The sequence below is a fragment of the Rhipicephalus microplus genome, chromosome 6 (assembly GCF_043290135.1).
Source record: "Rhipicephalus microplus isolate Deutch F79 chromosome 6, USDA_Rmic, whole genome shotgun sequence".
In the NCBI taxonomy this organism is placed as follows: Eukaryota; Metazoa; Arthropoda; class Arachnida; order Ixodida; family Ixodidae; genus Rhipicephalus; species Rhipicephalus microplus.
Genome location: NC_134705.1, coordinates 190,850,048 through 190,994,226, shown reverse-complemented (window position 1 = coordinate 190,994,226; position 144,179 = coordinate 190,850,048). Strand labels below are relative to the sequence as shown.

The 144,179-nt window shown below is 45.6% G+C and overlaps 7 protein-coding genes, 1 non-coding gene and 1 pseudogene across 10 annotated transcripts; 6 read left to right on the top strand and 3 right to left on the bottom strand.

The window, feature by feature from the left end:
• Positions 1-1,106: 1,106 nt before the first annotated feature.
• Positions 1,107-12,501, top strand: LOC142765084 (uncharacterized). Its single transcript, XM_075865653.1, has 4 exons — positions 1,107-1,463; positions 8,799-8,903; positions 11,125-11,201; positions 12,312-12,501. The coding sequence occupies exons 1-4, from the start codon at positions 1,218-1,220 to the stop codon at positions 12,421-12,423; spliced, it is 540 nt and encodes a 179-aa protein (XP_075721768.1). The 5' UTR covers positions 1,107-1,217; the 3' UTR covers positions 12,424-12,501.
• Positions 12,502-37,706: 25,205 nt separating this feature from the next.
• Positions 37,707-52,315, top strand: LOC119166942 (glutathione peroxidase-like; annotated as a pseudogene).
• Positions 52,316-55,162: 2,847 nt separating this feature from the next.
• On the top strand, positions 55,163-55,285 carry LOC119168789 (U5 spliceosomal RNA). Its single transcript, XR_005109480.2, has one exon. It is a non-coding gene; the product is annotated as a U5 spliceosomal RNA (small nuclear RNA).
• Positions 55,286-62,978: 7,693 nt separating this feature from the next.
• LOC119166945 (2-oxoisovalerate dehydrogenase subunit alpha, mitochondrial) lies at positions 62,979-87,709 on the bottom strand. Of its 2 annotated transcripts, none has more exons than XM_075867328.1 (9): positions 87,430-87,709; positions 83,160-83,339; positions 79,692-79,887; positions 77,749-77,910; positions 75,160-75,304; positions 74,323-74,384; positions 73,699-73,840; positions 67,072-67,243; positions 62,979-66,363 (listed from the first exon to the last, which is right to left on the bottom strand). In XM_075867328.1, exons 1-9 carry the CDS (start codon positions 87,571-87,573, stop codon positions 66,184-66,186), a joined length of 1,383 nt encoding a protein of 460 aa, XP_075723443.1. In that variant the 5' UTR covers positions 87,574-87,709; the 3' UTR covers positions 62,979-66,183. The 2 variants fall into 2 exon arrangements, with proteins under 2 accessions (XP_075723443.1, XP_037274235.2); XM_037418338.2 differs by having other exon boundaries at positions 87,478-87,706.
• Positions 87,710-87,768: 59 nt separating this feature from the next.
• LOC119166943 (2-oxoisovalerate dehydrogenase subunit alpha, mitochondrial) lies at positions 87,769-118,488 on the top strand. 2 transcript variants are annotated; one of them, XM_037418337.2, is made up of 9 exons: positions 87,769-87,976; positions 97,069-97,251; positions 103,558-103,753; positions 104,880-105,041; positions 105,152-105,296; positions 105,555-105,616; positions 107,791-107,932; positions 108,667-108,838; positions 110,113-118,488. In XM_037418337.2, exons 1-9 carry the CDS (start codon positions 87,878-87,880, stop codon positions 110,296-110,298), a joined length of 1,347 nt encoding a protein of 448 aa, XP_037274234.2. In that variant the 5' UTR covers positions 87,769-87,877; the 3' UTR covers positions 110,299-118,488. The 2 variants fall into 2 exon arrangements, with proteins under 2 accessions (XP_037274234.2, XP_037274233.2); XM_037418336.2 differs by having other exon boundaries at positions 87,774-87,976; positions 97,066-97,251.
• On the top strand, positions 88,020-89,631 carry LOC119166946 (uncharacterized). The gene has a single exon (XM_037418339.2). It carries the CDS (start codon positions 88,647-88,649, stop codon positions 89,475-89,477), a length of 831 nt encoding a protein of 276 aa, XP_037274236.2. The 5' UTR covers positions 88,020-88,646; the 3' UTR covers positions 89,478-89,631.
• A 1,692-nt stretch (positions 118,489-120,180) lies between the features above and the next one.
• Positions 120,181-122,392, bottom strand: LOC119166947 (glucose-6-phosphatase 3-like). Its single transcript, XM_037418342.2, has one exon. It carries the CDS (start codon positions 122,086-122,088, stop codon positions 120,967-120,969), a length of 1,122 nt encoding a protein of 373 aa, XP_037274239.2. The 5' UTR covers positions 122,089-122,392; the 3' UTR covers positions 120,181-120,966.
• A 1,260-nt stretch (positions 122,393-123,652) lies between these two features.
• On the bottom strand, positions 123,653-134,601 carry Brr2 (U5 small nuclear ribonucleoprotein l(3)72Ab). The gene is made up of 3 exons (XM_037418343.2): positions 133,740-134,601; positions 126,882-130,292; positions 123,653-126,008 (listed from the first exon to the last, which is right to left on the bottom strand). Exons 1-3 carry the CDS (start codon positions 134,565-134,567, stop codon positions 123,798-123,800), a joined length of 6,450 nt encoding a protein of 2,149 aa, XP_037274240.2. The 5' UTR covers positions 134,568-134,601; the 3' UTR covers positions 123,653-123,797.
• Positions 134,602-134,999: 398 nt separating this feature from the next.
• LOC119166949 (uncharacterized) lies at positions 135,000-137,786 on the top strand. The gene has a single exon (XM_037418344.2). The coding sequence runs from the start codon at positions 135,029-135,031 to the stop codon at positions 137,555-137,557; it is 2,529 nt and encodes an 842-aa protein (XP_037274241.2). The 5' UTR covers positions 135,000-135,028; the 3' UTR covers positions 137,558-137,786.
• The last annotated feature ends 6,393 nt before the right edge of the window (positions 137,787-144,179 follow it).

Here is a 144,179-nt window from a genome sequence, read left to right as displayed (position 1 = left end):
AATCGATACGGACCCGACTACTACGCAACTCCCCTTGCCTAGGGTGGCAATGAATTAGCAGCCAATAGTTTACAAGAGAAAATTACCGATGGCAAAAACATTCGTGAAAGAGCTATATAGCTTCAAATGAGCGCAAATGAAGACCAAAAAGTCAAGAGCTCTGACTATCGAAACCGCATGCGTACGAGATTGTGAAGCTGAAAACTCATTTCTTTTGTCCAGACGTCAGCGCGAAATATGGTAGGAAAAATAAAATTTTTGGGGCCGTTGCCGAGACACGATATTGAAGTGGAGCAAAGGAGCAATAACAAATCGACTCGCAGTGAACGTAATGAATACCTTGCGTCTTCACAGTGACACGTATTTGGGATTCAAGTGTATTATAATCCTTGAGGAGTGGCCTGGAATTTAACGCTTCGTGAACGGACACGATCCCTTCAAGACATAAAGATAGCTTTTATTGCATGTGAACTCTTGCGAGCGGCACGCGCTTTGTCTCAGTAATAGCCTGCAGCGTTGGCAAAGGTACTACTTCTGCGATGCAACCGGAAACCAGGTTGAGAACGGCGTGAAATGAAAGCTCCGGAGCATCCACTGGATGTCCCTATCTCGACTTCCAACGACACGAGAGTTGCCAAGTTGCTAGCAATTTCTGTGGTGAGTAAAGAGTAGTGATTCCATACTGGTCCTGTTGTTCTCCATTGCAGCTGAGTGATGGTGTTTGCCTGCGCTGCACAGTTCACGCATCCACCGGGTTCGAAATGCCTTCTTGCAAGCCACGTCACGACAGCGGGGACGTCCATCTTCCAAGAATTCGCTTCTGTGACATTGTGCCAAACTTACGTGACATTCGTTCGTGAACATTCAAAACTCAATCGACGACTGCACACAAGTGGCAGTCTGAATGAAACTAGTTTTATTGATGTACCCGCTATCACAGTGTCAAAATTCTAACGCCAGTAGACAGTCACCGTGATCCAGCATCAAAAGAAGTCCCGTGCCCTGCATCACCACCGACAATCTAAGCTCACACAACCTCGTCCACTTTCAAAGGTGATGATGGAGTACCACACAATTCCTCTGAACGCCGAGACGTGAATCATGAGTTCGTGTCCGTATGTATATCAATCGTCCGAAAACTCTACCAACCCGATGACGGAGAAAGTTTCTTTTTTTTCTGACGCGAGAGTGCTGCAGTCGAGTTCTGGCTCTGAGTCATGGGACGAGACATGCGAGTCGTGCTTCTCCTGATCGCATCGCTGGTTCTGCTGGGGAAGGTCGCAGAAAGCGGGTTCCCGGGTGGCTATGACAACGGATACGACGATGGCTACGGTCACACAGGGACGCTGGTGCCAAGAGGCGAATACAGGAGATTCCGGAAGTTGGCCGAAGCACTCGTACTCCGTGAGTCGGACGAGTACAGGGTGCGCCACCTTCGACGCATCCTGAATCTTCGGTGGCTGGTAAGAACCTCGCATTTTATTGCAAAATAGACTTGACCATAAGATCTGACATTTTGTGTCTATATGTGAACTAAATGTGCACCGCAAGACCAGTGTTGCGCATGAAATGAAGCAATACTTAGACAGTCTTTTATGTATCCAGCTGTCATAGCTGGTTATGTCGCTGTGTGGAGTGAGTGAATAAACTTTCTGTTGTGTTCCAAGCACCCCTGTGTCACGAGCGAGCCTCCGAACCTGCGAAGGACCGGATGCTGAAACTGCTTCCTGATGTTGACTCCACCCCTTCCCCCGCTCGGCGCAAACGAGCCACCGTCGTTTTCCCCCGGCAGTTCAGCCGCCGCCTCCATCCGAATAGGAATAAACTTGTTTTTAACCGTCCGAGGTGGTCTGAGCTTTTTGGACTACCGCGACCTACGCGTACGTCTATGGGCCGACGACAACACCGGACATAAAAGTGGCGATGAGGAAGTGGATTTGGACCAACGCTACGCAACGATTTCGACAAGCTACAAGCTATGGCTACGCACGGGCTCCCAAATCGGCTACCCGAATTCAACGGCTCATCATGGTCATCGTGGTTTGGACGCCTGCAATTTTACTTCGAGGCTAACAACATCACTGATGCAGCAATGAAGAGGGCCAACCTGCTAACGCTGTGTGGGGAGCAGACATACGACACAGTCTGTGCCCTGATTCAGCCACGCACTCCAGCAGCCGTTGACTACGACGACATCGTAGCAGCGCTACAAGAGCGCTATGACCCAAGGCCATCGGAGGTCTACTGTCGAGCCCGCTTCAACGGCGAGACCAACTGGATGGCGAAAAAGTTGCCGAATACGTAGCGGCTCTCAAAAAGCTCGCTGCTGACTGCAATTTCGGGACGTTGACCGCGACAACTGCAGCTACTGCGCAGGAGGGAGGATCGACTGCCACACCTGCTAACACCACTATGCTCCCCTTGGACGTTATGTTGCGTGACCGTTTTGTGTGCGGACTGCGTGACGCAGGTCTACAACAACGCCTGTTCGCGGAGACGGGTCTCATCTTCTCCAAAGCCTACGACATCGCCCAACGAGCGGAGAGCGCCGGTCACCAGCAGAGGGATATTCGACGGAACGTCGAGCCGGTGCATCACACCAGTCAGCAGTCAGGTCATTCCACGTCTAAGGCGAAATCAAGCAGAAAGACACAGCGCTGTTGGCGATGCGACGACATGCACGATCCCCAGGTATGTCGATACAAGACAGCGACCTGCAATTTTTGCCAAAAACTGGGACACATTGAAAGGGCATGCATCTCGAAGCGCAAACAGCTCGCACCGAAGACTTCAGTGCAACGGAACAACAATGTCGACGCACAGGAGGGCCAGACGCAAAATACAAGCCGAACAGCACTAACGTCATCGGCACTATATGACTTAAACGCCGTTGTGAACCTCGGAACGAGACCGAAGATTACAACTGAAATTATGGTACACCAGCGCCTTATCAGGTTTGAGGTGGATTCCGGAGCAGCATGTACGCTCACCAGCGAGGACACTTTTCGCGCTACTTGGCGTGAGAACGCGCCAGCTCTCCAGCAAGACGACACGCAGCTGAGAACGTGGTCCGGACATTCCCTTCCACTGCTGGGCTGTGCCAACATAGACGTATACTACAACGGGCAGACCCATCAGCTCCCCTTGCTAGTCGTCCACGGTTCTGGATCAAGCCTTTTAGGACGAAATTGGTTCACCCCCCTTGGAGTGGTGATTGGCGGAGTTCACCACACACCCAGTTATCCCTCAGTGGAGCAGCTTCAAGATAAGTATAAAGTGGTTTTCTCCAAATAAATACCAGGGAACAACGGACCTCCAGTCAGACTGGAGCTGCGGGAGGATGCGACGCCAAAATTTTTGAAAGCTAGGTCGGTGCCTTTCGCCTTACGAACGTCCGTCGAGAATGAGCTTGACCGACTGCAGGAACAAGGGATCATCGAACCGACGCAACATTCGGAATGGGCTACACCACTCGTTGTCGTCCGAAAGAAGAATGGTACCCTACGCCTCTGCGGAGACTACCAGAGCACTGTCAACCTGGCGACAAAAGCATCTTCCTACCCACTGCCGACACTGGAAGAGGTTTTCAGCACGCTTCGTGGTGGAAAAATCTTCAGCACCTTGGACTTGACACAAGCCTACCAGCAGCTGAAGGTGAGCGAATCAACGTCTCAACTGCTCACGATAAACACTATTAAGGGTCTTTACAAAGTTAAAAGGCTACCATTCGGAATATCTGCAGCGCCAGCAATCTTCCAGAAATTTATGGAGTCTACACTTATCGGGATCCCAGGTGTTTGCGTCTAAATGGGCGATGTTATTGTCGGTGGCGCCTCCAATGAAGAGCGCACAGAACGCTTGGAGCTCATTTTGGAAAGGCTAGCAAATGCTAATTTGCGCATCAGTAAAAAAAAATGTGTTTTTGCGGTGCCTGAAGTGAAGTTTCTTGGACATCAAATTGACGCGCAGGGTATCCATCCTACTGAAGACAAAGTGCGTGCAATCACCGAAGCACGAGCGCCTACTAACAAGCAAGAACTGCAGTCGTTTTTGGGGCTATTGACGTTCTACGACCGGTTCTTAGAACATCGAGCTACAGTGGCCAACGATCTATACCAGCTCCTGCAGAAAGAAGTCCCATGGACTTGGTCGCCACGCCACCAAGAGTCATTTGTTGCCCTTAAGCAACTACTTCGCAAGTCTACTGTTCTGCGACACTACGACAAAAGGAGACTCTACTGCTAGCCTGTGACGCATCACCATACGGAGTGGGAGCAGTCCTCTCCCAAGTTGACGACCAGGGACGGGAAGCCCCGATCGCTTTTGCTTCGCGCACCCTATCGCAGGCAGAGAGGAATTATTCCCAGCTAGATAAAGAGGGACTTGCCATCGTCTACGCAGCAGATCACTTTCGGCAGTACATTACCGGCAGGAAAGTGACTTTCATAACAGATCACCGGCCCTTATTGGGGATTATGGGTCCCCAGAAGCCAATGCCACAGACATTGTCGCCGCGAATGACACGATGGTGCATCAAGATATCGGCGTACGATTACGAACTCGTACATCGCACTGGGAAGAAACACCAGAACGCCGACGCACTAAGCCGCCTGCCGCTAGACACCACAATAGATGAACCCCCCCCCCCCCCCCGCCGGGTGATATACTCATGTTCGAGGCGCTGCCAAACCCTCCGCTAACAGCTGACACGGTAGCAGCATCAACGCAGGAGTGCACTGTCTTGAAGGAAGTCTACGCAGCTATACAAGAAGGCAACGTGCAGAAGCTAAAGGGTGAACACTTCAACGCTTACCGCAAACGAGCTGCGGAGTTGAACACTCATCGCGGTTGCGTCACCTTGGGATCAAGAGTTGTAATTCCAGCGGCACTTCGCGAACAGGCCATGTCGCTTGTCCACGCAGGTCATCGAGGCATTGTTGCCATGAAAAAGTGCGCCAGAAGTTATATGTGGTAGCCTGGTATCGACCATGATATAGAATTAACAGTTCACGATTGCCAGCCTTGCCAATGCAACCACAGAAGCCCGCCAAGAGCCCCTATTCCTGAATGGGAAAGACCAGACACGCCTTGGCACACCCTGCACATTGATTTTGCTGGACCTATCGAAGGGTGTTCGTTCCTGGTGGTTGTAGACGCATACACCAAGTGGCTGGAGGTAAAACAAATGGCTACAACGACATCGGCAGCAGTTATCGACACTCTGCGGTCGTTGTTTGCAACGTTTGGCCTACCGCGCAAGGTGGTCTCGGACAACGGCACTCCGTTTGTGTCCACGGAGATTCTCAAGTTTTACAGCGACAACCGCGTCTCGTCTGTTACATCAGCTCCTTACCACCCGGCTACGAACGGACAACCCGAGCGCTACGTGGCTGAGCTAAAGCGCGCCCTTACTAAAGACCAGACTGGGACAATGCAACGCCGCATCGCGCGCTTTCTCTTCAGACAGCACAACACTGCTCAAAGCACTACTGATCAAACGCCAGCAAAATTGATGTTCGGACGAGAAATGAGAACCCAGCTAACAGCAATTGTCCCGGAGTCCTCAGCGAAAGCACCGTCGGAGGAAGAAAAGCTCCCGCATAGCAGGAGCATTGAAAGTGGACAGCGCATATACGCCCGCCAGTTCCACAGAAAGCCTGGCTGGGTTGAAGCGACCGCACTCAAACGAATAGGTTTGCGGTCATGGCTCGTCGACATTGGTGGAAGGGCCACACGCCGCCACCTTAATCAGCTACGCCATTCAGGTAATTTGCCAAGGGAACCTCCCATTCAAGCAGCCACCTCGACGGAAGCTTCGTTCCACTTAGCCTGGCATCTCGCACCAGATGAATCGGCGCCGCCGCCCGCCGGCCCTGAACACAAGAGAAACGACACCCAGCGAGCGGAGGCTTCTCTTCCTAGTGCGTCCAGAGCGTCCACGCGCCCACGGCGGCCCCCAGATCGCTTCCAAGCGACAATCTAAAGAGGGAGGAGATGTTGTGTTCCAAGCACCCCTGTGTCACGAGCTAGCCTCCGAACCGGCGAAGGACCGGTTGCTGAAATTGCTTCCAGATGTTGACTCCTCCCCTTCCCCCGCTCGGCGCAAACGAGCCACCGTCGTTTTCCCCCGGCAGTTCGGCCGCCGCCTCCATCCGAATAGGAATAAACTTGTTTTTAACCGTTCGAGGCTGTCTGAGCTTTTTGGAATACCGCGACCTACGCGTACGTCTATGGGCCGACGACAACACCAGACATAACACTTTCCCTTCGCTTTTAATAAAGGGGAAGAGTCGAAGCCGTGTAAGGGAGGTCTTGGTCCAGTACCAGCGTGCGTCGGTCACCACTTTGTGATGTTTACCATCAGTCCACCAGCCCTGGTAGGCCTCCGCGTCCCACATCAGCCCACATCAGGACTCAGTCCTGCAGGTTGGGATTGGAGCGCCGCGGGGCAATATCCCCCAAAGCAAATCACTATTGTAGTTAATGGCTTGAGGGTGCTGGCGGGAAATGTTATGGAACACTTTCACACGGTATGCGAGAGATGTCATATGTGGACAGGACTAAAGTGACACTTGTGTGAAGGGTGTATCGCGTGCAAAAATAAGTGCAGAGATTGCGGGCAAAGCAATGTGCGACTTTGCAGTTGCCACCGCAATAATTTTCTCTGGGCGTTTTCTAAGCCGAGAAAGAGGTCGATATGTCAAGCGTTGGTGTCTGTAGTGCACGCGAATTTCATGAAATGTGAAGACCGTGGCTTTGGGGGTGTCATGCGAAGAATCATTCAGTCTTGAGGTTGGTGCACAGTTACGACCACTCAGTGTATTCATTTTCCAACAGCTGCATGAGCCATTTTGTTCCCTAGGAGTATTTGATGAGCTACAGTCCAGACGAAAGCGACATTGTTTTGCAGTGGCTGAACGAAGGCCTGCTCACAGGACGTAACGGAAGCGTTCCGTCTATAAAATATCGTGTACATCTTCTTGCTAAATCAATACGGACATAGAGCACCTGGTGGCAAATGCGACTACTTTTACGTTCAAAGGACAGCCGTTGTAAGGGCAGCTGTGGCCCGAAGCCTCCAAAACCGGCGCCAATCACTAGATCGTAAAAGTTGACCGTCGGTAACGTCAACACGAGTGCAGCGAAACATCATCTCATGATGTCCCATATGACATCATGGCAACACAGATCGACAGAATTGTTTACGTCACTGTGAGAACATTATGACGTCACGCTACAACGTCATATAATGACGTTATCACATGTCATCGTCGTTTCGCACGGCCTCAGTGATTGGTCTGCCGATCACGGAGGCAGGGCAAAACTAGATAAGGTCTGGAAAGCTAGCAATGCATGTGATCATGGGGGGAACGCAATGCCATGTTAAGCACAAACAGCTTTCGGATATACAAAACTAGAAAATTCTAGTACACTATGCTTTCAGAGGAAGCGGGGGAAGAACAGCGTATTAAGAGGGAAAAAAAACAGATGGCTTGCGCCATTGTGTCGTCTTCACCGAATACATGAGGGAATGCTTGAACATTTATTGTTGTCATTAGCGACAGTTGACGCAAATCGGTGCCTCTAGAGAAATTGTGGATAGCCGTTTTTTTTATTAAGTGAGGAGCACTCCAAGTGCCCGGGCTGTCTTTGCTGTCGTCGTACGCCGTCGTGAGCTGCTGAGGTCGCCTCATGTCACTCGGCGTCACGCTGATAAAACTATACATAGCCTATAGCCATGTATACTATGGTATATCAAATTTATAGTAACCATATTTTTCAGCGAAACAAACTAGTTGCGAGTGCAGCGGTGTCCCTTTCGTTTCTTTCGTGCCTTGTCTCCGTGCGCTGCTTCATGAGTAAACATGAACTATCACTGACTCGCCCAACTTTCAACGTTACTAGTATAGTAAGTCTGAAGGAAGTGAGAGAGAGGAGAATGGAAACAAAGAGATGATAGAGTAAAACAAATAACAGCTATGGTTGGCATCACGCGGCAAAAATTATGTATAACATAGTCGTGTATAGTATGATATAGTAACGGTGCAATAAGGTAAAACTGAAGGTGGGCAAGAAAGACACGAGAAAGTGAAGGGGTAAAGCATATAATAGCCATGTGTGGTGTCACACTGGTAAAACCATATACAGGATAGCCATGAGTATATGGTTAAGTAGGGATGCGAAAGAGGACAGAGGGGATGAAGAGAAGGAAAAAGGGGACGAGACGAGGCAAAGCGTAGCAGAGCCATGCATAGTGTTACGCATAGCCATGCAGGGCCACGCATAGTGGTATGTCAAGAAGCAAGGATGGGGTAGTCGGAGTGAGGAGCAGTCATAGAGGGTGAGGAGGACGTGAATGCGGAGGGAAGTAGGTAAAAGCTCAGCATAGCACCGCAAAGCCATGTGTGGTATATATATATATATAGCGATGGTGGGTGGAGAAGGTGGACAGGAGGAAGGTGTGGGTAAAAGTATAGTATAGCCATACGCAGGGCAGTATAGCAAGGGGTGAAAAAGAAAATTGAGGTTGAGGAGAAAAGAGACCTGGGTGAGAAGAGGACCCCCTACCGCATCACAAATGAACGATTTCTTTCCCGCCATACAGACGCCGACAGGCTGCACGTTTGGAACGACCGAGTTCGCTCTCCCGAGAACGCAAGCGTCGTTGTAGGGCAGATTAATCGAAAGGTTAATCACTGCCCCCGCGTTTCCTTCAGCTTTTACGATGAGTGCGATTGCATATGTTTGTTTGTTTGTTTTGCAGTGGTGCGCGAGCTTACTGCTCTATTTACTCGCAGAACAAGTGGACGCTCAGCATCCGCTTTGAGATGTTCCATTCCACCTGTGAGCGCAGACCGCCGACTCCATTCGGACTTTCCAAGTGCTGGCATAATCACCAAAGGGTGAGTAATGACGCTGCTGCGATTACACTGCTTGATAAAAGAAAACTTTTTCGTTGCTATGCAGCGAGCGTGTTGTTGTTACTTTTAAAGAGGTAGAGACACAAACGTTTTCGGTTGTTTTCTTGCGTCAAATGAAAAACCAAGCCACCCTCAAGAGCCTAGAAAGCGTGCTGCTAAGCATGAGCGCACCTTGAAAATGTAGTTACAGCATACTTTGAAAACTAGTTTTCATTTATGACGCAGTCTGACGTCACAGCAAGGTGTGAGCATCACTTCACGTGTTCACGCAAGATGTCGCGACGTTTCCACGCCCACTTCTCACCATGGCTCCGTTGGTGACGCGAAATCAGCCATTTGCGAAGCTTTGTAACGCCTGACGTCATCCCAATAAACCAGCCTCACATGCACCATGGGAAAATAGACTAATATGGTGAGCGCTTATTGTGTAGTTCATCATCTTCACGTGTGCTTACAAATAGCCGCAATCGTCAATCGTCGTTGTTCTCGCCGGGTATTCCGTTTCTGCGGATGGCCTACTTGTGTTGGAAAAACAACAGCCGTACCATCGTACCTGGGGTCGTCTCGTAAGTGGCGGCCGGGGTGCTGCGTATCGATACCAGTGACTCCAACCTTGAAAATGAAATACCCTATCAAAATTCATTGTGCTTCATGCTTGCTCAGGGATACGTCTGTACACAGGAGATTTGTATGGCAGAGAAAACTCGCCTTCGTAAACTTTTGTCGGTGCTCCTTTAACCGAAATGCTGCTGCTGAGTCAACCCTTCAGTGCGGGCCGTCATATTGCTCAGCAGAGCTATAGCTATTGGGGCGAGTCTATAGCTTCAGAGTAGCGCTGATGGGGGTCAGGCAGGCTGATCACTTGGCCTTGTGCTGAGGCAAGATTGAGGCTTGGTAGAAAAGGATAAGGGCTATAGGCCTCGCCGATATTGCACAGAGAGAGAGAGAGAGAGAGAGAGAGAGAGATGTACGCCATGTGCGGCAGAAGCACCTGCAACGCTTCTTGCGTCCCAAAGCGCCCATTCTATAGATATTTTCAAAAACGGGTCCTTGGGCGCCACCGTAATCCTCTCTGGGCTGCGCGAATTGGCCTAACCCACCAAAATCACTGCCCAGGATGTCCCTCAGCCTTTCTACATTCGCACGCAGCCCAACGTGGCGGCATTTTAGATGCGGAGCATCTTATACTCGCGCCTTGTAGTGCGCCGTCCGCGCCGTCCGCGCCGTCCGCACCGCTTCTCGAACATTCGACAGCTGACGCGCGCGCATGCGCCGTCGCGCCGTCGCCCACTCTTCCACCATCTGTGCATCCCTTCCTCCTCTACACACCGCGCGCGCTTCACTCCTCCACCATCTGTGCACCCTTCCTCCTCTACACACCGCGTTCGACATCTACAATTCTCCTGATTCTCCAGTGGACGCGCATGTGGCGTCGCGCTTCGAGAACATTCAACAGCTGACAGTGCATGCGCCGTCGTGCTGTATATATACTCAAGGTCGGCGCTCGCTCGCTCAGTTGCCGCTCGTCGGTTGGTTTGTACGGCGCGTCGACGTCCAAGGTCGCGGTGAAATGAATTCCAACGAATCCACAAACACAATGATCGACGTCCCTTCGACCAGCGCCGCCCTTTCGCATACGTGTGTACGTGTTCACTCATTTAACACCCCCTCCTACAACCACGTTAACCAATTTAGCCATCGACCCAAGTAAGTCGCAATTTAACACCCCATTTCACAACCACGTTAACCAATTTAGCCATCGACCCAAGTAAGTCGCACTTTAACACCCCGTTAACCAATTATATGGTCCGCATCCCCCTCAGTGTTCCCCCGAGGGAAGCTGCGGGCAATTTTTTTCCCTACTGGGAAAAGGCCTATAGTAAAACGGGTTTAGACGAGTGGACGGTGAAAATTAGCCATGGTCCCCCCTTGTGCTATAGCTTAACATTGTGTGAAATAAAGAGCTATGATAGGACGCAGAAATAGTTACTTGAAAATGCTTCGAAAAGCCTTGGTTAAGAGAGCTGCCATAAGTTTATTTGGTGAGGGAGCTTCATTTGATTGTTTGCGTGTAGCCTCGTACGTGCAACAAGAACATAAGCGGATAAAAATATTCCTTTTTCACGCACCACTTGACGTGGACTGCACAGGCGGATGTTTTTTTTTATTCATGCTTTTTTTCTTTTCATTGTATTTCAAACAGCCCATCATTACGTGCACCTACGTGGTTACAGTGAACAGATACCTGGGGCTCAGAAGCATTGTGAGAAAGAACTGCTGGTAAGCATATTTTAATTAAACACCCAATCGTTAAATGTATGCCGCATTCGTCTTAGTGTGTGTGAGTTTGTCCTCGCATTGATAACACTTGGCTTTGCATGGTTATAAGCCAGAAGCTTTGTTCGTGAACCCCAGAATTGTTGTTATATTAGGATATGAAAAATTACCATCCGCTTACCTGAATCAATTCAGTTTCGTAGTTAAAGACAACGCAGTATGATCATAGACATGGCGGGGCCAGTGCCCACTCCTTGTCTGGCCCTCCATACTTACAGGACATGACAGCGCAAGTCACGTGTTCTTGCCGACTGTGGCAGCGCTACGCTTCTTGGTGCATACTTGTCTAGTTATGCATCCTTACAAGACATGGCAGCGATAATCTTGTGTGCTTTATTGTTTAGGCTTGTGTCCTTACAGAACGTGGTTGCGCTAGTTTCAAGTCTTTTAGTTGTCTAGCTAGTTATGCGTTAGTTAAAGGTTCATGCGTACTTATAGTGCAAGCCATGCGTCTTTACAGAGCGTGGCAGTGCTAGTTCTTTGTCCTTACTTATATACAGTCTATCTCATCACTACCGTTAAGCACTGCCGAAGCTATACGGCCTGTAAGCAAGCCACTTACTTGAGCCTGAAAACATATAGTTTCAGTTCTTATTAGCTTTCAATTGGTAAGGTTCACACAGTTGCCCTTGTTCAGCATCTGCTGCTGCATAGAAATAAGTATTATGGTTCACATCGCATTGGCGCGTCTTTTAAGTGTTGCATCGGTATACCCACCGGTAACTGTGGTTAAAAATCAACACGGAAACACCCCTGGACGCAAAAGCAGCATCCCCGCTTCAATCCGAACTTGGCCTTGACGCTCACCCGAAGCGCTCACAGATGCAAATGAATGGTAGAATAGGCAGAAGCTATCGCTTAGACGTAATCGACTCTGTCTACCAACGAACTAGCGTGGAAAAATTAAATTTCAACGTACTTGAAATACGAGCACGGAAATAAAACATGGACTTAAGCAGACTGGAACGACAAGCGCGTTGTTTCCAGCTTTCCTTTTCAAGCAACATTCTCCGTTCATAGTGTGGCGATTCTTGTTTAATGCTTTTGTTTCAGGAGCAGACTTGACCAGCCGTTTACAAGATGGCCGTTTACAAGATGGCCGTTTACAAGATGGCCGTCATGGAGAGCTAGAGCTGCTCAGTCAGATCACTTGGATGGCAACTAGGAAGTGGTCAAAGCCAACATTCTCTCAACACGATATGCCAACATTTGCACGCTCTTTTTTAATGGCTTGTCCAGCATTAAAAAAAGATTCTTTGACAATGTCCCTGTCTTTCTTTACGCTTCGATTGATTGATTGATTGATTAGTTGATTGATTGATTGATTGATTGATTGATTGATTGATTGATTGATTGATTGATTGATTGATTGATTGATTGATTGATATGTGGGGTTTAACGTCCCCGAACCCCCATATGACTATGAGAGACGCCGTAGTGAACGGCTCCGAAAATTTCGACCACTTGGGGTCCTTTAAGCCAAATCTGAGCACACGGGCCTACAAAATTTTCGCCTGTTCCTTTACGCTTCGTTTTATTTATTGTTACTTAATGATTCATTGCTTTGACCAGGCAGTTGTCTTTGGAAATGCCTATCAGTGTCTTTTTTTTTTATCTGTACTATTAGTGTGGGGCCTCGATGTCAACATTTTAACACTTATTCGATGCAGAGAAAACGTCAATGTAGCTCCGAACACCTCAAAACACTACTACTCTATATCAACGTGTCTTGGACTGTTTCTTAGCCGCATTTTTCAAAAGCCCGAAGGAATACTGATACAAATTTCAAATTTTTTTTGGTGTTGTGACTATGACATTGATGCCCAGAACCTCGGAAAGAGTAGTTTTGCGCGACGTAACGTACTGCATGTAATTCTCTTCCACTTTTCGAGAAAAAAAAACGTTCAGTTTCGTTCGATATCGAAGAGATTGTTTCACTGTGACGTGTAAATGTATATAAACCGACCCAGTTTGAGGGAATACTTTTCGCTTCAACTCAATGAAAAATATGGGTCATGACGGATGACGGAGAGTGGCGTTGGCTGGTATCGTTTGCAGAATTATCGTAAACATAAAGTCCTTCACAAAGTAGATGGGAAAGAAACCGCCGCTGTACATCGATCTGTAGAGCATCGGACTCATTCGGGCGAGCATTGGCTCGTCGATGCAGTCGTCCCCATCTCTTCTTCAAACAAAGAGGGCGCGCACTTAGGAGCATGCCTACAGATGGTAACCACGCCTTTCAGATATAGAAAAAAAAATATCTGAAGAAACAACATCTCTGTTGTCAGAGGAGGAGATGGCGTAACACATCAAGAACGAGAATGAACAGCGCATCAGTGAACCGCCGGTGTGATTGTACACATCAAAATGGGCCTTGCTTGATCGTCTTTCCAAAATAAAGACCATTATATCTATCTCGCCATATCTTTCCCTCTCTCTTGTCTCTGGCACTGTGGGTGCGGTTCTGCGCTATGTCACATATATGTCACGTGCGCCAATTTCCCACAACATTTCTCTTTATGTAATACCTCAACAAGAGCCTTTAAGGGTTAATAAATCATCAGCACCATGATGATGATAACAATGATGATAATGATACCTTTAATATAATGATAATGATAACTATAATGATATTGATAATGATATTGATCATGATAGCTGCAATATTATTGATAACGATAATGGTAATGATAACAATAATAATGACGATAATGATGATAAATAATGATAATAATGACGATAATGATGAGGACAATGATAATAATGACGATGATGATAATATTAACGACGACGACGACGACGATGATGATCATGAAGATCATGATGATTTGCTAGAGGAAACTGGAGCTGCTATTGTTCGGCCACCATGGGGAATGATGGCTAAATGCACGGATTTGCCTAACGGTCATGCTTGCGGCATCGAACGAACTTGTGATTTTGTTTGTCGTTGTGTCTTGGCGTTTGTTTCAGATAAAAGAACGGATCCTTGTGAACTCTGTGAGACTATTTGAATTGGTCATCAATTTGAAAGTTCCGTGCGGCGAAGGGAGACTGTCGAACTTTTGCTACTCTTCGGCTTGCAACCAAGCGACTGCAGGCAACACGAAGCCAATCCCAGCCAAAAGAACGATGCTTAGACGAATCCACGCACCAACCATCATTTCCATGCTGGTTGAAGCGTCATGAATTGCAGCTCCTATAAACGCTTGCGTCAAACTTTTCCCCTGCGTATTATTGGGAAACTGTATGATGGGAAGTGTATATGCTTAGTGGCGCTCGTCCTGTGATTTTACTTGCGCAGTGTCTAAAATATCGCGTTACCTTTCAAACTGCTTCAACAACTTGACCCTAAAAAATTACGCCGTGTGGGTCCTATTCGTGTTTTTTTTTGTGTGTGTTGTTCTTCGTGTTCAAACAACGCGACGCAATTGTTAACCATGAACAACCAACTAGCTCCTACTCTGATCCTTCCAAAAAGCTTCCTTGTATGAACCTAACGATTCACTTCCCGAAATAACGCACTTCAACTTGCACGATTTACTGCAGTTGCGACATTGCGCTGCAACAACAAGTCGGCGAAACCAAAGGTCGGCAAAATATATTTTGCGCGGACTCACACTCATAAAAACTTCCTTCAACCGGACTCACTCGGACTCAAACTCGCCAAAGTATTACTCACCCGGACTCGCTCAGATTCTGACTCTCGGCTCTATCTGAGCGTGTCCGAGCGAGTCCACTCATGCGCGAGTTCACCGACCTATGGCTGCAATTACAGCCATGTGATTCCATAATCAACGTTTTCACTATTATTCGTCCCCTCATGTATTGCTCGTATTCATGCAACGAATTGATGCACTCAGAGTTCCAGAGCGTCGCACTTCAAACGTCGCCGCCACCTAGCTGCAACCAGCGCCAAGCTACACTGCAGCATCGCAACTCTTTTTTTTTTTTTTTCGCGCAACGCTCCTGTGAATGCAGATGCGAAACCTTGAAGCTATAGTGAGACGTGGGGTACCATTCTGGACACCGTCAAACTCTGCCATTGTGTCTGATTTCCTTTCATTTTTAAATTCGAAATCAGATTTTCTATTGGCGACATTCCAAGCCAATCAGAAAAGTAGCAGAACTCTCCGTCAGAGGCATAGCTAAAGGGTGGCACACCAGGCCGGGCCCCCCTACCCCATGCAATACACATACAGACCTATCGCCTTCAGCGAATACCTGCGACGCTGTTCAAGAAAATTAACACCTTCTCAAAACGTGGAAGGCCAAGCTCGCCTTAGAGGACCTGGAACAACAACGACGTCTCGTCGTCAGGGCCAAGGAGGCAGCGCAGGCCAGAGGGTTCCTGAAATGAGGAGACCTCCAACTAAAATGGACGGGGAATCTACACCGCTACACCGTTTCAAAAAATAAACGTTTATTCCTCCTCCTCCTCCTCACCATGGCATAGAGAGCTAAAAAAGACCATTTTAAGAGAGTGCCCTCCCCAAAATAATGGAGGTGTCCCTCCCCCGAAAAAAATTTCTGGGATGCGGCCCTGCTCTTAGTCAAACAAAGCCACCGAATGAACGAATTTGACAACGCGGTGCAATACGACAATGTCCAGAATACCAAGCACGCCTATTCTGGAATATTAGTCAAGAGCTGTGCAGCTCTATAAACCTCTTTAAAATAATATTTAATAAAACTCTATTGAGAAAGAAGAAAATGTGACTGTAGTTAAACAATGAATGAAATGAACTTTATTTGGACCAGTTTCTTGGTACTTCAGCCCTAAGGTGGGTGGCCTCCTCAGTCCAGGTAGCCAAGGCTCACTGCCGCCGCTCAAGCCCGGTTCACCAATCGTAGCTGGTTGTCAGGGTCTAGCGTCACCAGCAAAGCCTACAACTGGTCTTCGAATGTTTCCTCTTTACCCGTTTCTTTCTCTACGTTTGCGTTTGCACTTGGCGGTGACGACGGTGGTATGTCCGGATTGTTGCGACACTCCTGCACCATGTGGCGCAGAGTGTTGCACGTGTCTGGAGGGCAAAGCTTGCAGTCCCGCCTGAACGTTCCTGGATACATAGCGTGCATCAATGCTCCGTGCGGGTAAGTTCCGGCTTGTGGTCTTCTCCGTGTCACCACTTGTTCCTGACTCAGACTCTTTTGTGCTGGCGGGTACCACTTCCTCTGCTTCCTGTAGTGCGCCAAAATGTCTGCGTACTTCTTCGGTATGCGCTAATGCTCGTCATGACAACCGTCGGTGCGTGATCCTAGCGTGTCGGAGATAGCTCTGCGTGCATGATCTCGAGCCGCGGCGTGCGCCGCCTGGTTCCCCGCGAAAGACTCATGTCCCCGTGTTCAAAGGATGGTTATTTCGTCCACCCTGGTGCCTTTTAAGACATGTAGTGCTGCCTTTCCAATCCCTCCGTTCATGTATTTTCAACACGCCTCTTGCGAATCGTATCACGGTAGCCCGCGTATTCTTGCATGTAGCGATGGCCAGGGCTATGCCGAGCTCTTCCGCTGTACTCGCGTCATTGGCACGTATGCATGCTGCTTTCAAATCTTTGCAGCTTTCGTCGACCACGCTTATAGCAAAACGGTCATATATAAGGTAAGCCGCTGCGTCCGTGTATCTCACATTTTCTTCATTGCTGTTGGTACGTTGTAGTATCTGCTTGAGCAGTTTTATTCTGGCTTGTCTTCTTCTTTTGTCGTATTCGGGGTGCATGTTCTTTGGTATATTGCTTATATGCAGGTTGTTTCTGATCTCGTACGGAGTACGCTGAGGGACTTGCGCGTCATCCTCGATGCGGTAACCCAAATCTTGGAGCAGGGCTCTACCCATATTGGTCACCTGCAGTCCCTCCAGCTGGTTGACATGGTGTGCTTCCGTGAACTCTTCCCATGTGGTGCGCACTCCCATTTTAAGCAACATTTTCGTGAATGTGGAAGGTGACTGGCTCATGGCCATCTTGTAGACTTTTCTGCTAACAGTTAAGTTTAATCATCTGGCTATTCTTCATAACTACACACGGGGTCCCATACGTGATTTTGCTTGTGACTCATCCTTTTGACTCATCCATAAAAAGCAAAAAGATGAAGTAAAAAACACAAAAACTACGCAAAGGTGCATAGTACAACACTCATATTGTCACGGGGTCGTGACGTGGCCAAAGACAGAAAACTTCGTGTTGGGATTTAACTGTTTATTTGGGCGAACCTGTGCCCGGTAAAGGGAAAGTCTAATTACAGCAGCAGTCTTGCACGGATAGCAGTCTCGGACTGATAGCGGCGAACGCAGCGTCGGCCTTCGATCAACAACAGACAAGCGGCGAAGCGCGTCGGCATTTATACCCTTGCCGTCGAATGTTCTAGCGTTATCGCTGGCGGTGGCGTAGGTTCCAGAACAATCTGTACCGTTCGCACAGTGGGCGTGATCTTATCGAAATGATCTACTACAGTCCGGAACCTTCTCGAAACCTGCAGGCGCGGTTCGCGCCGAGAATCGTTTGGTGTTTCGGAACGATAACAAAAACTTGTGAAATGGAACGTGGCATTGCCCCCCTCTGAAAAAGGCATCGTCCCGATGCTTTAACTAAAGATGAAGGTACAATAATAATGCATCAAAGTACAATGAATAAATTACAAAACAACAATAATACAAAAAAACACTGTTTCAGTTTGTTAACGTGCATGAAGCGGCTTGAGGCGCGCGACATGGACGACTTCAGGTCGCGATCGGCGTCGTTGAGAGTTCGTGATGCCGTCGGGGACAACCTCGTAATCAAGTGGGCCGAGACGTCGAACCACCTTGTACGGTCCGAAGTACCGTCGCAGAAGCTTTTCACTTAGTCCACGTCGGCGTATCGGCGTCCACACCCAAACACGTTCACCGGGCTGGTATTCCACGAAGCGTCGTCGAAGGTTGTAACGGTGGCTGTCGGTCGTCTGTTGATTCTTGATACGAAGACGCGCAAGTTGTCGGGCTTCTTCGGCGCGTTGAAGGTACTCGCTCACATCGAGGTTTTCTTCGTCGGTGACGTTGGGTAACATGGCATCGAGCGTCGTTGCCGGGCACCTTCCGTAGACCAATTTGTATGGAGATATCTGCGTCGTCTCCTGCACCGCCGTGTTGTATGCGAAGGTCACATACGGAAGAATGGTGTCCCACGTCTTGTGTTCGACATCGACGTACATTAACAGCATGTCGGCGATCATCTTGTTAAGCCGCTCGGTGAGGCCGTTGGTCTGTGGGTGGTACGCTGTCGTCCGGCGGTTGTTTGTTTGGCTGTATGCCAAGATCGCTTGAGTTAAGTCGGCAGTGAATGCCATTGCTCTGTCGGTGATAAGGACCTCCGGGGTGCCGTGACGTAGGACGATATTTTCGACGAAAAACTTAGCTACCTCGGATGCACTGCCTTTTGGCAGGGCTTTTGTCTCGGCGTAGCGGGTGAGGTAGTCGGTAGCTACCACGATCCACTTGTTTCCGAAATCCGACGTCGGGAACGGCCTCGGTAGGTCCATACCAATCTGCTGGAAAGGTCGGCAAGGTGGATCAATTGGCTGCAGAAGTCCCGCTGGCCTTGTCGGCGGTGTCTTGCGTCGCTGACAGTCCCGGCATGTCCTCACATAACGAGTAACGTCGGTGGTAAGACGTGGCCAGTAGTACCTTTCTTGTATCCTCGCGAGCGTCCGGGAAACACCGAGGTGCCCTGCCGTCGGATCGTCGTGCAGGGCCTGCAGGAGTTCTGGTCGCAGAGCTGAAGGCACCACAAGGAGGTACTGAGCTCGAAGCGGTGAGAAGTTTTTCTTTTGTAGAAGACCGTTTCGTAGAAAGAACGACGCAAGTGCGCGCTTGAATACCTTCGGGACTTCGGTGGTCCTGCCTTCGAGGTATTCTATTAGGGCTTTAAGTTCCGGGTCGGCCCGCTGTCGTTCAGCGAAGTCGTTGGTAGTTATCGTTCCCAAGAAGTAGTCGTCATCCGAGTCGTCGGGTAGCGGTTGGTCGACAGGCACACGAGAGAGACAGTCAGCGTCGGAGTGTTTTTTGCCGGACTTGTAAATGACAGTAATGTCATATTCTTGAAGTCTCAGGCTCCATCGTGCGAGGCGACCTGAAGGGTCCTTCAAGGTGGCTAGCCAACACAAGGCGTGGTGGTCGCTCACAACTTTGAAGGGCCTGCCGTAGAGGTAGGGGCGAAATTTCGACGTAGCCTAGATGATGGCGAGGCACTCCTTTTCTGTTGTGGAATAATTTGCTTCTGCTTTGGATAGCGATCGGCTGGCGTAACTAAAAACCCTTTCAAGTCCGTCAGCCCTCTGCACAAGAACGGCGCCAAGACCTACGCTGCTTGCGTCAGTATGTATTTCTGTCTCGGCGAATTCGTCGAAATGGGCAAGTAACGAAGGCGTCTGGAGGCGATGTTTAAGCTCCTGGAAAGCGTGTTCCTGTGGCGCTTCCCACTTGAACTCCACGTCGGCCTTGGTAAGGTTAGTGAGAGGATCGGCGATGCGGGCGAAGTTTTTCACGAACCGCCTATAATAGGCGCACAGGCCCAGAAATCAGCGCACGGCCTTCTTGTCAGTGGGCGGCGGGAAATCGGCGATGGCGGCTGATTTCCGTGGATCGGGACGAACTCCAGACTTGCTGATAACGTGCCCAAGAAACAAGAGCTCCTCATACGCAAATCTGCACTTTTCTGGCTTCAGTGTGAGTCCGAACGTCTTGACGGCTTGAAGTACAGCTTCAAGGCGCCGAACATGCCCGTCGAAACTCAAGGAAAACACGACGACGTCGTCCAAGTACACAAGGGAAATCTGCCACTTCAATCCTGCCAGTACTGTATCCATAAGGCGTTGAAAAGTTGCAGGCGCTGAGCAAAGGCCGAAGGGCATCACCTTAAACTCGAAGAGGCCGTCCGGTGTTATAAACGCCGCCTTCTCTCGGTCTCTTTCGTCGACTTCGATTTGCCAATAGCCAGTCTTGAGGTCCATTGACGAGAAGTACTTGGCGTTATGGAGCCGATCAAGGGCGTCGTCTATTCGTGGGAGAGGATACACGTTTTTTCTTGTGATTTTGTTCAGGCGGCGATAATCGACGCAGAAACGTAGGGTCCCATCCTTTTTCTTCACTAACACCACGGGGGATGCCCACGGACTCTTGGACGGCTGGATAATGTCATCTCGCAGCATTTCATCAACTTGTCTCTTCATTGCCTCACGTTCTCGCGTCGAAACCCTGTACGGACTCTGACGGAGTGGTCTGGCATTTTCTTCGGTTATGATTCGATGTTTCGTGATTGGGGTCTGCCGAATTTTCGATGACGACGAAAAGCAATCTTCGTATTGCAGGAGCAGGGCCTTGAGCTGTTCTTGCTTATCGTTCGGAACACTGGGATTGACGTCGAAAGCTATGGGAGGGGCTTGGTTCCTCTGAGCAGGTTCCGCAGAATCGGCGAGGGCGAAAGCACTGGTGGCTTCGACAATTTCTTCGATGTATGCGACCGTTGTTCCTTTGTTCACATGTTTGTACTCATTGCTGAAATTCGTGAGCATAACTGTTGCTTTGCCTCCCCGCAGCTCTGCAATTCCTCTTGCGACGCAAATATTTCGGGTGACCAACAGATGCTGACTGCCTTCAACGACGCCTTCCAAGTCAGGTGATTTAGGAGTGCTGACTGAAATAATGACGCTTGAGCGAGGCGGAATGGTGACTTGTTCTTCCAGCACATTCAAGGCATGGTGTCCTGACGGCGTGCGCGGCGGTAGTGCTTCTTCTGTGGATAACGTTATCGACCTTGTTTTTAGGTTGATGACAGCACCATGGAGGCATAAGAAGTCCATGCCAAGGATGACATCTCTCGAGCAACGCTGTAGGACTACGAAGTCTGTAGGATAAATACGGCCGTTAATGGTGACTCTCGCTGTGCAGATTCCTGCAGGCATTACGAGATGACCTCCGGCTGTGCGGATTTCAGGGCCTTTCCAAGCTGTCCTAACTTTCTTTAACTTCGCAGCGAACGACCCACTGATGACAGAATAGTCGGCTCCAGTATCGACGAGAGCAGTCACACTGCGGCCGTCGATAAGAACGTCGAGGTCGCTAGTTCGCCGCCTCGCATTACAGTTAGGGCGTGGCGTCGGGTCACGGCTGCGTCGGCTTGTTCCGCTGCTTCCATGTTGCGTCGTCCGGCCACCTTCGGTAAGTGAGCTTTTGCCTTCAGGGCTTTTCCTGGTTGGGGTTGTGTTCAAAAAGCTCCGTCGCGTCGGCGTCGTCGTCGGAGGATCTTCGGTAGTTCGTCGCACAGCAACCGCACCTCCATCGGTTGCTGCCCTTAGTTTCCCGGATACGGGCTAGGAGACCGGCCCCGCGTTGGGCCAGAGTACTGCCGGGGGTGCGGTGACATGCGGTGGCTGGGCGACGGCGAACGGGAAGGACTTCGTGGTGTCCATTGAGTTCCTGCCAGGTAGTCGGCGATGTCACGTGGCCGATCTCCTGGCTGCGGACGCGGTGCATTGACGGCGAAGCCACGCAGTCCCATCTGTCGGTACTGGCAACGGTGGTATGTGTGCCCGGCCTCGCCGCAGTGGTAGCAGAGCGGGCGGTTGTCAGGTGCACGCCAAACGTCCGTTTTTCTCGGTGCACTGCGCTGGCCCGCTGGGGAATGGTAGAACGTCGGTTGGGGTGGTGGCGGTGGTGGCGTCGGGCGACGGAAGTGTGACGGGGCGGCGTTTTGGCGTGGACGGGGAGGAGCGTTGTGGCGCACTGCAGCGGCGTAGCTCATAGTTTCTGGCTCGGGCGGCGGTGTTTCGGGAATTCGAAGCGATTGCCGGACTTCTTCTCGCACAATGTCGGCGATCGAATCCACTTGAGGCTGCGCCGAAGGCAACAGTTTGCGCAGCTCTTCCCGCACGATCGCTCGGATCGTTTCACGCAGGTCGTCGGAGTCACTGGCTTGAGCAGCAGCGCATTCAGGAGTCAGGCGACGATTATACTGTCTGGTGCGTATGTCCAGCGTTTTTTCGATGGTGGTCGCCTCGGATACAAATTCTTGGACGGTGTTCGGTGGATTTCTCATTAGTCCCGCGAAGAGCTCCTGTTTGACCCCTCGCATGAGGAAACGAACTTTCTTTTCCTCAGGCATGTCTGGGTCAGCGTGACGGAATAGGCGGGTCATCTCCTCTGTGAAAATTCCAACCTTTTCGTTTGGTAGCTGAACCCGGGTCTCGAGTAGAGCAGCGGCCCTCTCTTTGCGAGCGACGCTTGCGAACGTTTGAAGAAATGCGCCGCAGAAGACATCCCACGTTCGGAGCGTGGACTCCCGATTCTCTAGCCAGGTCCTTGCGGTGTCTTCCAGGTAGAAGTACACACGACGGAGCTTTTCTTCGTTGTCCCAGTGGTTGAGGGCGGGCACACGGTCGTATGTTTCTAGCCAGGTTTCCGGGTCTTCAAACGATGAGCCATGGAACGTTGGTGGTTCCCTGGGTTGATGAATGACGATCGCGGGCTGGGACGCTCCGGTTGTCATTGTCGCTGCAGTCGAGGTCATGGTCTTGGTCTTCCACGCCTTGTCTTGTAGCAAGCCGTACTCGGTGGGAGACCTTGCTGTCGGCGGCTCGTTCGCTGCTCTTGGTTGGTGTCGGTGTCTTCTCCGCGAAGGGGGCTGGGTTCACGGCTTGACGGGGGCGTCCGGTACATGAACGAAGCAGCACCTCCGCCAGGTGTCACGGGGTCGTGACGTGGCCAAAGACAGAAAACTTCGTGTTGGGATTTAACTGTTTATTTGGGCGAACCTGTGCCCGGTAAAGGGAAAGTCTAATTACAGCAGCAGTCTTGCACAGATAGCAGTCTCGGACTGATAGCGGCGAACGCAGCGTCGGCCTTCGATCAACAACTGACAAGCGGCGAAGCGCGTCGGCATTTATACCCTTGCCGTCGAATGTTCTAGCGTTATCGCTGGCGGTGGCGTAGGTTCCAGAACAATCTGTACCGTTCGCACAGTGGGCGTGATCTTATCGAAATGATCTACTACAGTCCGGAACCTTCTCGAAACCTGCAGGCGCGGTTTGCGCCGAGAATCGTGTGGTGTTTCGGAACGATAACAAAAACTTGTGAAATGGAACGTGGCAATATACCAAGTACATATTCATCACTAGACGAGTGCCCACGCAGCATAAATCCTTGCAAAGAACAGAAGCATTGTTGCAATTTAAATGTTCACACATGACACAAGAGTTGACTAAAATGGTGTCACAACCGATCGCGGGTCACTTGAGAACTCTTTGGTGTAGTCCTATTTTTCTGTATGGACATAGTGTAAGTACATGTAGGCACACAAATTCGACGCTGTCTATCCCTTAGCATGAACATTAGGCATTCAAGATCCAAACAGTCTAAGCATAATCGATACGCAGCACACAGCAATACAATACTCGAAGAACACGATGACGAAATCACTTTTCAAACATACAAAAACAAAACAAAATGTCCCCTTATGAAGCTATCACATCGATTAATTACCTCGCCATTATGTACAGTCGTCAGCAAGCTTATCCCGAATGCTCTGCAGCGTGTCCTTAAACGGTGTGATCAACGCTAGCGCCACGTAGCTTTGGGTTATGCTGCCGATATGCTACCCATACAGGCGGACATCCTATCGATGCATCCCGAGGTATTATCTCGGCAACGGCGTCCAGAGCTTTGCGGCTGGCATCAGTCACACGGGTCCGCTTCACGCCTCGGAGATTTCGTGTTAAGCTAGCTGACGACTGTACGTTAAGCTTCATATTCAATCACGACCGTGTACATACATAATTGCGAGTTGTCGCTGTGTTGTCTTTTTTGTTACAGTGTGCCTTTACATGTTTGCATTTTTCCCAATTGTCCACAGCTCACAATCGTTCGCTACGCCAAAGTATTTTGATTAACGTCTCGTGACAGCGCATGGATTTGCCTGTGGCCTGCTTAGTGCCATCGCTAAAGTGAAAGTCATTTATTTTTCATTACTATTATCATTTTATTACAGCCTCTAATACCCTGTTACGGCTGGATGCAAGTAAGCCACGGCGGGATAGTGCACTTCCTGTGGCATCGATGTCACACGTCGTAAGCAGACACTTACCCTGACATATCTCGTTATATACGCACCAGTGTGCACGCAAATATGCAATCCAATGACCTTATTTATTGATGCTTAATGCGGTCGTTCACTGTTTTTTTACTACTGTCCTGCTATTTCATGTATTTTGTATACGGTGTACTTCTGTTCGGCCCCTGTTAACCTACCCTGTCTATGAGGTGGCCAGGTTCCGCTCAAGCTGCTCAATGCAGCTTTATTGCCTGGCCATCCTCGCAAACTTGCTGCCAGCAAACTTAATTCAATTGACCTGCAGCTCAATGGCATTGTATTCATGTCGGCGTGTGCAACGTATACAGCCGGCACCAAAAGTTTAGAGGTCACTAGGTTCATAGGCTCGCACAAGGTTCTCCATAGCGAAGGGACAGGGAGGTATCTCCTCCCCTCTCCTATGGTCGGGTATGTAATCGAAAGCTTCGCAGTGGATGCAAAATGTAAATGAAGCGCTGACGCGATTCTTGCAGCGGCCAACTGGTCTTCAACTATCCGTCAACGTAGGTGGAAAGTAACAACAGTACTGAAAGTTGGGCGAGTTGGTACTCATTCATGACTTCTTTGCGCAAACACGTACACGGACACAAGGAAAAGAGGCAAACAACACGGGCGCAAACTCACAACTGGTTTATTTAGAACAACGAACTGTACTTATATCTTCACGTAGCCCACACGCCACCCCCATCGGTGGATCCAGGAACACACGAGATAACCTAAAGAAAGCTTATTCAGCGCTACGTCATGATAAGAACCACAAAACGACAAAATTTGAAGAGTTCACGCATCTGCAGACGGATTGTTGCACGTGCCTTTCAAAAACTCAAATTCTTTATCGGACAAGGTGACGGAAGCTTGGCTAACACATTTTTCTCTCATGTTTCTAATATGGAATGATTCAATCAACTCCCTGTTAATTTTTCGCTTGTGAGTTGACAGAATCTTTGTGTCTGTAAAAATTGGTACGCACCCACAAGACTTGCAGTGATCCACCAGATGTGTTCGTCCTGAACTACGTAATGCCGAGTCATGCTCCCTCAACCGTGTATTTACACACCTTCCAGATTGCCCGACATAAGATCTGCCACAGTTGAACGGAACCTGGTATACCGCTCCTGTTCTGCAAGACCGGTATTGTTGGCTGTGTTTCATCTGGCAGCTGTTCTTACTCTGCGTAGTGCCGGACTCCACCATGTTCCGAAGTCGTGGACACAACTTAGACAGCTTTTCCTTGTGTCCGTGTACGTGTTTGCGCAAAGAAGTCATGGAAAGTAACAGTTTAAGGGGCAAAGTTCCTCTTAGTCTAACCTTGTCCTGCGTCAGACGTAACCGAGAGAAGAGACGGGGGGGGGGGAGGTATTATCTCCCGAAAAGTATTATAGACGATGCTCTCACATAGAAGTACATACAAACTTCAGTTGAGTGAAGATATTCTAGATGGCGCTGTACAGCAACTCTGATTGGCTGGTGCGCGGGTTGTGCCTGGGTGCGCGAGGAAGGAGTGCATCTCCCAGGGTCTTGGATCGTCGCCATGCGTGGAGGATCGTTGATGGGGCATGTACGAAGCGGAGTGGAGGACCTCAGCGGCTCGCGCTCGTCGCCAGACAGACAAAAATACAGACACATAGACAGACAGACGGATGGACACATGCACGGACGTACTGATACACGGACGGACGGACGGACGGATGGACGCTTTGCCCTACTCATCATCATTCACTCCGTGGATATGCTGCGATCTCCTAATAAAATATCAGCCATTGACCAAAATATTCACGACATATTCAAGGAGTGAATGGTTAATGATAAGTGGACTGAAGTGTCCATCCGTCCGCCCATCTGTCCACGCGTCCGTCCGTGCCTCCGTCAATGCGTTCATCCGTCCATGCGTCTGTCTGTGTCTGTCTGTTTTCCAGCCTGTCTGTCTGTCCGTCTGACTGTGTCTGTTTGCCTGCCTGTCTGTCTATCTTCGTTTGTCTGTGTGGCGATGAACACGAGCCACCGCAACTCTGTGCGCCCACCGCTACGCTTCGTCCATGACCCACAAGTAATATGACACGTACGGCGACGATCCAGGAGACAGAGAGGCACTCGTTGCCCACGAACTCAGGCACAGGCCACACAGCAGCCATAGAATCGGACAGTGGCAGTAGAGGTCCACCAAGCAAATCCTCACTCATCTGCAGTTCGTATGTACTAGTGGAACACGTCATCGATTGGCATATTCGAAGTGGCCAACGAACTCTGCGCCGGAGCACTCTACTCTGGCGGAGGGCAACAGAAGGGAATCTACAAATGAAACACGCCATCGATTGGCAGATTCTAAGTGGCCGACGAAATCTGCGCCGGAGCACTCTACTCTGGCGGAGGGCAACAGGAGGGAATCTACAAATGGAACACGTCATCGATTGGCAGATTCGAAGTGGCCGACGAACTCAGCAGCCGAGTACCTTAGCCACTAGACCACCGCGGCGGGGCTCAGTTATGATATCGTTAACCCCCATTTGTTCCCTGACACACTCTGCTCTCTTCCTGTCTGTCTCTTAAGGTTACACCTATAATTTTCATTTCCATTGCTGGTGGCGTCACCCTAAATTCAAGTTCAACCCTTTTCGTAGGCCTCCTGGTTTCTGCTCCGTAGGTAAGTAACGGTGAGATGCAGCTGTTTTATACCTTCCTCTTCAGGGATAGCGGTAGATTACCGTTCATCATTCGAGAATGCTTGCCGAATGTGCCCCGCCCCATCCTTCTGGTTACCTCACTCTCATGTATCATCAAACGTGTGTAACACCGCTATTGCGGCACATTTTCGAAAAATTATCACGTCCATGTGTTGCACTATTGCACCACTACAGAACCAAAGCCAAATTTTGACCTATGGGTGGTTGGGGGTCTTAGAACACAGCACGTCGTCTGTGTCCATTTTCATGTGTGCCATATTTTCGCGCCCCTTAGTTTATGCTGAAACCTTTGAATTTATTCGTTTTTTGGGGGAATAGCTAATGTCAATCCGGATATGGTTAGTGATAGATGCACTATCCCGTCGGGTAGCAGCGTAGTCGGAAAGTTTTCGTTGATGAGTAGGTGGTTCAACCATGCATTATCAAGTTCAACATACTTTGTGGTTGTATGTGTGCGTGTTAACATTATCATCATCATCATTACCATCGTCGTCGTCGTCATCATCATCACTATCATCATAATCATCATAAGCCTGACTACGCCCACTGCAGGACAACGGCCTCTCCCATGTTCCGCCAGTCAATTCGGTCTTGTGCTTGCTGCTGCCGCTTTATACTCACAAGCTTCCTAATACCACATGAATAGCTCCCACATAGATAAGTATTAATATACAACTACGCAAGCAAAATGGAAAAATTTCAGGGGTGGAGGTAAGTTAGAACACTTCTCTTGCCCCTCGCACTGCTGGCTACGCCATTGCCATCGTGTTTGCCCACGCCAAGCAACCTGCTGTTTCTTCAATGGTCTCTCCGATCGGTAATGAGGTGCAAGCGATCAGAATAGTCGAAGCTTGGGGACACGATTTACGCGCAGCTGCGCAATGTAGTGGTTCACCATTTTAAGCAATGCACTTTCAGAGAGTTTCCTGGACAGGCACGTACCGTCAGCATTAAATGTTCAAGGACCCCGAGACACAATGAAAAGCCCAACACTCCACCTGCTTGGGAAGGTATAGCCCGACATGTACATTTCCGGCCTGCTCTAGAACCCGCCAACAGCATGTGCAATTTGACCACACAAATTGCTGAGAATTCGAAGTTTCCTGATATGTAGGTGTGCGAACACCCCCCCCCCCCCCCCACACACACCTTCTCTCGTTATGTAAAGAGGAAGCCAAATCTGCTCAATCCCGAGTTTCCACGCATGTTTTAGGAGCGAAGCTCCTCTTAGTCTTACCTTGTCCCAAGTAAGGAATAACCGGCAGTATCTCCGGAAAAGTATAATAGTTTGCGGTGTCTCACACAAGCTAGCTTCCCTCCTGTTGCCCTCCGCCAGAATGGAGTGTTCTGGCGTAGAGTTCTTCGGCCACTTAGAATCTGCTAATCGATGACGTGTTCAATTGGTAGGTTCCTTCCTGTCGCCCTCCGCCAGAGTAGAGTTCTCCGGCGATGAGTTCGTCGGCCACTTCGAATCGGCCAATCGACGACGTGTTCCATTGGTAGATTCACCCCTGTTGCCCTCCCCCAGAGTAGAGTGCTCCGGCGCAGAGTTCGTTGGCCACTTAGAATCTGCCAATCGATGACGTGTTTCATTGGTAGATTCCCTCCTGTTGCCCCCCGCCAGAGTAGAGTGCTCCGGCGCAGAGTTCATCGGCCACTTCGAATCTGCCGATCGATGACATCATTACTCTTCTACCACGCTTTATTACATATTTTAACATGGTTCCTTCCCAAGCCTGTATATAGAGTCTTTAGCGGAAAATTCTCGAGTACCAGAATAGCTCTGTCAACAAACAAAAAAAGAAGAAAGGGCACAGCTCTGTGTTAGAACGCTGGGCTCACTTGAAGGTTACTTAAAGTTAGCCTCATCTTTGACATGGCTTGGCGACTCACTTATGGCAGGCTAGCCACACAAAGCCGAGGGCCTCAGTTCGAGTGCAAGACATCCTGTGAAACTGTATCCTGTGGTCTTTGTTGTGTGTTCTTTGTAGCGTTAGCTTTGAAGCACTGCCTTTGTAGTGCGTTCTTTGTAGCGTTACTGTCGACCAACTATTGCCCCTTTCGTCGCATTGCTGTCGTCTTTGTCACTTTTTCCGTGCCGTCGTATTTATTTGCCCTGCGCGCCCATTTACCGAGATTTCGAAGACTGATGACTTCCCTCACAGCCTCAGTTGAGTTTCGAGTGTCACTCGAATTTATGGCGACACAAAGTTAGCACAATAAAGGCTTCAACGTTTAAGGCGAAGACTGGCTGCTTTTTTCTCTGCCGTCACAGCAACGTGACAATTTATTATAAGAAAGAAACAAAATGTATGTTTACTAAGGCTATACTGTTTGGCGATGCATATGTCAACAACATGTGCATAAGCTCTCCCGCTTTCCGCCAAGCAAATTATAGAAAGCGTCGCGTTCGTGACAAAGGCATATTGCGAGGCTCAGTAGCTCACCATATAGTATGACGCACGAAATTGTGCACGGTTGGAGAGACTCCATAAATTAGAAACTATAGGCGTGACAAAAAATAACCGTATATTGTTGCAGCTCTCCCGTCTTGCCGAAGAGTGATCAGTGGCGCGCCTACACCCACGGGAAACCATCGATGAAAGGCCTTTCGTGATTTACGAGGCGAGTGGAACCGGCAACGTTCAATGGGGGACGTATTTTCAATTTACTTGACGAGGTGCGCGGGGTTGCGATCTGTGTCGAGCTGTCAGAGTTTTACGAAGAGCGCATCGACGCCGAGGCGTAGACGAGACAGCCAAGTAATTGCGGCTGTTTTCTAGGAACCGTAATGGACGCTGGAAAAAATATCTTTCGCGAGCCTATTAAGGTTCTCAGAAAACAGCCGTAATTACTCGATTCGAAGAATATGACACCCTTCGATGTCAAGTCTGCGCTCTTCGTGAAAGTCGAAGTAGATAGCGGGTTAGAGTGCCGTTTACGAAGTATACAAACAAGCTATACGTAGGAAACTTCAGACGCTCAATTACGTTTTCTTTCTTTGTTTGCAATGTTTCAAAATGGCATCTGTATATATCTCTCTATACGCTCGTTCTCATAGGCGTCCGCAGGAGGGGAACACTGATTCTGGCCCATAATTTTAGTCAGCTGGACCTTTAAGGTCATCTTTGATATGCATGCAGAGGCTTACAAACAGGGTTCGACCTAAATGAAGGAGGACGCAGCGAGTGATAGAAATAAAAATGATAGGTGTAGCTTTAGGAGACGGGAATAGAGCAGAATGGGTCAGGGAACAAACCAAGGTTAACAATATATCACGTAGTTCAAATCAAGAAGAAGAAGTGGACATGGCTCGCGCACGTAGCGCGTAAGGAAGATAATCGCTGGTCATTAAGGGTAATTGACTAGATTCTAAGAGAAGGCGAACGCGTGAGAGGGAGACAGGAAATTGGGTGGTCAGGTGATATTAAGAAGTTTGCAGGTATAACGTGGCAGCAAAAAGCGCAGGTCCGAGCTGAGGAGCGGAACATGGGAAAGGCATTTGCTATACAGTGCGCGTAATCAACATGATGATGATGATGATGACAATAAAGATAATAGTGATAATAATAATGACAATAAATATAATAGTGATAATGATAATACTAATAATAATGACAATACTGATAATGATGATGACAACGACGACGACGATTATGATGACGATGACGAAGACGATGACGATGATGATGACGACGATTATGATAATGGTGATGATGACGACGACGATTATGATGATGATGCTGACGGTGATGATGATGATTGTGCAGAATTATGGCTACTCATTTCTCTTCACAATAATGTTAACCAAAGACCACTGCCATTGCAATAAAATAACTTTACATGTCACACCTTTACCTATGAAAGCGGGGGCCTGTAGAGGCCACTGTGCGAAGCCCGTCAGCGCTTCGCTTTCATTTCCTTTCGGTAAAATGAAGAAATAAAACTATATTTTCCATTCATTCCATCGCTCAAATACCTGGTTTAGCATGCTCAAATCGAAACTTTCGGGAGTTTCACATCATAAAACGAAGCATGTTGCTGTTTCGGTAACAGACATTTTTGCCCGGCCCTTTCGGTAGGCAGGAAAATCAGCTGCCGTCTTTCGTTCCGGTTTTTTTTTTTTCATCAGTAAAGTTTCGCAACCAACCAACCAACCAACCAATCACGCAGATAAAATAATAAGTAGTTTGTATGATGCACTTATAAGTAATGATATTAATGAGAGCTACGAGACAATGATGTCAAGAGCAGTATATAGGATGTTATTATAAGTAGTTGTAATGAAAATGTGAAGGGGGAAAAGAAGAGCGAGCGAAAAAACAACTTGGTGTGGGCAGGCCCTAACCTGCGACCCTCGAATAACGCGTCCGATCCGATGCTCTACCAACTGAGCTACCGCGGCGGCTATTCCCTCGTTTACTTAAGTCTTAAGTTGCATATATGTTCACCGTGTTAGTTGGGTTGGTAGCTCAGTTGGTGGAGCATCGGACCCGTTATACGAAGGTCCAGGGTATTCTGCGCGCGGCAAGTTATCTTTTCGTCTACTATTCTTTAAGTTTTACATTACATTTACGCCAGATAACATCCACTGCACCTTCCTTGGCAATATTGTCAGCTGGTTCTCATTAACATTGTGTCTAACAAAGAAAAAAACACTTTCTTTACTTAAAGCCAGGGTCTCATTCTGGTAGACTTGATGCATTGAGGTATAGTCTGCGAGGGATTTCTGGTCAGCTGCGAGCTAGTCATAAAGATTGTTCCACACTCGCCGTCATGGCCACTGGTGGCGCTGACTGACGCTCCCGCGTTTAAATGCGCACATATGTACCACAAATTGCACGGGGCGGTGGGCGGGACAATCAACGCGGTAGCTCAATGACGCAGCATCTAACGCGTTGTTGGAAGGTTGCAGGTTCGCTGCCTGCCGGCGGCAAGTTGTCTTTTCGTCCACATTTCCTTCTTCAAGCTTAGATTACATTTACGACAAATAACATCCCTTATACTTTCCTTGGCATCATTGTCTGTTAGTTCCCGTTACAAACTGCAAAGTATGTCTTGTGTGTTCTAAGTAGTGAGTGTTATACGTTAGCATATAGCTAAGTCGTTAGGCTGTATTGTTTCAAACCTTGTATGCATGTTGCTTTAAAGTTTGTTCTCCCTAAACTAAGGACAGATTGACAGTGCAAGCGCTGCACTGGGCTGTTTGTGGATAACTTGTCTGGGGTTCTCTTCCTTCATTCCCTTCCTTCATTCATAGCCATGGGCTCTCGCTCTGGCCGACGCGATTTCATCAGGAAGTATACGTGGACAGCTGGCCGTTCGTTGTGAGTCAGGGTCGACGTGACGCCAGCTGGCACTGAAAAAGAGTGCCCTGCACTCTGCGTCATCTTTGCGCGCGACACTGATTAAAACTCTCAGGTTTGCGTGCACATAAATTTCCGATGAAGTGAACGACGGGACGACCGCTTCAGCAGACCCATCCGGTTTTTAGCGTCGGGCGCGTAATCCGAAGTTGGTTGGTTGGTTCCTCAACACCTTGGCGCAACGCACCTAGGGGGATAGGCCACGAATGGGATGGTGCCTTGCTTTTTAAATTAATTCACTTCTTAAAAGAGAGGGTTGGATTAATTAGGTAATATAGGTAATAATACAAAGGTGTTAAATTTCTAAAAAAACCTTGGAAAGAAAACATAATAAGCATACAAAAAAGACAAAAAATTATGCATAAAACAACTGAAGTTACTTATTTTCAGCATAGTGATTACCAGGCTGCGTTGTCGAGTCCCCTCATTGAACTTTTACCTTCACAGATCGGGTCTGGCACAGTCGCCTTTGTGCCTTTATTGTAATCAAAGGGAATCTTTGGAGCACTACTTTTTGTCATGCCGAAAATTCAAAACTCAAAGGGAAAATCTACTAGAAGAACCCCTACGAAAGTTGGGCTTAAACTTGACACTTCCGGTGATTCTTTCATTTGGCGCAGTCGCATTTGGATTCAGTCACAGGAGCGTTTTTACCGCTGTTACAAATTTCTTACGAGAATCTAAAAGAATTGAATTCTTTTAGATTCTCGTAAGAAATTTGTAACAGCGGTAAAAACGCTCCTGTGACTGAATCCAAATGCGACTGCGCCAAATGAAAGAATCACCGGAAGTGTCAAGTTTAAGCCCAACTTTCGTAGGGGTTCTTCTAGTAGATTTTTCCTTTGAGTTTTGAATTTTCGGCATGACAAAAAGTAGTGCTCCAAAGATTCCCTCTGATTACAATAAAGGCACAAAGGCGACTGTGCCAGACCCGATCTGTGAAGGTAAAAGTTCAATGAGGGGACTCGACAACGCAGCCTGGTAATCACTATTTCTTCCTTTCTTGATGAACACCACTTGTTCTTCCAAGGGAACTTTAGCTGTGGGAAGTCTGATACAAACAAAGGGGATTTTTCAAAGTTATTGGCCGTTGTGCGTTTTTCAAAGTGTGCTGCTGTGATATGTTCCGAAGGTTACAAGTCCGATTCCTGCCGGCCGCGAGTTCTTTTTTTCGTCCACTTCACTCTGTTCCCATGTGTATCAAAATTACTACAATACACTTTACAGAACTATATTAACGTTCCATGCACCTTTTTGACCTTATTTATTAGTTGGTTTTCATTAAGATTGCTGCCAGCAAAAATAAACGTGCCTCAGCGTTTCCTTTTTTTAGACTTACAAGTATTACTGATCACTACGCAAGAGAAATGCGCAGAGATCTAGTTAGGGTGTGTGAAGCCCTCTCACACCCCATTTCCCCCCATCCACCGACGTTACGGCCGGCTCCTATGCAAACAGACTCATTATTAGGATGAATTGAGTATCACACCAGCATATGCCAGTGCTATAACGTCACATATTTCAACGTACAACTCTTATTACTATGTGGCAGCTGAGCAATATTTCCTTGCGTACCACCTCAAGGCATCGAGTCCGCCAGAACGAGACGAGGCATCAAGTCTGTCAGGTCTCGTTCTAGCAGATTTGATGCCTTGAGGTGCATCAAGTCTGCCTTGAGTATGCATCTCGCGATATGATCACGTACTGTACGTGACGTCAAACGGGCACGAAGGAGTGTTCCACACAAGCCATAATGGCAACTGGTGGCGCTGATTGACGCTTCTATGTTAGTACTTAACTTCATGGCTAGGTGGTGTGACCCACCGCAAGATCGATCTAAAGGGCACAGCCGGATCCATCCATCCATTCGTCCGTCCGTCCGTCCCTCCCTCAATCCATCCATCCATCCATCTGTCCGTCCCTCCCTCCCTCAATCCATCCGTCCGTATACCCATCCATCCATCCATCCATCCATCCATCCATCCATCCATCCATCCATCCATCTATCCATCCATCCGTCCGTCCGTCCGTCCGTCCCTCCCTCTCTCTCTCCCTCCATCCATCCGTTCATCCATCCGTCCATCCATCCGTCCATCCATCCGTCCATCCATCTGTCCGTCCGTCCATTCATCTGTCCGTCCGTCCGTTCCTCCCTCCCTCCCTCCCTCAATCCATCCATCCGTCCGTCCATCTATCCATCCATCCGTCCATCCATACACCCATCCATCCGTGCGTCCGTCTCTCTCTCTCTCTCTCTCTCTCTCTCTCTCTCCATCCGTCCATCCATCCATGTTTAAATGCACATATATACCCTATAAAGTGTACGTTAATCGAAAGTCACGGGTTTGGATCTTGCCGGTGGCAACTTATCTTTTCATTCTGTTTCTTTGTTCGCATTCACATTACAATTATGTCTGTTAACATCCCCTATACTTTCCCGGGTATTACTGTCTGTCAATTCTCACTAAAGTTGTGTATAACAAAGAAAACAAGGTCTTAACTTCACAGTAAACTTTTCTTCAACGTACATTCTTGTATTCTGGCAACTATGGCGCAACAAAAGTCCGCAAAGTTTTCACCATCCGTCTTCAGGTATATAACGCAAGTGTCGTTATAGGTCACTTTCGTCAATAAAAACCTAACTATATATACCAGGTCAGACGCAGTCAAAATATATATGTGACCTATATTGATTCTCGTTCGTTTAATAAAGCAGAAACGTAATTCGTTAGCATACTGCAAGTTATACTGGAACGACGTGCAAGCATTGCTTTTTGTGTTATGTGATTACAGCTTCGGAACGCATCCATCCTTTTTGCTAAAATAAATAATTACTTGAAGCTTAGGGGTTAGGTATAGATTAGTCTCCCTCTGAAACAACTTTTCGCTCGCTACAATCAGTCTCACTAACACAAAAATATACCTCGCGGGCTCAATGGCGTCATATACATTGATATACGTGAGGATGATATGATATGTGGGGTTTAACATCCCAAAACCACCATGTGATTACAAGAGACGCCGTAGTGGAGGGCTCCGGAAGTTTCGACCACCTGGGGTTCTTTAACGTGCACCCAAATCTGAGCACACGGGCCTTCAGCCTTTTCGCGTGCATCTAAAATGCAGCCGCCGCAGCCGGGATTCGATCCCGCGACCTGCCGGTTGTAACACCACTTAACAGCCGTGCGTATAGGGTGACGTGTTCCCGCCAAAGCCCCGGGCTGGTGTGTTTGCGGTATTAATAAATAATAAATAAATCCACCACAACCGCGCAACAGGCAGTCCTATGACTAAAATCACGTAACGTCTAGTCACGAGACTAAAATTGCAACATCACGTGACATTATTCGAGTTCCACGTTTCCATCAATACCTAGCATGCGACGCTTGCGTCATGCGGGGGAACCGACCGAAACCGGAGTATAGATAAGAAGGGCTAGCCATACTTGGTACTAGCAGGAAAAGCTGAGCATCTCTAGCAAAAGCTTTTAATCACTGACAAAAAACTTCATCACTCGTCAAACACAATAGCTCTACCGTTACATCCAGCCTTGCGCGTCCAGCCTGACGTTATTCTTTCATTTATTTATTTATTCTTGCTATGCGTCTTTATTCCCCGCCATTGGACGTTCCACCAAAAAGCTTCTCTCCACTTTGCACATATTTCAACGTGTACACACGCATGTACTATTTCCGCTGCGTGAAATAAATCATCTCTTAAATTTGGAATAAACCGATATATAATCCTCTACTTCAGGAATCCTGATCATCGTTTTGTTTAGTCATTCGCATGTACAGTCAACGTTGCGTTTATCAGGTGTTGAGGTGTACCACCTGTCTGACACTATGTCACCATCAACCGCTTAATTATGCTGCCGAAAATAGTAACCAGAGAATAGCAACGAGAGAAATGTGACGCACGCTCAGAGGCAATTAAATATTAATGCGACGCCCACTTCACGCAAATACGTTGTTTCAAACGCACCTTTCAAAGCCGTCCGTGCAGCCAACACAATTCTGCTAAACGAACCGGATACCGGCGCATTTAAAATTCTGAACTCGTTTCCGGTGCTTCAACCTCGTGAACACTTTACGGTAGAATAAAGCATTCATCGAGCGACGTGGTTTTATGTGCGCTCTACTATACATGTTCGCTGCCCCGCCGCGGTGGTCTAGTGGCTAAGGTACTCGGCTGTTGACCCGCCGGTCGCGGGTTCAAATCCCGGCTGCGGCGGCTGTATTTCCGATGGAGGCGGAAATGTTGTAGGCCCTTGTACTCAGATTTGGGTGTACGTTAAAGAACCCCAGGTGGTCGAAATTTCCGGAGCCCTCCACTGCGGCGTCTCTCATATACATATGGTGGTTTTGGATCGTTAAACCCCACATATCAATCAATTATACATGTTCGCTGTGAGTATGGCGTATACCAATCAGTCCTCCCCTCCGGTTTACAAAACTTCTTGGCGACGTATTGGGCTATTCGATCGCAGACGTCGCTGTCGGGAAAGTGTAATAAAAGCATTTTTATTGTGCAGCACTGCATCTCAATACTGAAGACGTCTCGAGTCGTTTTATAACATCTTGATTTGGGTGCCTAGAAAGAGGAACGTGCACAACGAGATAGTACAGGCGCTATTAACGGCTGAACTAACAAAACTTTAAGAGAGTTGGTTGATTGATTGATACGTGGGGTTCAACGTCCCAAAACCACCATATGATTATGAAAGACGCCGTAGTAGGGGGATCCGGAAATTTCGACCACCTGGAGTGTGCACCCAAATCTGAGCACACAGAGCTACAACATTTTCGCTTCCATCGAAAATGTAGCCGCCGCAGCCGGGATTATATCCCGCAATTATCGCTCACGTTGCGTTGACCTGGGTCGTTACGGATTGTCAAGTATCCGCGTGAACCGAAAAGCGATTGAAAAAAAATTCGCTTCGCACCGGAACTAAGTAATAAATAACGTTTACGTTTTTCGTTCCAGTGGAAAACAGTTATTTGTTTTCCTCGTTTTTCGTTCCGTTCCGATACACTATTCAATAGTATCTTCGTTTATGGCAGCTTCGTGCAAAAGGTTTCACGATTTAAGCTTGTTTCACTCTTTCTCTCACAACTCCCTTTCACCCCTCGTTCTTCTTGGTCGCTCGGCTTGACAAACGCTACTCTTTGCTCAGGTTTTGTCTCCGTTTTCCTGTTCTGGACGCGGAGAGAAGGAGAGACCCCCCCCCCCCCACACACACACACAGACAGACCGCATTTTAAAACCGCAGCTGGACGTTGCTTGATCGCACCGCGGCTGCCGCGTCCAACGGAATGCCAGCGCGCTCTTCGCTAGCGTTGGCGCTCATGTGCGCCTGCGGGGCTGCGTTGGCCGCCGAGACAGAGCCGCAGAAGATCGACTGCTACGACAGTCAGAAGTCGAAGGCGACCGGTGACGTCGAGCAAGACGTCGCCTCGTCTCCGCTCTACCAGTTCGAGTTCCCGGAGGTCGTGGGCGGCGACGCGGTGAAGCTGGAGCAGTATCGGGGTCACGTGCTCCTGCTCGTCAACGTGGCCACCTACTGATCCCTGACCTGGACCTACTGGGAACTGAATGCACTCCAGTCCAGGTTCGGGAAGAGGAACTTCACCATTATCGGCTTTCCTTGCAACCAGTTCGGAAAGGTATGCGCTGTGAAGTCTCATTTTGAGGGTAACGAAGAAGAGGTACTTAAAATTGTTTCTGCGTGCTATCATGCTTTTTTTTACTGATTTTTATCCCTTTGGGTACCCTTTGTCGCTGCAGAACTTATCGATATGGAGTAGCCGAGGTAACATGGACCTCAACCTCTCCACAGCAAAACTGTGTGAGAGAGAGAGAGACAAATACCGAAAAGCAGAAGAGCATAATTAGTGTAGCTGTCTTTTTTAATCCTCACTATTCACCTTCAAGCTCTCGATATTTTTTTTAATATGGAACCACACCAGCTTGAGAAGGTATTCCGCCTTCATAGCTATATATGAACCTCCTCAAAACTTTTTCTTTTTTTTTTCCTTTAGTGCGGAACCCTTTGGAGGCCCGGGCTGTTTTGTGATGTCATCGCTTCACGTAACGCACGAAAAACTACGTATAAAGATAGAAAAATAGAATAATCAAAAGAGAAAGGGAAAATAGGGTGAAATGGGTCTAAATAAAGATAAACAGAGAAAAGAACATTCAAAATTGGAAAAAAGGAAAAAAAGAAATAGCGAAGGAACGAAAGAGAAAACCAATTAGAAACAAGGGAGGCCAGTCAGATCTATCTATCTATCTATCTATCTATCTATCTATCTATCTATCTATCTATCTATCTATCTATCTATCTATCTATCTATCTATCTATCTATCCGCCTATACATCAGGGTGGTCTTGTGATCGCCTCCTTAGCTTGCTGCAGACCGAAATTGGCACGGCAGGGTAAGGGTGTTGGGCGAATATGACTGTCTCGTCATGCCATGAATATCGTGAAAATCAGATAACGTACGTCGTCAAACACTCTCCTGCTGACACATGTGGCACATGCCATCGCCTACCACGAGTCGCGGTATGCGAGTATGCGCCACCTGTGATAGCTCATTTTCTGGCCAGCGACTGGCGAGCACCGACGTTGGTAATTTAAATGCGAGATCATAAAGAATAATTCGATATTGGCAAAGTCGACCCTATAAATGCTAGAAATACAAACTTATAGGATCGCTGAGAAGGAATCAAACTCGAGCATTCGGCGGGCCACGCCAACTCTCGAAGCTGTCTTGCTAGGAAGCGCAGCCACTATTACAAAGAACACACAACACAAGCGCTTAATAAGCACTTGTGTTGTGTGTTCTTTGTAATAGTGGCTGCGCTTCCTAGCAAGATAGATCCTTACCAACTGGCCCGATACAATTGTTTCTCTAAGCTGCTTTCAAAAAGGACCCTGCGCACAGGTCTGTGTGACTTCAGTTGTAGTTTCAGCACTGGTTGTCTAATTTTGTAACAAAGCAGCCGGCATTACATATATGTGCTTCTATGATACATGCGTCATGTGGAGTTATGGACAATTGTGCTTCCAGTGTTGGATCCGCTTCTGTAGCAGTTTAATAAACGCTTTATTCGTATTTTTGTGATGCAGTATATCTATGTTCAAGCGTTTCTTGACCCCGGGAGAATACGCTAACAAATATCACGTGTGATGTTCACATCATCGCTTTCATAATCCATGGACTAAATAATGACGTTGTCAGCACCGTCTTCCAACCAGGCTTGCTTCATCAATTTTCCGCGTATCCTTAACCATATTTTTCTACGTGTGACGAGTCGGGGTTGGCGAGAGTAGTGTTGACTAGGCTTGGTGGATGACGCTGGGTTTGAGCGGGAAGACGGGACAAGATGGCGTGTAGACGAGGGATGGTTGTGTATGTGCGGCGGTGCCATGAAGTGTGTGGTGACAGCGAACGTCGGACCTCATTGGTGACCGACAAGCGAGACGCGGACACTACGTTTGGTATTTCTTGGTAAATAAAAGAGTCACAGCCTTGGACTCCTGACCTACGTCACGGCACATTCAATACGTGACAGTATGAAATAATTTGCTCCCGGCATCATCACAGTGCACTAAAACATCAACACCTTGGTAATACTTTTGCCTATGCTTCCTTTTTTGCCTATGCTTCCCCCAAAAGGCAGCTAAACCACCCACAGGTCGAAATTCAATTGAGGAGTGAGAGTTGTGCACAATTCCACAACGAACACGTAGCCCTTGATAATTTGTCGAAACGGTGCCGTAATAGCGGAGTTACGCGCACCTGATGATCTAAACGCGGGGATCACTCGATTCACTCTTCCCTTCGCTATCCTTAACTCGTCCGTCGGTCTCCTGTCCCTAAGTGCCTTGCCCCCCCTTGCCGAGTGCCTCTTCAAGTCTCACGTGACATACCACCAACGTTAGCGTGCTGTTCGAAGCATTGTGCACTTCCGGTTGCCGCGACTACGTGCTTCCCGGCTAACCCTTAGAATAAAGCACGCCAACCACTTTCGTTGGCCGACCCACGCTACTGTACGAGTCTTGATTGATATTTGGGGTTTAACGTTTCAAAACCACCACATTTTTATGATAGATGCCGTAGTGGAGGACTCCGGAAATTTCGACCACGTGGTGTTTTTTAACGGCCACCCGAATCTGAGCCCACAGGCTTACAGTACCTATACGAGCCTTGCTGGTAGAAATTGTAAAAAAAAAAAAACTTACCGGCCTTCTTGGCAAATATACCGAGATGGCAGCGCGTTCGGCCTCAGGCGAGTTGGCAAACCTGAGCCCAACACCTGAAGCAGGCGCGGGTCATGATAGTATAATCTTCGGCACCGAAGCGGTGCCCAAAAACACTGTTGCGCCTTGGCCCCGCCATGGTGGTCTAGTGGCTAAGGTACTCGGCTACTGACCCGCAAGTCGTGGGTTCGAACCCCGGCTGCGACGGCTGCATTTCCGATGGAGGCGGAAATGTTGTAGGCCCGTGTACTCAGATTTGGGCGCACGTTAAAGAACCCCAGGTGGTCAAAATCTCCGGAGCCCTCCTCTACGGCGTCTCTCATAATCATATGGTGGTTTTGGGACGTTAAACCCCACAAATCAATCAATCAACTGTTGCGCCTTGGTTCTGCCGTAACTCGAATGGACTCGAGCCAGGCACTTCGCAAGACGACGTCGCGAGGTAATACGTGTGGCGTCTTCTCGATTTTCTTACAGTCGGTGCTTTTGCAGTGAAGCACCACACACCGACGCAGAAAAAGCCATCGCAAACACGGCCGAATTCAGTTCGCTCAGCTTATCACCGTTATAGCTAGGCGTGACTGTGTTGGTACAGTCGAGCACAATCTGAAGGTTATCGCGCGAGCATCGACCATGAACTGCTGTGAGCGTACGAGCCCTCGCACTATACAACAGCGTCACGTCCCATGCAGAACGCTCTTGAGAGCAGAGAGTGATTATCACGCAAGCTTCCCTCATTCTGCTGTTCTGCATTCAACAGCCAACAAGGGAGAAAATAATGCGCAATCTTTATGTGTTGTTATGCGCTGCGGCTTTGCCCTCTGGTTTGCGTTTTTGTCCAGTGTGTGCGCTTAGTGCCACTATTAGTAACCTGTGAGCTGAAACCACGAAGACTGTCAAGATTGGTATGTGGGGTTTCAGAGGGGGGAAGGGAAGCAACAAAAGAGAGAAGGCAGGGAGTAAACCAGAAAGACATCTGGGGTTTAAAGTCCCAAAAGCACCATATGATCATGAAAGACGCCGTAGTGGAGGGCTCCGGAAATTTTTACCACCCGGGGTTCTTTAACGTGCACCCAAATCTAAGCCCACTGACCTACAGTATTCTCGCCTACATCTAAAATGCAGCCGCCACAGTCGGGATTCGATCCCGCGACCTGCAAGTCAGCAGCCTAGCAGCTTAGCCACTAGACCACCGCGGTGGTACCCGAAGACTGTCAAGGGTGCAACAACTTCACTCTTTATTGGTTTAACATAAGCCTCCATACCGTGGCGGTATAACGTCCATCGTGGAATATTCTACAGAGCGACTGGTTACATTCGGACAGAGAAGGGACACGGCGCCGCATTTAACCTGTTGCGCTGTAGAATATTCTGCGGTGAACATCTACCAACTTGGCTAACTGACGATTCTGCTTCGGCATAACGTCAAGAGGCGCACCTGTCGGTGGTTGGGGAGAAAAAAAAAGGAAATCTGCAGCTACGTGTGCCGTGTGCTGATAGTTGCAGGCACGGAGCATGTTACAATTATAGGCACGACCGAAGTCCGCTGGAGAAATGCAGAAACAGAAAGTGACAGCATCGTTCTTTTCATCATGATGTTCGCGTATAGCTGTACGCATGCAGACAAAACGAATTGGAGCCGCCAATGACGAAAAAGAGCCTGCCAGCGTACAAACATCACGTGGCAATATCCACTTCCTGGATCTCGAAATATAGGTGTGCTCGCACGTGCAGGCGGCTAATAAGCTTTTTCCGGACGTTCTCTTGCTTGTCACAATAGTAATTGTTCTGGTTGTACGATCCAAAACCACGATATGAGGGCCGTTGAAACTACGACCACTTGGCGTTCTTTATCGTGCATCTAAATCTAAGCCCACGGATTTTACCAGGTTGGAATTTTTGGAGCCCTCCACTACGGCATCCTACCTACTAATATCGTGATTTTTTGGACGTTATACCCTGATAATTTTTATTATTTATCTTTGGTGGATTGTGCTCGCAGTAGTAGTTGTTATTTTAACAGCAAAGCCATTTAAGTTGGCGGAAAGAACTTTGGTGCGTACAAAAGAGTGTGTTCGAACAGCTATGGAATGGGTGCAGAAATTGGGCGCACGACTACTCACCGCTGCTCTCCGCTAAAAACGAAGAAGGCAACAGACGGGCGCCACACACCAAAGCCGTACTATACGTCTCGAGGTCACTCAAGCACTACGGAGTGCGGCAGTGGATCGTTGCGGCAAAAGACCAGCTCAAATCACCGGCGGCCAAGAAACCTGTTGACGAGGCGAGTTTGCCAAGCACGTTCCATTTTCCGAAGCAGGGGAGGCCGGCAGAAAGTCTTGCAGTTGAACCAGCCGGGGGGCCCATATCTTGAAGAAACGCTTGTTCATTGCTTATCAGCATATGTACATGACTTTTTTTCTTTTATGGCTGGGGTTGCGAGCGACCGTATCTTTGTCCCCGAAAAGGCTGTTTGATGGAATGCTTACCGCCCGCCCCCCCTTCCTTTGGAAAATGGAATGTGCTCGGCACTCTCAATGTCAGTGAGCTCAAAGCTCCCAGTGTCGCAATCTGGTCGCTCAGCCCAGCGGACACATGCACCGATATTTTTTTTTTTTTTCGTTTAGGCGGTAAACAACGAGAGAATACTTGGCAAAGGCGGCTGCAAGAAGACACCGAAGCGATGGAAGCCCGACGCGGGGCCTGTTGGCTCGTGTGAACGGTCGCTTTTGGCGCGGATTTCTTTCTCTGGAGGTTGCACAACCGTGTCGTGTCAGCGGTTTAACTCGAACTTCTCGGTGCTCACAGGAGCGACCTAGAAACAATCGAAAGCGAGGCAACAGTCCAGAAGCAACCAGATTGTCTATAGCCTCGCTGTCTCAAGCCCTGAGCGTTTTAGTGGAAGCCTCGCAATTTTTTTCATGTTTGAATTATAAAAACTGATGTACATGCCGAAACCACGACATGATTAAACACGTAGTAGTGGGAGCAGGGATTACTTTTGATCCCCTGAAGTTCTTTGACGCGCACTTGGCGCGCGGGTGTTCTCGCTTTACGGTCCCATCGTAATGTGGTCGCCAAGGCAGGGAATCGAACCCATGACCTCGAGTTTAGTTTCATTGCCATAAATGCAGTTCCATTCCGGTAATCAGAAAAAAAAACGCCAGGCCTGCGCGCAACGTGCAGTACTGTCACAGGGAAAGCAGGAAGGGCGGCCTTTCAGAAACACTCTAGGGGTACCTGATGCGAACACGCTTGTAGGGTACCCGCTACGCCATTATTCAGTGTGTAGCAGGCAGGCAATTCATTATGCCATCCTTCGTCGTTCTTCGGACAAGCGTGGTATATGGTACGGTATGGAGAACGTTATTGAAGTCCTGAGGATCAGTCCAGGACTGATGTTGGCTGGTGCGACCACCGTCTCTGTGCCCAGCGCGCGCGCGCGTCAACACTACATTGAAGTATATTGGGCCCTTCATGATGCGCTCGCGGCCGTTTTGCTAGTTCCTCATATACCAAATTTGGTGTTACATGACGTCAATGGATGACGAAAGTATATGACTCGTGCAAACATGCTAAGCCTGACATGCGTGTCATGTAAGAACGTGACAACATACCACGCACATAGCGTGCTCACGTCGTTTCGCTAGCTCCACGTATATTAAATTTGGTGTCACGTGACGTGAATAGATGACGAAGGTAAACGACACATCCAACCATGATAATCATGACACGGAAGTCATGTACGGCATGATTTTTCTCCACCTCGTCACATTGTGCTGATTTTGAAGTCACATATCAACATTTCTTATTCGTGCTTCACATATAATCGATTCTCGTGCACTGTACGTGGGATTTGCCATTCTTTACCGACGCTCCTATCACGCGCTCCGCACTGTCTTCATGCCACCGCAAGCGAGCCAGGAGCAAACTCGGCTGCCCGAGAAGCTCGGACCATCCTGCATCGCGTCCCTAGTTGTTCACTTGCTGCTCTGAAACGCTTAACCCCACAAATCGTTAAACGTTAAACCCCACAAATCAATCAATCAATCAACGTTTTATTACTCATATTAACTCAATTCTTTTCCCGACATTAAGCCGGCCTAAGGCCAGTTTTCAAACGCGTTTCAAGCACCGGCATGGCTCAGTGGTAGAATCAAGGGCTGGCACGCAGCGGACCCGGGTTCGAATCCAATTGTGTCCTTAGTGTTTTTGTTTACTCGGACACCAGTGGCGGCGGCGGACAACTACGGTGCCTAATGCGACCCAAGTTGAATCTCAAAGCAGCTTTCTCTGTAAAACTGTTCACACTCTTAATGTGGTCCCAAAAAGGCCCCTATGTACCGGTCTTTTGTTGTAGTTGATGCTAAGTATAACTTTCACGTTGTTCGTTCGTTTACTTGTGGTATTCTGCACGTGGCAGCAAGAGCCTGGTGGTTCGGGTGAAGAGATTCTCGCCGGAATACGTTACGTGAGACCCGGAAACGACTACGTGCCGAACTTCAGGCTCGTCCGGAAGCTGGATGTGAACGGAGAAACGCAGCACCCGCTCTTCGAGTTCCTGAAGGTGAGTGACAGTGCACAAATAGATCTTTCCCAAAGCAAAAGCTTTTAAACCACAACACTTTATTCGGCGGACACGCTAACACAATAGTGTTTAGAACACAAAAGAGCACACTAAATGTGCCCGAGCTTCGCGATACTGAACGAGCTAAGCACTGAATGTTCAGAGTCCTATACAGAAGCTCTAGGGAACTCTAACCCCTGTATTCACACACGCTCCTTCACTCAAGGACTCTCCTCGACTTGAAAAAGTTGATGCGAGCGCCGTCTCTTGGCAGAACAAGTCACTGCATATCGGCAATATTCTGCAGCGATTCTTGAGAAGCACAGCATCAATTTCAATCGAGCAGGGGCGCAGTGCTCAACTCAGTCAAGTGAAGGGTGAAATTCGAGTCGAGGAGCGTTTATGAATACGGGGGTTATACCCGTATTCAGAAACGCTCCTCGACTCGACTTCCACTCTTCACTTTACAGAGTTGAGCACTGCGCCGCTGCTCGGCTGAAAATTACACTGCGCTAGTCAAGAATCACAGCAGATTATTGTCGATATGCAGTGACTTGCCGTGCCTAGGTACGGCGCTCCCATCGACTTTCTCAAGTGAAGGTGAAGCGTTCAGTGAAGGAACGTTCTAGAATACGGGAGTTAGCTTCCGTTGTAGGTGGCCTGCATGTGACCTTGAGCCAACAGACAGCTAGCTGTGTTATGCAAGGCATGCGCGTTTAAAAATGTTTGACGACCTATAGTACGAGGTACTTAACTACGGGATAGGAATCATGTGTTTAGAAAAAGTGATTAACGATTTAGAGTACTTTGTACTCCACTATTGGAGCAATCACCGTGTTTAGAAAAAGTGATTAACGGCCACCACAAAAAAATTTTCGGGTATTCTGCCAAGAAAGTTTCATACGAGACCCTCCTATAGTTGGCTATCAAACCTTCGTACAGGGCCGCATTACCTATCATAGGTATGGTCCAAACAAGCAACAAGATAGATTGGTTACAGTTGTTCTTGGTGTTTGTTCACTATATCACTGAAGTTTTGACTTCTTAAACGCTGAAATCTTATTTACCATTTACAATGACGACTTGCGCAAGCGGATAGGGCACCATAAACTTGCTTTTAGACTCCAGCGCCAAGCTTGCCTGTTTTTGAACGTCAGCGGTGGACACGTTAACGACCGCCATCTCTCGGAGAATGCGGCAATCAGGGTTTCGTTGGAGGCAGTGGTTTCGCAGCGTGGATATTGCCGCATTCTTCGAGAGACGACGACGCCACGCTGCGTGGGACACGCCATGCTGTTACAGTGGCTAGAATAGATGCACTCTAGCCACTGTACTCTGTCACGGAATACTCTAGCCACTGTCCTGCTGTCGCGTCAGGACAAATCTCAAGGTTTACTCGCAGATTTAACCACCGAAAACTGCGTTTAAATGCACGCGTGCACCACCGACTAGACTACATGGGGAGGTTCTCGGCCTCTTTTAGTCTTGTCCCTCAGGAAACGAATAAAGTTCTTTGTATGTGTGGTTGTATGAGTGCACGGGATAATGAAGTTTATATAACTTTCAAGGTGCATTTGTGAACATGCAAAAGATTTTGAATGATTCAACACTGCATTGGCGGTCTATCCGATGTAAGTCCATAGGCTTTTTTGTTCTTTTTTTTGCGAAAAACAACAATACATAAGACAAGACAAAATAATGTAGTGAACAAGTCGATTTGTGGTGGTTGCTGCGCGTCGCATGTTCTTCTTGTATCTGCTCTGTGTTAAAAGTGAAGTGAAGCAATAAATTGTCATTTGAGGGTATAGCACACTCTTTCCTTTTTTTTTTATTGCGCTGTCGTTTAACGCTAAAAATACACTACTGACTGCGACTATAGCGTAACCTTCAGTTCGCTTTGCCGGTTGACATTTGAAATGAAATGAACAGATTTTATTTCTTGAGAGAATACAGAAAAACGAAGCGAAGCTAAAGGCCATTCGGCCTGACGTGGCTTCACTACGCAAAAAAAAGTTCAGCAAACAGTGCTACATTGAATAATAATTATCACAATACAAGGAGCAGCATAATAACAGAAACACAGAAATAGCATAAAAGCAAAAATAGGTGACATATAAGTACCAAAAATTGGCTGCATAGACACACAGAATCAGAAATCAAGGCTCTTTTCATTACATATAAAAAACACATACATATTGATATATTCGTATAATACACTCATATATTAATACATACATCTGCCCATATGTACGTACATGCTACTGTATAGACACGCGTTTTGTACCTATAGGTGAGAGTATATGTGAAACCTAGTCAGAAGTTTATTGGAAACATGATGTTTACTATACTCAATTAATGAGGAGATGTTTTTTGTGATATTTGAATCGCGTTAATGAGAGGTTAAAATTTAATTGATCATCTAAATAATTTATAAGCTGTGGGGCGCGGTATGCAATTAGGGCTCTACCATATCCAGTCCTAGTAGCAGGAACGCGAAATTGTTGTCTACGGAGCGAGTATCTGAGTGCGCCTTCCGGTGCCGTAATAGTGTGGAGTTTAATTTTTATAAATGTAAAATAATAGCTTATATTCATACACCTGTCTTGCTTTGAGTATACCATGTTTTACGATTAATGGATTGCTAGGAATCTCCCTTGGGATGCCATAATAATCATCGAATAGGCGGAGAACTTTTTTCTGTAAGATTTCTAGTTTATTTAAATTCTTCTCACTTGTAGTGTCCCATAATAGCATACTATAATTTAAACGCGAAAAAAAAAAGAGCGTAGTATATCTTTTTTTAGCAAAATTGGTATAAGTGCATTCATTTTAAATGTACACCCAACAGTCTTACATAGTTCGGATGCGAGACTATCAACATGAGTATTCCAGGACAAATTTTCTTGGAACCACACTCCGAGGAATTTTTGCGATTTAACCTGCTCCAGCCTTTGCTTTTTGAAAAAGATGGTAATGTCCTCCTCGTAGGGCTTGTTAATAGGCTGGAATACTATGTACTTACTTTTATATATATTAAGCATGAGCTTATTTTGATGAGGCCATTTTTCTAATCTGAGTAAGTAATCATTTACTTCAGTTTCAAGGTGCATGAGTATTCTACCTGTAAAAAATATGTTGGTGTCGTCAGCGTAAATAATTAATTTTGGGGATCTTGGAATGTCACACAGATCATTAATATATATTACAAATAGTAACGGTCCAAGGATTGAACCCTGCGGTACACCATTTTTGAACAGTTTTCATTGGGGAAACAAGGTTACCCACCTTAACGTATTGTTTTCTTTCCGTAAGATAACTTTGTATTAATTTAGCTGCCACGCCTCTTACACGATAATCATGCAACTTAGATATCAGAATATCGTGTTTGACTGTGTCAAAGGCTTTCTTCAAGTCAATGAAAAGATTTATGGTGTAGGTTCTGTTTTCCATGTTTTTTAATATCTCCTCTTTCGTATCTAAAAGCGCCGACTCCGTAGACTTACCCTTTTGAAACCCATACTGTGCTTTATTGATTATCAGGTGCTTAGTGAAAAAGCAATCCAGTCTGGAGTGTATTATTCCTTCAAATACTTTAGAAAGTACCGGTAGGATCGATATCGGGCGGTAATTCGATAATACATTTTTAGCACCCCCTTTATGAATAGGACAAACGTGGGCTATTTTTAGTTCTGAAGGAAAAATGCCTGTTTCTAACATAGTGTTCATGATGTATGAAAGAGGGAGTGAAATGAGTGACGCTACATATTTTATCGGGCTGGCTGCTATTTCATTAACACCTGCAGCAACATTGTCACGTATTTTACAGATTCATTTTTCAACTTCACAAGGTGTAACCGGAGTAAGGAAGAGTGAGTGTGATAGACGCTTTCTATCTGCTACAGGCGGATCTCTTACCCCACAAGATGAATCTGTGTAGTCGCCAGCGTTAGCAAAATACTCATTCATGGCTGATAGTGCTTCGACATCTGCCTTATCGTCTGCAAAATCAGTGATATTAACACAACCTTTTTTTCACGCTTACATCCACTATCGATTAAGGGGGGAACCAGCCAATTTTGTCTCTGCACGAACAACAGGCTGAATAACTCATGTGTATGAAGAAAAGAAGTGTACATTTAAGAATTGTACATTTTCTAACCAAGAAAGCGAGTCCTTAAATGTACACTTCTTTCCTTCATTCGTGTCGAGGGTCTCGTTCTGGCAGACTTGCTGTTTTCTGGTAGTGTGTTAGAGAATATTGCTCAGCTGCCAGTTCGTAATAAGATCACTTGCTACGTGACGCCAACAGGCCAAAAAGAGAAGCGTTCCACACTGGCCATAATTGCCACGTTTGCACGTATATACCCTATAAAGTGGACGGAGAATGACCACCTCCGTAACTCAGTAGGTAGAGCATCGGACCGACGCCACCTAGTCTTTACTACGTGGTGCTGATCGGACGCGTTATTCAAAGGTCGCAGGTTCGGCGGCTGCCGGGGGCAAGTTATATTTTCGTCCACCTTTCTTACCCAACATGCACGTAGATTACAATTACTCTTTGTAGCGTCCCGTTCCCTTTCCTCGGCGTCTTGTCCTCATTAATCACGTGCGTGTGCTACGTGGGACTGTCGCAGAGTCGCTGTCCGTCACCGGTGTCCAAGTTTCGATCTAAGGACAATCTCTTCTACTCGCCCCAAGACAGTGCAGACATCCGGTGGAACTTCGAGAAGTTCCTCGTCGGTCGAGACGGGACCCCTCTGCGCCGCTACGACCCCAACTTCCTGCCGCGCGACATGGAGGACGACATCGAGGCCCTGACGAGCGAAGGGGCTCTGCCACCGGTCGAGGAAAGCATGACAATCGGTTGATTGCCACCTAAAAAAAAAAATGCCAGCTCCACCCTCCAAACCAGTCAGCCTTCACCTTTGAAGGACCGTTGTGCCAGCTGGTTTCCGCTACAAACGACGCGTTTCGTTAGCAAAGAATTCAAGACAGAAAATAAAAGGTCGTCCTTTGCTCGCAACTGACCTTATTCTCAAAACAGCAGCGACATATAAAGCCGTAGTAATCATGCGCCTCAAACGTTCATCAAAGTGAACTGGATGAGGAGAACATGGCTACGGACCACGCTGAGCAACGATGTCAAAGTTCACCAGGTCCTTTCCGACCCAACACCAGCGAGGCAAACGTGTGTCGTTATGAGATGGTCAATTGCCTCAGGCACGCGGAAAGCAGGGGCGGAAAGTGATTAACGTCGCGAACGTGTGTATAATACCATTGGATGAAGCATTCATGAATTTTTTTTTTTTCTGTAAGAGGTACAACTATACCACGTTGGGTGGAGCTGGCATTTTTTCTTGGGTTGAGTACCTATACCCTGTGGCATCGAGTCGTGTGTTTGTTTATCGAGCTGAACTTCCTGTAGTCGTCACACGCAGGAGAGTCCAGTGACCCTGAGCAGATACGTCACGTATGACGTCACGCCATCACAAAAATTTGAATGCGTTAACCTGCTGCCGAATGAGTTCCCCATGCAGCCAGTTCACCTGCTGAAAAGTTAACGTGCCGGTCACGTGACTTTGGTGGGTGACGGCAACCGGTAAATTTCGCGCTGCACTCTTTGGGAAACGGGAAGGATGCACTGCAAGAAATAACCGAACACTCCTCCGTTCCTAGAGGGTAACTTTGTACTGTGAATCTGTGTTGACTTCGCGAAGGCTTCTTTTCGGGCTTTGCTATATGTTAACTTCCCGCGGAGACTCATTTAACTGTCCAGCTTAACACGATCTTTGCGGAGTGCTTCTTAGGGAAATGGAAGTGTTTCAGACATATTCCAATGCCACCATGTCACCGCTACAATAATGCGTCCATTTTGTCAGCTTTAAAAGGGGACGCTGCAGACTTTTTTTTTTAAGTAGTCGTTACAGAATTCAACCATGCATATGGCGGAAGTCGCCGTGACATGCGGATTTCAGCGATCCCAGCAGGCAGTATATCAAGCATACTGTGTACAAAGAATACCGCATTATACGTCGATATGCGAGGGCGTATATAGTAACGACAGGCTGTTGAACGCGACGGCGCAGAACTGTCCTTCAAATTAATCAATGCGAAGCTGTCCTTATGACCACAACGAACCATAGCACGAGAACAATGCCACCATCAACGTTGCCTGGCGGGGGGGGGGGGGGATAGGTGTAAGTCCTTTTACGATTTCCGACGAGACCGTCGCTAAAAAGCAGAAAGATCTATCGGACCAACGTCTATGTGCCCTATTCAGGTAAAAAATTGCGCTGAAATAGAAAGGACACCACAAAGAAGGAACACTTAAACAGATCGAGCGCAATTCCTTTCTATTTCAGCGCAATTTTTTACCTGAATAGAATGAACCAACTAGCCCCTCAAGACGTCCTGATCTATGTGCCCTACTTATTACATGTGCCGTCCATGCAGCTACGTCAATTTCAGGATTTCCTGTAGAACTCGCAAAACTTTATGTTCAGTGCCAGTGCTGCCAGTCTCCACTTACTATTGTCTGACGTATATGTTACAACTCTTCTTTATGCTTCTGTAAACTATACTCTCATGACCGGGGTCTTTGTTTGCTTGCCCTTGTGTTCTAGATGCCTGGTTCTGTACACCGTTCTAGACACCAGTTCTACATGCCTGGCTGCCAGTCATCTATTCTGAATTCAGGTAATTGTTTTCTAAGAATCCCTCAAAATTGATGCGATGAACTGGTGGACAGTGCGGAAGGAATTTGAAATTCATGCCTTTGTAGCAATGTTTTGTTTGCTTCCGTGTCGTCAATTACCCATACACACATTCTGTCGTTGCAATGTCGGTAACCACGTCGCGCAACGGCCGAGCAACGCCAACGTATGACGAGCTGGCCTCAAAGCAACCGCCAGGCCAGCTTCGAAGACAGCCACCGTCGCGGCCTTCTTGTGCATTCACGGCTGAAAACTCGATGCTGTGGTTATCACCGGCTGTGTGCTCGACCTGCAGCGTGCATACGAAAACAACATCGTAGGCAATAAACATTTGAATGTCTTTGTACCTTGCGTCCTTGCGTCACTTTTTTTTGCGGTACGGGTCCATCGTTTGCCCGTTGGTGATCTTGATAAAGTACGTCGCGTAGCGATTAATTTCCGCCTACAATAACTGGATTACCTACCAAAAACGTTATAGTACCCGAATTTTGCAGTAAAGCTCCTCCATCGCGTGTACTGTCGCTTTTTTTAAAGTAGTGCAAACCATTGTTCCGCCGCTGCCACCGCTTAGTTGCAGATCTTCCGAAAGAAAGTTGTTGGGCCACTTCCGTCCGCTTTTTCCGTCCGTCTTGTTTCTGCACACGCGAGGAAGTAAATGTTTCCTTCTTCGTCCCACAAGTGTTGCCTTGAGTTGCATCCTAAGCTCGTGAGGAATGCCACCTCACTGCTGTGCGCCAGGCTGTCCGACGGGGTTGACAGCCGAGTGGTGGGACAGCATGAATGTTGATGGTAGCGGTTCGATAAGAGGAACAAAGGCACGCAATTTCTGTCAGCCATAAGGTGACACTGCGTAGCAGTGCCTTCACGAATCAGGCGGGGCGTAGAGTCTACCGGCGCCAACAGCAAATCTATAGCCAAGTTAACTCGGAAAACAGACAGTGCGGTGCACCTCATACGCCGAGTGGCCAACAAAAGAAATGGGATCATGGAAGACAACCTCATCAGGTTGATGCATGCGTTTGTTCTAAGTCACTTCACATACGAGGCAGCAATGCACAACTGGTCAAGAGCAGAGTCCGAGACACTGAATGTGCTCCTCAGGAAAGTTATCAAGAATGTCCTGGGCCTACCCATACATACCAGCACCTAGCGTCTGCTTGAGCTTGGCATACACAACACGCTCGAAGAAATAGCAGACGCCCAAGAGAGAGCACAGTTTGCAAGGTTATCTCCTACAAGGTCGGGGAGAATGATCCTGCAGGAGCTGGGCCAACACCCAATAGCAATCAGACGCAATTACAATGATATCCCTGACAACATCAGGGAGACTATCATGGTATCTCCTATACCGAGAAACATGCATCCAGAACACAACGTCGGAAGAAGAGTAGCGAGGGCCAGGACTATACTTCGTCAAGTCTCAAACGAGGAACGAGGGGTCGTATTTGTTGACGCGGCTTCCTACGCCAATGGGAAAGTGTTTGTGGCAGTCGTAGTCGATGGGGCTGGCCATGTCGTCAACTCAGCGACGGTCAGGACGAAAGACCCAATCATTGCGGAACAAGTGGTCGTCGCCTTAGCACTCAAGATGGATAACATTGAAGTCGTCTACAGTGATTCCATGGCAGCTCTACGGGCGTTCGCCAAAGGGACGTTCTGTGAACAAACGCTGAAAATACTGCAAGGCAAGAACATAACACATCATCGTCTGAGTTGGTTCCCAGCTCACCTTGGACAAATAAACGATTCCCCTCCCAATCTCAACGAAGCAGCACACGAGGCGGCGCGAGAACTCTCCAACCGCGCCTCCCCGGGGATGCGTTCTACCGGTGAAGGGGATAACGGGGAAATTCTTACAACATATAACGAGCTCACTAAACATTTCTACCTGTCTAGAAGGATTTTCCCTCCACCTCACAAAAATCTAACCCGGCCCCAAGCACTTACATTAAGGCTTTTGCAAACGCGGATGTACCCTACTTTGAAAATGCTACGCATCATGTACCCTGACCTATACCCAAGTAATCTTTGTCCACATTGTGGGGAAATAGCTTCATTAGAACACATGCTCTGGCAGTGCACCAAATTCGCTCATTTATCGCACATCACCTCTGCCAGATGGGAGGCGGCAATCCGCAGCTCGTCCTTGGCAGATCAGCTCTGGGCTGTCCACCAAGCCCGCGAGGCGGCTGAGGAGCTTGGCATTTCAGTCCCCACGTGGGAGCTGCCCGCAACACAGTGATCTGTGTTTTGGAGGACCAAATAAAAGTTTATCCAATACAATCCAGGCGGGGCGGGCGCGTCAGGTCACTCAGGTGGTGTGACTGAGGGGAGCAAACATTTAGGAAGTGCTTGGCTTGACATCACGAAAATAAGGAAGCGCTATTGGACGCAGAAACTGTGGGAAGGACTAGTGATGGCTGTGGGTGGAGCTCACATCTTTCTTCAGTTGTAAATGTCATTAAAGTAGTATAAGAAATTCCAGTGTGTTATCGTGTAGTTTATAAGAGTGGCGGTTTGGGCTAGGCGGTATGACATGACGACTATTCTGCTTTCGCGCTATAACAATCGTCGTGTAGTTAACGTTCCAGCGTAGTTACACTGTCGACCAGCTAAGATAACATCCACCACAATGCCCAGTAAACTTACACCTGACAACAAAAATAGACTTTAAAAAAGTAATTGATATCAGAACAAGTATTCAGACAACAGTACTCGAAAAAAAAAAAAGAAACAAGTTAGGCGTAATGTTGATAATGATGGTGAGGCCATGCTTTTTGTATCAAGTGGGCACGTTTTTGCTCCCTGGCCGTTGATACAAATATTAAAGAATGGAGCGAAAAAAATAAAAAAAAAAGAACTGCTTAAAACACACACAGATTTTTCACTGAACGCTTGCGCCATCTGTTGGGCATGCATCTAACCCATCTGCAGCACTTTCTATCGTTTCGAAAGGCGACTGGTTTGTCTCCTCTGTGGCTTTTAAGAAGTAGACAATCTGAGTATTCTTAAATAATAATTGGGCTTAAAAGAAGCTATTTAGCTACATAACACTGTTAAAAACTATAGCGTAAACTCAGTTTTATTTCGCATTATTAATATTATATTGTGTTAAATGATTAGGCTGGCCAGTTCCACTGACATGGCCGTCGTATGTGCCGTGTCAGGGTGAGTCGACGTCGGATGCATGCAGTCGCTCAGGCCTCGCCTCATTGCATACGCATTAATCTTTCGCCTTTTACTAAAGATTACCGTGGGGTGGGGCACTCAAATGAGCTACCAAGTAATTTTTGTGGGGCCCTTCCCGTTTGGGCGGGGCTTAACGAAGAATCGAAAATCAGATTTGATTACGGCTATGTGAGACTATATGGACTTTATATGGATATCATCATCATCATCATCATCATCAGCCTGACTACGTCCACTGCAGGACAAAGGCCTCTCCCATGTTCCGCCAGTTAACCCGGTCCTGTGCTTGCTGCTGCCAATTTATACCCGCAAACTTCTTAATCTCATCTGCCCACCTAACCTTCTGTCTCCCCCTAACCCGCTTCCCTTCTCTGGGAATCCAGTCAGTTACCCTTAATGACCAGCGGTTATCCTGTCTACGCGCTACATGCCCTGCCCATGTCCATTTCTTCTTCTTGATTTCAGCTATGATATCCTTAACCCCCGTTTGTTCCCTAATCCACTCTGCTCTCTTCTTGTCTCTTAAGGTTACACCTACCATTTTTCTTTCCATTCCTCGCTGCGTCGTCCTCAATTTAAGCTGAACCCTCTTTGTAAGTCTCCAGGTTTCTGCTCCGTAGCTAAGTACCGGCAAGATACAGCTGTTATATACCTTCCTCTTGAGGGATAGTGGCAAACTACCTGTCATAATTTGAGAGTGCTTGCCAAATGTGCTCCACCCCATTCTTATTCTTCTAGTTACTTCAGTCTCGTGGTTCGGCTCTGCGGTTATTACCTGCCCTAAGTAGACATAGTCTTTTACAACTTCAAGTGCACTATTACCTATCTCGAAGCGCTGCTCCTTGCCGAGGTTGTTGTACATTACTTTCGTTTTCTGCAGATTAATTTTAAGACCCACCTTTCTGCTCTCCTTGTCTAGCTCCGTAATCATGAGTTGCAATTCGTCCCCCGAGTTACTCAGCAATGCAATGTCATCGGCGAAGCGCAGGTTACAAAGGTATTCTCCATTGACTCTTATCCCTAACTGTTCCCATTCTAGGCTTCTGAAAACCTCCTGTAAGCACGCGGTAAATAGCATTGGGGAAATTGTGTCCCCCTGCCGTACACCCTTCTTGATTGGTATTATATGGATATGCACACCCATATGTTTAGCCATATGGATGTTTATATGGACATACATATGATTGTCCATATCCATATGGATATCCATATATGGATGGATATCCATATGGTTGTCCATATGAATAGCGATGTGGGCATGTCAACGCTATACGCACATTGTGATTAACAACTTTGGATATACTGTACACACGTGTTGTCACGTCTTTGCATGATCGAGTGGGCAATGTATGGCGGTTAAAGATTCCCCGGAGCTTCGCCCACGCGTCATCATTCACTTCGCGAATATGGTGTGATTTTGTTTTCTGGGAGATGGTTACGTCCGCTAGGTTTCTGGTAAGCAGTAAATCAAAACAAACACGTCTAAACTAACTACACGCGTGCACTCGCGCACACGTATTCGCATGCAAACCCGCTGGGAAAACAGTAACGGCGAGGTTATGCAGTCACGTTTACCTTTTTTTACTGGCGCACGTAATAAACAACGTATTGCGCTTACCCGACTTCGAAGTGCTCAGGCCCCGTAGCGTTCGCATAGTTCTACCGTGCATTTACTTCCGCGGCGGAAATGCGTTTTCGCGTGCTCTAATGACGTATCCACAGATGTTGCGTTTCCCCCTCTTAACTCAGTCATTCGTGGGACCTTCTCTCGGCTCTTTGTTTGACATTTATTATAATTTCCCTGGTATTCGCAGCTCTGAGCGCTTTCTGAGTGGCAGTTTCGCTTGCTCTTGCTTGCTTGTTTTCCCAAGAACGCTTCCTGCTCGCGATTCTTGCAATTTTCCTTTTTAAATTTATTTATCTTCTTTGTTTTCTTGCTTGTTAGCAGTAGCTTTTGGTTTCAGGAATTCATAAATCCTTCATTGTGCCCTTGAGCATAGCAAGTGACGTCGTGTGAGCAAAAAATCACAGCATATCCACAAAATAAGTGATGATGAGTGGGGCGAAGCATCCGTCGTCCGTGCTTCCGTCCTTGCGTCAGTCTGCCCGTACGTGCACCCACTCGTGCTTCTGTCTAGTGAACACTTTGAGTACCGCCATCTCCCTTTTTTATTATAAATTTATCTTCTACAAGTACCGCCATCTAGCGGACAATCCAAAGACTAAACGAGAGTATGTAAGACTTATCTGCTGTCAGCGCTTTAGTTCACGCCGAGAGTGCGATAATGACGCCGCGCCACGTTTTTCGCAACATGTGGGCATGCAGATATATGCCCGAGGGTGGGTATGTGCCACAGGTTAGGCACCACGACAATGGGGGATACACAAGCCACGCCATAAGGAGCTTCGCCCCTAAAAAAGTCCGGTTTAATATCCAAAACCACACCGTGATGACTGCTTTTTGCAGACTTGCTGGCGGAAACGCCACAAAGTTTCTCATTGCCAGCAGTTTCATTGCCGATACATATTACAACAGGGTGATCATCAACGCGCACTTGACATTTGATTTCCAAAGCTTTCTGCCAGTGAATGTGGACGCTTGCTTCCGCCTTTCTGTGACGTAGTGGGCTGTCACATTCAACAATTCCCGCCGGCCATCGCGAAATGGTGATTTGAAACTACATTTTGGTTTTTATTAGCTTTATTTTGTTAACAGGTGCTGGCGCTGTTACCGCTAGAGCACTTTTCCTCAATCAGTACCGGTATTCTAGGCCTGTTTACGGAGCTTTAAAACGAGCCCCGACTTCTTACGTAGAAACGTTGAATCGCGTGTTGAAGGGGCGTTTAATTGCAGGGGCACACAACTCAGCGTGCGATGGTTGCTGGCTCTTGGGCAACCGCGTATCGCATATTGCGCTGTGAAATGAATAATATTCTTGGCCGGACTGCGTCAGGCTCATTCTCCATAATTTTCCCGGCTATTCTGTCTGCTTCCGGGAGCCACTGCCACTTGTCTGTACGCATATATGTGGCGCCATCTGTGAGCAACGCGTCGCCTGCTTACCGAATGCCGTGTGCTCATTCCAGCACGCCTTCTGGTGTAGTTTCAGCGAACCTCTTTCTTTAAAGGACCACTCCAAAAAGCCCAGAGGAAGGAAACATTTAGTAGAAGTCGCGTGATCGCTACGTCTTTACGCACTGCAGGCGCCAACTTAATGCTTATTGATGATGATGATTAAATATTTATTTTGGTCCGGAGAAAACGCAAGAGAGACCCCGCGCCAATATCGCCTAATATATTTCCGGTCCATAATAGGGTAGCAGGCCACACACGTGTCTGGTAGTAGTTCATGATGAGGATGCTCCTGGAAAGATTAGCACCTGCCTGCTCAAGGGGATCAGCCAAGAGCTAGGGGTATCTGTGGCCTTAACTTTTTTAAACGCTACTAAATATAAGCAGCGATGGCGTAGTGGTTAGAGCATCCGCCTCGCATGCAAGAGGTCCGTGGTTCAAATCCCGGTACCGCGCAGTTCCCAACCGGATTAAAAAAAAAAAACAATCCGCGTGTTGATGGAACTGCATTAAGAGGCCTGGGGTGCGGCCTCACCGGCAAACACCGCCGAAAACACACTCCCTCACCAGAGAAGGATTGGCCACCCTGGTGCAGTATCTGGCCACTACCTCCCACATGCATACGTCAAATAACTCACGGCCCTCAGTCCCCAGCAGCTGCGAAGCAACTGACCACGGCGGCGGTCAGATCTGCAACGCAGCAGAGGGTGCTAAGAATCTCTGGATCCGGACAGGCCGCCATTGGAACCTGAACTTGGCAACGTTTAATGCTAGAACCTTATCTAGTGAGGGAAGTCTAGCTGTACTATTCGAGGAGCTAGAGGGTGTTAAATGGGATATAATAGGGCTCAGTGAGGTTAGGAGGACAGATGAGGCCTATACGGTGCTACAGAATGGGCACGTCCTTTGCTACAGGGGCTTGGCAGACAGAAGAGAACTGGGAGTGGGGTTCCTAATTCACAGAAACATAGCTGGCAACATAGAGGAATATTATAGCATTAATGAAAGGGTGGTAGGTATCGTAATTAAACTGAATAAAAGATACAAGATGAAGGTAGTACAGGCTTACGCGCCTACATCCAGCCATGATGACGCTTCAGTTGAAAGCTTCTATGAAGACGTGGAATCGGCAATGAGTAAGGTAAAAACACAGTATACTATAGTGATGGGCGACTTTAATGCAAAGGTAGGGAAGAAGCAGGCTGGAGACCAGGCGGTAGGAGATTATGGCATCGGTACTAGAAACGCCAGAGGAGAGCTACTAGTAGAATTCGCAGAACGCAATAATTTACGGATTTTGAATACTTTCTACCGAAAACGAGAAAACCGCAAGTGGACATGGAGGAGCCCTAATGGCGAAAATAAGAACGAAATAGACTTTATAATGAGTGCACACCCTGGAATCGTGCAAGATGTGGAAGTGATTGGCAAGGTACGATGCAGTGACCATAGAATGGTACGGTCTCGAATTCGCCTAGACTTGAAGAAGGAACGGCAGAAACTGATACGCAAGAAGCCAATAAATCAGCTAGCACTGAGAGGGAAAGTACAGGAATTCAGAGTGTCGCTGCAGAACAGGTACTCGGCTCTTAGTGAGGAAACCAACCTTAGCGTAGATACAATGAATGATAATCTGACGAGTATCATTACGGAGTGTGCAGTGGAAGTTGGAGGCAGGGTAGTTAGACAGGACACTGGCAAGCTTTCCCAGGAAACGAAGAACCTAATTAGGAAGCGTCAAATCATGAAAGTGTCAAGTACAACAGACAAAATAGAACTGGCAGAGCTTTCGAAGTTGATTAATAGACGTAAGGTATGCGATGTAAGAAGGTATAACATGGAGAGAATTGAACACGCTCTGAAAAACGGAGGAAGTGTCAAAGCATTGAAGAGGAAACTTGGGATAGGCAAAAGTCGGATGTATGCACTAAGGGACAAAGAAGGCAAAATAACTACCAATATGGATAGGATAGTTAAAATAGCGGAGGAGTTTTACAGAGATCTGTACAGTAGCCGAGACAACCACGACCTTAATACTATAAGAACTAGCAGTAACCCAGATTACACCCCACCAGTAATGATAGAAGAAGTCAGAAAAGCTTTGGAGAGCATGCGAAGGGGCAAGGCTGCTGGTGAGGATCAGGTAACATCAGATCTGCTGAAAGATGGAGGACAGATTGTGTTAGAAAAACTAGCCACCCTGTTTACGAGGTGTCTCTTGACGGGAAGAGTACCAGAGTCTTGGAAGAACGCTAACATCATCTTAATACATAAGAAAGGAGATGACAAGGACTTAAAGAATTACAGGCCGATCAGCTTGCTCTCTGTAGTATACAAGCTATTTACAAAGGTAATTGCTAACAGAGTAAAGAAAACATTAGAATTCAATCAACCAAAGGAACAAGCAGGATTTCGAACAGGCTACTCAACAATTGACCACATTCATACTATCAATCAGGTAATAGAGAAATGCTCAGAATATAACCAACCTCTATACATAGCCTTCATAGATTACGAGAAGGCCTTTGATTCAGTAGAAATATCAGCCGTCATGCAAACACTGCGGAATCAGGGCGTAGATGAAGTATATATAAACATTCTGGAAGAAATCTACAGGGGATCAACTGCTACCATAGTGCTTCATAAAGAAAGCAACAGAATACCAATCAAGAAGGGTGTAAGGCAGGGGGACACAATTTCCCCAATGCTATTTACCGCGTGCTTACAGGAGGTTTTCAGAAGCCTAGAATGGGAACAGTTAGGGATAAGAGTCAATGGAGAATACCTTAGTAACCTGCGCTTCGCCGATGACATTGCATTGCTGAGCAACTCAGGGGACGAATTGCAACTCATGATTACGGAGTTAGACAAGGAGAGCAGAAAGGTGGGTCTTAAAATTAATCTGCAGAAAACGAAAGTAATGTACAGCAACCTCGGCAAGGAGCAGCGCTTCGAGATAGGTAATAGTGCACTTGAAGTTGTGAAAGACTATGTCTACTTAGGGCTGCAGGTAATAACCGCCGAGCCGAACCACGAGATTGAAGTAACTAGAAGAATAAGAATGGGGTGGAGCACATTCGGCAAGCACTCTCAAATTATGACAGGTAGTTTGCCACTATCCCTCAAGAGGAAGCTATATAACAGCTGTATCTTGCCGGCACTTAGCTACGGAGCAGAAACCTGGAGACTTACAAAGAGGGTTCAGCTTAAATTGAGGACGACGCAGCGAGCAATGGAAAGAAAAATGGTAGGTGTAACCTTAAGAGACAAGAAGAGAGCAGAGTGGATTAGGGAACAAACGGGGGTTAAGGATATCATAGCTGAAATCAAGAAGAAGAAATGGACATGGGCAGGGCATGTAGCGCGTAGACAGGATAACCGCTGGTCATTAAGGGTAACTGACTGGATTCCCAGAGAAGGAAAGCGGGTTAGGGGGAGACAGAAGGTTAGGTGGGCAGATGAGATTAAGAAGTTTGCGGGTATAAATTGGCAGCAGCAAGCACAGGACCGGGTTAACTGGCGGAACATGGGAGAGGCCTTTGTCCTGCAGTGGACGTAGTCAGGCTGATGATGATGATGATGTACCGGACGCTATGCTGCTATCCGGCGAGCTGCGCTTGCAGGCGGTTTTCAGGGACGAAGCTCCTTATAGCGGCACCCGTTCGTCCCTCCTAGCCGTAGTAGTAACAAGTATAAGATTTCTGTGGTACGTTGTTGAACAAAAAAAAAAAAAAATAGTGCTCAATGTCGCCGAGCGTTGCATGTAGTTAGGTTGTTACATGACACGCGTGTCATGAAGTTAGGGTCTGTCGCTAGTGTTCGCCATGCGATCATGTCATTCCATACCAGTTTTGCAACATGCCTTCTGAATGAAGCCACCACAAAGCTGCAGGACCATGAAATGTCAATCATTACATTTATGACATAGATGTCATTATTTTCATGTTATGACTAGGCCGATATGTTCTTCATAGTCATGTTATGACATACCCAAGTTTGGTATCGAAACGGCCGGGAGAGCTAAAAGTCGTAGGCGGCTAGATAGATAACTACGCTCAAAGTCGCCGAAGTTCGCTAAGAAATGCTTCGCATTCAAAACTTGTCAAGCTGATTGATCTCAAATTGTATCAACGATGAACTTGTTTAGCTGGAAAAGTGTGCTAGAAAATGTGTGTACACTAAGCTCCATTGTGCACAAGTAACAACATATTGTGTGAAATGGTAAAGCAGTCGTACATGCGCTGTCTGGGTGCTTCTCCTCCCCCGCCTACACTTATAAAGAGAAAAAAAAAAACTGGCCACAAGTCTAGCTGGTGAGACTGTCGTGATCAGCTCAGGCTTCTCCTTGCGCATGCGCATTAATATTTCTTAGGTGTGTGCCAATGCATTGAATATGTAAATGTTAAATATTGACTAATACTGTAGAAGCCACAAAAACGTAAAAAAAATTGATTGTCAAGTTACTGTAGAACCACATTGTGTGGAACCAATTTCTAAACGGAATAGAAAATTTCTGAGCAGAAAAAAGTGCGAGGAACTCCTAAAAAAGAAACCATCTTCTAGGATGCCCCAGGCTTGTTACATCTATCGTGTTATATCGGTATACGAAAAATTCCGCTGGGCCTAGAAGACAACCATGACTTGTTTATTTTATTCACAGAGCGGTATGGGAGTTTATTCTATTTTGCTTTCTAATGCATTGCGACATGTATAAAAAACATCAATAAAAAAAGAATACAAATGCGAATAGTGCACACAACTGTTTATTCAACAAAATGCCAACATCGTGGTACACAATCTACCAATGTAATACAGAGGACATGGGCCTGACGCCTAACCCAACTGTCATACAGTGCACAACAATTTAATTTTACAATGAATATTTAGCAAGGCACAGGAGTGCTTAAAGTAGTTTACTCAGGCTTCTACTTTTGTATTACAGCCCACCAATCTGCACTATTCAGGGCACCGATCTCCTAATACCAATAGCAAACACCTCAAGTGTACCAGGCATGCATAACAGGACAAGATCTCTTCAGCAGAGATATACAGTACTATGCTGGTCCAAGCATAACAACACTGAAGACAGCGACTGATGTCATTAGTAAAAAAAAAATATTCCTAAGTCTCAAGATGTAAAAGTTTATAGCAGGACAACCAATCTCTCTTGATTACACTAACAATGCCTAAAGAGGTGTGTTTTAAAATAGATGAAACTTTACCATTAGTTTCAATAAAGGAAACAAAAAAAATGATCACAAACATTTCAGACCTTGCATTTGACTATCCCACCCACTGGCAAGCTATGCACATCCCGCCTATGGCAATGACAAGAGATCAGGCTCACCAAAGGTGAAAAGAACATTTAATCTCAAATACACCAGCTTAGTGTAATCAGTTTAACAACTATATTTGAATGCCTAATTAGAAACATCAATAGAGAAACTTGCTAAATATAGGATAACAAAAACTTTATATACATAGAACTTTGTTGTGCTGGTGTTATTTCAGTAATTTCTCGTTACTGGTACAGGAAAATCAAATGTGCAAAACTCAACGCGTTGGCATTCATTGCCGCTAAACAAATATTTTCTCACTGAAAAGTTGAAGATCAGTATCATGCTAGGAAACACGTCAAATGTGCAGTGAATGCAACCTGAAATGGCACATTCTAGATAATGTGGTCCAGTTTGGCTAGTGAACCGGCTGGTTGAAATTTCACAAGTGTCTTCAAATGAACAGCAAACCCCCCACCCCCCCCACCCACCCAGCCCCCCTTGTTTTTAAGAAACTGTGGAATGCATATTGCACTAGCATTACTTTAGCAAATACGTGATCGTGTTCCTTTTTTCTTTTTTGGTGACGAATATAGAAACATTACTTATTTACATATGGGAAGCGATTCTGTTACAAAACTTGACTGTATTTCTGTTTTACACCTCCAAACAGTCACATTTCACTCGCAGTTAACTGTACTGTAAAAATACAGTGCCATGCTTCGTCCACTGCAAGCTGTAGGGCTGCACTACTGCTGTACGATATTGACTACAAAAAAGTGTACTATTTAATACTACAGACTATTCATCACGGTTATGTAGGTAATAATGTCCGACAACAAAGTACAGACGATGTCAAAGGGCTCATGAAACAAACACCAAACGTTATTTTCAGTTTCACAAATATCAAATATGATGGCACGCAAATGACTTTCAGACATAACTTCATTGAAATGATTCCATGCTCTTTATACACCATCTCGCTCTACATTTAATGTACAAATGTAAAGTCTAGATATTGATACAACGAAACTCCACAAGGTACACAAAATGTGTGATGATCACTGTACACAGGTGCTCGGCTAAACTAATGAGTAAGCAATCACGTATACCTGCCTCAAGGGTATCGGTTCAAAACGCATCAACCAAAATACGCTGGAACACGGTTCACACCGCCATTCATATATCGCACTACGCAGTACTTCAAGTGTCCTTTTGTTATGCACCGCACCAGAGCCCAACCAGTGCAGATAAAGAAATTTAAGTTAATGTAAATGTAGTTATTAACAGTAACCTGAACACTTTGACGTCGATTATGGTAAGCTTCAAATAAATGCACAACCTATGCCTAAGCAGTAGAAAAACTATTAAATGCACACTTATAGCATCACTAAATATAATCTCGCCATCAGCTTTCCTGTTCCATCAACAAAAATAAGCCTCACTGATTCTGACCACAATATGATACACCATGACAATAGATGTACCATATTACAAGTCACGATCACTGCTCTATTTTTCTAACATATCTTGCATGAGTACCATGAACACAACTAGTAACCAACGAAGCTCTTCTATGACTTTTTGAGTGAAGCTGATCAACGTTCTCAACAAAATAAATGCATTTCAAAAATCATATATAAAACTTCTAAGACTACGAAACAAAACGGAGAAGCAATAAAGTTGGTACAGATCCATTACGACGTAAATGTAGTGCGAAAAAGACAAGGCCAAGAAAGTGTACAGCACAAGCGCTTACTCACAACCAAAAGCTTTACTGCTTGAACCAAAAATATATAACACCTACACTTAATGCTCCACTAAATCCCGCGCATGCGTGGACCAAACAAAAGGCAAGGTATCAAACCAAGAACACACCTCCTGAACCCGGACGACCCGCATGTGTGGAATTTAGTCGAGCACCAAGTGTTGGTGATATATTTTCGGTTCAAGCAATAAAGCTTTCGGTTGTGACTAAGTGCTTGTGGTTTACACTTTCTTGTCCTTGTCTTTTTTGCGCTACATTTACATCGTAATAGATTTTGAGGCAATATGCCACAAAAAAATATATATAGGTCAGTGTTGCACAAGGTTAGAACACTGTCCCATGCATTCATTGGCACACTTTACGGAGATCCGCACTACTGACTTCAGGACAATAAAGAAACTTAAACAACAAAACTGTCCCACGTTCTCTCGCTACTTCAGATCGAGACTAAAACGAAGGCAGTGTTAATGTGGAGAGTGAGTACGCTATGCACGCACATCTGCACGCAGATAACACACCACACAGTGCTCTAGAACTGTCAGCATACAGCTGATTCCTGACTGCTAAACGTAACAATGTACGGTTGTGTTCATGCCTCCAGTAGCTTTTTGTGACAGTACGGTAAAGCAAGGAGAGACTACAAGCCTAGCAAGATAATTCAATATGTTCTACTCACTGGATGACTTGAAATAAGGTAACTGGCTGGAACAGTTGCATGCATGCAACTGGATTTCGATACATCGATGTACAGCGCCTCTGCTTCGCAGGTACGGTGTACCGCTGCACTTTTTCTTTTAGAAATTTGACGATGCAACCAGCTTGTCTATGAGCTCAACAGAAACATCTCTCCGGTATTCTAACACGCCAACTGCTGACGACGTACGGCCTTCACGCATACGTGCACCATCCTAGCTCTCCTCTTTGGCATACAGGTCAACGGGGTAACCCTCCTTGTACTGCTGTACGTGGTTCAACATGTACGTCATCTGATCCCTGAGATGCGCCGGCATGTCCTTGTAAACGTCAGTGAAAAGGTCGCTGACCGGCGGCTTGAGAACTTTTTCGACTTCTTTGACGTTCTGTAAGACCTGTGAAAGAGCAGTAAATGCTGCATTGACAATCACAAATTTGACACAGTTCGTCGGCAATATCTCGCGGATTGGTTAGCAATGTGGTTTGAGAAACCACAAAGTGAATTCCTAAGGCCTGTACCAGATGTAAGCGGCACTTCAGGAAATTGCCAGTAAAAGGGATGCTTTTCTGTTGTCTTCATGAGATACATGCAAACCGATTAAAAGCATTAGCCACGGAGTCAAAGTGATCTTTGGACTCTCACATATTTACTGAATCGTTGCGCATCTTTATTCTCAGCATGTAATGAAGGTTAATAACGCACTGCAACTGTTACCTGGCATTTTATATTTCCACATCCCTTTACCCATCACCTATTCAAAGTTAGAAAACGAAAAATGAGTGCATATGCCAATGCAAATGGCAGTTAACTCAAACCTCATTATAACAATGTTGCATCTCACATGAAAATAAGTTCCTTACATCCCAAAAGTTGTTAAAAAGGCATATTCGTAACACTTCACTTATATCAAAGCTATTCTTCATTTACTTCATCATAACTAATATTTCGTTAAAGCCGCATTCGTTATACTGAGGTTTGAGCTATTTGCTGATGTCATTTCTCTCGGTAAATTCTTGGTGGAGATCGGCACAAAACACTTCGTTGTTTACATGCCGGCTGTCTAAAAAACCAGAAATATCTGGGTGAGCAACATTAGAGGTACCTCTCTCTTGAACGTGGCCTTGATGTCCTTGTCTTGCTGTTCGCTCCAGTATCCTCGATCGAGGAGGTACTGGCGAAGCCGTGTGATTGGATGGGCGTGCTCGTCCCACGTCCTCACTTCGTCCACCGACCGATAAGCCGTACTGTCGTCCGAAGTGCTGTGGTGGCCAATCCTGCAAGTTGAAAAGCAGTGGTTCGTCGCCCCCGTCGGCCCATAGGAGTCTACTGCCGGACAAAATGCACTCAGCAAAATTTCATATTACTGCCATCTCACGTACAAGAGACGAAACGTCTCAGGAGGTACAGTTTCTTTAGAATAAAAAAGAGCCGAGTTATACACTCAAACCTCATTATAACAAAGTTGCATCTTAAATGAAAATGAGTTTGTTATATCCGAAAATTTGTTATAAAGGTTTATTTCTAACACTATATCTACTGCAAGACTACTTTTCATATATTTCATTATAAACGATATTTCGTTATACCCGATTTTGTCATATAGAGGTCTGAGTGAGTTAACTAATATTCAATCATTCGGAAAAGACAAGGTGCGCAGACACAGACAGGAGAAGGATGTCAGGACACAACCACAACAGTTTTCTTCATCTGATAGCTCTGAAGTTGATTACGACCTAACAATGATTGTAAGCCCCCACCCACAACCACCACCATCTCACACAGAGAGGCATGGCACAAATTCCCCATTCAACGTCAATTGCTTACTTACCTGACACCAAGCATGACACATGTATTTTAAGTACCGTAAAAACCCGCGTATAGCCCGGGGTTTTTTTCTAAAATTTAGGGTGCGAAACTTCAGCCCCGTACTATATGCGGATCCCAAAAAAGTTTCGGCCCGAATTCAGTTTTGGTTTCGGCATTGGTTGGTGCTATCATCATTATCAGGTGTCTGCGCACTTCTACGTTAGGTGGCGTGGTAGCGTGAGCGGCGTTAGTCCTAGAGACCTACAGGTACAGGCGTGCATCAGGCGAGCAACAGTGGCCATTGCAATCACTTGGCGCACATCACGACGGCCACGATTTTACGTGATTTTAAGCCATGTCGGGACCGCGAAGGCAGTACTCGGCTGCCTTTAAGAGGAAAGGTATTCTGCTGCCGAAACCATCGGCAACTGTGCCGCGGAGCGGCAGTTCGGCGTGAATGAGCGGAGCATTCGCGGTTGGCGGAAGCAGAAGGAAGCCCTTTTTGCATGCTCCGGCAAGAGAAAAAGTTTCTGAGGGCCGAAAAATGGTGCATTTTCAGACGTGGAACGAGAACTGACGGACTTTGTTCGGGAGCAACGAGCTGCACAACTCGCTGTGCACATCGAGCTGCTGCAGGCAAAGGCAAGGGAGATCACTCGAGACAAAGGCATTCCACCTGCGGACTTCAAGGCAAGCAACCATTGGGTGTCTCGCTTCCTGCGCCGCGCTGAGTTCTCCCTACGTCGGCGTACGTCGGTCTTGCAGAAGCTGTGGGAGGACATTTCGAACAAGGGAGATTCGGAAGACAGTGTGTCAGACGAAGACGACGACTAATCGTGCGCGCGCGTGCGTGCGCATGCAAGTGTGTAATTAAATGCATTTTTTTCTGTTTTCCTCGAACAATATTCGCGTGAAAATGTTTTTTCTCGCGTTTGCTATCCCCGAGTTACACCTCGAACTATACGCGGGTCCGAACTATACGCGGGTTTTTACGGTAGGTGTTTTTCCCAGAGAGTCACATGCTCGCGCCACAAGCTTCTAAGTTCTAACACTATCGCGTTAAATCGCTCCTTTCGCAGAAATTCCGACATCCGCATCAGTGTTGTCGGTTGTGAGCGAAAAATCATCATCTTGCCCACGACCGAAAAATCGAGAAAGATGCAAATAGAACAAATGAAAAAAATTCTGGGTCTGAGTGCAGATTGAACCCGGGTCGTGAACGAGTGTTCTACCATACAGTCACACCTCTACCTGTGAATACAGTGAAAATACCTTCCTCAGCTTGCAGTGAAAGTAACTGCCATGCTTTAGAAATACACGCATCTTGTATACATGATTCAAAACACAGCATGAAATATAGCAGTAACAATGCGTGGTACAAGCATACATTGACATTGGGCATCAGAACATGTGATTATCACAATTATTTCATTGTTTATAGCCAGTCACCCACTACAAATGGCACACACGTCACTGCGCCTGTTCCCTAAAGACCGCGTAGTAGGTGCATAGCAAGTTCGTAAAGATTTCCTTCACCGAGTGTTTGAAGTATGCACTAGGGACAAGATATCGCTATAGCATTCGACTCTTAAAGGCCAAGCTAGAGGATCCCTCAATCTTGGTCAAAACCTCAAACTTCCTGGCAATTTTAGCAAAGGTCACGCCTTCACTGCACAGCCAAATGTAACATTTTGACAAGAGACGACAAAGTGAAAAAGTACTTAGAATGGAAACCACTGAGCACGACTTCCTTGCACAGTTAATTGACAGCCGCATAGCAGTTTGCAGGCGGAGCCTGTATTTAATCTTAAAGGGACACTAAAGGCAAATAGTATGGTAAGTCAATGTTGATTGCCGAAACAGCGGCCCAGAAACCTCGTAGTGCTAGTTTTGTGCCAAGAAACTGCTTATTTTGAAATAAAACCACGTCTTAATGGTCTACATCGCGTTAGCGCACTTCGAATCACCTGCCTGAAAGCAGTCTTTCTCAGGTCAGTCTCGCCGTGCCCAACTTTACTGTGCGGCTGCCTACACTAATAGCAGGAGAGCGAAAGTAGCGGAAGCCACAGCAGCAGCAACGGCTGTTGAACAATTTTCTGCTTGCTTGGTTCAACTGGGCCCCACTATAGATGGCACCACCTGTGCAGCCTAACCAGGTGAAAACGGAACTTTTGAAGCAACCGCGCCGTTCCTCATAGTAACGCCAGGCAGTTCTTTCTTCAATGAATCTAACAGAAATGAACAAGTAGCATTTTACTACATCTCTTGATGCACAGAAGGTTCTTTATTGCTCACTGTTTGATTGCTAGTGATTAATGGTGACTGGACACTCTCACATCATCAGGATCATTTTCACTTAGTGTGATACATTTAGCTTAATTTTTCAGTAAGTAGAGCGCTGCTATTTATATTATATTGTCGTTTTAAACATTATCATTCATGAAGATTTCACTCCGACATAAACTGTCATTTGTCTTTAGTGCCTCTTTAACTTGCAACCGACTCTGCCTTCCTGCACCTAAAGTGACGAGAACTTTGTTTGCCATTCCCGCAATTTATTCACTGCCTTTCCACATTAAGACATGAATATATATTGGCCTTATTTGTAAAAGGATCAATCACACTCAACCATTGCTGACAATTATACCTCCTCATCTTCAAATGAGATAAGCTAAATTATTTTTAACGACAATGCAAAGAAAATATGTTTTTTCTTCGCTTCATCCAGTCTATTAAAGGTTTATTAGCATAATAAAATAATGATGATGATTTAACTATTAGTATCCTTCAAAACAATCGTATTGTTTACTATACGGAAACTGCACGGTGAACCAAGAAACAGTGAGGTGGAAAGCTCCAGGATAATCACTATACTTAGCGTAAGAACTAGAATATTGGCTCAATTTTTTTTTTCAAGGAACAGCCATAGAATGTTGACTCCCATCTAATATAGACAATTTTCTGCAGCCACACACAGGCATTGCCATGTTTTATCATGTGATTGTAACTGGCCTTCGCCCAGCCCATTGCCTCGGCCAACGCATTAGGCCAGCGGCCATGGCCGTACCACATAACACAAGCAGGATGGTAACATGGCAGCGCCCATCCAGATGCTTTGATACAAACTTACACTTGCTACAAGCCCCTTGTTTTCACAGCATTGAATAAATGGTGAAATTGGCTATCACTTCATGTCCTCTCATTGTGGGAACAAAACATCAGGTGTGTTGTGTCTTCGTTATTGAGATTAGCTGTCTTTATTTAGCAAGGCCTGCTAAGCCTTGTCTTCGACACTTTCAAGAATGAATCTTGAGAACACTCCAAGTTAATGACAAATACATTGCTCCCGAAGCTTCAGGACATAAATATAAAGCAAATAAATGCATAGGTTGCGAACTTACGGGCCACACAGCGCAAGACGACCACGTGATAAGTTGAGGCAGGAGAAAACTGCATCCAGAGGTGCCAGCATATATTGACTTTTGAGGTGCTTCTGCCTGCTCGCTTTTATTCGCGTGCACGCAGACACTATCGGAACGCAGAGCAGATGACGTGGTGCAGATGAAGATGCATTGAGCAGCAATGCCAAAGGCAACGGCGTGGAGATGACTGCGATAGGGGACGGTCACGGTGTGGTGGTGGCGCCATCTAGTTTTGATTAAAGAGCCAGTAAACATGTTTGGACTGTTTCCTACACCCCAAAAACAATCTCGCCATCTCGCACAATAGACTTCGGCGATTACATTTTTCGAATATTACAGCCCTATGGGCCGTGCAGACTCTAGATTTCGAAAAGCAATCCCATGCCTGTTTCATTTGCCTGACCAATGGGCAACTTTACGTACCACTGAGCTCATCGATTATAGTCCTTTGCCTTACAAAACAGTGCCTTGGCCTTGCGGTGATGCAGTTTCGGCTGCGCAGACCGCATTTGAATTTTCCTGTGCTGCCCCCTGCTGCTTCGCAGAGACTACATAGAGAAGTAGTGTTGCCAATTGCCAGGACAAAAGCATCCTAGATAAAAAGCCGTCTCGCTACTCCACTGCTAGGGGAGGGGTGCTCCTCGTACTGAGCTTTGTCCCCGAGCTGCACTGACACGTGCTCACGTTGGGCATGCCCTGCTCGGTCGTTGGCTGCGCACCGATGACGTATCGCTGACGTCGTGTCACATCGCCGAACTGAGCGGAGTCACGACGGCCTACGCCTTTTTCCTCCTTATGGCAGAGAAAGGTGGCGAGGCCATGTGAAATTTTGAAAGCCACTAAAACGGATGTTCTAGCCCCTGTAACTTGGTTATTATAGCACGCATTAGCGAAATTTTTGCAGCAGAATGCTCACAAATAAAAGCGCACATAATTCTCTGCATATCAATTTCTGGACTGCAGCGTTGTTTACTGAATCTTTAAGCAAACCAGCTGCAGAAAATCATCTATATACCAGTCATTGACAGAAAAACTTTAGAAGTCTGGTTAACATGGCAAACTGAAGTCAACCGCCTCTATCACCGCCCTAAGCATGAGCGTCGCTTTGTTTACTTTCAGCCTTGGGCAACCTCATTTCACGATTTTATTGTTGTCCTGTGAATATATTTGGGCTCCGAGCTTCTTTTTTATGGTTCTCAACCGGCAGCTGACAGAATTCACCACAGCCATCAAGAAAAGAGCGACTGAATTCACGAAGGCACAAAGAAAGTTGGTCTGAAAGCATGTGGAAAATGTGTTGGGATGCCGGCGCACGTGAACGCGAGTTTGGGCCGCGAATCACACACAATGACCGAAACTTTATTTTTGCACAGGTGCTCTTCTCGCTGTTCAAGTCTCACCGGATACTCTTTGTTAGTTGCTTCCTGCAATCGCCGGCAGCTCTGATTACAGCGGCAGATATGGCCATGATCAACAGGCAGATTGTGTGCACCACCGAAGCATTCGCTGCTGGCGGAAGCTCCAGGATCACATTATGACACGTAGTGATGGGAAGCACACTTTTAAAGTGTCTGTGGCAGACCGCAACGTATCTAGAGCTGGAGACGAAGGTTATGGGGGTTCATTCGGGAGCCGGGCTCACATCGTGATTGAGACTGGTGACCTCAAGGTGCCATCGAAAATTGTTGCAAAGTTTGTAAGCCCATCTTTTTGCCATGCAGAACGTACGCATAAACACCGGCAAATAAAGGTATTTTCACAGTGCACCATATTAAATTGCATTTTTGTCACTTGAGGTGGCTTCTTTTACTTTGGCTGTTCCAAGTACTCTTCGTTTCCTTTCAAATTTCAGTAATTAGTACTTGGGGTGGGTCGACCTATGTTCTGGCTTTTACGGTACTTCACCACGCCTAATAATTTGTCCTAGCCAAGAATTCACACAATTCATACTATGTACTCTTTCCATGTTACTGGTATAACAAGTGCAAAGGATGAGCACAAGCGAGAATATTTACAATGCGCTGTGGCACAAAACGGCCGACAGCATCTCGAACGGCAAGGAGTGCCACCTTTCCTCTCCTTTGGTTCCAAGATAGCCTTTAACAACCAATGCGTGCACAAAGGCTCGTAACAGCCTGATTCACTAAGGATCAGAGCGTTCACTTTATTTGTACTTTTTAAGTTGTGCTGTGCTCCTCAGCTTACTTATACACTAGAAAGCATTAGTCCACAATACACCTGAAGAACACCAGCACTCTGACGGTACATTCTTGCCAAGTAAAAATAGTCACCTACCTCGAAAAACTAAATTCACTGCATGCCAGTACGACTAGGTCACAAATCGTGTGTATGCTATAAAAATTGACATTGCGTTGTTGATAAGAAACTAGCAAATGCCAACTTAGGAAGCCACACGATGATTACCGCTGTGTGACAGGAAGATGTCATCAAAGGGCGCAACCATTCTTTGAGTGTAGAAGCTAGCTAAAGTCCAGACTTACCTGTACGTCATGGCTTCGATGAGGACTGGCTTCTGCTGTTCCATTACAAAACGGCGGGCCTCCTGTACTGCAGTGTACATGGCGAGAACGTCCTGGCCATCCACTCGCACTGTTGTCAACCCGTACGATGGACCTCGCGCAGCTGCATTTTGCAAATGGTCGTTCAACTGTTTGCCAGTTCTTACAAGCAGACATCCATTGTCACCAGTGACAGTTCGCTGAGCCTGTTACTTATATTAGAGTCAATCACTTACAATGAGGTTGTGTTGAAACAAAAAAAAAAAAACAGCTCCCAATGCAAAACCTGGGGAAGTGGTTCCTGTTGTGTTGTTACTGTTTGTTGCCATTGTTATGGTACTATCATTGCTAATGCAACGTGCGTATAAAGGTATCATGAGGCTTTAACATGACGTGCCGTGCAGCAATGTGTAATGACATTTAAATGTTATTATACTAGTGCTAGAGGAAGCGTGTGGCAAGTAGGCACCAACGTGCAACAGCCTCTCATCCCTCGTAACTAGCATGACAATCCACCCATGCAGAAACATTGCTGGCTGCCAAGGAACTCGGCACTGCCACAAAAAAAAGCTTCTCATATTAAAAGGAAGATTTAGGTGGACGTACCGATTCCGTCACAGCTGTACTGCTCGTGGGTTGGCGTTGATATGGCGTAGCCGTTGTTCCGGCTGAAATTGAAAAATTGCCAGCAATGCTGTGACTTCACACAATGCGATTCAAGATTGAAAAACTCGAACTTGTCGCCTCTTACATGTTCACTACATACTTCCTTATCCTTTGCTTTTTAGTGCTTTCGTTTGTCTGCAGATATCAATTGAGTAAGCAATTCATAAGGTAACTAACTGTTAATTATTAATAGGTTGTCACTGAATAATTCATCTATTAACCCTCATTGAAATGTTGGTGAATAAATTAAATTGGAACATTTCAGGTTTCACATAAGACTGTTTGTTGCACAATTCATACATGATGAAAAAGATGCTTTTTCAATTCCTCCTTATAGAGGGCGTGTCAGCTAAGAGTTGTACATCGTGAAAAAAAAAAACGAGAACAAATATAACTTCCTTGTTCATGCAAGCATTGTTAGAATTCTCGCTTTTATAAGAGGCAATGGTCAGCGTCACAATTTTCAAACCATACTTGTTTTCATAGCAGCATGAAGAAAAAACGACATTAAATTCACCTAATGGCAATATAATGTAGTCAAAACTCATTTGAGCCACTCAATTGAGAATGAAATATTATTTCAAGGCAAACTGCACTCATCTGCAATGCAGCTCGATTTAGATTTGCCATAGTCTGCTGTGGCTCATCTTTGTAATTCATTCCTGCTGTCTCTTTTGTGCCCACCCCTCAGGTAATGTCCCATCAAGATCCTTGATGTATCAGTCAATCAATCGATCAACACTGCCTTTTGAAATTGCAGGCATTTCGAAGGCTCACCAGATAAAAATGATGGGCGTGCCAAGAACACCTGCGAAATTGAAGGAGGCATGGGCGTCCCCCTCACTGGCCGCACCGTCACCAAAGTAGCAGGCCACGCACTGCTTCTTCTGGGCGAGCTTGTAGGCGTATGCTGTTCCCACCGCTGTTGCATGCATGCGGATGACACGGAAAAATGAGACAGCGAGATGTGCACATATGCACACGCGTGAGTGTTCACGCACACACATACATGTGCGGGACTAATTTATGCACACAGCATTTTAGCTCTCAATGGGAATGCGGTAAGGTTCAATGCATTTTTTTTTCGTTTTTTTACAGCCTAGCTATTCATGAGGACCTGTGCTGGCAGAGTCATTGGCGTGGTCAAGCTAGGAAAGGTCACGTGACCGAAGAGAACCGGGGGGGGGGGGGGAGAGTAGACGAGGAGAGGGAAAGTGGTCACATGTTGAAGCTTACAGAAGGCAGGTGATTCAAAGAGTGAATGAACCGGGAGTCACGTGACGAAGCTAACGTCAAATTGAGGAAGAGCAAGTGTTATGAAAGGATGATAATGTGTACGATGGGTAATGAGCGGTGGCGTGCGTCTGACGTAAGTTAGATTCGGCCAGTCGAGATTCAGCTAGAGTAAAAGGATCGTAAATTCGGATTTCGTCGGACTGAAAAAAAAAATGTCCGAAATGACCAAATTATCGAAAATGTCAGGAAAGCAATAAAGAAGTGTCTATTACACCAATCCGTTGTCATTTTTTTTTTCACAACTATGTAAGTGCAGTACTTATTTTGCATTAGAGAAGTGTCACTGCTGCAATTTTCGCCATTCGGGCTTTCATTCACAGTGCAACTGCTGCTCAAGAAACGCATGCCATTAGCCGAAACGGGCTCTGAGCCTATACCTTGTTAGGTGCCCCCCTTGCCAGCGCCATGACACGCATGTGAAGATAATTTTTCCATCGGCAAACAGGTCAGTAACGAATCATACGTCCATCTTAATGTAGTGTGCGAGTTTTATGCCAGTATGCATACTATGGCTGAAGCTGTCCCATCTTCAACAGCTTCCGGCTTGTTCAAGTTTTGTGACATTGCATGCACATTGCCTGAAATCAAGACGAACCTATACCGATTGCCAGATGTGCTGTGCACGAAATCGTGGTTGCTAACAACACAACTGTAGTATCGTGCGGCAAACGCGCCGCACGGAGAACGCAGCCGACAAGGAGTACGCAGCAGCCGGTAGCCAAGAAGGAACTCCTCGTCGGCCAGGGCTTCAGCGCTGGGCCCTGTGTTCTCCGTGCGGCGCGTCCACCGCACGATACCACATCTTGGCGACGAGGATATCGTGCGGCGGACACGCCACACGGAGAACACAGGGCATGGCGCTGAAGCGTTGGCCGACAAGGAGTACGCAGCAGCCGGTAGCCAAGCAGGAACTCTTTTATATACACAAGCACCGCGATATATACATATGTACAGTGCCCCTTAGGGGCCAGCGTACCGGTTCCAAAACCGGAACCAAAATCACAATACCGCAACGATGATAACGTCCATGCTGAAGGAACGTATGCAGCCTATGTCCAGAGTTGAAACTAAACTTCTGAGCACCGCATCTGCTCCTGAATAAACCTGGCTAGCTAATGAACTACCATGGATGGTGATTCCACTTGTTGTGAAAGAACGCATCCGAAATCGAAGCACTCTGTGCTGATATCCACAAAAAACTACACTACCCCAGTCGATATCAACATAATAACTGATAGAACTGATAGCAACACGCAGTTCGCGTGCTCCAAGTAAAATAAAAAGCCTCGTTTTTGATGTTTTTTGCAGCTTCTGGAGCCTTGATCCAGCCAAAGTGATTGTGGTAAGATTATAGGTGGCAACCCCACCTCTGTGATAAGCTCGCAACCATTTAAGTTATACCCGAATGTCGTTGTCACTTAAATATGCTTGTTGGGACCAAACAACAAGTCGAAATTAGTTGATTTTCTATAATAATGGTTGTCAAATGAATTAGCTTTTACTATAGTATAAGGAGTGTTTCAGACCTATGGCTCGGAAGTAACTGGGCAAAATGAAAGAAGAGACTCGATGAAACCAAACAAAATGGGAAACAGTTTCGCTCCCTCATGACTTTCACTATGTAGAACTGGCTAGACTTTTTTTTCTTGGAACAAGAATAAAAAATTTAATTCAATGTTCTTAGGCACGAGAAAACGATATGATCATGAAGAATGCAATAGTGAGCTGACACTTGGTGTTCATTTTGACACTACGTATTGTGAGGACATACATTGGTAATGAAGGGGAGGGGGGGGTATTGGCACCCCCTGGGCGTGGTGGCAATCGTGGATATCTGACCTGTGTGAGTGGACCGTGTTGTGCTGCGATGAGGAAAGCCGCGGGGACTGGGGAGTGAGGCTTAACCATCATGACACTACAGTTCTTAACTGTTTACTTGAATGTAAGCACATAGGTGCTTTTGCACTGTCATTTTTTCACTTGAAATGTGTGGCCATTGCGATCGAGAATCAAACCTGCAACACCTCGGTGGCTAAACTACAAGTTCCAGCAATTCGATTCAGCACTCACCTTGCGGCATCTGCGTTGCAAGGGTCGACGAGACGGTGACAAAGTGGTGCTCAGTCGAGCCGTAGTGAATGGGCATCTGGCGGCCCTTGCCGTAGTCATGCATTGTGGAATAGCACTGCTGCATCGTCTGGTTCACGGAAAAGTTTCGCCACAGGAGCACGCCTGCAATAAATTGTTGTTTTATGAAAGAGGGACACCCCAGAATGCTTCAAGTTAATGCACCAAGGAATACAAGGAAGTCATAATATAGTCCCATTAGATGACACTAAGGAAAGCAGAATACAGCATAACTTGTTCCTTCTGCTTGAAAGCAGTGGTATTGGCTTTGCGGATTTGTTTATATGGCAATTAGTCGAAGATTTTATTTATTTTCGTAACGTAACACATCCCCTTTTGTGAGAAGTGATTTAATGCCATCTCTCACTTCATTTACTATACTTTACTGTGTCATCGTTTGTGGAAAATTATTTGCTCTGCGGGCTTCAGAAAAAAATTGTGGATGCCGTACAATTTCATACACAAGATTTTCAATTACCTGTTTATTTAGCACGAGTCGGAAGGAGTAGGCGAAGAATGTTAATGATGTTTGCTTTTCAATCCCACATTATCAAGCTATGTTCAGAAATCAACTGTTCTCAGATGCAGTAACTTGAGTTTAAAAAATGTTAGTTTCTGTGGGAGCAAAGAGTTTCTTTTTTAGGATGCACACAACTACAGCCACCCAAATTTTAAGATATCGCATGCGAGGGGTGACTTTTCTGTGCATCAGCACCGTATGACGAAGCCAATTAGCAAACAAAGCGAGGATAAGCGCATGCTTACAAAATGCGCTCAGCTGGGCCCGCCATCTGCTAGGCCGTTCTTCTCAAGAACGTAACCCCATATCAGCGCACTGAAGATGAACCACGTTCTATTGCTTATTTCATCAGTGCAGCTTGGGCATATCTTTAATATTATTTCTTTGATTTGTGGCTGCAACGTCCATGTTCGGTAAAGAAAATACGACTGAAACTATTTGCCTACTCAGCTGTCAGAACCAACTGAGCGCACTTAGTGGAAATGCGCTTATTTTCATGGTATTAGCAACTCGTCTCTATCGTACAATGCTGATGCACATAAAAGCTGCTGCTCGTGCGTTATAGTTAAAAGATTTGGGTGGCTGTACTTTTGCTGTGAAGATATGGCAAAGCACTAAATAATTCTTTGCTCCCTGGGACGTAAATTGTAGATTGTGCCAAAAGCCTGAGACTATTGATCACTGTTCTATTGATTGCTGTGATACAGTGTTCTTTTGAGATGTTCTGTAGCAAACACTGGTAAAAGACTTTAAAATAAATCTTGTAAAGATTCGGCATCTCGATGTGACAAAGGACAGGACCCTACCATATAATCTAATCTTTATTATTTGTCTGCATAGTCTTTTTGTATCAAGCCTGATTGACAGACATGCTGAACCTTCACGATCAACAAAAGACATCTTCGAGGAACAAGTAATTAAAATACGATGAGTATATGAACGTTCTAGTGATGCTTTAGACAGGTCTCCTCTATTTGATGTGTGTTCAAGTATGCCTAATTACTATTTTTAAAGTGTCAACTGCACAAGTACAATGGTTTCCGTCCCTGTAATATAAAGAAAGAAGAAAAACCACCAGCATGGCTCTGTAGTAGAATACTAGGCTGGCAAAGAGAAGACCCAGGTTCAGACCCCTTCCATTCTAGATATTTTTTCTTATTTATATTTGTTGTTGTTATCTCATTACAGCTTTTGCTGTAAAAGCACAAGCTGCCACAGCACTGCCCATTTTGTTTGTATCAGGGCACATTTGATTTTTCTCCGTTACGGTTCTCATCAGTGGAATACATCTAGAAAGGCCCTGAGCTATGTGCACACGCGATATCACGGCAACACACTAGTCATACGAATGGACGCTTCAACCCACCGTATTCGCGGTACTGGACGAAGACGAGGTCCTTATCGTCAAGCGCGGCTGCGCTTCCCATGAGCACACCCTCCTCTCCGTAGTGGGTCATGTAGAAGGAGATGCGGCCCTGCCTCTGCGACTCGTACATGATCTGGTCGATGATGTTCATCTGCACCATCTTGGAGTACATGCGCACCAGCAGGTCCTTGTCGAGCTGCGTCAATACCGTGCAATGACACCGTGAGCATGAGTGCAGGTGCAGTAACAACAGAAAATAGCAGTCAAGTTCACTCATTATGACACAAAAACATAATGAACTCGCAAGCATAACAAGATGAGCCCATAATCTCTCGTGACCATTTTTCTACAACACTGACATTTAGGGACATGCCTAATTACTTTTGTCATCCCGGTACACCATTCATTCATTTATTTATATAAATTAAATTACCTGCTGCACCTGAAGGCATTATTGCAGGGGGGAATACAAAAAGGAACATATTTTTACCTAAAATGAATAACAATGAAAAGAAGATTAACACGAAAAATGAAAACAAAAAAGCTGTAGCTATGACTGTAACAGTATGTCTCTGAACGATGATATAGTGCGAGAGTCAACAATCTCCCCTGGAAGCTGATTCCACTGGAAGATTGTGTGTGGAAAAAACTAGCCTTGGTGGATGTTTGTTTGGCTATAACTTTCTTTTATTTTTAGAGAGTGTTCATTTCTGTGAGATAAGAAATGGGGAGGTGAAAGGTAAGAATCTTTATCTATTTTGATCCAAGTCGTGAAAAATTTCGAAACACATTCGATCTAACAGTGTTTCTATGTGTACTGCCACCCCAACTTATACTTTAGTGCTGTAACACTAAACATGACATTGACAAGGAAGATACCACAAACACCGAGTTTTCTTGTTGCCTACAGTTCCTTTACACTACTTCTGGCTGAAATTTTTAGGGGCGAAGCGCCTTATGGCGTGGCTTGTGTGTCCCTCGTAGTACGTAACAAGTGGCACATACCCGAAATAGCGGTCCTTATGATTTTGACCTCCAAGGTGGTTCCGGTGAGAGATTTCTTCTGTGCGTTGTTGAACAATAAAAGATAGTGCTCAATGCACATGTTAATGGCTGCTAAGGGGGAATGAGAGACAGGAGCATTCGGCTTTTAGGTAACGCGCACGCTGCGATCCCCATTATCAGCTATTGGCATGTACATTGAGCACGGTCTGACAAGAAAGGGTTGCTACGTTATACTCGCTGGGTGTAACCTCCTTGGTTTTAGAAAGGTTTAGCAAGCGTTGGGCCGCATAGCCATGAATACAGTGAACTAGTATATACCATGAACTCGAGGTGGTTAAATGTGGGAAGTAAACCCGAAGCGCAAGCCGTAAGAAAGTGTGCATGTGCCACCTCCCGTTTAGTCCTTGAAATGTCCGCTGGATGGCGGTGCTTCTATATGGAGAATATATGATGAAAAGATGCGAGATGGTGGTACTTGGAGTGCTGAATAGATGGGCGAACGGACACACAGACAGATGCATGGATGGACGCATGAACGGATGCATAGACGGACGCACGAACAGATGCACGCACGGACGGGTGGATGGACGCATGGATGGTTACACAGACGTACGCAGGAACGGACGGAAGCAAGAACGAATAGACGGACGAATGCTTCGCCCCACTCCCCATCATTCACTCCGTGGATATGCTGCCATTTTTTTTTTGTAGACACAACTGCTTAGATGAAAGCAGGAGTGTTTAACAATACATCGCATGTAGAACGTTTCTGCACGAATTTAAAAATATTTTTTTCTACTTTCTTGGGAATGCTCGCCACCATCATTCAGCTATCGCGTGTCATTTGAGTGGGTTGCTGAATTCGGTTCATGAAGAAATATCACATGACCAACCGTACAATAACTAGATAATTATTTACATGGGTGAATAATTATCTAGTACAACTTATTCGAACAGTTGCCCTTGCTTTAAATTTGGTCTTCAGGATATTGGCATGAAGTTATTGCATGCATTTATAGACAGTCGATCATAATGCACCACGCAAAGGGTTTCGGTTAGGTTAGGTTTTACACCAATGGTCCGAAACAAGAAAGAAGATCAGGCTAAAATGGAGGTTCAAACTGACGAGAAGTCTGAATGAGAAATCACATCAAAGCCAACGTTTGAAAAAGAACAGTAGTTTCTGTTAGAAGAGAACTACTCCGCAAGTGGTTTAACGTATGCCCAGCACACTTTCGATCACCCACCCTCAGTGGTGGAGAAGGAGCTTCTTTTACATTTCCATGAGCTTTTGGGCACCATATGGTGGACAATTTGCAGCACTAAACGTTATCTCCACTTAGTATCAAAGCAGCGAGCTACCAACCAGTTCAAGGTAACCCGGCATATCTTCGTGCGTTTGCAATCGGTCTGATCTGTCTTTCACCTCTTCCTGAAATGACATCCTCCAAGGGCTAATACAATCAAATGCCACTACGAAAGACATTTACACTATGAAATGAAACGCACAGTAAAAGATTAATTATGTCTGCGGTACATTGTGAGAGACTGATACGTTGAAGTGGCCAGCGTAATGAAGTATTCACAAATTCACAAGTGTTGGATTACATGTACAAAAAACAGGAAAGTATTACAGCAACAGTTTGTGAGATGGAATGTTGTCACAGAGTTTCTGGGATAATGTATACACATGTGCAGCTGAGAAATAGGGCCGGAATCACGCACATGTGCTTTAATGAAAACTACTGCAGCCCACGAAAAAAAAAAGGCTAGGCCTGCAAGGAACGCGCAGCACAGTCACAGCGAAAGCTAGAAGAGCAGCCTTTCAGAGCCTTTTCTAAACGATCTTCGGGTAACTTGCACTGCTGGGTACCCACTACATCATAAATAACCATAATTTTTGTGTGTAGCAGGCCAGCATTCATTACGCTATCTTTTGTCATTCTTTTCAGAAGTGTGGTATCGGCTACACACTTGTTAGAAATTTTGTGCAATTTTTGATGCAGTGGCTGACAATGATTATGAATTATGCCTGAAGAAGGTATCCGTGACAGTTAATAGGTGATCAAGAACTAGTTTTCTAATGCGTTAGAACATTGGACGGCCCATTCGTTACACGATTCACATTGTGTGACGTCTGGCTGTTCCTTTGATGTTCTAAAACACTATATTACTCATGTTAACGCAATTCCTTTCCCGACATCAAGCCTGCCTAAGGCGAGCTTAGAAACAAGTTTCAAGCACTGGGGTGGCTCAGTGGTAGAATACTGGGCTGGCACGCAGCGGTCCCGGGTTCGAATCCCGTTGTGTCATTGATGTCTTATTTACTGAGTTTTTTTTTTTTTCGTTCGATAATGGTTGGCGGCGGACAACTAAGGCACCATGCATGACCTGTGTTATGATCTTATAAGAACTGTCGTTGTAAAAAAATAAGCCCAGGGAAGAGGCGTTGGCGAGCACCACCTGGGGTTCCTCGACACCATCAGCCAGTCTGCCACTCTTGTTCAGGATGCTGTACATAGGAATGCCGTCGAAGGCGTTCGCCGGCACAAACTCCAACTTGCTGGTGGTCGGCATGCGATGGGTTGACAGAACAGGCGGCTGGTAGTGACCCGTCTCTGCCTTAGTCACAAGGGATCTTGCCTGCACATGAACACGAACAAAAAACGAGGCAATGCAAGTTGGTACTTCGTTACAAAAATGTTTACAGCACTTACAGGGAGAGATGCTGAAGTGAAGTAAGTTTTCATGTAGAGCATGTAAACAACAGAAAGAAATGAGGGCACATGCAGACAGATAGAGCTCTGTCTGTCTACAAGTGCCCTCATTTCTTCCTGTTGTTTACGTGCGCTACAAGGAGACTTACTGAAGATGTACTACCAACAAGCCCGCATCACATCTCTCGTGAACTGAAGTGAAGGTTCTGACTGAAGCCCACCACATAATAATAATAATAATACATAAGGTTTTACGTCCCAAAACTATGATATGATTATGAGAAACGCCGTACTGGAGGGCTTTGAAAGTTCCAACCTTCTGGTGTTCGCTCACAGTAATTACATCACATAAAACACAGCCTCTACCGTTTCGCCTCCATCGAAATGTGACCTTCAAGTCAGCAGCCGAGGGTCGGTCACATGCCCAATGTTGGTTAATAAAGTCAAGGTTTTGATGAAACCTGTCTCATTAGGAAGTAACATATTCCAAACAAGGTTCCTATCAGGGAAGCCAAAATACTTTATTCGTACCCTTTTTCATGATCGGCATCGCTCTTTTAGTTCTTATGAAGAAGAGATAATGAATAAAGATTACATCAAGAACAAACTACAGCAATTAATAGCAAAATGTGTTCCTAGCAAACTAATATCCCGCAAAAGGCGTGCCGACAAGCCGTGGGTGTCCCGTGACGTACGTGTACTTATCAACAAAAGGCGCCGTCTTTTGCAAACGTATAGAAAAAAGAAAGACCAGAGCGTAATGGATGCCGTAAGGCTCCTCGGCAAAGACATAAAAATACGGAACAAAATTGCTAAAGACAAATATTTCTGCTCTTTGGGAACTAAGTTAAAGGAAAATCCCAAAGAAATGTGGAAATTTTTGAAATCCCAGGGCAAGGAACATACAGGAATACCCTGTCTTCACGTTAACGGCACAACTGTCTCTGAGGACCATGAAAAGGCTAATTGTTTCAATCGTTACTTTCAGTCTGTTTTCTCTCCAACGTATTGTGAAAATGCTCCGAGTGTCTCAGAACAAATAAATGAACAAATGGATCCCGTCACTGTGACCTATAATGGTGTACTCAAACTACTCCAGAATGTTAAAGTTTCTTCAGGCGGACCTGACGGCATACCCAATTACGTCCTTCATGCCTGCCGTGAGACTATTGCCCACTTTCTCGTTACTCTGTTCTCCAAGTCGATCGCTTCTGGTGACCTGCCTGAGGATTAGAAAATCGCTAACGTTGCACCCATTCACAAAAGTGGCCCGAAGAGCAATCCTGAAAACTATAGGCCCATATCCCTCACAAGTGTCTATAGTAAAATCCTAGAGCATATAATATATAGTGCCATAATAAAACACCTGGAATCTAATAGATATTTTACTAACTGCCAACACGGCTTTTGGGCAGGTTTTTCCTGTACAACGCAATTAATAGAATTTAGCCATGATCTCTTCTCATCATTTGACGTAAAAGAACAGACTGACTGTGTATTTTTGGATTTTAAAAAAGCATTTGATTCTGTCCCGCACTCGTTGCTGCTTCATAAGTTGTCTTTTCTTGGCCTACATCATGATGTTGTCCAGTGGATAACAGGTTATTTGCATAATCGTACCCAATGTGTCCTGATAAACGGCTGTAAATCAGGTGCTGTGAATGTTAGTTCTGGTGTTCCGCAGGGGTCTGTTTTAGGGCCCCTGCTTTTCCTTGTATATATTAATGATATTACAAGCAATTTGTCCTGCAAAGTACGCCTTTACGCAGACGACTGCATTGTTTATCGCAGTATCAAAAGCCTACTTGACATGGACTATCTTCAAAGCGATCTCGACCATATCCAAACGTGGTGTGCAAAATGGAAAATGACTTTGAATATTGCGAAATGTAAGCACGTCTTCTTCACACGCAGTCGCATCCCTGTTTTATCAAAATACACTTTGGGAAGTACGCATCTTGATACAGTGCTAGATTATAAATACCTCGGTGTCTATTTTTCATCTAACCTAACCTGGAAACGTCAGATTGAACACGTGTCCTTTTCTGCTTCCCGCATGCTCAACTTTCTAAAACGCAACTTCAGCGATGCTCCTCCAAAAGTTAAAGAACTTTTATATTTCACCAACGTAAGATCTATTACGGAGTACGCCTGCACCGTGTGGGACCCACAATTTGAAAATTTATGTACACTGCTAGAATGCGTCCAGAACCGCGCCGCCCGATTTGTAACTAAAAATTATAGTTTTCGCACTAGCATTACGTTACTTAAATCAGAGTTGGTCTGGGAAATACTAAGTAAACGTCGGTTGCATCACAAACTTGAACTACTATATCGTATTTATTTCAATAAGACTGGTCTTGATCCTAAAATTTTCTTACTAACCCCGCACTTTGTATCTAAGCAAAGCGACCATGAATGGAAAAATCGTGAAATTGATTGCCGCACTGATGTGTACAAGGGTTCTTTCTTTCCCCATTCCATTGAGGCCTGGAATAAACTACCAGGTAATATTGTTAATTGTACATCTGATGCTCTGTTTCATACGTTTTTGTCGCACATGTAAATTTTTCATTGTGGCACTGCTTGTACATTTGACGCGCTATTGTGCAGATTTGTACCACTTATTCTCATGTCAGTTCTCTTGTTCCTTTTCTTTTTTTTTTCCCATATAATGAATCGTATTCATGTATTTGCATATACCCCCCTGCTGTAATGCCTTGTTGGCGCTGCAGGTAAAATGAATAAATAAATAAATAAATAAACATAACAAGTGCTGAAATCCAACTGAGTTTTACAGTGAAGAAAAGTAGTCAAGTAAAGTGGCATCGTGAAACAAAATTAAGTTGCAGGTCAGCTAGCGCTTGTCATTTTTCACAGCCCCTTGTCGTATGCAATTGGCTGGCTTCTAAGAAGGTCAAAACGTCTGCCTAGCAGTTATATCGAAGCACTTTCACTTTTGGTCCTTCTGGGCAGTGTAGTCTCAAAGAAACTTGCAATTCAGTGAGGAACAGGTCTAACTCAATCACCGAGCACATCAGAATGTTTTCAGAAGCATCAAAGTATGTGAGCTATCACCATATACAAGTCTCAGCATTAAAACACAATTATCCCAAGATTTGCCATGACCAGATGTCACGAAATATTTCTCGTACTTTTTGTGCTGTTCTTTGAATCTGTTTTTCCTTTGTTATCACAAATACCTTAGACTGAAAGATTACATATGAATGCGTGCATATATCTGTGTATGGCAAATAATAATGCCTAATCAAGCTTGATGTAAAGAAATATACATTAAAAATCAGGACCCTGCGTGAAGGCACGTGCGACTCGGTAACACGTAAGCAATTGTGGATTTAATTAAGATTATTTTCAGCGCGTTTTGTGCATTCGCATACAAATTTGAGAAAACCACGCATCGAAGTTGCAGTTTATGGACAAGCACAAGTAAATGCATTGCTGGTTTCGCACGTGCAACTTCTTAAAGAATACTGTGACGACTAACTACAGCGGCGCAAGGTTATAGTGTGTGCGTGTCTTCAAGTTTATGTGATACATGCACTCCATGCCTTATATAATCAATGAACACATCACGGAAACACTCACTTCACCCAATCTCTCACAGCGCGCGTTATTCAGGCTCTTCACTAAATGGGAACTAAACCGAGCAAATAATTTTGCTGCACATTCAATTTTCGTTGCCAATATCACCACCCAAGCAAAACTTATGTGCTGATAACTGTTTCGCACTTCCGGAATTCTTGGTTCCGCAGTTCACTGACCCACATTCAATCCATTGAGCACACCGTGTAAAGAAAAAGAGAGGGGGAAAACGGCGTGTGCTACCAACGCGCGTGCGTGTAGCATACGTGCGGAGTGTTTAACCTGTAAAAAAATGAGTAGGCGAGCATTTCTTTTAAAATGATCGAGACTGTACGGCTTCGAAGCTGTTCCGTGACATGTGTAACGCGAGGACACATGCGACACCAATTTATTTTTTAAGGACGTCACAGTACCGGCTGGGGGATCGTACGATATTCCGATCGGAGATGTAGGGCACTCACTCCAACGGCCGCAAGCGCGCGATGTGGCACCGTGGGCCGCAGAAATGCCAGCCTGACGGCTGCCGAGATGCGTCCGTACATCGTGGTGGACAACATGGACGAAGATGCCAGCTCCCTTCACAGACGCGCCCAAGGTTTCAGATTTCGTAACGACCCGCTAACATGCCGCCATCAAGGAAGCTGTCTGCTCTTCTTTTTTCCCCACACACGCTACTAATCCGTTATGTCGTTACGTCACAGCCAAAACTTGAGCCAAGCCAAGTCGAGCCGACTGTTACGTTTATGACACGAAGCCGTGTCGATCCGAAGCGCAGCCGCTGGCCGCTTCGCTCAGCTGCTGCCGATCGCTGTATTTTTGTTTCCAACGCGACAGCCACGGGCGGCATTCCTGCTTGTTACGATGGCAGCCAGGACAACGACGCGCTTCCTCCGCACTCTATCGCAAACGGGGTGTCGAAATTCGGACCGTCGACTGTACCGCACATCAGCGATCTGCGGGGTGAGTACGCCGCACTGTGTTTACAAGTGTTTGTTTGTACACACGATTGACGTCAGCGTGCGCAGATTGTATGGAGTGGGCGCGTATTGTGCGCAATTACGCTAATCGCAGCCCTGCAATGTCGTGGCCGTGTCGTTAAAAATCTCGCTGTCGGCTTAGTAACGCCGTTGGGCCAGTTCATCCGCACAGGAGGCCGAGATGATTTCTTCGTCGTTATTTAAATTCGAATATCGCATCGAAAAAAATTTTGCGAAGTTTCGTACGACTGTCTGCTAAATGCCGATCGCCGTAAACCTCGCGAATGAAAGGCGTACGGTCGCATAGAGCATTTGTGTAACCCGCGTTCGCTTCGGATGTTGTGTTCACTTTTTTCTTTTTCTCTCTCGTGACTCGAAGGTGCTAGTAAATTCGAGAAATCTCGGCGAACCAGCGATTGCGTTTCTTCGAAAGTGCGGCTTGACTTCAAACAGTCTTTGTTTTGCATTTCCGCCATATTTAAAGTAGCGAGTGTACAATTATTGCGACCTTCGGCGGCGGCTTGGCCTTCAAGTTCCGTGTAAACAAGGGACTAACGAACCTGCCGTAACGTTTTAGTGCGGCGCGGTGATAAGCTGTCTGGGTTCTTCGGCCTATCTCGCGTTTCCGCGCGGAAGCTACCCCGCCGCAAAAGATGGAGAGAGAAATTTTGTTCGGCGATCGGCTGCACCTTCCTAGCGGCGGTGGCGGCTCTTCTTGCGAAGTCGAACTCCTGAAGCTCTTGCGAGACGTCGACCTCGCCGTTTTGGAGAAGCACCGGCGCTGGAAGACCCGTCTCGCCGACGCTGAGGACGCCCTGGAAAGGCGCGAGGCGGAGCTGACGAGGACGAAGCAGGACCTCGCCTCGAGTCGCGAGGAGGCGTCGCAACTGCGGGACCGCGTCGCGCATCTCGAGGCGTTGCAGGCCGACCTGGTGGCCAAATATGACCGGCGCATAGGTGAGCTTAAGGAAGACGTGAGCCGAATCAAGAAGCGCTACGGAGACCTCAAGTCTACCGCCGCAGTTGGGGGCTGCCGCGACTGTCAGTCTCGCGGCGCCCGGGCGGCGTCCTCGGAAGCCGCCGACTTCTGGAGGAACCGGGCGGTGGAACTCGAAAAAGAGGTCGCTAGCCTCCGGGAGAGGGCCTGCAGGGACGACAGGGCGGCCAGAAGTGGTAGTACCGCGTCCAGGGAACGCGACCTGGAACGTGTCGTCTCGGAGAAGGACGGCGTGATCGACAGACTCACCGATAAGGTCACCCAGCTGACCAAGCGTCTTCGTCAGGTCGAAAACGCCTCGGCGGCTGCGACGGCGACGCCGGCGGCCGCGGTCGGAAGTTGGGATTCTCCGGACCTCGTCGAAGAGTACCTCAGGACCTGTCGGGACGACAAGGCGCAGAAGAACGCCGCCGAACTGCGCACCAAGATCGAAAGACACATGCAGGAATTCACGGCCAGAATGGAGCAGGACAAGCGGACGCTCTAGTTGTAACGTTGCGACGGTGTTTTCTTATCAACTCGTGTATTTTGCATAACGTTGCGACGGTGTTTTCATCAACGTGTGCATTTCGCGGCCCCTTTTCTTCTTTCGGACCATTGTTTTTAATTGTATTTGTCAGAATAAAGATAAATGAGAACACCTTCCTTGTGAGCTCGTCGTACCACAGCTTTATCTGATACCATCGCCGACGCTTCTACCTTTCTCCGAGCTTGAAACCGCTGCAGCTGCTTAATGGTTGTAGCGTTGCTCTCCTAATTTAAGAGGTGAGAGCTCAATCTCCAGCTGCCATGGCTGCATTTCAATGGGTGCAAAAGGCGACAAACTGTGTAATTTTAATTGCCTCCGAAACCATCCCAGCCAGTCGGAATAAATGGCGGAATTCCCCAACTCAGCGAGCTCATATTCGTTTGATGATTGTGGTTCAAAATCCCGATAGTTTATTATTTTTGTGCATGTGTCATGCTGCTTTTATTGCGTAGGCTCGGCAATCTTCTGTAGAGACAGGCTGAATGACCAAGTACAAAATGTGTGTATTTTCTCGTAGTCGCTGAAAAAAGAAATGCACTAGAACAAAGCTGGGTCAATGCACCCTTGTTATAGGCAGTTGAATGTGTGGCTTACCACGTGTAAAGTAGGCTATATGCTTGCCGGAACTTGTGTGTTTTTTTTTTTTTTTTTGGCAGCAAAAATTTAAACTCTTGCACCAGAGTAAGGCATATAGATCGGAGGGCAGTAGTCTAATGTATGTCTGTTCTCTTGGTCTGTGTGTTTTTTTTTTTTTTTCATTCATTTGCACTAATAGGAATGTATAAGTTGGCTCGGCAGTATGCAAGTGCATTCTTCCACTCCCCACAGCACTGGCTTGCTACAGTGGGCATCTTGCCAGCTGCGTAACTTCACGAGGAAAATGAATTTTCGCAAGGCTTGTTACCGAGTCAAATGCATGAGCATTTCAGCATTTACTTTCCTTTAGCCATGGCACGCATTATAATTATGTCTCGTACATTTCAAGTAATTAAAAAAATATATTTCTTAGGCACATTAAGGCATTATCTACAAGGTCTCTGCTTTGGTGAAGCAGCGCATACCCTCACAGAAATGTACACTCGTCTTTCAGTTAAAGTTCTTGGAAGTTCCATTTTTCTGTTATTCCAGAAGCTTTTTGCCACCCTTGGAGCCCGTTTAGTGCCCCGAATCAATCGTATGTTACGACGCATCTTTGGACCTTTCGTCTTGTGAGTGGTCGGCACGTATCAGTGTACTAGTGCACTCCATGACTGAAAGATAACAGTTGCAGTACAAGCATGGCAGATAACATGTATTGTTTGAATAGCAAGATAATCTCAAACAAAGGGTAGACGTTCTTTCTTACAGAGTAGCCGTAGCTTCCAGTTTTGATACCAAGCATCTGGCAGCCCTCCTACTTTTGAATTGGAATACGACAGCCTTCTTTTTTTTTTATTTCAATGACATTCCACTTGGATTTAGCGCTTTTCAATGACCTGTTGGTACTTGTAGTCTGTTAGCAACAAGTGTGCACTGTTGATTCATTGCACGACTTCATATACTTACTTGCCACGTCAGTACGCAAAATGTGCACAAAGAATCATTGCACATGTGCCTTGCCATTGTAAAAACAATGTTTGAGATGTGCGAATGGCCTTTTCGGTTTCTGAAAATGAAACAACCAGTTGGACAGTGTAAACAACAGCGTCAAGTGTTTCACTGTGTCATGTGCACCTAAAAAAATGCCATCGTTCATATTTTTATAAAACGAAATGCAAAAAAGTGCTAAAATATTTTAAGGTCAGGATAGTAACACAGCTGTCTATGTATGCAATTTGCATGACTACAGTTGAGCCTTCATTGCAACTGTAAAACTATATAGTGTTCAGCAATTTGTACTATGTACAGTGGTCAACAAATGCGACAATTTACAACCGAGTGGTGCATTTGCTTCCTTTTACCACCGTCTTTAGTTCATTTCATCTTGGTAATTTTTACTCAAACACTTAATAAACACTTACGTCACAGTCATTATCACTCCTATCAGCCATATTCATACTTGCTGTTACCTTAAGCAACTGCACATATCAGTCGCTTACCAAGTCTACTAATGCCACGTTTTACACTGCAAGTGTAATGCGGCATCAAATTTTGTCTAATTTAACACTGCGCATATTCCAGTTTCATTAGACTAAGCTAGAGACAGCACCGCAAGGAAAGATAAAGTGAATGTTGTCAATCTGCCAACCGGAGATGACCCACCTAGAAAGAATGTCTCTTTCATCCCAGCAGCTGCATTGAGACACCGAATTCCCCACAGCCTATCATTACCTCATGAAAATGCAATTCTGCTTTGAGCCATTACGTTTACGAGAACATTATCCCTTCATCAAATCTGGGCATAGGCAGACGTCCGTATCTGCAATCGGGTCAACTCCCCAGAAAAAGCCGTTTCAGGCCTTTTTAAAATGTTTAATAAACTCGTTGCCTCTGTGCCTGCAGTATGTTGGGCATTTGACTTTTTCGTTTGTTTGTTTTTTGATGGCATAGCGAGCTTCCTCTTTGGGATCTTAATGAGAGTATTTATGGAGGACTGAAACTTGCCCATTTATATGACTCTCTTGTAGTAATAAAACAGAGAGAACTGGCTCTTCTGTGAAAGCGAGATGTTGCACCTTGAGCAACATAAATGCTGTAAAGAAATTCCAAAAATGTGGAATGGTAAACGGTGCAGTAATATTAGATATGGTTACACCTTGCAACAAATCCATAAGAGCACTTTCCTCTGCCTTTAGTGGAGGGTTTGCTGTGGATCCCATGTTGTAATGCTTTCCGTGACAAACTAATCTTGGCGACATCTCTTTATTGATGGCCTACTGTACATAATGTCTCCGTTTTCTGTTCACATTTTCTAACGTTATTACGAGGAATAATGGTATTGTTGACTGAAAAAACCAATAAGAAAACATAAGCTGTAAACAAAGGAAAACTTCAGAGATGAAAAACGAACTAAATAACCAGAAAGGAAACACGATAAGAAATGCAGGAGAGATAAATTTTAAGAATACAATGGAGCAGCCAATACTTCAACTTCAACAACGCTAGAGAAATGCCATGTTGTTTTTGTTAAATCTGAATGCGATGACTATGGCTTTCAAGATTTTCATGAACATTTATTTACATCTCTACGGTGCTCGAGAACGGTCTGAGGGCTATATAGCACGAAGACTGAAATAAGATGTTGTCCGCCCTCGCTCTACATACGATAACAGTCAAGTGTGATGAAATAACTGATTCATCCAAGCCGCTGAATATCCTTGTGAGCACCGTAGGTCATAAATGTAAATATGGTGTTGAATTACGTTGAGATTACAGGGAGCCAGCTGTTCCTATCATTCGAAATCCAAGCAAAGACCAAATCTCCACACAGTTATGCACTTGGTTTTACTCTTGTAGTTAAGAATTCGTGTGCACTTTGATTGCTGTAGTCTTACCGCATCATTTTTATCATGATAGTATTAAAGAGCTTTTTTTGGCAAAAGTTTCGGTGTTGGAATTCTCGGTTGTTAGTGAAAAGTTTGAGAAACATGGAAATAAAATAATAAAAGTTGGCGGTTCCAAAGAGAATTGAACTCGGGCCTCCTATCTGTGAGCAGGTTTTCTGCCACAGAGCCACACTATTGCTTGAAATCGCTCGAGAAGAAAAAAAGACACTCTATATGTAATATAGTGAAAGGAGCCCTTAACGCATGTAATATTGCATGGCAGAAGCATAGAATTATGCCAGACATCAAAATGCTTTAATTGTACAATAATTGGGTGTTTCAAAGGCCCACCTATTACAAAGCACTCAAGACGTACTTAACCATCAGCAGCAGCAAAATCACCAACAAAGTGAGCAGCTGCGTAGCTTAGCGTGGTGCCCTGTGGGCGTGTTGTCGATCGCGAAAGAAACAATTATGGTGTAGTGGGCACTTAACAACCGTGCTTGCAATGGGCATTCAATAATACTTTGAAATGGCCAGTTAGACACGCACAGTCATTCATTTTCTTACAGCTCTATGGAGCTAAACATTGAGAACCGAAATCAGTTAAGCGATCGGGAAGGTCATGTGCATGGGGGCCCAATAGCGCCATTGCGTTTTACTCTTCAAGGCGAACGTCTTCCAAGTTTTTAAGCTATTTATCATCCTGAACCATGCATTTGCCAGTGCATATTGTAGCGGTTCACTGACAAACAATGCTTCACTGAATTGTATCAGTCACAGTCTTCTATCTTTGAGCACTTCGTCGCTGTCACCTGTTCACACGGGATTTGAGTATGTTAATTCTTTTCCAGGCAGCTTAAGTGCAAGAAAACGCGGACAGTGCAGGGACATAAAAGATCCAAAACATTTTGTGTGCTTCTGTCTAATAAACTTTTATTCCACCTCCTTCTGAAAATGTTACCAAACCAACTTGTCTGGGGCCTTTTTTTTTGTGTGCGCATACCATAGCTTCCCATTTATCCGTAATGGTATAACTTCACTTTTTAGTTGTGTTTTGTTTTCTGACTTGTTTGTCAAACATATAAAATTTTCCCTCTCCATACAATGGATAATAAATCACTCCCTGCAAAACAGCTGTCAGAATAAACTCCGCATGCAGCTAACCTGGAACAAAAGCCCTCTAAAAGTATAGAAGATAAGAGGTGCTTATTGCATGAATATTTTACACCGACTCAGTCCAGCTGTGCGTTATAGTTTGCTGTTTGGCCACTTGTTAAGAAGCAGAAGGAACTGTTAGGCTGTGCCAGTTGTGTGTCGGTAATGAGTCTCAAGGCTTCATGCACCCCATTCAACGATAGCGTTGCTCTTTGGCTGTATCGACACTCTGTTGGTCATTTTAGATGCAGAACATCTGCACCATTTTTTTTAGAGCTCCACGACGCCGTCTTCTGGTTTGAATACACGATGGTCGGTCGTTGCGCACCGATTCAGTTGTTAGCGTAAGAAGAAACGGTTAATGTCAACCCCTGTTTTAAATAACATCAGTTATTTTTAGCAAACGTCTAAACGGTCACATGCAGTAGTAGGGCAAACATTTTGCCATGTTCATTTGTGTTTGGAACAAAACCTTAATTCGTGTTAGGAAGGCACACTTGGAACTAGTACTTGAAGAGTTGAAATGGCTACCAAGTGATCATGTACAACATGGTCACGTAAATTTAAATGCAGACTTAGTATTCATGTCAATTATACCTTATGAACATTTTAATTTATGCTAATAAAATGCTCACAGAAGTCTGCCTTGTTAAACATTTAAGGTTTTCTGCGATGCTGCATCAAGCCTGACTCACTAGAGTAATATGCACCAACCCAACTGCTCATGTTAACATAATGACTCAGCTTCTACTATTGTGGTCAAACCGTATTCTGTTTTACTGCTGTTGTGGAATTTCATTAGCAACTGAATGATCTAGCTCCACTGACAAGAATGCCTTCATGGCGTAAGCATGCTTTAAGTGCAGTGGTAGTCAGTGCATCGCAGCACATTGTTATGAGCATCACTTCTAACTATACTCGTTTGAAACTGCCTAGATGCGATGGACCGATAAGCCTCAGCACAACTGTGACGCACGGATTGTTTGCACACATCTGCTAGTTATATTGCATCGCTAAAAACCACGCATTATTAGTCTGTGAATGTAATATTATTCTGTGAATCGTAGTGTGTAACCAATTATATTGCATAAACGGTGTCATGGCAAAAAAGTTGTGAAGGTCAGCATGTGATCAGCTGCTCATTAAAGTTACTGTATAAGGTTAACCATATAACTGCTTCAAAAATATAAGGTGGTGTCTGTAGAGGTATGACTGGAATAAATTTCAGAGTGGCCTGAAAAGACAAACGCTTGTAGAGGCGAAATAGATTTCGGCCACTGTGATTGATTTATAGATGCTGTGGACCGAAATTTTTCAACTGTTGGCCTAACTTTGTTGTCATATCTATCTTGTGGTATTTTGCAGGTGAATATTGCTGCACTTCAGATGCGAGCAAAAATTAAATATACAAAAACTAGGCATTGTTCTGCTAGGCTGGCACTTCGCGTCAGAAAATGTTGCACCTGTCAGCTTCATTATGTCATTTAGCAAAAAAAAAAAAGACAGAAAATACCAGGCAAGCAACACACTGGCAAGGCAATTATAGCCCTTCTTATTTAAAGCTGTTCTAAAAACTTATTAGTGTTATCATTAAATAAGCTTAGGTTTACAGGGTTTTATTTGTGTTGTTGGAATCTTTACTATGACTGAAGTAGTAATAAAAAATGTTGCCTGAAACAGAAGTGCTAGTGATTGAATGTACATACAGTTATGCAGCATCTATAAACGTGATATTTATTATTACGAAAAGTGTGTACAAACAAAAATGGTTTGCATGTGATGGAGAGACGAGTTTATGTATGGGACATAGCATGATGGTGAGATGGATTTTGTGAAGCTCTTCGTATACAGTGACAGATAAATTCCGGTTTCTTAATCTAAACTTTTCCAGCACGATAACAAGCAGTCACGTCGAATTCCACACACCTTGGAAGTGCGACACACTATGTGAATCTTAAATAAAACCTTTTCGGTCCTGTATGTGCACTCAGCCCTTTTATTTTTCCATCGTTGGTCTCTTCAAGCTTTTCAAACAAAGCTTCTGTGAGTTGCAGACTTCTGTGGCCATGGCCGCACAATTAATAAAAAATCTTCTCACGGAAAGAGTGTATAGGAATGTACACAAAATGGGCCCTCATAAGTGCATCAATCACGCACATAACCGTACACACTGGTTTTCAATAAGTGACGCTCTTTCTATCATGGGCTATCCATTGTTCTTTATATGAAAATCTTATCTTTTATCAAAGTCGCTTGTAATTTCACATTGCTGTCTTTTTGGTTGCTACGTTTCTATGGCTCACACATAACCGTCATTGTCGCCTGCAGCAACGCAAGTGTTGCACTGCTATTTGCCTTTTCGGTGGGTTTCAACATTGCAATAGCTGCAACACGTGTGGCTTTTCAAGAAACATCTGGTCACTTCATTTATCACTCTCTGATATCGAAAGAGAAAACTTGTTTTATAAGTTGTGTAAAGTAAGGACATACTCTTTTTTCAGTTAAAAAGAAGGTGCTACTAGTTGAGGACTAACTCTTCTAACGTTATGTTTAGAAAAAAAATGTATCTGAGATATTTGGCCAAACACTGGGAGGAAACTGTTGAAAATTAGCGGGCTACTCGCGAGTGCTCTTGATCACTGCCAATGCTACTAGGCTGCGCCTGCGCACAAAACCTGAAGCCATCGAGGACTTGTGTTGACAAACAGTGAAATGGTCTATAGGCGCTTGAGTGAAGGTACACTTCTCAACATGGCAGAAGGAAAAAAAGCTCGAAGGGAGCATTGGACAGTGTGATCGACAGAAAAGAAAAAAAGAAACATAGTATACCAGACAGGTGCGCATCACGCATCACTTGCCCCCATATCCCTGATAGGGGAAGGGCTTCTAACTTTTTTTTTCTTTTCTGACCACAATGGCCTCAGCAGCAGCAAGACAGCAGCTCCTCAGTGCCACCGCTGGACGACACAAGCCGTCCGCAGTACCTGGGTACCAAGTGTGACTGGACCGAGAGCATCGAGTTCCGCACGCATGTTGTCTCCCAAGGGTTTCCCGTCTACCGTGTGCTCAGCCGGGACGGGAAGCCCATTGTACCCTCCGAGGATCCCCAGGTAATTTGCGCAGCGTGACGAATGACTATTGTGCCTGAGGACGTGAAGTAGAACCGAACAATGTAACTTTAAGCTGTCGTACTTTCATATCTAATCACATAAAAAAAGTCGGCTTCAAAGCTTCGGGTTTCATATTTCTTTATTCTTTATTCAATGATTAACCCCGCTTAGCCCGAAGGCGCTGCAGCAGGGGGGTTGCAATGTCGAGAAAAACACATCTTCATTAATACAGCACACTTGTTCATTTAATAAGTTATTCCATTCTCTAATGAAACGAACAAAAAACGAATTAGCATACAAATTAGATCTGGTACGGTACTCTAAAATCTTGAAACAATGATCATTTCGCGAAGAGATATAATGAGGACTGTGAAGGCACTTTTCTTTTTGAATGCCGGTTTTACCATGAAATATTTGGTACAGGAGCTTTAGCCGCAGTTTCTTTCGACGCGATGAGAGTAATTCCCACCCTAGTTCATTTTTCATATTGGTGCAACTGTCATTTCTTGAGTACCGGCTTAGGACAAACCTTGCAGCTCTATTTTGTATTTTTTTCAAGTTTGTAACTTAAAGTACTTTGCCAGGGGTCCCACACAGCACAGGCGTATTCAAGCATAGGGCGAACGTATGTTGAATACTCCGTTGATTTCAAACATGCCGGCGCTTGTGTCAGGCTGCGCTGTATAAAATTTAGTGACTTGGCGGCCTTCGCAACAACTGAATCAACGTGTGCATTTTATGAACAGTCGGCTGAAAAAGTTACACCTAACTATTTATAATGCAGTTTTTGTGTTACTATACTATTACAGATTACATACTCTGAAGCTAACTTGGTTTTTTTACGCGTGAAAGTAACATGAATGCATTTATTGGCATTTAATGTCATTTTCCACCTTGAACACCATTCTCGGATGCGCGATAAGTCGCTTTGGAGCAGGGCGACATCACTCTCATTTCTAATTTTTCTGTACAAGACACAGTCATCTGCAAACAACCGTATATTACAATCGATTCCTGAGCAAATGTCGTTTATATATATTAAAAATAAAAGTGGCCCTAGAACTGAGCCCTGTGGAACCCCTGAAGTGATGTTTACAAAACTTGATTTTTTTAATACTACACACTGTTGGCGGCCTGAAAGGTAATTTTCTATCCACACCAGAACTTCGCGGTCAATGTTTAGCGCTGCAAGCTTAATTAAAAGAAAAGAGTGCGACACAGTGTCGAAAGCTTTTCTGAAGTCCAGGAAAAAGCAATCAATTTGTCCGCTATTGTCTATTTCAGATACTAAATTATGGTTAAATTCAATTATTTGTGTTGTACAAGATAAGCCCTTACGAAAACCATGTTGTTGAGACGCCAGCAAGTTGTTTGTTGATAAATGTGCCATTATTTCTTTATACAGAATATGCTCTAATAACTTGCAGGGTATGGACGTAAGTGAAATAGGTCTATAGTTGGTTACGTCTTTCTTGGACCCACCTTTATGAATAGGAACTGTATGTGCAATTTTCCAGTCGTCTGGGAGGGCTCCGGAGGACAAAGACTTTGTGTAGATTGCGTGCAGGTAAAGAGAAATTGACTCAGCACACTGCTTTAAGACTCGAGGTGAAATTCCGTCCGGTCCAATTGCCTTATTATCGGTAAGTTTGTTTAGTAATGCCCTAATTCCATTCACACTTAACTCTACTGATTGCATTTTCGGCACGGAACTTGTGCATTGCGAAGCACTAGAGCTATATTTCGGCAAGTATACGGAAAGGAAGTAGTTGTTTAGGTAGCTTTCTCAGTGTCGTCTAATAACTCCTCATTATTGAAGACAATTTTGGTGATTTGCGAGGGGTCTGCTCCATAGCCTTTCATGTATTGCCAGAACGTTTTTGAATTAGTTTTTATTTTGTTTCCGAGTTTTTCAAGATAGTGACGCTTAGCCACCTTTATATTGAGCTTAAACTCTCGAGTCACATCATTCAAGCTTTCAAAGTTCCGATGGCATTTAGTCCTTTTATATTTTAAATATATGTGCCTTCTTTTCCTTACTATTCTTAAGATACGAGCAGTCATCCGAGGTTTGTTTCGCTTTCTAAGTCTACCGCTTTTGATACTGGGTATGTAGGTTTCAGTAAGCTCTTTGATTTTTTGTTTAAACTTAACCCATAATTCTTGTACGTCACAGTCATCTGAGAGACATTAAAAAAGCGGCAGATGATCGAGAAGCTTTCTTGATATGCTAGCGTAATCACCTTTGTCATAGAGGTACACCGTTCTCCTCTCCTGTTTCGTTTGCTTTTCATTTTTTGTTTGGGCAATGACAACGACAGCATGGTGGTCACTTATTCCTGGTGACCACCATATCAAGGAGCCCTAAGCAAAATGCGCTGATTTCTTTCGATTTATCACAAGCGAGCTAGGAAAGAACAATCATTCTTGAAATGAGCGAACCAGGTGCTAAAGAAAAGGTAGTAGCATTATTTGTGCACCTTCTTAGTGCCATCAGCTAGAAACGGTAGTCAAATTCACCACTCGTTAGTCAAAATTAAACACTCACAATCAAAGTGTGTTTCAGCATGCACTGATATTATAGTTATTTGTGCACATTTATTTCACCTTGTTTTAAATAAAAACGTGAAGATTGATGGCTTGTTTCATTAAAGTGGCACATGACAACATATATTACAGATGCTAGCTTTTTTTGTATGTATTCGTCACTCATTAGTCAAAATTAGACACTCACTGATTAAAATGTTTGTCAGTATGCACTGATATCTACACATTTAACTCACCTTTATCTTCCGCGTGCGATTTCACGAATTGCTCAAGTTTACGTGTCTACTATGTGGGGTTGTGAAAGCTTTGGCCACTGTCGCTCTCTGTCGCACGCGCTGTTCTGCAGGCCTGCCATTACGCCCCATTTGCTACATTGAGCTGTATTATTTTCTCCACTTGCGAGAAACATGAAGGTTGATGGCTTTTTTTTTCATTTTAAGTGGCAGATGACACGTATATCACAGATACAAGCTGGCTTTTGTTTTTTATATGTAGCTAGAAATAAAAAGAATAATGAAATTTAACATGGACATCTGTATGCCAGGTGGCATAAAGGTGAGTATACATAGGCAACAGCTCTCAGTGCTTCTTAATCCAAACATGTAAAGACCTGACACGCTCGACACACCCTGTTACGCTGCAGGCAAGCACTTCGAGAGGACGAGACCAGAGTTTTCGTGCCTCTATCTTCTCTTGCTTTGCCTGATCTGCTCTCGACAAATGTCCTCGATGTTTTCACCAATTAACGTGTCATTTCCGCCGAAACTTCACTAGTTTTCAAACATGATTACGTGAGTAGTACAACTGGCTTTGCTAGGGTACAAGCTGAACTCGCTTCTCGTTGTGGGGGTGCTATCACTGCCTGTAAAGTCGTTTGCACCTCGTGACACACAGGTGTCTCGTGGATGGGCCACATTTAGTGTTAACAACTACTGGGTGACGGATGGCGCAGAGTTCACCATCATCATCGTCATTGGTTTTAGCGCGGTAGTGCCAGCAGTGACGCCTGGCGCCGAGGCTTGATGGTGGCACATAAAGACATGAGAGGCTCTCGTAGGCGCGTGGCGGCTAGCATGAGCGGTTGTGTCTCGCAATGGGTCCAAGAGATGGCACCGTGGGCCGTCTGCCGTGGGCCCCCGGTAGTGAGTCGAGCCTTGGCGACACCACCTTTGCGTTACCTTGTGTTTGTTCTTATGTTTGATTGAGTGTATTGGAACATTGTATATGGTTGTGTAGCATATTGATGACAAGTGATGTATAGGATTCAGCTTCCGAGAGTCAATGTAAAAGTAGCTAAATAAATGCTTGGTTTTGTTTGGTTCGATTGCGTCTGCTGTGTCCGTTTGCTCCGAGAGTGTTGCCTCTTTATCGAGACCCCATATCGTTCACTGAGCAGCATATCTAATGTGTAGAGAAAAAAGTTTATGCATTACAGCTTTTCGTTTAGTCCATTCTTAATGGGGTCCTGAAACACTTTTTTAAGTAACCATGGAATTAATTTACTGGAAGAGCTTATTGCCTCACGAATTCAATGCCGCAAAAAAATGCAAGAATCTGTCCAGTGCGAGTGGAGTCACGAATGTTTGTCCCATGATACAATTGCATTCTCTCTTCTCTCGTCCTGACAAAACCGCTGGAAACTAAGCAGGGAGGGATGGCAGAGCACAGAAAAACGTTCTGCACGCCTCGTGACCCTGAGCACTTTTTTTATTATTTTTTTTTCTTTTTTTGAATGCATGGCTTTTTCAGTGTGATCGCCCACGCACGCGTGAACAAGTAACGGCCTCCTGCGGCAATCTCTGTAACGAACGAGCGTGTCATGTTCAAATCAGCCAATGGCTGATAGGTGGGCTTGCTACATGTGATTTTTGGGTAAATTCCATGATTTGTCGAGAGAAGAGAAAGCAATCTTTAGCTGGCTTTGATCATTTATTGTGAATTTCAGGCCACGTGCAATATTTGGCTCACGTGTTGTCTGGAGCCTCTGGTACCGATCGGCAGCATTTTCTCACCATGCTGAAAAAGTGTTGCAGGGCCCCTTTAAGAACGCAAATGAGTTTATTTTATTTATTTATTCAAAATACCTTACAGACCCAACAGGGCATTGTGTAAGGGGAGCATAAAAGAATTACATACACGAATTCGTACAATTTCCATACAAATAATAACATGAACTAATTGTCAATTATTATACAAGTCCTAACAGGAATAACAATGAAAAAATATTAATAATAATTTTAATAGGAATAGAACGGCAATGAACATCAGATGAGTATACGCGTGAGATAATGACGTAAAACAAGTTGAAAAAAAACAAGCACAAATTGTGAAAAGACTTTCCATTATTCAAAATAAAACATCACTGAATAAAACACAACAGAACTGAATGGCATGTTAGTATTCAAACCATAAAACAAAATAAGATTAGAGTAAGAGAAAAAAAAACGAGATACTAGTAGTGAATAAACGCGTAGGTGCCGATTTCGATATGAATAAAACGAGCAGTTAATCCTGGAAATGGGTGAGTAGAAGGTGCCGGAAGTTTTCTCGATTGGGTTCAGCTACGATTTCATCTGGAAGGCTGTTCCACATGCGGATGACACGGGAGAGTGCAGATGAGTTAAAAATGTATGTTTTACCGTATATGCGCGTGAATGAACGATGATTATTTAGTCTCTTTGATGTGAATGCAGATGTTTGCAATGTCATATATAATGGCCTTGTTTCATGTACATATTTATGAAATAATGAAAGGAGTTCTGCGGAGACCTGCTAGGTGGTGGAAGGGCTCATTCAAAAAAGAGAACATTCATTATTACTTGATTTGGAAAATTTAATACAGAAATAGTTGGCTGATAGCCTAGACGATTTTCACCTCGTCCAATCAAAAAACATTTTTAGCGGGCTTGAACTGTTGTTGGTCATAAGTACTAAGTAGTATAGACAAGTACACAAAGCTTCACATAAGTACAATTCGTACACAACTATACTATAAATTAGTAATAATTTAGAAAGTACATCGTGAAAGATTCAAGAATATGCTGGGATAGAAATTTCACTGGCTGACACATATTAGCGCAAGGAATAAGTGAATAAAATGACAAACACAAGAAGACAAAGTGTTCGCCTTTTTATTTCTTGCATTAATATGTCTCAAGCAGTTATGCACAATCAACTACGTCATTTACAGTAAAAGCCCACTGACTCGACGTTCATTCGTTCGGAAAATTGCATAATCCGAACATAATCTCTTGTCCCGGCCAGCATATACATTGTTCAGTGACATCAAACTCTCGTTAATTTGGTCATATTTGGCCATGATTTTTTTAACTCAAATAATCATCGGAGCGTGCCACGAGGCAATGCAAATATCCGATGCAAAGCAGAGAAAACTGTGCTCGCGGACAGCCGTAATGGCCGAGGGTTTTGAGAAAGACGTGGCTGCCATCCACCATCACATTGTTAATACGTTGTAAACACATTTCTGCTGAAAGCAAGGAGTCTTGAGCCATGTTCACATTGTGAACGAAGTGTCGCATGGTGATAATTACAACTTTGCCCTGTTTTTATGCAATTTACCAGATTTGCATATTCAAGAAAATAAAATTACATTGATGAAACAGGCATTTATTAACACTTTCAATTATTTGGCATTCAGTTATTTCGAAGGGTATTTCTAATCACTTGAAATTCAAATTAACCAGCTTTTACTGCAACGCTCTTAGACGGGCTTCACATTTTGAATTTTTCACCCAACAGCTGTCGGAGCAGGTGCTGCTAAAGATGTACAGCGGGATGACACTGCTGAACAGTATGGACCGAATCCTGTACGAGTCGCAAAGGCAGGGCCGGATCTCTTTCTACATGACCAACTTTGGCGAGGAGGGCACCCACTTTGGCAGCGCCGCTGCGCTCGACAACAATGACCTCATTTACGGACAGTACCGAGAAGCAGGTACGTATCCTGTATTCCTGCTGCCAGATGGAGAGACTCACTGATGACGTAAGCACCCATTAGCATCGGCATTCTTGAGTGGCATTTCAGAAGACAAACTTTCGCTTTAGCTACAAGGGTTGTTGCTTCTGTTATGCAACATATTCAACTAAATGTAGCCTATCGACAATTGAGCATCATTGGGACATCATTGGTAATTTTCATATGGAGTGTAATAAATAGGATTACAACATAACTGTAGCATAATAAATTACATCAATTATTACATGACACTTAAAATGCAACATGACACCCTCTGTGCTTTCCTTTGCTTAATTGTCTTTTGGCTTTGTTTGTTTGTGTATAACAAAAAAAAAAGTGCCTTTAAACAGCTACTCTTCATTTGTTCTTATGCTACATATAGTGCAGTGAAGTTTGCGAAAGCAGCGTGTGAAGGTCTTCTTAACTGTTACTGTGTAACTAAAAATATCAGTTAGCTTATTATAAATATTGGCTCTAAGCATTCCTGTAACCATCATCGTGATCACCTTCCGTATCAACTTTAAATAACCGCTTACAACCGCTTTAAATAACCCCTTGAAAAAGTAAGTAAATAAATTTTGCATCCACGTCTGGTTATGTGCGTAGCCAATATGTGCCACTGTCAGGTCAGTGTACCGCAGGTAGTGCTGGTGAGAAGTTCACAGGCCACATTTTCACAAAAATAAATACCTGGAATAGTGGTCTGCTAACTTTGGCAACCATTTCATTGCCACAACTGGCCGCCAATTTTCCTTCTGTGCCATTAAGTGGCCAACCCAGGTTCATTTGTTTCGCTTGATATTAGTTGGAATATCTCCTGCCACGTTTTTTGTCTAGCCCATTTTGTGTCCATAGTGCTATGCTAAACGGCAGAGTGAAAATACGGTTTGAAACATAAGGAGCCGCAAATGGCACAGAATGTCCCATACCGAATTTTCGTACCGAATGTCCCATACCGAATTTGATCTCTGTTGTTTCAACATTATGAACCAACTAGCCCAGTGACGAATTTCATTGATTTTAAGCCTAACATTTTTTCATTCCGTCATGCGTTGCATGGTCCTTAACTTTTTCTCGTGTAAGAGTTTTCTCTTAAACGCTGCAGGAGTTCTGGTGTGGCGCGACTATCCACTGGCCCAATTCATGGGCCAGTGCTACGGCAACGAGCTGGACGACTGCAAAGGACGGGGCATGCCCGTGCACTATGGCAGCGATAAGCACAACTTCGTCACGATCAGCTCACCGCTAGCCACACAGATGCCCCAGGGTAACTCATTGTCATTGCTTCTCTGTTACATTAGTGAATCACCTATTGGGGAAGAGCTGTAATGGGCATTTTAATGTGCTTTGTCATTACTCTTTCTACGTTTGTCACAGCTGTGGGTTCTGCGTATGCGTTCAAGCTCGCTCAGAAGAAGAACTGCGTCGTCTGCTACTTTGGTGAAGGCGCTGCCAGCGAAGGTGATGCGCATGCTGCCCTCAATTTCGCCGCCACTTTGGACTGTCCGGTCATCTTTTTTTGGTGAGCAAAGCTGAAGAAATGCTTTGAAAGAATGCTGGCATGTGCATGTGAGAGGAGCTAGTCGTAAATTAAATGTTAATGATCAGTTAGACTACCACTAACTGTTTACACGTTTTAGCACCAGGCTGTGACATTTGAGTTTCTCTAACGAAAGATTTATTGTTTTATTTTTTCCAGTGAGCCTTTAATTATGGTAACATTCTCGCAGGGATAATTTCGCTAACAGTGTGTAATGTTTTCTTGTTTGTTAATTCACAGCCGAAACAATGGCTACGCCATTTCAACCCCAGCCCATGAACAGTACAAAGGGGATGGAATTGGTGAGTACTGTTTATGTTCTTGTGCATAACTTCTCTTGATTGCTGTGGGAAAATCCCCCAAAATGCCTTAAAAGGATGTATTTCAAGCAGCAGTCAGTAGTGAAAGCTTCTTACTTGATATACTTAGTCGCTCTCTATCAGCTTTTAAATGCTGTCTCAATAATTATACAGCTGTCATATGCTTCATTATGTAGAAAGCTTTTGTTGTGCATCTGTGCTGTATGGTTTATGATGCCAGCCAGAATAAATAAAGCTGCAAGGAAAAGTAGTACAACGTTAGTTAAACCGGCGGCTCGAAAGTTCCTTTAACAATTCTGAACAGTAGGTACTGCTATCATCTACTTCTACTCTGAGACTGCTCTGCGCGGAATTTCCAAGTTGTCACAGCGTCCATAACTCAACTCATCGAACAGCCGCCGCCTTTCCTCAAGAATCTTATACATACGTGCACAATCTTTTTGTGGTATGACTCTTTTGAAGTCGTAACTTTCGTTTGTTACCTTCAGATTAGCATTCATAATCAAACACTTTTACCTATGACAAGGACATGCATTTGTTGTCAATGCATGTAGGATAGGTGCTGATTAATGACTGAGAATTGCATTAAAAAAGAACATGAATATAATATCAGGGAGATGATTTAGACTCCAACCAAAAGTTTTGAAGAAACCCGACATTTCCAAACCGACTTGGTTCCTTCCTTAGGGGTGACTGCGGAGGCTACGTATCAGCGGCGTCTTCAAAGCACTCACGGTGTGGATAATGACCCTCTCTCTCTATCGTTTTGCCGTAGAGCGCAGTCCATGTGTATACACTGGGGGAAGGGTTCCGAGAGAGCGGTTGATGTTATTGGCTGTTACGACTCGAGTAACAACCTTCTCCTCCAGTTTGGCTCGCTTTCAAGTATGGCCGTCGCTTCGAATTTTATCTGGTGATCCAACGTCTCAGCATGTTCGGCAACTGTGCTGCGCTCTTTGTATAACTTCCGCTCATCGTTGGCGTGTTGCTTCAGTCATTCCGGTAGGTTTTTCGTCTCGCCGATATACGAAGAGGGGAACTCAGCGCATGAAATTTTGTCAATGACACCGGGGGTCCTGTCCTGTGATATTATTCATATAATATCAGTCACCACATAGCAAGATGGAACACTAGGCGAGCTGTTGTGGATCCATCACAGGATAACGCTGCATCATGCGTCCCCCTTGTTCTCTATGTCCGCGTTAGTCGCCTTCTCAGCCGTGATGGACCCCATAGCACAATAAAAATCCGAGGATTCAGCACTGCGTACGAACGAGCAAGCAACGAAACGCCTACATACAGCACCGCTCTTACGGATGAGGTTTGCGTGCTCATGCTGCTTACCACCCTTCATCATTGCTGGTCAGAGATGCAGATTGAAATGGTCCCATGGCTACCTATACTTTATCAGTCAGATAGCTGCCGGGCACATGTATATCGAGTGATGCTACACACAGAGAGTGGAGGAGTAAAATATAGCTGTAGTTGGCATGAGAGAAGTGTGCATGTGATTTTTGGCATAATGGTTAGAGAAAAAAAGCTGATTTTTAAAAAGAGGTGTCGGAGGCTCGATTTCTCAATGGGTCACCTATGTCAAATTGTTTTTTTTTTTTTTAATAAGGGAGGGGGAGGTCTATTCATCACTATGCAAAACGTGCACAGGTTTCCCCTTTTAATTTCTTTTGTTGGTGGCGAAGCAGAGCGACCCACCACTTCTAAGTGGTGCAATCGTCAGATGGCCAAGTGTGAGATATTCGACATGAAGTGGCAGTGCCTCCATATTAAAAAAAAAGAAAGTGCGATATTGGACAAAGAGAGCTTGGCTTTTTCTTCAAAAAGTCGGCATTTGTTCTGTGTGTCTCAGTTCTATGTTTGTTTTTTGCTGCAAAGCGTGTTGCCTTGCCTACATGTTCCAGCTAGCATTACTTTTCGCAATGATAGTTTGCCTTTTTTATTTTAAAGAAAAAAAAACAAACTCAATTGCAGACAAGCTGAATCAATTTATGCATTAATGGTTTAGAGAAAGAGTAGAAATCTGGACAACATAATTTGCCTCCAGCTGTGCTGCTTTCTCGCATGTGCTGCGACAATACTTCGTTGCTTTCTATGATCTTATTGGAAACTTATCCACAATTTCCTTCCCCATTCGAAAACAGTCGCAAGGGGTCCCGGCTACGGCATCTCCTCGATACGTGTAGACGGCAACGATGTGCTGGCAGTGTACAACGTCACGAAAGCTGCTCGCCAAATCGCAGTTGAGGAGTGCAAACCTGTGCTCATAGAGGCCATGACCTACAGGTATGTAGCAGTAAGTCTAGGTGGTGTTTATGCCTTTTTTTCTCCTCATGCTCTCACCTGCAGTCTTTTTTTGATACACCTGAAGCATTTGTAACAGGCTGATGGCATTTCATCATGAACACAATGAAAAGGCACAGGGCACCCTCATTAATTTAGATTCACAGAGACTGGGAAAATTTTCACATTTCAATGGGTTTTTCAATTAACAAAACATACAAAGTGCAGGATGCTAGGAACTTTGGATTAGTGCAAGTAATCAGAAGTAGGTTGTTTGTTTTGCCCACTAGATTGTGGCCTCGAGGGTTATGTTATCCAACAATACCTAGTCCCACTTCTTCCGCAGATTGGCCAGAATGACAGGCTTCACTGCTCTCAGCGCCACAAAAAAAGAAAAAAAAAAAAAAAACAATATTGTGGTCAACCTAACACCTGCAAAAAAAGAGACAGGCTTCACTGCATTATGTTAATGACGCACGGGCAGCATGTCACCTCACGGGCATTGATATAGGTATCGACACTGGTATTGATACAGATACAACTTATTCATATTTACAAAGAAGCAACTGCCTGTGATAACAAATCCTTCCTAGTGCAAGGCTAGGGCAGCACCAGAATAGTTGTTCTGAGGGAGGGGAAGAGGTTAGCTAAAAATGTAATGATGCTTTATTATCATTGTTGTATTAGTATTCTTTAAGTGTCTTACAGCTGATTTCATTCCTCTTCCTCGTTTCTAGAATCGGTCATCACAGCACATCAGATGACAGCTCAGCGTACCGGTCTGTGGACGAGGTTCGGTCCTGGGACCGGAACGACCACCCCATCACTCGCTTTAGAAACTACCTCGTTTACCGTGGAATCTGGGACGACGCCAAGGAGGAACAATGGAAGAACGAGACCAAGAAGCAGGTGAATATAAAATTTTAAATGCGAAGCAGCTTATGGCAAGGGCTGAGTCTGTCCCTTCCTCCTTCCTTCTCGTGGCGTCCACACTCCCACAGCGCAAGCGTATCCCCTCTTCCTCCTAAAGGAATCCTCTGTTCTACGGAGCGGCGCCCACGACAGGTGCAACAGCTGTGTACTTGGCTAAGGGCGCCATGGTAGTTTCGCGGTATGAAATGGCCAAGTGCACATGCCTCATTCCCTCCTGCGCAACGCCGCGATGAGCGTTAGAGTCAACGCCGCCGCCGCTAGTGTCAACGTTAGCGCAAGCTGTCAATGAAGTGCACCATCGCCTGCTCAAGCGAACCATCTCCCTGCTGCTTCGCATCCACACATGGTTCCCTATAGCGAGAGATGGTTATAACTTTTTTCTTATTTTTTCATAGCCCGTGAATTAGAGACTAAAGAGTTAGAGTCGTACCACTCTGCGAAAGTTGGTAGTGACCAGTGGTGCGGTAAAATTTGGTACCATAATGCTAGCATAATGTTTTTTTTTTTTTTCAGCTGTACACTTAAGAGATTCACTACAATATTGGGTGTGTTTATAAAAAGCGCTGCTCATTTTCGGACGATGTTTCGCTTCCTTATGCCAGATAATCCATCGAGTGCTGCTATCACTAATCACTTTCATTGAAATCTCATTCAAGAACCTTTGATATTGCTCGGGATGGCAAGTTAGAGCGACTAAATTAAGAAATGTGCCGACGAAAAGAAATAGAATCTGCCCCTGCGGTAGACAAGATGGACGAGAAATCATCGGGAGAGGCCTTCATAATGCAGTGAGAAAAAAAAAACAGGATGATGAAATGATCAAGGCATGTTGTTGGAAAGACTTTTGTGGGCTGCTTGACTAATTTTCTGGCAACTTCAAAAACAATATTCTGTGACGAGCATAATAGAGGAAAATATTGCAGTTACATGGCGAAATAGATGGTACACTCAAACCTCATTATGAAGTTGCGTCTTAAAAAAAAATAAGTTCGTTATAACCAAAAATTCATTTTTAAAGTTATTCCTAACATTGTATCTATTGCAACACTATTCTACCTTACTGATATTTCGTTATATACGAGTTTGTTATATTGAAGTTTGAGTCCTTTCATGGCATGCGTAACAAAGGGACATGTTCCCATTAATGCGTTTTCTTTTCATGTGTGTCATGATTTTGCCGCAGAACGTGTTCTGTGTGCGACTGAAATAATGACGAACTAAGCACGTCGAGCCTCTCCTGTTGTTTCCAGATCATGCAGGCGTTTGCACGTGCCGAGAAACTGAAGAAGCCACCCGTGAAGTACATGTTCACGGACGTCTATCGAGAGATGCCTGACACGCTGCAGCAGCAGTGGGAAACGATGAGGCAGCACCTGCAGCAGTACAAAGATCACTATCCGCTCAACTCATTCAAGGGGCTGTCTGACGACGAATAGGAGGAGAAGCCGGCAATACTCAACCGAAAAATCCCACGTCGGGCAAGACGAGTTTTTTACGCACTTTGACACGTCGAAGCGTCCGGTGAAACTGTCTGTCTGCCCCATTGTGGAGTGAATTTGTTCACGGCTCGGAGAAGTTGAACGTTGCCAAACAGAACTGTGCAGCAGTACAGTTTATGTGCTGCTTTATTTAAACACTTCAGATATTTCAGTCGCGCTTATAGTGACTGGGGTCCAAAATTGTGAGAGTGCCACGTATTTTCTGGATACGTGTGCACTGACTGGCACCGTAAAAAATACAACCTGCACTTTTATGGTTCCCCTTTACGGCACTGAGGAGAAACATTTTCTGACGAAAGGATGCAGTTGCACGTGCCATGAATTTTTTTCTCGCATGGGTGGTTTTTGTTTCTGGGAAAAATTGCGAAAGATGTCCGCTTTTGTGACACACACTTTTTACCTCACTCATTCACAGGTGGTCATATTCGCCCATGGTAGTAAGAATTGGGTGAAAAATTGCACTCGGGATCACCACCGCATGAAGAACATTGTTTCTATAGCAGCAGGGCTGTTAATCGGTTGAACCGTGGCCAGTTACTTGCTAGAGCAACATGCGCAACTGTCAGTACAAGAGAATCATGCATTATTTTTCTATTATTTAATAAACAGCAATTCGCCACAATTGAAATTGAGAATTTTCCTACTTCGGGGCCACATACCGGACTTCGCATAATCATTAAAGCTGCCATATTTTTGACATTCAGGCAAGAAGTATGAAATTTGGTGCCGATAAGTTTTACAAGCCCTATTCAATGTGTGTTAGTTAAGGAAATGGCAAATGGTACGCTGAGGGGCAGAGTACATCCTACAGAAACGCTAAAGGAGAGCCTTTTCTCTTTAGCGTCTGTTTAATTTCGCCCTTGACTTTTGTCGTTATTAACAATATATTCTTACCAGGTGAACGAAGCTTGTGTTTTAACGAAATCCCAGCACAACATCAACTCACTCACATATGTTCGACATACCATAATGTTTGTTCAAATGTGTTTAAACATTAATTCTTATTTTAATGCATGCAGTTTTCATTCCAGATTATTCTTCTATGTTTATTTACTTCTTGGCTCTCAGTTTAGAAAATCTGGCTCTCGAAAAGGCACATGAAACGTTTAATATATTGAAAACTACATGTGTTACAGAAATAATTTCATATTTGATATCAGCACCCAAGTGTACATAGACTTGGCAAGCTTCATCAAAATCTTGAATAATCTTGAAGATTTGAAGAGCACTGTTAAATTAGCTGATATTTTTATTACAGTGAAGCATTAAATGCTTGTACCAAAGATATTCTGCACATCACAATGGGAATGCAATCTAGCGTGTGTTATATGATAAAATGTTCTGTCGCACCGAACAGGATTAGTCAAGATTTTGTCTGACAGCCAAACATGAGAACACCGACCAGAAAAGGCAGTGGCGACAATCATTTTGTCCTCTGCTAAGCAAAGAAGGGGCACAGAACGTATGATGCCGTTCCATCCAATAGAATGGGTTTAGAACGATCTTCGAAGGACTTGGATTCAATCAAAACGTCAGCACTGGGGTGGGAGCATCAAATTAACCTTGTTTGTGTCTCGCTGATTGACCAATAACACACCGATAGTTTGCAAAAAGGATAACCAGCGCGCCTCACTGAACGTTTGACGAAATTGTAAAACCACCTTGTGCCCAATCGGTACATTAACGGTAATTGATTATTAAAGTTGTCATGCTCTTCGGTTTCAAGCATTAAAAAATCAATGCCCCCAAATACTGATATTCAGGTATAATAATTCTACGTTACTCCAAACGCTGAAAACTGATGCCCTCAGCACACGATCAAAACATTATTCCTTTTCCCGGGGTGCTTTCCTTTCGCCTATTGGATGTTTGCTCCTTCTCGTACTTCTCTGGTGTTGCATTTCACTTTGTCGTAGAATGCGTACAGGAATGCGTACAGGATAAATTATGCTGTACCAACTAGCAACTATGAAATGCCTGGCGCAAAACAACAAGACCTCGTGTCATAATTTCAAGAACCTTTGAGTGGCATGCTAGATAAAGAGATCATTGATGATTCTCGCATTGATGCATCAATTATGCCGCTGTGATCTAGTTAAACTGAACTGCAATTTATAAATTCATTTTTATTTGAATGACTTGACATTGCAGAGACCGGCAGATGCTTTATCTGCAAAAGCCTTCCTCGACATTTATAACATTCAAAGCAATTATTGTCTTAAATATAAGGTTTGTAATGGCTGTATTTCTCAAGTGAGCATTGGTTACTTTCTCTTCCTGAAGTTCAAGCGTCTCCACAATGCTCTTTGAAGAATTGTCAAGGCCGAGTGTTTATAACCACCAATGAACTGCGTCTAAGTTCTGCGAATGTTTAGCGATAAACACGATCTGTTATTTTACTCAGGGTTTCGGGGTCTCGAGGACTCGAGAATGGCGTTTAAAAGCTTCCTCTCAGGATTTGTAAAGATCTTATGTTGCAAAATGTGATGTGCAAATGTCAAAGGGGTGCGGAATTCTTTGTTGCAATATGTTGCTGGAGTCCTACTAGCCATAACTCAGTGAAATCTCGTCTGCAACACATGGCAGGTACACTCAAATCTTTTTATCACAAGGTTGCATCTTACGCGAAAATAAGTTTGTTATATCCAAAAATTCGTTATATAGGTTTATTCCTAACACTAAATCTTCTGTAGCAAAATAATTTTTTATTTACTATGTTATAACTGGTATTTCGTTATATCTTGGTTCATTTATTAGGTTTCAGTGTAATTGATTACAGTCAGTTTATTGCCAGCCAGTCTCAATTTCTGTTAGGGAGAGCTTTTGAACCAAACAAGCCACTGTGTGCAAGTAACGCCATCCATCCAGCTGCAATGGTCTAGTGGCTAAGGTACTCTGCTGCTGACCCACAGGTCACAGGATCGAATCCAGGCTGCATTTTCGATGTAGGCGAAAATGCCTTAGGCCTGTGTGCTCGGATTTGAGTGCACGTTAAAGAGCCCCAGGTGGCCGAAATTTCCGGAGCCCTCCACTACGGCATCTTTTATAATCATATGGTGATTTTGTAACATTAAACCCCACATATCATCATCATCATCTATGCAGCATGCGAAAAGCACTCGAACAGTGGTGTGGTTTTATGCTGCCTGCATTGCCTGCCCATGCTCATTCGCACGAAGCATGTACAGGGCAATGCCAATGCTATCATCGTCACCTGGTGGCTAAGACTCTCTTTTAGGCTTCCACGCATTCGCCGCGGTACAGACTCACGAGCAGTCGCTAAAGAGTAAACCGCTGGCACAAGCACTGTGTAAGCACAGTGGTGACCGTGACGTCATGCATTTAGTTGAACATATCGAACTTCATTTGCAGTGCTGACATTGGGGAAGCCTGGAGATCACCCTTAGAACACTTTGTACGATGTTGTGGTGATGAGCGACCTCGTAGACCGTTGAATTCTCGGCCTTACCACAGAGAGAGCGAGCCTGACACGACCGCTGCGATCGGAAGTACTTTAATGACCGACTAAACGCCTGTGGCAGTGGCACCTGCCTCGTGCAAGAGCGAGCGTCTCCGTCTTCTTTGAGATACCAATGCTGCTGCCGCAACTGTGTCAATGCCACGACGTGCGTCATATTGTGCTGGACCGGGCGTGCAAGATTCGAAATTCATATAAATTACCTTCCAACTTGTGTTCGCTGCTCAGATTTGGTAGATAATTTATGCCAGCTGACGAGAATCCATTCCTCATGCTCCCTTAGCGGTGAAATTTTCTGTCCATATCACTTACAATCTAGCAGTTGACATTGCATTCATTTGTTGCTTAAAAAATAATTACAACTCCTGTCATAATGTTGCATTCAGCGTGGTTTCAGTCTCGCGAGTTTTCCGGAAAGTTTTGCCTGCCCGCAGGATTCATTATGATGTTGTGGTACCTGACACTAATAATTAGGACGGCAAGTAATTGATGAATGATCGCATCGATTCCTCGTGGTTTTATTTTATGACGTGCGCGTCACTTCTCTAAGCTCACTAAAATTTTAAAAATTGCAAGCTTGGAAATTTTATGTCAGCCACTCTTGTCCCCGTGTTTTCATTTTTAAAAAATTTTATTTTTTCATTATATGTTTCGCTCAGTAATTCGTGTTTATGGACAGTCTAGTGGGCAGCCATGCATTGAGCAATGGGAAGTGTCTATCGCACCATTTCAATTTTTGCACATATTCAAAAGTAAAATTTGTGACCTCATATTTTTTTCTACTTGTTTCTTTCTTGTGCACTGTTCTGTGATATGTTTTTGTCTTTTTTATCTAACGGCTGTCACGCTTTGAAATGTGACGGTGATTTTGTGATGGATCTTGTGTGGTTGACGATTAACATCGCCACGTGGAGTGTAAAGATATATTCAGTGGCTTTCCGATTGAAGGTGCTCTCACGTACTATCGTGTGCACGGTGTAAATACTATGCTTCAAACCACATGTGCCAAAACAAAAAGAAAATATATTTAGTGCGGTGTTTCTGGCATCCTAGTTGTGCATAGACATGCTGTCTCCATCAGTGTACAGGCGAAATGAAAACGAAGTGGAGCGTAGTGTCAAGCTTTAAATGTACTCGCTAATGATTTTTAGAAGCTTATAAGGCTATTATCATTTTGTAGCAATGCTCATCGACATAATGACGTGTCTGTCTCCACTGGAGAGCACAGGCGTGTGCGTAGAGGTGGAAGGAGTGCGGGGGGGGGGGGGGGAGGGTACAAAGTCAGTCCTATACATTGAGTAATAGGGGGGGGGGGGGAGCACTATAACTCAAGGGGTGGGATGCAAGATCAGTGGAGAGTGGTGACCAGAACAGACAAATGCTTTATCTAACTAGGGATAGGGAGTTTTAATACAATGTGCATTGCATCCATGACATGGCACGTGCAAGAATTTCACGTGCTGCATAGAGCAAATTAGCAGAAATTTGGCATGCATGCTCCATGCACAATGTGCCGTCTTTACATGCATGCAATGCCATTGTGCACACAACGTACACCTCCTAAAACTCGCCCATGTTCTTGCACATTGACCTTACGCACTCCAGAGATCAATTTCAGTTCCTATTATTTCATCAAAACTCATCACATAAAGCTCCCTAAACCAGCCAATCTATTTAAAACAGCTTTTAACAAGTGAACCCCTCCACAATATTGCTGTCTGAAAAATAACTTGAAAGAAAAACAAATGAAGTAAAAGTGGCAGAAGGTCATTGTTTGTGAGTTCCAAAACAGAGAAGAAAAAAAAGCAAAGGTGTAGCACAAAGTCTTTCTAGTTTTCCTTTGTAATTGCTGTTTGGAGAATGCTTGTCAGCCTGCAACGTGAGTTACCCCAAAAAGGGAACGTTGCAGCTTTTAACAGCATTGGAATCCTTAGCACGCAATCAGAATCCCGCATGCTTATTTTACTAAATGACATATTGATGCACGTTGTTCCATACTATGTAAATACTGTAAAGTTTTGTGCTGTATGCTATGATGTATGTGCAGTTGTGTGGTTACAATGACAGTTGGAAATATTGCGAGTTGTGCGTCTATCATTTCATTGTTTCATGGTATTGTGGAAACCTCATTATGTGCATATGTTTTCAGCAAACATATGCACATTTCGGGTCTATTACTGTACCAGCAAAAAAGTTTCACATTATCATGACTGCTGTAAAGCATTTTAGTGGAAGTGCAGTGAATGTGTATGCTGAAGTCAAATTTGTCAAAGACACTGTAAGGGTTGCGCAGTGCCGCTTGTACATTTTTCTCGTTGTACTGCGAGTTCAGGAAGGGTTTCTTATGGCAGTGTTTTGGTGTGATCTTTGCACCACCCTCTCGACGTAGTCTGCGTAGATGTCTGTTATTCCGCAATGGACATGTTGAAAATGAGTTGGTGTGCAGTGCAGTGTGCGAAATTTTCAGCTTGAACTGCAAGTGAATAGTGTCAGGAGCAACGACAGTTTTCCTAGCTCTTTTATTCTTTCCTTGTAAACGCGTGTGCAAAGTATGTGTGATTGTCTTTCGCAACGTGTTGTAGTACTGTTGATCATTTCACACTGTTCCACTGAATACTCTTTCATCATGTATGAACTGTTTTGGGTACGCTTGTCTAAATTTCTTTGTGCTCATGGACATAATTTTTCTCATAGCAAGCGTTGTTTTACAGGCGCATTTTGACCCACCGCCTATGGGTGCACTCTAAAAAATGTTGCACTTTATGAGAGATATTTTTTGACTCATGAGAATAATTTTCTATCTAACTTGCATGCCATCCCTTTCTTGCAATTCCACATACACGGTACGCTCAGTTAACATTCAATCATGTGTCAAGGGCATTCTTGATATTATAGAATGATGAATGCCACGTTTTCAAAAAAAAAAAAAAGTGTGAACAGCCTGACGAGTACAATTGTTCGCATAGGACAAAAAGAAAAACTCCCCTGAGGGTGCTAACTGTTTTTATTGCATGGCTGTGAATGCGAACTTCGATACCGTAATTGCAATGGCAATGCCTGTCATGGTTAGAATGGACCTGTTATTATCGCGTTCATTTGCGAGAAAAACCTACTCATGTTCATCTGTGAACTGCTCTGGGCTTTTCAGTGTTATTGCACATTAACCGCGACCAGGTTTTTAATCGCGGCTTGCATGTATGCGTAACATTGGTGTACCTGTGCCATGGACAGAATTACTCCTATCATGATCGATTGTGTTTGCTTTAAGTTGAAGCTTTAAGTCTTGACCCGTGGTAGCCACAATATATTAAAAACGTGGATATCCTGTCATCTCTCGATCACTAACACTCGCATAATGATTACAACACTTTAACTGGACAGTTTTGTAAATGGCAACTATTAAAATGTCTTACACAAATGAAATTGATGTGTGCTAAACTGCTTTCAAGTTTTGCTAATTATTCCTGAAGAGGGTTACTTCAGAACATGTAAACGATGCGAGAGTTCATGCTGTAAACCAGTACATTTAGTTTGTCGAAGCAGGAATTCTTGAGATCGGTGCTGTTCATTTAGAGAAGGCATTGACATCATCTGGTTAAGAATAGTTATAAGTGATAAACATATTGCTGCCATTCAATTGAAGGTTCCCTAGCCAGCAATTTTGGTTAGGAAAAATAGAGGACCCCGAAAAATAAATGTTATATATGCTCAACATTCCCTGTAATACGGCTATTTTTATAATATAACGGAATAAATTTAAATGGCCTCAACAGAGGTTAATCTCGTGGCCCTATTTTCAGCTTTCATGCACATTTCAACTTGGGGCCAACTTTGGTTTGTTTTGTAACTCTCCTTTTCAATATTTTTTTTGTGTTTGCATTGTACTCAAATGAAACCGTCCGAGAAATTTACTGCTGACATTGTCACTGGAATGTTGCTTGATGTACTTTGCAGTGTACCGTTTGAATGTGTGCAATGTAACTGCAGTATGTTTTTTTTTAACCCAATTCAATCATGCCTGCTCAACTATGTATATAGTACGCCCGATTTCAACAGCTGACCCTCCCCAGGTGTTCCTATTGCTAACATGACATGCTGTATAGGATTGCACTATTGCTTGCTTTGTTGCATTAAATGAAGAACTTAGGTCATTCCAAACACTTCAACTTAAGCTCAAATTAGGCAACTAATGGCATTTCATCTAATTCTATGCTCCTTAGGACCTCAAATGGAGATCGCAGCATGCAATTACCGAGTTTACAGCCTACGATTATGAAGATTACAGAATGCAGCAAACTTACACGTTTCGATGCGAATGTTGTGATTTCTGCTGTGATGAAAAACTTCATTTTCTTTCATTTATTCTTGTATGCTGCAAAATACGAGCAAAATGTTTTTAATCAGAACGAAAAGCACGTTTACAAGCTTAAGTTGTAACCGTTCAAAGTTCTGGCAAACATTAAAAAAAAAGTTCTTCTAATGTGTTGAAAAATGCAGTGGGTTCTATCATTTTGTCAACACATGCTGCTGTCTTCGAACTGCAGATTTTATTGAAACAATATCATTTTATGACACTGTGCAGTTTTGTAAAAAAAATGGTTTCTTAAGCTCGGGCACTCTCGAAATAAAAATGGCACATTTTGTCCAAAGTGGTTGTGTGTTCTTTTCATTCAGTGTGGATGTGGTTATTGTAATGGACAGCATATAAAGCTACGTGATGCAGTGAAACAAAAGAAACATATGTAAGATTACAACTTGTTTTGAATTCGCACGATGCACTTTTTAATTTGATAACATAGTATGTGTAATTTCGGCACAGTATTGCAGGACAAGCGAGGCAGTTCCCTCAATGTGAAAAAACAAAGATTCAATCAATTGTTACATTGCACAATTGCAACACTCCCAATTCCAACAGCTGTATGTGTCTCTAAATAATTTAAATTTCATAAAGTACAGGCTGCAGAGGCATACAGCATCTTGTTGGTGTCTTCGGCAGCGGTGTTTAACCCAAACTGAAAAAAAGAACTCATTTGTGTCGCAAGCTTTACTGTGCATTCAAGAATGAGTATGTTTGCCAAGTTGGCACAGCGAATTTTCAAAATAACAACTCGCACATTGCAGGCATTCTGCGCCTCCTATAGCGAAAGCTGTTATGAGATCACAACAAGGGCCAATTTGGGCACCGTAGTTGTCCCCCGCCGTCCGTTACCGCTATCGCTCATAGTTTTAAAATAATAAATAAAGTACTACGCAGGTCCTCTGCATGGCAAACTCCAGAAAAAACTAACCCTATGCAGGCTTGATGTTAAGTAATCTCACAAACCGAATTGCATAACAGAAGGGTCCTTTATGCGTCCGATCTATTGCAAAAAGACTCGCACATAATGATGCATTGCTGTCAGCCGCAGAATCAACAAGGTGCTCATAATGTCTTACAGGTGTATAGAGGGTACCACACTTCTCTGAAGAATGAGGAGCACTAAAGGAATAGTGTATGTTTACCTACTTCACCGAAATTTTGATTGATGTTGTAGCGGGTTCTATGTAAGTGCAGTTGTAGTTTCCCCAAGAGTGCTTAAAAACTTTGAGAAATGTCGCTTTTCCAGCTTTCGCTGTGACTGTGCTGCACGTTCCGTGCAGGCCTGGCAGTTTTTATCAGGGCTGAATTAAAGCATATCAAAAACACCCAGATTTTTTAAAGACCTCTTCGAAAGATGGTGACAGTGGTTTTAATGTAACATTATTCCCAGGATTGAGATTTATTATATAGTAGTTAAGTGCTCGAAACAAGGGCTTTTACAAAAGGATCACCGGGCTGAGACGTCAAAGGGCCTTCTATGCTTACCATCACATAATGGTAAGATTGTAACACTACAACCACTTGTGAAGAGCAGCTGATTTGTAAATAGCTTATCTCTTGAAAAGTATCCGTAAACCAGTTCTGTAGCAGCCCGCGCACAAGAGGTGGTTTTATGGCAAGAACGTGAGCAGGTGTTGAAAATGCTAAAACAATGTGAACATGTACAATTCAACTGCACTAGGCGAGTACTAGAACAGCTTTACGGGTCCCCTGTGGTGAAGCAGTGGTTAACGTGCTCGACTACTGATCTGATGGCTGGGGGTTCGTTCCAGGCTGCCATGGTCACATTTCGATAGCAATATGGTAGAGGCCCATGTTTTATGTGAAGTCACAGCACATAAAAAAACTCCGAACGGCCAAAATTTCCGGAGCCCTCCACTACGACATCTTGTAATCATATCGTGGTTTTGGTACCTAAAACACCAGATACCATATTACACCTGTACCGAGGTGTAAAAAAAAAATCGAACAGTGCGGCATGTAAACGTTCAGCAGTTCGCATTTGTTTTTATTGCACTCTAGCCTTGATTACAATAAATAAAAATGCCCTATATTTGTCCTTTAATGTATCGTAGGGAACTCTAGTGACTTCTCGTTAACAGCCAGGTTATCGCCACTTGAAAAGAAGTGCCAACAGCGAAGCATGCAGATGATCCACCGTCTGCATTTCTTTCCATCGCGATAGTAGATGTGTGCAGAGACTGCGACACAGCTTAATGTAGACAGATGACTAACATTTGTAAATTGTCACTGTAACAAGTGTTGCCCAACGATTGTGCGTTATCACATTTGTGTGTGCTAGGAATTTACACCTGCCAACTGATGAGACGGCTGGCTCCATCAACAAAAGTAAGGTGTACCGGTGATCACCTTTTGTGTTGCTTAGCACAAACCACCAAAGCCAAAAAACATTAGCTTAATTAGCTGCTAAGGTGCAATGACCAAAAACAAATGCAAGTGCCCTCTACGCTATGTAGCTCTGCATATCACAGATTTTCTTAATTTTGCAAGAAGCTCCAGGCTGTAGACCACTATTCTTAAAAAGAACTCTTTTAAAACCTGGAAACATGTTGACGATCAGCTTTATTTTCCACTCATCTACGGTCGATGAGGAAAGTGCTTTGCTTCTTTTCGGAATTTGCGAGATTCTACGAGAGCTCACTAGCAAAAACTAGATGGCCAAAATGAACAAACGTCAACTCATTCACAATGTCACCGGTGCCACAGAGTGGTACACCGCCTGTTCTTGCTTGGCATTTGAAACGTCCTACTTTGAACGCGCGCCGTGACTTTTTTCCTTTTCGTCGTCCGAGGAAGAGGAGGACGATTCCTTTCTCCGACGACCTACCTCCAGAGTCTTGTTAACCTGCCTGTACTGCTTGTACAAGACGTAAGGAATGCCGTAGGTGACGGCAAACGAGAAGAAGCAGAACTGGACCAACGCGCCGGCGTATATGCACGACTCTCGCTTGGGCAGCGGACAGGCAAGCAGCGTGCGCCCGACGCCGATGCCCACCAGTCCCGCCAACAACTTGGCCCAGACTGGGGCCCGCTTGGCACCCAGCAGCACCTGGTCGACGTTCGGCCTGGACATGGCGATGCCGACGCCCAAGGGAGCGGCGATGTTACGCATAATGCTGTACAGGACCGTCGAGCTGATGTTCACGTAGTTCGGGTCATCGCATGCCTCGAGCGCCAGCCGGACCGTGTTCTGCGGGTCCACGCCGAGCGCCGTGAAGCCGGCGAAAAGGGTGACGGACGCCATGGCAATGAGGCCGCTTAAGGAGGCGTACTCGTGAAAGCGCCACCGGTCAATGTCGTAGCGCTCGAGGTAGTATCCCGTCGCGACGCCTATGGCGAATCCCAGCATCACCTGGTGCGGGAAGTGAGCCCCGATGAAGACCCGCGACGCGCCCACGGCCGAAAGGTAAAGGAAGTACGAGGGCCACAGGATCGCCTTGAGGTAGCGACTTCGCCGGCGACTGCGGGGATCGTCATCGGCGCAGCTTATGGCGTAGCGGATCACGACGTACAGGACGGCCGCGGTGACCATGACGTGTCCCGACGGAGAACCCGGCCCGGTTTCGCAGGTCTGCGGCGTCTGGGCGAGCTGGATGCCGATGTCGGACTTCATCTTGACGTACCAGAATGGACGGTGCTCGTTTAGGATCCACTTGATGGCGACGTTGAGGAACTCGGAGCACGATGCGGCGATGAGGATCCGCACGCCGAGTGGGTTGCTGAACGTCAGCGCGATCGGGTAGTACCAGAGCACATTCCGCGGCGGGTCGGCTGCGAAAGAGATCCACGAGAAGAAGCGGTCGTAACCGTCGAAGTTCTCTTGCAAGTGCTTGGTCATGTGAGCGCCAGCCGTGTACATGGCGTCCATGGTGGCTTTCGTTTATAGCGCGACGACCGCTTCGCGGTCGGCACGTACTTTTCGAGTGAACGTTCAATGAATGAACCGGCGTACCGGCTGGGCAGAGCGGCCCCCCGTCGTAGGCCGCCCGCAAGTATGAGCGTGGCAACGGCGGCGCTACCGTCGGCGGGCACGTTCATGTCACTGCCAATCCTGCTGACGCGCACGTGAACAGCGCCCGTATTTCTTGTCTGTGCTTGCTTGCTTCCGTTTGGGGTCCTGTTGCCATGGGAACTGGCCCAGGCTCCCATATGGTAGCTCTCGCCCTAGTGTTCGTATTTCATTCAACTCGGCAGGGCCGCTTTCATTGCGTAACTAGGGTTTCCCTTCTCGCCAGTTCTTTCAAGCGAATGACGTAATGAGGTGCAGTTTTCTTCGTCCACGATTACGAGACGCCGCAGCAATGCATCAGGGAAAAAAAAAAAAAAAGCCCCACAAGCAAAACTACAAGTCCAAAACAAAATGATGCTACCGAACGAACAACCACAGTTCTTTTTCATCATAGGCAGATATGTTACTGCTCGTTTTGGAAGCCTGGGCCCTTCAACATGCAGTAAAACTTGCATTCTGTTTGACTTGCACAAGATTTCTCATATAATCGCTTCCAACACATTCACCAGTATTTTTTTATTGCAAGCAATGACAATTCTACATATTTTACGCTTTTCTGTTCTAGTGATCTGGCTTTTGATTTCCAGACTCTTGAATAAAACACTCGGGAAGCTGCAATAACTTGAAGCATACTTCCCACTTCTCATAAATTGTAAAACGCATAACCTCAGCATTTCGGAGTAGCTTCATTGACCATATAGCTCTCGCATAAAGCATTATTATATATAGCAGGCATAAGGGCATCAAAATGTAACACAGCTTCAAACAGGGAAGGGACCAGAATTTTTTTAGGGGCAAAGCTCCTTAGTGTGGGGGTCTGTCCATCCTCCGATGGTGTATGTAGGCACCGGTGGCACATACCGGAAAGAGCGGTCCTTAGAATGTCCGCTGGATGGCTGCAATTGTATATGATGAATACATGATGAAAATATGAGAGATGGCTGCACTTCGAGTGTTCACTAAATAGACGGACAGACGGGCACACAGACAGACGGATGCACCGACGGTCACATGGACGGAAGCAAGAACGAATGGGCAGACGAAAGCACGGACATACTGAGGAACGCTTCACCCCACCAATCATTCACTCTGTGGATATGCTGTTTTTTTTTTTTTACATTAGAGGCAGCTACGGTGGAAGCCGATTTATCAAAAAGTATCAGGAAGCGTTCATCCCCTCTTTCTACACAGAGAAGCTGGCTTGTAAGAACAAGTCTTGTACTAAAATATTTAGCATAATTCAATAAACTCAAGTATTTCTAGGAGAATTTTTAAAGTTCAATCCTTCATTTAATGTGAAAGGTCTACATAAGGCATCTCTCATCTTTGAAATAGATGCCAGATAAAGTTCCTTAGCAACAAGTAAGTACACAAACAGGTTAACATGACATATTTGTGATCCAGCGACACATGCAGTCACAGAAATGATTAGATTTCCCCTTTTATTTCACAAGGATGTAGAAAAAGTTCTATGTACAGTTACATGATGCAAGAAACAAGATAGGATGCGAAACCAAAACATCAATGAACATGCTGAGGACAGCTCAGTTTTTGCTGGCCAGTAAAACTTAATCACTGTCACTGGCATTACGTTTTCGTGACTCCATCTGGCCAACGTGAATTGTGAACCTGTACTCCTGGTCGCATCCCATGTAGGAGTCGCTCATGTAGTACAGCGTATATGTGTGGTCCCCAGGTGCTGGAGCCACGAAGTCAAGCTTCACCTTGGCCTTCTGCTGCAAGCTGAGCCTCTTGATGGATATGAGTGAGTTGCTTTTGGACTCGCCAATGACTACCCACCAGCCTTCCTCTCTTTTCTGAGGGAACATGGGGGCAATGACTGGTCCGACAACTTCGTCTTCCCTCTCAAGCTGGACCACGATGTTCACAGCTGAGCCGCACCGAATGTGGTCCTTACCCTGGATCTCGTACGTGAGCTCAATGTTGGGGTACCGGTTGCAGAATTTCGCCACGTCTGCCATCTGACTGTCGGTCATTTGGAGGAGCTTGTTTCGGTCTTCGTCTTCGAGTTCCATGATGTCGAATACGGTCTCGACGCCGTGCTCTTGGCATCGTTTGACAATTTCGGCTGTGAAGTGTGGCAGCTGTTTCAAGTAAGAGTCTTTGTTCCAAAGTGCCTGAGTGACCATTTGTGCCAGTTCCATGGCAGCCAGCGCTGGTGTCAGCCATCCGTTGGAACTTAACACATCCACACATGCCTGGATGAGCCGGATGGCCTTGCTGAGGATGTCTTCTGTGTCTGACTGAAGTTCAGCCGACAGCTGCATACGAGACAAGTGTGCCTGCAGGAGCAGGTTGGTTTTAACGTGCGGGTCACTGAATTTGGGATTTGTGAGCTTGTGGGGCAGTCGGTTGTACAGTTGCCTCAAAATGTTGTCTTCGTGGTGCCGGATGGGTATGTTTTCGTATTCTGCAGCTGAACTGATGATCTCCAAAAGGCCTCGGATCTTCGTTTTTGAGTTGAGTGACATGCTGAAAAGCTCGATCGTGGTGTAGTTGATGTAGTAGTAGGCAGCAATCATGCCCAAGTTGAGAGGTGCGACGTCCATCTCGTCTTCAATGCTGATGCACTTGCTTTGTTCGAGATCATTTAGCGTGTTCTCAACAAGGTCTGACAGGTGATCCGAAAGGTGGCGATGAGTGACACCTTGGAGGTTGTAGTAGTTTGGGTTCTGCGTCATCCTCCTGTACAGGAATGTCCACGTCAAGTAATCCACTGAGTCCTGCTTATTTTCAATGGTCTTGGTGACAATCTCGGCATTGAAATGGTCGTGCAAGCAGTGGTCCAGGTGGCTCTCCACCGGGAGTGGCTCGTACAAGAACTTCTTGAAGAAATCCTTCTTGGATGACTGACACAGCAGGAGGCACTTTCCGTCCTCGTCAACGAGAGGCCGGTTAGCTCTACCGACCATCTGGAGGACGTCTGTGACAGGATAGTCTTCATAGGCATGGATTTTACCATTGTAGTACTGTGTGTCCATAATTATGACAAGGTGCGCTGACAGAGACAAAGCCCAGCACAAGCTTCGGGAGACCACTACAACCTGGATGGCACCGCTGTCGAAAAGCTGCTCCACCAGGCGTTGGTCAGCTGGGCTTAAGCCTTCGTGAAGGTACGCCACTCCATTGCTCAAGGTCTCCTTCAGAGTTTTGTCTGTGATCTTGTCCAGGAAAGGCTTGAGGTCGTCCTCGGTGCAGTGCAAGAATTTTGATGCCTGCCCTTCAGAGGCAGAGTATGTGAGTACGTCGATCGCAGTGAGACGCGTCTGTTTCCGTGAAGGCACAAAGACGATGACAGGCTTCCGGGGAGAATGCCTCATGATGCCTTGATAGACGGGCTTACTCATAGAGAGAAGACGGGAAGCATTGTGGGTGATGTTGAAGCCCTGGATGTGTAGTTCCAGCAAGACGGGCCTCACGTTTGGATGGAAGTTGAAGGTGGAGTTGACGTTGGCTCCAAGCCACTGGCCAATGTCTCGAGCGTTGGCCAGAGAGGAACTGAGTGCCAGTATGCGAATCTGGCGCTCTATCTGAGACGAGATGTAGCGCATTCGAGAGCAGATCACTTCAAGCACGGGACCGTCCTCACCGCCGACCAAGTGCAGCTCATCCACGATGAACAGGTTGATGTTTTGGACATTCTTGCGTTGCTTCCATCGTCGTGAGAGGACGTCCCACTTTTCTGGGGTCCCGATGATGATGTTGCCCTTCGCAAGCAGCTTGAGGTCTGTGCCAGTTTCGCCGGTGAGGATCACAACCTGGGGAGAAAAGCACCTGTTACTCAAAATAATTATTACGACAAAAAATTAACAAATGCTGGGTTGTAATGGCCATCACTGATGACAACAATGCAGGCAGTGTAGAGCTAAGAACAGCTGCTTACATGGACGTCTCATTTCTGGTTTTACATTAAAGTGCAACCAAGGATTCATGAGCAAATATGTCTATTTGATTCTCTTTGATGACTAAGAAAGCATTAGGTACATATCACTTAGAGTTATTAAATAGTTCATTATATCAGAGCACTGACAATGCCTCCACTTCCTTTCCCCTTCCTTTAGCAGACCAATTTAGCTGTGCACTATGAAACAAGTGCTAATAAGTATGAAGACTTAGAAAGGACACAGGACAAGCCCTTACTAGCAACTGAAAATTTTTTTTTAGAATTGAACACTTTTCCATGCATATCACATATGCATGTTACCACAAACCACCCCTATTATCATGAACTAAACGAAATAACAAAAGACCACTCCCTTAACCGTTGGCAAACAACAGGAAAAACATGTGTTGTGTACATTTAAGAGTGTTCTTATCAAAATAAAAATTTTGCAGTAGCTAATAAGTGCTCGTCTAGCGTCCTTTCTAAGTCTTCGTACTTGTTGGTGCTTATTTCATAATGAACTCATACCAACATGCCCAACTGGCAGTCAACCAATTTAACTGCCCATAAGTGGAAGGTCTATATGCATATTATATACAATGTTAACTCAGAGACACAACCAAAAAAGAATGCAGGATTTACTAGTACTGCATCATATATAGATCTGCTATTAAGAAACACGCGTACATGTAGTACTTGTTGACCTGCTAACCTTACTAACTTAATGAGAAAAACGAACAACCCTCACCTTCTTGTTCAGCTGCAGAGAGAACTTCTGAGTCCAGTCAGAATATATGATCTCGGCAAGCGCTTCATTTGGAGTCACATACACACAGCGACCTTCTGGCACCTGGGAGAACAGGCGCAATATGGCAAACTCTGCACAGATGGTCTTGCCACTGCCTGTCGGAGCGCCGACAAAGACATTGTCATCACTGCTGTAGATGGCATTGAAGACTTGGGTCTGGATAGGATTGAAGAAAGGAAACTTGTCCTTGTAGAGAGCTTCAAATGTCGGGTTCCGCAAAGCAGACACAGGCAAGGGCTGCAGATCCAGCAGTTCTGTAGGTGGGGGATACTTTTCCGGAAGTATTAAGTGCCGGAATGAAACCGGAAGCTGGGTTTCTGCATTAATCCACCGGTCCGACACAATGCGTATGAAATACTGCGGCGGCAGGGGCTCAAAGACAGGAACAAAGAACTTGATGAGGTGCTCATCCTGGGAGAACTTGCTCTTCAGCAGGAAGTACTCGTGGTGAAGGATCACCTCAGAGTCCACATCTTCCACAAGAATCCAGAATGCCTCGGACGTGCCGTGGATCTTCTCGTCCCATTGGAAATCCGGCGTGATGGTCAGTTCCACACGCAACATCGATCGTGTGATTGGTTGAATGTGTGCAGCCAGCTCCAGCTTGGGAAACTGGTGGACGTATCGATGCACCAGTTTTCCCAGCTTGGGCATCCTCAGGAGCTCGCCGATCTCGCTGACGCCGAGGTCGTACAAGCGCTCCCAAGGGAAGTTCTTTTTTTCGACCTTCTTGACGACCTCATCGGGGACCTTCCTGAACTGCCGCAGTGGCGTCATGGACTGCCACATGCGCTTGTCAATCATTTTGCATAGGCTCAGTGCCTTGTCTGTCAACTGTGCCCAGCCCCGATGGAGCACAATTTCAAAGATGGCACGCATAAGACGCGCAGCACTCTGTGTCACGTACACCATGTCAGCCATCAGGGCAAGGCCCTCGAGTTTCAGCTGGGAAATGTACGCCTGCAAGAGGACATTGACTTTGGCCGTTGGCTCTTCCATGCTCTCTTTGATGGGGATCGGGACCCGCTCCATCAGTTTCTGAAGCTCGAGCTTCTCTTCCTCACGAATGGTGATGTTCCTGAACTCACCTGAGAGCGAAAATACTTTGAACAGCTCAATCTCACTCAAAGTGGGTTTGAGAAGCTGATTGTATGTGGCCATCGTGTCATAGGTGCAGTAGTAGTAGCTGGCAATCCTGCCAAGCTCTGTCACTTGCATGTTGCCCGACTTCTTGTCAAAGCGGAGCAAATTGCTTTTCTCCAGTTGCGCCGCAGCCGTGAAGATCAGGTCGGCACGCCTCTGTTCGAGCAAAGGGTCTGCCTTGATTTCATCGTGCGAGATGCCATAGAGTGTTGGTGCACGAAGCATACGGATGTAGAGGTATGTGTATCCCAGCCAAGTACATGCATCTTTCACATTCTGGATGTTGCCCAGGACAATTTCGGCATTGAGTACATCAGCAAGTTTGCTGATAAGCTGGCTCTCAATAGGCAGCTGCTGGTTGAGAAGGGAAAGGTAGTACTGAAGCTCACTGTGGTTTGTGATGAGAATGCCCTCGCCCTTAGTGTCATACTGGGGTCGCCCAGCTCTGCCAAGCATTTGGAGAACATCCAGGGCTCCCAGTTCAACCCAGCGTCCTTTCTCTGGGTTGTATATCTGGGTACCCTTGATGACGACAGTGTGGGCTGGAAGGTTGACACCCCACGCAAGGGTAGCTGTGGAAACCAGTACCTGGATGTGACGATCGGCAAACAAATCCTCCACGAGTGTACGGTCTACGCGACTCATGCCGGCATGATGGATACCAAAGCCATACGGCAGCAGGTCTTTCAGCTCAAGGTTTTTCACTTGTTCTGCCTCAGACCGGAGCACTTCCGTTGACGCAGAACCCTCTCGAAGGAAGTGTCCCAGCGTGTCCTTCTCAAGACACATGTCTCGCACAGCTCTGGCGGTTTTTCCAGTCTCTTTTCGAGAGTGAACAAAGATGAGAATCTGGTTCTTTCCAGCGTTGTCGATGACCTTCTCGTAGAGAATTTCATTCATCAACTGAAAACGCTTAATGGCCTTTTTTTCCGTGATTCCAATGTACTGCTGCTCAAGTGGCACGGGCCGGAAGCTATTGTCAAAGAAGAACAGTCCCTTGGCCGGGTTAACCCTCAGGAATGTGGCAACATCCTCATAATTGGGTAGGGTGGCACTAAGGCCTACAAGTCGGACATCCTCCTGCGTCATCTCGATGTTTCGAATCGTCCTCGCCACGAGGGCCTCCAGCACTGGACCTCGTTCGTCATGGAGCAAGTGAATCTCATCGAAAATCATGAGTCGCACAAGCTGAGTGTACGTGCGCTCCCCTCCCTTCCTGGTGATGATGTCCCACTTTTCAGGTGTGCAGACAATCACCTGGGTTGCATTTATTTGCTCCCTCGTCAGCTGGTGGTCGCCTGTCAACTCGGAAACGGTGATGTTGTACGAGTTGAGCCGCTTACTGAAGTTGCCTACCATCTCTTGTACGAGGGAACGCATCGGGGCAATGTAGATGATCTTGAACTCGTCTCCATTTATGGAGCCATCCGGGTTGATGTGCTTGCCAATCTCTCGCATCATGCAGAGAAGAGCTACGTTGGTCTTGCCAGCACCAGTTGGGGCACAGAGAAGGAGGTTTTCGTCAGACTCTAGCGCAGCTTTGTGCAAACGGCTCTGAATTCGGTTGAGGCTGCGGAACCCTTCAAAAGCAGGCTGAGCATACTTTGGCAGCTTGTCAACTGAAACGAGTGTCTCATTGGTGTCAAACGGCTTGGGCTTGAGGGCAGGAACGTGAATCTCTTCGTAGCCCTTACGCTGCTTACGGAACGATCCGTCAGGCAACTGGCACCGTTTGTTGGCCATGAAATGACTGCCATGCTGAAACGACAGGTCTTCCAGGTCCAGCATCTTGCACTGAGACATCTGTGGGACGACACTGTCTTCATCCATGTCCATGGGCTCCAGCTCGGCGTTGACACGGGCCTGCCGGGCCTGTGCCCGCCTCTCACGTTCCTCCTGCACCATGTCATCCTTCTCCGTGTTTTCGAGCTGCCTCAAGATCCGCTCAAGCTCGGGGTCTGCCTGCATCTTGTCACGCAACTTTGATCGCTCGGTGGCACTCTGGGACGAAGCCAGGAGAGTGCAGTAGAGGATCATCTGCCGATGCTGCCGCAGAACCTTGATGAAGTCAAACTGGTTGAAGCCAAGGAGCAGCACCAGTTGGTTCTCGACGTCACGATCATCAACAGCCGTCTTGAGGATGTCAAGGACCTCGCCAGCCTTTGTTTGAGCCACGACAGGGTCATCGTAAAACTTGCTCAGCTTGCGCTATTGGGTAGGAAAAAAAGGCCATGGTTTACAGCAAGAAAAAAATTGTATCCATTGACAATAAAGTAATTATTCAAAATATTCAAATATTCAATATTCAAATTATTCAAAGTAACTGAAGGTTTTTTGCAAGCAACATTGGTCTTGGTGCAGTGCTCGTCCAGTGGCAATACGGCACCAAGCATCCTTATGCTAGCCACATTCTGTCATCTGCGGAAACTAACTACTCGACAATGAAGGACTGCCTTGCTGTTATTTGAGCAATATCAAAGTTCCGACCGTATCTGTATGACCATCCATTCAGAGTCATTATGGATCATCATGCTCTCTGTTGGCTGGCCAATCTCAAAGACCCTTCAAGGCACCATACGCGATGGAGCTTGCACCTTCAAGAATTTGACATAACAGTCATATACAAGTCCGACCGCGGGCACACTGATGCCGATTGCCTTTCACGCGCTCCAGTTGCAGCGACATCGAGCGATGATGATACCGATGGCCGTTTCTTTTATGCGTTCAGTGAATCTGACTTGGCCCAACAACAGCGGAATGATTCAGAGCTTCGATATCTTATCAACAACCTTGAAGGCCTCAACTTAAGTCCATACAGGCATTCATGAGTCCAGGGTCATTTTGTCTCTACAACATCTTCTACAAAAGGAACTTCGAACCTTAGGCGATTGAACACCTGCTCGTCATTCCATCAGCGCTACGTGGTGACATTTTATCTGCCTGCCAACGACGATCTTTCCTCCGGCCACTAAGGATTCGCACGTACCCTTGCCCCGATTCGTACGCACTACTACTGGCCAAAGCTCACCCAGGATCTTAAGCATTACGTTAAAATGCGTAACCATTGCCAGCGCCGTAAAACCCTACCTGTGTGCCCCTCTGGTTTATTAAGGTCTGTTGCACCACCATCACGACCATTAGAAGAAGTCGGGATGGGCTTGCTTAGGCTCTTCCGGAAGCCACATGATGGCAACCGCTGGATCATAGTTGCTACTGACTATTCGATGAGGTATAGCAAAACGAAAGCCCTACAAAGAGGCACCGCCAATAAGATTACATATTTTTTTCATGAACAACATCGTCCTCCAACATGGAGCCCCAACAGTTGTTATCACTGACCCTTGAAACAGCTTTTACAGCCCAACTGATGCAAGACGTCATGACGCTTAGTGGAACCATTCATCGCAAAACGACCACACACCATCTACAAACGAATGATGTGACGGAGAGATTAAACAAGACGCTCGCTGGCTTGTTATTCATGTACGTCGAACACGATAACAAAAACTGGGATAATGTTCTGCCTATGTAACGTTTACTTACAACACTGCGATTCAAAGGACTACCGGGTTCACTTCTTTCCATTTGCTTCACAGCCGAGAAGCAATTACGATGCTGGATGCTATACTCTTGACTTTATCTGGCTCATGAAAAAATGTTCCGTGATTATAGATAGCACAACCTCTATCCACAGGAACACTTGACATCAAGCCAAACTGGTCACAAGAAACACGAGCTCATCGTCTACTTTTCATCTTTCTCACAATGGCACATACAGGCTGTGGCATAGCCCAACCTCGTTCCATGCCCGTGGCAATATTATACATCACTTATTATACAGCTGGATCCCTAAGAATGTATTTGTTTTCTTGGTACCTTATTTGCAGCTCGTTGCAACGCATCACTTGAAGCCTCGCGGACACATTTTTGGAACCAAATCACAAGATGTGCAAGTTTAACATTCTGCTGATGAAACTGCTTGCTTAGCTTCCATAATACAGAACTTAATGTGTCAAACAGAGTGCAGTACCTCGTACCACGCACTTTAAATAAAGGAACTCATACATATGTATTATAATGCACTTCACTGAGATAGCGACTGGTTATTAGTGCAATATGCACAACAATCCTGTAAATAGTAAAGTATAGGTTTCCAACAGACGGAGCTTTGATGTCATTCTTAAGACTGTAGTTAGGCAGATTGAATAACATCACTAGAGAATAAATTACAACCATTACCTGCATGTAGAGGAGTGTACTAGGTGGTCGACTAGTATGCAATTCCTTTCACTACCACGAGGGTGTTCAGTGCAGGATTGACAGCATAAACAGAGTATCTGCTGTCTGTTATTGAGTGTTGCTGAGGTTAGCACACTATATTCGCTATCATTAGTGTTCTCATAGGGTGCTGCACAGAAGTCAGGTCGGTAGCTCTCAAGGAGCTGCAACTATATCTTATAGAATCATGCTGGCATCAGCAGCAGAAGTGCAGGCGCCTATTGTTGACCCTGGCAGTCGTGAAACTGGACAAATAGAGGTGAATAGTTTAGAAGTACGGTCGAGTCGCTCAAGACTCCTTATGACACTGCGAACGTATGTACACAAGTAAGAACACATTAGGAATAAACGAATACGCGTGATGTGCAGTTCAGGACTATACATAACTTGCAAGTACGTCACACCGCAGAACTGTGGAATAAGATCTCGGCATGCGCCATCATCGCCGAGTCAAGCCGTGTGGATCTCGCATTTCCCGTCAACGATGTAGGTCGCAATGGCGATTTGCGCCATGTTTGACAGCAACACGTGATGTGTAAAAGAGATAAAGAAGAACCAGAAGCAGCACTGTTTGCCAAAGGTGATCACAAAACCGTGCACGGAAGAGCTGTCAGAGAAGCGAAGCACATGGCTTATGCCCACAAAAGCAAGAAGGACATCAAGACATTGAACAAAATACACGTGCGGGTGTCACTTCTTAACAGGCATGTTCGCAAATCTTGTGTGAAGCTGCTTCAGCCATTACGTGCAACATCATAGACTCTGACACTGCAGACATGGAGGATCAGAGTTCACCAGTCAACATTGCATTGCTGCTGGCAGCATAATGCCTTGAATTATTCCCCTTCACCATAAGCCCGAGGCAAACAATCACAACGCTCAGATTACACCAAACGATCTTCCGTGCCAACGTTTACACGGCGTAGTCCTGGTCACGGAGATGTATGTGCTCAGTGGACTCGGTAATGACGGACGGAAGACAGGAACTGATGACATTTGCAAGATACGTATAGCGTGTGTGCCGGGTATATATATATATATCTGAGGAAGTGCATAGCACAGGCAACCCAGCAATTCTCTAAGCATTTTTCGAGGTGGTGGCGCCCTCTTTGACGCGGTGCGGGTACCAGCCGCATGTTTCGGCAACGTTTTTCGCGATTTTGAGTAAATTATCGGGATTAGGTCTCGGTTACTTCTGTAGCTTATATTATTGTAGACTTTGTTACATTGTCTCGCAGTACTTTTCAGCACTGTTGGCCTTATTTTAGCCCTATACTGACTACTGCGTGACCATGCGACCCGAGACTGTTGATGAACGACAAGCCTAAAGTGCTCCGCACTTTCAAAAAGCAAGCAACTTTCCCGCTTAGTACCGACCTGCAGCCAATAGGCGTCGATCTCGCGCGGATGCAACCCGCTCTTGGATCCCTTGCGACCTCCTTCGCGGCCAGCGATCAGGTTGGTTGCCTGCAGAGTGGTGTCCAGGTGGGCCTCTTCACCTTCGGCCTCGTCGTTCGAGTCGTCCTCGCGCACCTCGCCCACGATCTCGTCCTCCTCTTCATCCGACTCCTCAAACTGCACGTTGACGCCGTACGTCTCGTCGATGTTTTCCTCCACGACGGGTTGCTTGTCATCGACACCGTAGTCGGTGATCTTCTTGCACAAGTTGACGAGCAACGCGAACCGTTCCTCGGCTACGGGTCCCAGCAGCGCCTCGGTCTCCTTGCGACGTTCTCCTTCCTTGATGCGGTCGCTCTTGAGAACCGCGAGGACTTCGTCGGCGGCACCGCAGAGGATGTCGCGAGGCTGATCGCCCAACGCCTCTTGGATGAAGCTCAGCAGGACCTCGTAAGTCTGCTTCGTCTCCGTGGTCTTGGGTCGGTACAGGATGCCGACGACGTCTTCCACGCCCTCGGAGAGCAGCGACTGGCCTTTCAGCTTGGCGGCGTCGTAGCGGCTTTCGTCGGACGCCTTCTTCTGCTGCTGTTGCTGCTGCTTTTTGGACTTGCGTTCGTCTTTGCTGGGTTTGGTGCGTTGGTAGCGGTCTCCCATGCGGGAGCCCTCGAGCTTCCCGACGAGAGACACCACTTCGCCTGTCGCCTCATCGCGGGGCCGACGCTCGATGAGACGAGTGTCGGCCTGGAGCACAAGGTTGGAGTTTGCTTTGTACTCGTACTGAAGCGAACGTGCGGCGACGTCCGCCATGTTTTGCGCCGATTCGCTTGCGTTTGAAAACTTGGCTTGACTCGACTAGGTTTGTAATAAAACGTACAACCGACTGTGCCACTAAAACGCTTGTTTGTCACGTTATTTTTATAAACTTGTTTTTGTACAACTTTATGTGATGATACTTGTTAATGTTTAACATTTTAATGGTAAAGTGAAATGTTAACTAAATGCGTACAGATACATAGCCTTTGAGATTGCAAACGCTCGTAGACAATTTCGAAGGTCAAAAAGCAACTGCGGGGTAGCGATGTTTTGTTGTCAAAAATAGTCAAAAGCTATTAATACGTGAATTATGTTCTAGACTAAATTATTCAAATATATTTAACTTGTAATTTTAGATTATCTTACACACGCTCGTAGGCAATGTAAGCTTGCGGAGCGGACCCCACGTGGAGCCGCCGTTGGCGTCCCGCGATTCTCTCCTTTCAACTGGCGTAATGGCTGCCGACAGCATGCAAGCAGCGACAGCGTCCCTCGTTTTCCAGTATTTGAGCGGCGTCGACAAAGCGCTCGCCAACCAGTTCCAGAAGAAACGACGCGCCAAGCCCCTGCCCGCAGGAGTCGCGCAGCTCGACAAGGTGGTGAGCTCGTACTTCGAAGGGCAGCCTCATCAGCGCAAACTACTGCTGCAGCTGGCGCCATGTGGTGCTGCCGGCACTGCGTCAAAGCACGACGTGTCTTCCTCCGATGATTCTTCGAGCGAAGAAGAGGCCAAGCCAGCGAAGCCGGTCAACTCGGCAACGCCTAAAGGAAACACAAATTCCAAGGTAAACGCGAAAACGCCCGCCTCTAATCAGAAGCCTAAGCCCAGTGCTCCGGCACAGCACAGCGAGGACTCGGATTCGGACTCCGATTCCTCCGAAGATGAAGCACCGAAGGGCAAGACGACACCAGCGGTCACGCCGAAACAGGGGGCTGTTCAATCGAAGGCCCCTGGCAAGCGAGCCAAGCCCGAGAGCGACTCGTCCGACAGTTCCGACTCCGAAGCCGCAGCACCGCCGAGTAAGAAGCCTGCCGTTCCGACACCAGTGCTCAAGGCGGCTCCCAAGAAACCCCAGCAATCGAAGAAGGACGAAGACAGCTCGAGCAGCTCTGACGACGACGACGATCCCAGAAACAAAGCTGCGCTGACAAAGCAAGCAACGCCGCAGGCCAAGCCGGTGGCACCGAAAAAACCGGCTTCGACTCAGAAGAAGCAACAGGACAGTTCTTCCGACTCTTCGTCTGACGACGAAGCCTCGAAGCCACCTCCCGCCAAGAAGCAAGCAACCGCGAAGGCTACGCCAAAGGCCCAGAATGCTGCATCGTCAGCCAAGAAGGCTGCTACCAAGAAGAACGAATCTTCTAGCTCTGACAGTTCTGACGAGTCTGAACCACAGAAGAAGTCGGCTGTGACTCCAAAAAGCGCCGCCGCGGCGCCTGCCGGTAAGGCCGCCACACCAAAAGTGACGCCGGCCAAGCCTCAGAATGACAGCGACTCGTCTTCGGAAAGCGAGGATGATCAGCCTCCCAAGAAAGTGGTCAAGCCTGCGGCCGCTGGCGCCAAGAAGACTCCGTTGAAGGTGTCCATTGGTCCCGCCAAGAAGACTCCGCAGGCTAAGAAGAAAGAGTCGAGCGACAGCTCCTCCGACGACGAAGCACCACCACCCAAGGCGACCCCTGGTAAGCCGGCTGCGAAGCAGGCACCGGCTAAGCAGGCTGCCAAAGACAGCTCTAGCTCTGAGAGTGATTCTGAAGATGACGAGCCGGCGAAATCAGTGGCTGCTGCCAAGGGCAAGCAGCCGTTATCAAAGCCATCACCTAAACCAGCACAAGCGAAGCAAGACAGTTCGGATTCAGATAGCGACTCGGAGGAAACATCGAAACCGATACCTGTCAAAGCCGCTGCAAAACCAGCGCCAGCAAAGAAGCTAGCACAGACAAAGAAGGAGAGCTCGTCAGACTCGGACAGCGACTCCGAGGAAGAGTCGAAGCCGGCCCCGCCAAAGGCGGCCGCAAAGTCAGCACCAGCTAAGAAGCCAGCCCAAACAAAAAAAGATAGCTCTTCAGACTCTGACAGCGACTCTGAGGATGAAAAGCCAGCGCCTCCCAAACCCAGTGCAACTAAGTCGAGTGCCGTAAAGAAGCCGACTCCTGCGAAGAAACAGGCAGAATCTTCTTCCGACAGCAGTGATGAGGATGAAGCTCCCAAGAAGCCTCAGGGCAAGAGTCCCTCCGCATCGGCTATACCGTCGAAAACTCCTCCTGGGAAAAGAACGCCAGTTGCCGCTAAGCCTCAGCAAGACTCCTCTTCATCCGACAGTGACGACGACGACAACAGATGGCCAGCGAAAAAGCCCGTGGTGACCCCAAAGAACACCCCAGCTTCAACACCCAAGGCAACACCTGCGTCTCAAAAGAAGTCTCAGAAGAAACAAGAATCTTCCTCGTCAGATGACAGTGACGAAGAAGCGCCTGCAAAAACCTCGTCTGCGAAAAAGCCGAAGAAGCCCGCTGGGAAAAAGAAATCGTCGTCTTCATCGGAAGACAGCGAAGATGAAGAGCCGGCAGTAAAGAAGGCTGGGAAGCCTTTGCAAGGCAAGACATCGACGCCAAAAGCAACCCAGAACAATGCGGAAGACTCTAGCGAGGACGAAAGCGAGGAAGAGTCAAACAAAGGCAAGAAGAAAGCGCAGAGTACACCGATGCTTAACGGTACTGGCAAGCCTAGTTCCCCCGAGAAAGGAAGAAAGAGCTCGCCGTTTCGGAGAGTGAAAGCTGAGAAAGTGCACATCGACCCCAAACTGCGCGACAACTCTTTCGAAGCCAAGGCAGGTGCTCGGGGATCCTGGGGAGAAAAGGCCTACAGCGTGTTGAAAAACGTCAAGGGCAAGGACTTCAGGCACGAGAAAACGAAGAAGAAGAGAGGAACGTACTCGGGTGGAAGCATCGACACTGGTGTCAACTCGATACGCTTCGACGAGTGAAGATCTGCAGCACAGCTCTTCAGCAATTGTACAGGGCAAGTTGTTTGTCACACTGTTTTTAATCTCTCCCAGGGTCTGCATTCTTCTGATCCGTGCGCTGCTATGGATTGACTAGGCGCACTTGGGAGATCGGCTCTTGAACTGTCTGCAGTCTTTGTTTCCATACCATTATCTATGGAGGCATGCACATCACATAATGTTGTCATTAAAGGGTTGTTTCAGGCCGTCACATTGACTTCTTCTATCACTATGCTCAACGCCACAGGAACAGCCTTCGCTGCCGCCTGAGAGTTTGAGTCAACCATGTTTAATTTAGTGTCATGTAATGTGAAACAAAGTGTGCAGTCACGAGTAGAAGTTCAGATACCACTGATACTATTGCTGCCACTGGCACCTGGCATTATATCCTGTGCTCTGCTATGGCTCCGGTGATAGTGCACATGTATCTGGATGTTATATAAGGTGTTCTAATCGTTAAACAGCAAGATCTTTATAAAAACAGAATTATGCCAAGCAAGTCTTGTGCATATTACTTATAGTATGCTGAATTAGTCAGTACTGTTATTCTTTTATTAAGGTTTTTTTGGTCAATTATATTTGTAGGCTGACAAGCACACACCTAATTATCAAATTGTCAATGAGGGACTTGTAGACATGCTCGAATGACATTAACAGCTCTGCTTTGAATAATGAGTTCATTTTTTCCAGCCGATAAAAAAGCTCACCAAATGTGAAAAAATAAAGCCGCCAGGGCTGCGCAGAATGTGCAGCACAATCACAGGGGAAGCTCGAAGAGCAGCCTTTTGGAGCCTTTTCCAGACACTTTCGGTAACTGCAGCAAGCACACTTGCAGGGTACCCACTACGCTATGAATGTTTGGGTAGCAAGGAGTAACTATCTACGCCATTCTTCGGAGAAGCATGGTACCCACTACACATTTGCAAGGAATTTCGTGCATTTTTTTTTTTTTACCCTGTAACTGAGGACGAAGAATTATGCCTCAAGCTTTCGTGATGGCTTGGTGCACCCGACGACCCACTCGTTACGCAATTCGCATTTTGTGATGTCTGGCTGTTCTTTTGCTGTTCCAAAACGTTTTATTGCTCATATTAACGCGATTCCTTTCCCGACGTCAGGCCTACCTAACCAAGGCTAGTTTGCCATGGAGTTTCAAGCACTGACGCGGCTCTGTGGTACAATACTGGGATGGCACACAGCGGAACCGGTGTTGAATTCCGTAATGTCCTCAGTGTTTACTTTTTTTTTCTCATTTGCTGCGATAGTAGTTACGGACAACTACGACGCACACGGCCCTTTTTGTGATCCCGTAACAGCTTTCGCTGTAATAGCATGGCTGTGCTCTCACCTGAAAAAGGGAGCAACATCCTCAAATAAGCTTACTGCAAGGAACTCTTTTTTTTTTTTTTTGTCTACTGCCCAAGACTGCAATTTTCACTTGGGCAATGTTGTAGTACGAGTGAGCTCTTTAACGCTATCAGGTTAATATGCGGCTTGGTTTCCCGAATGTGTTATATGTTTGTTTGGGGTGCAGTTATTCGAGATAAACAGCAGAAAGAGCCTGCCCAAGAAGCAGCTTGTTAAGACATGCATTGTCCTTTAATTTTTATGTTCTTTGTCCTTTCCATTGCCACACGAAAAGTTGTCTAGGCCACGGGCAATCTCTCTTCGCATGCTTCAGACAGGAACATACCCTAGCCTCGTAACCTATAACCATTACTCCGATATTTCAGAACTTTGTCCGGACTGCCAGAATCGCAGTGATTTCAACCACATGCTCTGGAGGTGCCCCTCTTTGCAAATAAAAAATGAAGAATTTTCTGAAAACTCCTTTCATTTAATGCTCACGAGTCCGGTTCTCATACAACTAAAGGCTGTCCAGAAGGCCCACGATGCGGCTGTGAGGCTGGGCCTCCCCATCCCAATGTGGGAGCGGCCCGCCATCCTACCCCTATAAAACGAGGGTGGAATCCTTCAGGACCCCAATAAAAGTTTTTCATCCATCCATTCATCTCTATTCGCTGAAAGGGCAATGATGTGGCAATTGTAGTGCACGAAGTGCACTTGCTACAAAGACTAAAGTCCCGATGTATTTTAAGAGCAGACCTGATACCATAAAGTCTCCTAAATATACACTAGAGGAAACCCTGGTTCCCTCTAAAACATTCCCTCTAGAGCAAGGATTGATAGACATTTGTGGTAATGAGGGAGATGGGTTAAATTTTAAGTTCAGCAGGGAAAATTCAGCAATCATGATATTTAATGATAACAAAGGCATTAAACATAAGATACAGGAAGTCACGCTAGAAATAGTGGATAAATACAAATATTTGGACGTATGGATAAATAACGGGGCTGAGTACCCAAGGGAGTATGAAAGATACGTAGTGACTAAGGGTAACAGCAGTGCAGCTGTAATGAAAAATAGGGCACTGTGTAACTACAATAGGTCTGATGTTGTGAGAGGGAATTGGAAAGGTGTCGTGGTCCAAGGTTTGACGTTCGGCAATGCGGTCTTGTGAATGAAATCAGAGGTTCAAGCAAGGTTGGAAATTAAACAACGTGGCATAGGTAGACATGCTTTAGGAGCACATGGGAATCCCCCAAAACGGGGGGGTACAGGGTGAAATGGGGTGGACATTGTTTGAGTGCAGGGAAGCTAGCAGCAAGATAGAATTTAAGGAGTGATTGAGAAAAATGGGAGAGGAGCGTTGGGCTAGGAAAGTTTTCAGCTACTTGTACATGAAGAATGCTGATACTTAACAGAGGAAGCAAACTCGAGAATTGTCAAGCAAGTATTTAGACAACAGCAGAACACCAAGCCAAAAGGAAACATCAGTTAAGAAGAAGGTGAAGGAAATAGAGAGGGACTTGAGAAAGACTGGAATGCTTACGAAATCATCACTGGAGAGCTACCGAACTTTCAAGCAGGAAATTGCAAAAGAAAAGATCTACGATAACTCTCGGGGTAGTTCCCTGCTGTTCGAGGCCAGAACGGGAATAGTGTGGACCAAAACATACCGAGGCAAATACGAAGGCACAGACTGTGGAGAGGAGGAGGAAACAGCTGAACATTTGATAATGTTCTGTAAAGGGTTTTACCCTATAGTCCAAGACAATGGCACAGAATTCTTCAAAGCATTGGGGTTTAGGGACAGTAAAGGCAAGACAGAATTTAAATGGGTAGTAATAACCAGGAGAAGGCAAACTGATTGGTGGCTACAATCAAGGCACGAATGAAATTTAATCCTTAAACACATAGTAATAGTACTCAATGGCTAGGTGGCCTGAGCCGCCACCTGATCTAATGGGTGCAGCCAGACACATACATCCATCCATCTTATGGGAGCTGCAAGGCAAGGCGCTTCAGCGAGCAAGGCAACGATGGGTAGTACACGGATTTGTATAATCTTCGTACTTCCGGCTCCTTCGTGGTGGCCAACCCGAACGCCGAGAACATCGCATGTGTCGAAGCTGCCACAACTGGTGCGTGTTTGTGGGGCTTGGAGCCGTTTTCTTGCATAACAAAAATCGGCAAATGTTCAGCGATTGCACTTTACCACCTTATTCTTTTTACGCTTACCATTTCAAATCAGGTCGCGAAGTTCAAAAAAGTTCGTTCTTTACTTTGAAACAATAAACGAGGTCACAAGTGCGATTTGCTGCCTGCAAGTACGAAGACTAGGCAAATCAGTGTACTACCCATCATTCCCATGGTCACTGAACAATCGCAGCTACAGTCCCCCTTCTAGTTAACTTAGGAAACTTTATGGCTGAAACACGTGCTGTGAAACATGTAGTGACTTGTTCCTAACCATGGCTTGCAGAAAAAGTGTCCTCTGGTGAGAATGTTATGGCAACAACGTAGTTAACCTACAATGCAGCCAACCAGGTGAACTTTCATAATCGTTCAAAAGCCTTTGAAACTGAGCATGTTGGTATGCGATCATGGTACAAAAAAGTGCAATAAAATGACAAGAAAAAAGATCAAACGGGACATGCACTGATCCTGTTTGGTAATTGTCATAGTACTGCGCGATCATATCAATTTTGTACTATGATCTCATAGCTGTCTGTATTTGCACTCAAAATGCTACTTCATATGGACTGGAAACACTCGCAGAAACTAGAGCTACAAAAGCACACAATTTTTTCATTTTGTGCAAAGATACATTTGTAGCCAGCTCTGCATTTTGAAGTTGTTGCTGTCAGTGTTGGCTGCCTTGAACTAAGATTTTTTTTTCTTTTTTTAACAATGTTTCAAGATGGGATCACCAATGTTGCTAGTGCATGTAGGCTTTTAGAAAAACTGCGCCAGCATGCTTTGTGGTTTCTGGAGTCTGTTATTAGCGATCTCATAAAATGCCCTTCTATTGGCAAATTTCAATATACACTACAATCATAGGTATCAATCATCATGGGTATCAATCAGCTACCTTGTTGAACCATCCTACACATCGACTTGTGATAACGGATAAAGGATTTTCTCCTTCAAGTGCAACACCTTTTCACTCTTTCCTAAAACAATAGACTACCAGTTTAACGGATGACTTAGTAAATATAACAGATTTTTTTTTTGTACACGAGTTCGCTAATGCAGAAACAATTTCGCAAGTCTTGAAAATGTACTTCTTGAGCTATACTATACTTGAGCTATACTGATGATAGTGATCTTTGTGTATATCTCTGCAACTAGCTTTTTCTCTTGTTACATTTTTGTCTGCCCTCCCCCTACATAATGTCTATATGGCAAGTAGGTAATCTACAAATTAATTCATTTGTTTAGCAAAGTGCCAATACAATTTGAACACAACACCACTAAAAGAGAATTTAGGTCTTTAGCCCGAAATTAATGTTCTTCGTTGTCCCACCTGGAGGACGCAACACCGAATTTGTACCCTCTATGTATGTACTGAATACACATTACATGTATTGGTTGTATTATGAAACTTAACGAACGTATTTATACAAGCTAGGCTTGCAAGTATGGAGCACACTTCATCGACCACAACACAAATAATATCGTATTTGCAGCAACAACGTATTTGCAACTTTTGCAGCAACAAAACTAGACTGGGGCAGTTCACTGCCAAAGTTTCTTTGCCAATATCTAGCCTGTGAATTTGTATGTTCACAGCGTGAATATCATCAACAGTGCTCGAACAGGTTTCCAGCACGAGGGAACGCAACTCAATTTTTGAAGCGCTTTGCAATCTGTCGAATCCCTCCTAATTGACAAAACCATCAAGCAAACGAGAACAAACTCTTGGCACAAGTGAACGCTTTTATTGCAACATCTGCCCATAGACTGCACATCCCAGAACTTTTGCGAAGCAGTCGCGAGAAATTTCGAAGACGACTGCTATGTATAATGCCCTGGTTGAAGTGCACACAAGAAAATTTCAAAAGAATTAGTGATCAACTATTAACCTTTGAAAGAATGTCCAGTAACTTTAGTCCATAGTACCCTGTTCCCCATCACTAAATTACACATGATTATGCATTCCTTGTTAAGGGAACCCCCTTCTACTTCTTTTAAGGACACAATAGACTTACAAATTCTTGTTAGCGTGACATGACTCATTACAATTTATTAAACTTGATTTGATAAGCTCTTGCCCTTTCTAGGAGTGCAGACCTTTTGACGAGCACTTGTAAAACTAATTCGAAAGTGTTTCTGAAGGAATGTGAATAAACACAGGTACACAGCAATAGTTCAAGTATCACATCGTTAGTATTCAATGCAATTAACTCTATCCTCCAGCAAAATTGACTATGCTGATGATGCCATGAGTAATGAAAGCACACAACTTAGCCAGTAAGGCACGAGTTCTACTAGAAAAATGATAAATAGAACGAAAACACTTCACAAAGTTCTGTACCTGCATGTAACAGGCAAAAATGAGCAGTTCTCCAGTCTTGCTCTCAGATAATCACTCCCGTCTAGTTTCAAGAGTAGTATTATTTTGCCATATACATTAAACGGACTTGGCTCCACTGAAGACTGAACATTAACATGGAAAGTATCACTGGAGGTAATCATCTGAGAACATAACCTCGGCAGCCAAAACATTCAACACAACATGTAGCTGCAGCTCACCCACATACTTGTGCAATGTAACAATTTTTCAGTTTTATCCTGCTAGATTTATCCACAGTCAATTCAAGAGTACATAACTGGAACGCAGGAGTTATGCGTATATCTACCGTATAAAGGTAAAATGTAAATCTCCCAGCATTGAAGCATTGCAGCGCGAGTGATCATGTTTGAAAAAGTTATCCAGAATATACTTTTCATATTTAGACTTGACCAATTCTACTCCAGCCAACTTGGTCACATATTCTTGAGCATGGAGAGTTTCGGACGAGATACACTTTAAATCTTGATGGTAGAATTATAAGTCGTAAACGTTTCAAATGCAATGTAGAAATTCAATGCTGCGAGCCTTGTTAGTCTAGTGGCTGGCAGGATTCGTGGTATATTCACCAACGCCACAATGCTAGTGCTGCAAGGATTACACCTGCTACTCTAGGCACTGCATAGATTCGATCAGGCACTCAACGAATCTAGTCAAGAGTGGCACGAATGGTAACCTAGCATCTA

Bases quoted from the DNA above. Each gene is read 5' to 3' on its own strand.
- LOC142765084 (XM_075865653.1), top strand. From the start codon at position 1,218: ATGGGACGAGACATGCGAGTCGTGCTTCTCCTGATCGCATCGCTGGTT. The intron at 8,904-11,124 runs GTGAGTAATGAC...TATTTCAAACAG, and splicing joins GCTGGCATAATCACCAAAGG to CCCATCATTACGTGCACCTA. The intron at 11,202-12,311 runs GTAAGCATATTT...CTTTTGTTTCAG, and splicing joins ATTGTGAGAAAGAACTGCTG to GAGCAGACTTGACCAGCCGT.
- LOC119166945 (XM_075867328.1), bottom strand. From the start codon at position 87,573: ATGTTGTCCACCACGATGTACGGACGCATCTCGGCAGCCGTCAGGCTG. The intron at 75,305-77,748 runs GTGAGTGCTGAA...TGCATGCAACAG, and splicing joins TGCAACGCAGATGCCGCAAG to CGGTGGGAACAGCATACGCC. The intron at 66,364-67,071 runs GTACCTCTAATG...GCTCTTTCACAG, and splicing joins AGGCCACGTTCAAGAGAGAG to GTCTTACAGAACGTCAAAGA.
- LOC119166943 (XM_037418336.2), top strand. From the start codon at position 87,878: ATGGCAGCCAGGACAACGACGCGCTTCCTCCGCACTCTATCGCAAACG. The intron at 87,977-97,065 runs GTGAGTACGCCG...CAATGGCCTCAG, and splicing joins GCACATCAGCGATCTGCGGG to CAGCAGCAAGACAGCAGCTC. The intron at 97,252-103,557 runs GTAATTTGCGCA...TTCACCCAACAG, and splicing joins TACCCTCCGAGGATCCCCAG to CTGTCGGAGCAGGTGCTGCT.
- LOC119166946 (XM_037418339.2), top strand. From the start codon at position 88,647: ATGGAGAGAGAAATTTTGTTCGGCGATCGGCTGCACCTTCCTAGCGGC.
- LOC119166947 (XM_037418342.2), bottom strand. From the start codon at position 122,088: ATGGACGCCATGTACACGGCTGGCGCTCACATGACCAAGCACTTGCAA.
- Brr2 (XM_037418343.2), bottom strand. From the start codon at position 134,567: ATGGCGGACGTCGCCGCACGTTCGCTTCAGTACGAGTACAAAGCAAAC. The intron at 130,293-133,739 runs GTCGGTACTAAG...CCTACCCAATAG, and splicing joins TCGACGCCTATTGGCTGCAG to CGCAAGCTGAGCAAGTTTTA. The intron at 126,009-126,881 runs GTGAGGGTTGTT...TTTTCTCCCCAG, and splicing joins CTCTGCAGCTGAACAAGAAG to GTTGTGATCCTCACCGGCGA.
- LOC119166949 (XM_037418344.2), top strand. From the start codon at position 135,029: ATGGCTGCCGACAGCATGCAAGCAGCGACAGCGTCCCTCGTTTTCCAG.